The 137,582-nt window shown below is 55.7% G+C and overlaps 7 protein-coding genes across 7 annotated transcripts; 3 read left to right on the top strand and 4 right to left on the bottom strand.

Annotated features, from left to right (window-relative positions):
- Positions 1-30,429: 30,429 nt before the first annotated feature.
- PCGF1 (polycomb group ring finger 1) lies at positions 30,430-34,675 on the bottom strand. Its single transcript, XM_056855645.1, has 9 exons — positions 34,577-34,675; positions 33,063-33,168; positions 31,850-32,002; positions 31,587-31,658; positions 31,317-31,422; positions 31,014-31,047; positions 30,764-30,850; positions 30,575-30,655; positions 30,430-30,477 (listed from the first exon to the last, which is right to left on the bottom strand). Exons 1-9 carry the CDS (start codon positions 34,673-34,675, stop codon positions 30,430-30,432), a joined length of 786 nt encoding a protein of 261 aa, XP_056711623.1.
- A 37,484-nt stretch (positions 34,676-72,159) lies between these two features.
- Positions 72,160-74,499, top strand: TLX2 (T cell leukemia homeobox 2). Its single transcript, XM_056855731.1, has 3 exons — positions 72,160-72,541; positions 73,589-73,826; positions 74,262-74,499. The coding sequence occupies exons 1-3, from the start codon at positions 72,160-72,162 to the stop codon at positions 74,497-74,499; spliced, it is 858 nt and encodes a 285-aa protein (XP_056711709.1).
- Positions 74,500-75,963: 1,464 nt separating this feature from the next.
- On the top strand, positions 75,964-85,332 carry LOC130482856 (alpha-internexin-like). Its single transcript, XM_056855730.1, has 3 exons — positions 75,964-76,773; positions 79,362-79,486; positions 85,278-85,332. The coding sequence occupies exons 1-3, from the start codon at positions 75,964-75,966 to the stop codon at positions 85,330-85,332; spliced, it is 990 nt and encodes a 329-aa protein (XP_056711708.1).
- Positions 85,333-90,532: 5,200 nt separating this feature from the next.
- On the bottom strand, positions 90,533-95,888 carry DQX1 (DEAQ-box RNA dependent ATPase 1). Its single transcript, XM_056855578.1, has 10 exons — positions 95,695-95,888; positions 95,144-95,519; positions 94,500-94,745; positions 93,917-94,016; positions 93,666-93,824; positions 93,352-93,543; positions 92,983-93,108; positions 92,704-92,894; positions 92,200-92,390; positions 90,533-90,716 (listed from the first exon to the last, which is right to left on the bottom strand). Exons 1-10 carry the CDS (start codon positions 95,769-95,771, stop codon positions 90,533-90,535), a joined length of 1,842 nt encoding a protein of 613 aa, XP_056711556.1. The 5' UTR covers positions 95,772-95,888.
- A 4,736-nt stretch (positions 95,889-100,624) lies between these two features.
- AUP1 (AUP1 lipid droplet regulating VLDL assembly factor) lies at positions 100,625-105,452 on the bottom strand. Its single transcript, XM_056855726.1, has 12 exons — positions 105,388-105,452; positions 105,123-105,260; positions 104,402-104,552; positions 103,900-104,087; positions 103,728-103,800; positions 103,431-103,504; positions 103,171-103,237; positions 102,879-102,984; positions 102,428-102,568; positions 101,045-101,190; positions 100,838-100,926; positions 100,625-100,685 (listed from the first exon to the last, which is right to left on the bottom strand). Exons 1-12 carry the CDS (start codon positions 105,450-105,452, stop codon positions 100,637-100,639), a joined length of 1,287 nt encoding a protein of 428 aa, XP_056711704.1. The 3' UTR covers positions 100,625-100,636.
- A 220-nt stretch (positions 105,453-105,672) lies between these two features.
- Positions 105,673-112,658, top strand: HTRA2 (HtrA serine peptidase 2). Its single transcript, XM_056855725.1, has 9 exons — positions 105,673-105,705; positions 105,886-106,019; positions 108,219-108,423; positions 108,815-109,009; positions 109,934-109,966; positions 110,367-110,475; positions 110,855-110,924; positions 112,283-112,378; positions 112,493-112,658. Exons 1-9 carry the CDS (start codon positions 105,673-105,675, stop codon positions 112,656-112,658), a joined length of 1,041 nt encoding a protein of 346 aa, XP_056711703.1.
- A 2,179-nt stretch (positions 112,659-114,837) lies between these two features.
- On the bottom strand, positions 114,838-136,755 carry LOXL3 (lysyl oxidase like 3). The gene is made up of 13 exons (XM_056855724.1): positions 136,461-136,755; positions 136,051-136,214; positions 128,327-128,538; positions 122,697-122,916; positions 122,427-122,604; positions 121,191-121,345; positions 118,032-118,205; positions 117,321-117,480; positions 116,768-117,011; positions 116,432-116,547; positions 116,017-116,153; positions 115,250-115,361; positions 114,838-114,911 (listed from the first exon to the last, which is right to left on the bottom strand). The coding sequence occupies exons 1-13, from the start codon at positions 136,753-136,755 to the stop codon at positions 114,838-114,840; spliced, it is 2,241 nt and encodes a 746-aa protein (XP_056711702.1).
- Between the last annotated feature and the right edge of the window lie 827 nt (positions 136,756-137,582).

Here is a 137,582-nt window from a genome sequence, read left to right as displayed (position 1 = left end):
CACGCACGCACACACACAAGGATTTGTTTGGGCATTTCTGTTGGAAATATCTTGGACCTGATATTTCCGATTAATTAGCAAAGTGCGCTAGGCTAAGCAACAGCCGAAGATTCCACGTGTGCATGCGTGTAAGAACAAAAGAAAGCATCAGGCGTTTGCTCTAATCAAGCTAAAAACTCATTTATTGTTGAAATACACTTGTGATAGTAAAGAGACAAACAAGTTCCCTAAGCTAATCTAACTTTCTAGGTTTCTAAGTATGAAAAGTTATCTCTGCCTTCCATCCCATTGTGTGGGATGGAGGCCGGCACGCAGCCAGCGGGGGGCTCTAGCTTTCCAGCATCGAGGGATGCTGAGGAGAGAAGAGAGCAAAGAGAAGTGAATGTGTGAGTGAAATCGAAAGTCCCCTAAGATATATCAGTCTACACATCAAAGCACAGGAAGCAGGAAAGATAGGTATCAGATGTCCCTTCCGCCCCCTGTCCTGTCTATCTATCTTAACTAACACTGTGGTAAGACCACCTCTGGATCTGGAGTTAAGTGACACCACAAAGGCTGTATATTCCAACAATTTCTAGTTCACCTTTCTCTTCTTGCAACAGTTTAAGGCGATATTTTGAAAAATCAAATATATTAGAATTTCTCTTAAAGACTTGAAATTTCCCCCTGGCAAAATGTAAACAGTTGCAATCTGGGTAGAATAAATGTGTTTGCTTATTTTTCATTTATTCTGTTACTTTAGTTATGGTGCACTTTTCTCACTCAGATTCCAATCAGATCACAGGGTGTCAAGCAGTGCAGACAGACATAAGACAACCAGCCAACAATGGGGCAGGGTTCGGACTGCAGAATTAGAAAGCAAAGCGAGCAACTAGCTATGGAAGGCAGTTTCCGAGGGCCGCCGGGTTGGTTGAACAGCTAGAATTGCACCCGGGAGCACCTCAGAGACCACCAACAAGATGTTCAGGGTTGGAGCTTCCGGCAGCTTCGACTCCCAAAAGCTCATGACCCAAAAATCTTGTTGGTTTAACTGTGGTGAAAGCAGGTGATACCTACAATAATCATGGCAGTGGAATATTCCAGGGCGGGGCCACTTTTCAACCTTCGCCTGGCCCACGACTGGCTCCAGCACTGGTTCAAGGGCCACGATGGAGGCTCTTGGTGGGGCCTAGAGTGGAAAACGGGACCGGGGGCATACTGAACAGGAGGACCTTGTTCTCCAGGTTCCCAAGCAGTCCCAATAAGCCAGACACCACCCAAGGGGGATTCGGCATTGCTGCTTGTATCAGAGGGTGAGCTTGTTGATACCTCAGGCATCTGGCGGACTACAAGAGGTGGGCCAGACCCTCCTTGAGGGGATGCTCTTGGGAACAGTGTTCTGACCCCAGGGGCTGCCAAATTTGGGCATGTGGAACCATCCTATTTGCTATCACAATTGCACATGTGCCATGCTGGGTCTCTGCCTTTACAAAAGCCCTTTGCACCCAAAGATGGTGTCATGATTAAGAGATGTGGACTCTAATCTGGTGAACCGGGTTGGTTTTCCCACTCCTTCACATGACGCCTGCTGGGTGACCTTGGGCTAGTCACAGTTCTCTCCGAGCTCTCTCAGCCCCACCTACCTCACAGGGTGTCTGTTGTGGGGAGAGGAAGGGAAGGCAATTGTAAGCCATTTTGAGACTCTTTAAGGTAGAGAAAAGCCGGTTATAAAAACCAACTCTTCTTCTTCCTCCTCTGTTTCCCATAATTGGTGGTGGTGTGTGCATATATAGTGTACTCAAGCCTGTTTTGTGTTCCCAATGACCTCTAAAAATTGGGACATCTACCCATATGGTTCAATTTGTAAAGGCAGACTTGCATAAGAGCCCTGCTGGATCAGACCAGTGGTCCACCTAGTCCAGCATGCCGTCTCACACAGTGGCCAACCGGTTCCTCTGGAGTTCCAACAACAGGACATAGAGGACAAGACCTTCCCCTGATGTGGCCTCTTGGCACTGGAATTCAGAGGTTGACTGCCTCTGAACATGGAGGTTCCCTTTAGTCGCCATGGCTAGTAGCCACTGATAGACCTATCCTTCATGAATCTGTCTGATCCCCTTCTAAAGCTGTCTATGCGGCCATCACTACATCCTGTGGTAGCGAATCCCACATTTTAATCACTCTCTGTGTAAAGAGGTGTTTCCTTTTGGTTCATCCTGAACTGACTGCCCATCAGCCTCAATGGATGCCCTCAAGTTCTAGTATTTTGGGAGAGGGAGAAAAAAATCCTCTCTGTCCACTTTCTCCACCCCTTTTATAGTTTTGTAAACCTCTTATCATGTCCCCTCTTAGTCGTCTCTTTTCTAGGTGACCAGAAATGTACCCAGTACCACGGGCATTATAATATTGGCCATTTTGTTTTCAGTCCCTTTCCTAATAATCCCCAGCATAGTCTTTTTCACTGCTGTGGCACAGGGGGCTGACTCTTTCATTGAGCTAGCCCACTGCAGCTCTGAGATCTTTCCCCCTCTCTGTGTCAGCAAGTTCACGCACCGTTCGCATATACTTGAAGTTGGGGAGGTTTCTTCCAATGTGCATCACCTTACGCTTGCCAACATTAAACGTTGTCTGCCATGTTGCCCCTCCCCCGTCTCTGCCTTGCTTGGTCTTTGACTGACCTGGCAAACAGGCACTGCCCCTGGGGAAGGTGCAAAGAGAAACAGCTTTTGCCTCTTTATGTGGCAGCAGTTGGCCTGTCCAAGGCCAGGGCTCGTTTTGTGACGTCTTCATCAGTGTTCAGTCCCAGCCCTTTTTCTCAGGGCTCCCCGAAGTCCTGTGTGTGTCGTGTGCTGCCCTGTCCCACTGAGCTAGAGGAAGGGAGAGGGGACCTAAAGGGGTCTGCTGAGGGAGGGGCAGTTGGTGGGCATTGAAGCATCAGGACTGGCACCTTTTCAGAAACACAAAACAAAAGAGCACACCAAGAAGACTGAGCCAGTAGCAGCACGGCACAGGTTGCCTGGACTGGTGGTTGTGGCTCTGCACTTCTCCTGCAGGCGCACACCTCAGGGTCCCCTAGTAGACCTGGCCTCCATGGCTCCCCATTCTCTGCTGGGCTCGTTCATCAGGGGTGGAACCCCATGGAAGGAGGTGTGGGGTGGCCTTTGGGCTTGTGGAACAAAGGAGGGTGTGAAATCTGGCACATTTGACTCAGGATTCTGCTCTTTTTCAGGCATGAGGAAAGGAAGGCCGCGGCGGTGGTAGTGGGGTGGGGGCAGACATGGGCTTGATTTGAGGCTTGTCTCAGTGTGGGCTTCCCTGTTCCTGTTCCAGCTCTTTGCGAGTGGGGGGAGCACAAGGACCCCCCCTCGGCCTGCCTTTCATGGCCCATTCAGGGCACAGGGAGGGAACCGGCTGACCTGAGCCTGGACTGGAGGGCATGAGGGGTGTTCCCCACCCCTGGGACCCCCCATTCCGCCCTCACAGCCGCCTCCTGTGTCCCTTTGCTCCACTGCAAATCTACCCCCCCTTGAGCCAGCCCACTGGGGAGGGGTGGGGGGAGACGGCGCCCTTCCATCCCGGGACGCACGTCGCGTCTGGCAGGAGCAGGCAGCTCCATGAGGCAGCGGCACCTATCGATCGGGCGGTGCGGTGGGTCAGTGATATCATTAACCCCCAATGAGGCTGCTGGAGCGCAACACCTAGAGGTTAATTAAAACTAGAAGTTCAGCTAAATACTCCGGCCCAAATCCCACATGGAGCGTGGCGAGGAGAGGGCCCTCCTCTCCTACCCGGGCTGAGAACTATCCGCCCACCCGCTGCTTTCCTCTTGGCCACCTCATGGTTCAGACATTCTGTGGTGTTCAGTTTGTTCCTTGAGCAAAAGGACGGCCTGGAAGACTCCGGCACTCGGCAGGCCAGAAAAGTTGAAATTTGCTCAACCCAAAGCAGTATCAAGCAACCACCAGCGGCTTCACTGAAGCCGAAGACATTCTCCTCCCCAGCACATATCTGTGGTGCCAGCCCCCCCTTTCACCCCTCCCCCTCCCAGCCTGAATGGATATACTGCCAGAGTGACACAGTGAGTAAAGGTCCCACGAGGCACACAGAGGAACATGAGGAGCAACCGCCATGTTCTGGGTCTCACAGGGAACCGTTCAGCATCTTGTTTGTGGCTTCCTAGAGGCACCTGGTTGGCCACTGTTGGACTTGATGGGCCTTGGTCTGATCCAGTAGGGCCTTTCTTATGTTCTTATAGGGTTGCCAACCTCCAGGTACTAGCTGGAGATCTCCTGCTATTACAACTGATCTCCTGCCGATAGAGATCAGTTCACCTGGAGAAAATGGCTGCTTTGCCAATTGGATGGCATTGAAGTCCCTCCCCTCCCCAAACCCTGCCCTCCTCAGGCTTCACCCCAAAAGCCTCCCACTGGTCACGAAGAGGGACCTGGCAACCCTAGTGCAGAGGTGAACGCAGCAGAGGATCCTGGGACAAAGTCCAGAGCCCCAGCGTGGCAGAAAGAAACATCTCTTAGTGTTTGTAGATTTTTTATCTGGATGGCCAGAAGCGATCCCCGTTGCCAGTCAACAAGAGAAGGAAGTTGTCGCTGCCCTGGTGGACGTTATTGTGCTGAGTAGGGCTGTCAAAAAAAAAAAAACTCGGTACAGTTCAGATTCGGCCGAATTTGGCCCTTGTGGGTTCGGTACGTGCCGAAGTCCGAACTCCCCCACTTCGGATCCGTTCAATTCGGCGGAAATTCAAAGTTCGGGAAAAAAATTCGGCCGAATAAAGCCATTAAAAACACAATCGCGCCTTTCCGCGGCTCGGGGGGGGGGCATTTTTGGGCTTAGAGGTCCCAAACTTTCAGCAGAGCTTCAAAGGACGTATATTGAAAGACTCCCCAAGTTTTGTAAAGATTGGGTCAGGGGGGGCTGAGATATGAGCCCTGAAAGGGGTCCCCCCTACCCTTAATGTGCATCTCTCAGCAGAGCTTGCTGCCCACCCACAAAGCTCCCAGCCCCGACAAACAGCTGATGAGAGCAAGGGCGGGGCAGGTGCTAAGAACTTTGCAAAGCAACACAACTGAAAAGCAACACCTTTGCAAACATGCAAAGGGCGGGGCAGGTGTGAAGAATTTTGCAAAACAATACAACTGCAAAGCAACACAAGCACGCAATGCAACACCTTTGCAACAGTGCAAAGCAACACCTGACACCTGGGAGTTTGCATACCATGGAAAGGGACAGAGGCAGCTAGCTATGCATAATGAGCAGGAGGGGGTGGAATTTCTCCTTTTGCATTGGACTTGGGACCAGGCAGATGCATTCTTTAAGTTACCATTTGAAAACCAGTTTTGAGCAAGCATCAAAATAACCTAACTGATCTTATGAATGAGGAAAAACCTGAAGAATAAAAATGAAGCCCCCCCCCTCAAACCAGGGAGAGAGAGACTGGAGGGGGAACACACACCCCAGGCAGAACCGGCAAAAGCCCCCTTTGGCTTCCCCCACCCACCCACAGAAACTGCTCCCTCCCCACACACACACACAGACTCTGCTTTCCCCCCACACACACACACAGAAAAGAAAAATTATAGATTAAAGCCCCCAAAGGGGTCTTACTGTGGCTGTCTTCTGTTCCAGCAGGAGGGGCTGGGAGGCTGGGTAATCCAATATGATTCCATTTGTATCCAATATAAGATCCATATGTATGCATCTCTCGAGGGTGATCCATTCATCCCAATAGGGAAAAGGGGAAAGCCCATATCTCGGGGGGCCCTGACCCAATATTTACAAAACTTGGATGGTCTCTTAAAAAGCCTTGTCTGAAGCTCCGCTGAAAGTTTGGGGTCGGCACACCCAAAAATGCGCCCCCTGCAGCCACGGAAAGAGAAAAGGGGGGGAGCCGATATTTCAGCCCCCACTGAACCCATCTTTACAAAACTTGGGTGGTCTCTTAAGAGGGATTGTCTGAAGCTATGATAAAAGTTTGGGGGCTGCACCCCCAAAAAAGCACCCCCTGCAGCCACGAAAATGGAAAAGGGGGGAGAGGAAAAAGGGGTGGAGCCCATATCTCGGGACCCCCTGACCCAATGTTTACAAAACTTGGGGGGTATCTTAAGAAGCCTTGTCTGATGCTCCGCTGAAAGTTTGGGGTCGGCACACCCAAAAATGCGCCCTCTGCAGCCATGGAAAGAAAAAGGGGGGAGCCCATATCTCGGGACCCCCTGACCCAATGTTTACAAAACTTGGGTGGTCTCTTAAGAAAACTTGTCTGAATATCCCCTGAAAGTTTGGGGTCTGTACCCCAAAAAATGCGCCCCCTGCAGCCACAGAAAGGAGCGAATGTGCACAAGCACCCCCTCACACACACATGAGGATTTCCCTCTCTCTATCTCTTTCCCCGGCCGGCTGCACATCAGCTGATTCCTCCAGTACTCAATCCTGACTGATTGGCCAGAAGAAGACCCAGCTTGGCCACCGATTGGCCGGGGGAGGAGAATGCTGCTTACTGAAGGTTATGCTGCTTACTGACGGCCCCGAATTGGCCGAATTTATTCACGAACTCACGAACTCGCTGAATTCGGCCCCCCAGTTGCCCGCCAGTTTTGAGTTCGGTTCCTCCCGTACTAAAAACCGCCGAATCAAGGGAAATTCGGCTGATTTTCAGTTCGGGCTGAACCGAATTGACAGCCCTAGTGCTGAGATTCTCTCTCCCTAGGTATTTAGAAAGTGACAATGGCTGCCACTTCATATCAGCTGTTACTCAAGCGGTCAGCTCCTTTTTGGGCATTAAATGGTCTTTACATTCAGCCTATCACCCTCAGGCGTCAGGCAAGGTTGAACGCTTGAATGGCACTCTGAAAACACACATTTCTCACCTTTGCCAAGAAACTTCTCTCCCCTGGACTAAGGTCCTGTCTATTGCCCTGGCACGCATCCGAAGTGCCCCGGGGTCCAGATTAGGGTTGGCCCCTTTCGAAATTCTATATGGCAGACCCTTCGTTGCTTCTGTGTGTCAAGAAACATATGGGGGAGACCGTAATTTTGCTTTATATCTGCAAAAGCTGGCCCAGGTTTTGTCTTCTATTCATAAACAGGTTTCTGATGCCCTGCCTCTGCAACCTGATTGCTCTCCGTGTGCAGCTGTTGGATCGTGGGTGCTGAGCAAAGAACTTTGCCCAACTCCAGAACAGCCCAGGTGGTCAACCCCGAAGCAAGTCCTCTTGTCTACTCCAACTGCCGTTAAGGTGGAAGGAATCAAGTCTTGGATTCATTGTTCCCGAGTGAAATCTGTTCCTGATCCTGACAGCAGCTGGCAAGCCGAACAGCTCGGTCCCCTACGTTTGAAGATTGGCTGGATGCTCCAGGACTGTCTTAAATGAACTGGATTTATGGACTGGTGGGATTTTTGATTGGATGTTCTTTTGTTTTAATTTTTTGTTGTTTTCAGAAAAAGCACCTGTGTGGTGTCCGTTCTTTTACTGATCAGTGTCCTGAATGTTCTATAACTCACCATGAGAATTTTGAGTGCCCCGGGAGGTCAGCTATCTCCCCTCCTTATAATTCTTTATAGCCTCCCGGCTGTGAGGGCCTTTGTGTATGTGTCTCTGCTTCCCATCACCTGCTATCAGTGAACTCGTAAAAGCAGTTCACACCTTTTGGTCTCAGGCGCCAGGCCTGATCGCCCCATGTATCTTCCCCCCCGCTGTTCTTCCTGTCAGTACTCCCTCAGGCCGATGCGGCCTTGAAAGTGTGATAGCTTCACCAGACTTCCTGGGACTCATCTGATGTTTTGTATTATGCCAAGCTTGTAACTTCCCATAACAATAAGTGTGAACCCCAGTGCCCCAGCGCCCTGGAGTCAATATATTCTGTAATCCCGATTAGCCCCTCACTTGCAACTTGCTACCTGTGCCTGTCTCATCTCCTGATGTCTTCAATAAATCCTTTGTTTCTTTATCAACGTCTGAACATTTGATTTGGAGAAGTAAACTCAGAGAGAGGGGATCTCTCACATTAAGTTGCAAGTCCTGCCTCTCGAACTGCTGCTGTACCTTTTGGGACAGAATGTCAGGCGATGAGGAAAACACCCCTACTACCCCTGACGCACCGGACGGACCGGTGGTACCGGAGAAACCGGATCCCAAGGAGGAGGGTGCCAAGCCAAAGAAGCCTAGGGGTCCCATCCCCGACCAAGGCCGAGGACTTTTTAACAATTGGCTGGACTCCCCCAAGGGTTGGTCTCTCTCCCGAACCGCGGCGAAGGATCGCCGTTTGGCCTTTCCCAGCACGGGACTTGAAGGGGACCCGGCGCGCAAGGAGGCCCTGATGGAAGAGGAACGCAGGCAGTGGCTGGAGGATCGCCAAGCCATGCAGGAACAGATGGAGTCCATGCGGCGGGTGATGGGTGAGATGGCCGCGGCCCTGGACGCGTTGAAAGTGCAACCGCCTGCCGGCAACCCCCCGGACGGAACACCGGCAGCCCCCCCCGCGCCTCCCAGCCTCCCGTCCCGTCGGGACCTGAAAGTCACCTATGACGGTTCGGGAGACCAGTTGACTTTTTTCATGGTCCAAGTGGACATTTTTATGCGAGAACAAGGCCGCACCTTCACTTCCGAGGAGTCCCGGGTGCAGTACGTGGCTTCCCTGCTGCAAGGGGAGGCGGCCGCCTGGATGGTGTTGCAGTATGAACTCCGCTCGCCGGTGCTACGAACCCTGGATGAGTTTATGGTAGCACTCCGAAACCGCTTCGAGGACCCGACTCTGGGTGAGCGGGCTAAAGCCTCCCTGATGCAACTGCGCCAAGGGACCAAGTCGGTGGCGCAGTATGCAAGTGAGTTCCAATCACTGGCCAGCCGAATCCTGGACTGGAGTGAGGCCACTTTGGTACAGTGTTTCAGGGAGGGCCTCAACCCGGACCTCCAGCATTGGGCTTTTATGCAAGGGAACCCCCCAGATGTGGAAGGTTGGGTTCGCCACGCTGCCGACATCGAGAATCGCAAACAACTCCTGACTTTGTCCAAACAACGCGTTGGACGAGACCCGAGACCCCGGAGTGACCGGGGCCGAGACTTCCGACCGGGAGGGAGCGGGGGTCCCTCGGCCGCTGAACGCCGTAAGCGTTTTGAGACCGGCGTCTGCCTGACCTGTGGAGGAAAGGGGCACTTTGCGTCGCAATGCCCCTCTCGTGCGGGTCGTCCAAACCCCCCTCGCCAAGCCCCGACCGAACCGCAGAAGGCGGCCGCTGAGGACCAGCCCCGCCGCAGGAGCGGGCCACCGGGCCGGCGTTCCGGCGCACCCTCCGCTCTCCATGCGCGCCCCCAGGATGTGACCTCCACCTCTACAGGCCCAACGGGGTCCCGGATTACAAATACTACTTTTGATTCGGACGGATCCCCGAATGCCACCACTCCATCCCCCTCTTCCAGCGAGGAGGAAGAGTGGGAACAGCCGGCAAAAAACGCCGTCGGTCTGCTGTAGAAGGGGCTCCGCAGCAGACCGCCCCTGTCGTTGTGCAAGGAGCTCCACCGATGGTAAGCGCCCAAGAGGACAATGTGTATGTACGTGTTCACCTGTCCCTACCCAAAGGGGGTCCCAGTTTAGAATTCCCCGCTTTGGTTGACTCGGGGTGTGCCCGCACTATGATTAGTGAGGAAGCGGCCAAGAAACTGGGAGTCCGGCGCAAGCGGCTTCCGGGACCCCTCCGCTTTTCCCAAATGGACGGGAGCGATTTTAAACGGGGCCCAGTGACCCACCGAACCGCAGCTGTGATTATGTCGGTGGGAGAACATTGGGAACGCTTGTATTTTACCATCGCCCCTATTGTAACCCCAGTGGTGTTAGGGATGAACTGGCTACGGGGACATAACCCCTCCATCGACTGGGTTAAACGGGTGCTCTCGTTTCCCGAAAGCCCCTGTGGGTTGCATGACAAGGAACGGGTACTCAGGACTCCGGCCGCCGCATTGGTAGGGTCCCCCAACCCGATCTCCATTCCCCCTCAACTTCCCACAGAATACTCGCAGTTTGCGGATGTCTTCGATGTTAAAGAATGTGACGAACTACCTCCCCACAGAGAGACGGACTGTGCCATTGAAATCGTGGGGGAAGGCAAACTGTCTAAAGGGAAGGTCTATCCCATGAGCCCTAGTGAGAAGGCGGTGTTGCGGGACTATTTGGACGCCAACTTGGCGAGGGGTTTCATACGCCCTTCCAAAGCGCCTTATTCGGCCCCGGCCTTCTTTGTGAAGAAAAAGACGGGAGATCTAAGACTGTGTATTGACTTTCGTAGGCTAAACGCGGTCACCCAGTCTAACGCTTACCCTCTCCCTCTTATTCCCGACCTTTTAGCACAATTAAAGGAGGGCCGAATCTTCACCAAACTGGACTTAGTGGAAGCATACCACCGCATCCGCATTAAAGAAGGAGACGAACCCAAAACGGCCTTTTCCAGCTGTTTTGGGATGTTTGAATACCTAGTCATGCCGTTCGGACTTTCGGGGGCCCCCAGTGTGTTTATGCAATTGATTAATGAGGTTTTACATGATTTGCTGTTTCGGGGGGTGGTGGTATTTCTCGATGACATACTTATTTACTCTGAAACCATGGAAGAACATGTGCGCCTTGTGCGAGAAGTGCTCCAGCGGCTGCGGGAGCACAAACTGTATGCTAAGGTATCCAAATGTGAGTTCCACCAACCTTCCATTACATTTCTTGGGTACGTGATTTCCCACCAAGGTTTAGAAATGGACCCCGCTAAGGTCCAGGCGGTGCGAGATTGGGAACCCCCCACTACCCGCCGCCAGCTTCAGCAATTTTTGGGATTCGCTAATTTTTACCGAAACTTCATTCCCAACTTTGCCCAAGTTGCGCTTCCTCTCACCAATCTGTTGCGTACCAAGGACAAGGGGGCTAGCGCCGCGCTTCCCTCAGCCCGTTTGCAATGGTCCCCCCAGTGCCAGCAGGCTTTTGAGTGTTTAAAACTGCTTTTTTCATCCGAGCCCGTTTTGGCTCACCCAGATTGCACCAAGCCTTTCGTGGTGCAGGTGGATGCCTCGGATGTGGCCATGGGTGGGGCCCTATTGCAGAGGGATGAAGGGGGGCGGTTGAGACCATGCGCCTACTTCTCCAAAAAGTTTTCCCAGTCCGAAATCAACTGGGCTATTTGGGAGAAGGAGGCGGCGGCGGTCAAACATGCCCTCACCATATGGAGGCACTTTTTAGAAGGTGCCGAACTGCCGTTTGAAGTGTGTACCGATCACAAGAATCTCGAGGCTCTCAAGGGAGCTAGAAAGCTCAACGCCAAACAAATTCGGTGGGCCCAATTCTTCGCCAAATTCCGGTTCACTCTCAAACATGTCCCGGGTAAAGACAATGCCCTAGCCGACGCTCTGTCTCGACTTCCCCAGTATCGCAACGATTTCGATCGCCCTGTCGACTCCCTGTTCACGCCCGAGCAGCGTGGGGAGGTCCCCGGCTTAGCCGTCACCACCCGCTCCCAAGCCCATCGACCGGAGACCCCCCCTACGCTCAAGGGTATCCCGGAAGCCTTCCAACAGCGGCTCCGGGACGCTTCCTTACAGGAGGAGGAGCACCATCTCCTCCCTACGGGCCTGGAACGAACCAACACTTGGTGGATGCAGGGGGGGAAACTGTATGTCCCATCCTCCCTCCGCAAGGAGGTATTGGGACTTGTACATGGTGCCAGATTGGCGGGTCATTTTGGCTTCATTAAAACACTTCACCTGGTACGGAGGCAGTTCTGGTGGCCCGGTATGAGAGCCGATGTGGAGCTGTATGTGCGCAGCTGCCCCACTTGCGCCACAGCTAAGAAACGGATGGGAAAACCCCCCGGGCTTCTCAAACCGCTGGAGAACCCCTCCCGCCCCTGGGAGGTCATAGCCATGGATTTTATCACCGACCTACCTCCTAGTCGGGGAAAAACGGTTCTCTGGGTAATCACGGACCTTTTTTCCAAACAGGTCCATTTCGTTCCATGTGCAGGTCTTCCTTCAGCCCAGGGTTTGGCTAAACTATTTGTTACACATGTCCTCAGGCTACACTCGGTACCGAGGAAGGTCCTCTCCGACCGGGGGGTCCAGTTTGTTGCCAAATTCTGGCGAGCATTTCTAAAGCTCATGGGGGTGGAGGAACAGGGTTTGTCTTCCGCCTATCACCCCCAAACGGATGGTCAAACGGAACGAGTAAACGCGGTGGTAGAATGTTATTTGCGTTGCTATGTAAATTTCCACCAGGATGACTGGGTCGACCTGCTGCCATTCGCCGAATATGCGTACAACAATGCGCCTCATTCCTCTACCGGCTTTAGTCCCTTCCAAGTAATATACGGGACGGAATTCGGTCCTTTCGGTTCCGCTCCCGTCACGCCAGAGCTCCAATCCACCCCTGATCTTCAGGAGTGGATCCAGGCAGTTAAATCTACCTGGCCGTGGCTGCTCAAAAATCTTGAGAAGGCGAAAAGCAAGTACAAGGAACAAGCAGACAAACACCGATCTCCGGGATGGGAGCTAAAGGTGGGGGAGCAAGTGTATCTGTCCACCAAAAACCTCCGCTCTCTTCGTCCCTGCAAAAAACTGAGCGACCGTTATGTGGGACCTTTCCCCATTACCAGAGTGATCAATGAGGTTACCGTGGAACTGAAGCTCCCAAAGACTCTCAAGGGAGTCCACCCTGTTTTTCATATCAGTCTCCTCAAACCGTATGTGGCAGCTCCCCAGTTCCACCCCCCTCCCGACCATGAGATCCCTACTGTGGTAGGAGGGGATACCCATCTGGAAATATCCAAGGTCTTAGATTCCAAATGGAAGAAGGGGAAATTGTTCTACTTTGTTCGTTGGAAAAACCTTGGGTCCGCTCACGACGAGTGGGTGGCCGCGCCCCACATGGCGGCCCCTCGCTTGGTCCGAGAATTCCACCTCGCTTATCCCGATAAGCCTCGCCCTCTCGAGGACCCCGGAGGGGGCCTTAAGGGGGGCAGAATGTGAGGGCCTTTGTGTATGTGTCTCTGCTTCCCATCACCTGCTATCAGTGAACTCGTAAAAGCAGTTCACACCTTTTGGTCTCAGGCGCCAGGCCTGATCGCCCCATGTATCTTCCCCCCCGCTGTTCTTCCTGTCAGTACTCCCTCAGGCCGATGCGGCCTTGAAAGTGTGATAGCTTCACCAGACTTCCTGGGACTCATCTGATGTTTTGTATTATGCCAAGCTTGTAACTTCCCATAACAATAAGTGTGAACCCCAGTGCCCCAGCGCCCTGGAGTCAATATATTCTGTAATCCCGATTAGCCCCTCACTTGCAACTTGCTACCTGTGCCTGTCTCATCTCCTGATGTCTTCAATAAATCCTTTGTTTCTTTATCAACGTCTGAACATTTGATTTGGAGAAGTAAACTCAGAGAGAGGGGATCTCTCACACCGGCACTGTCTTTTGCTTGTATCCATTGCATACCTTCAACCTGTCATCAGTGCCATGAGTTTATAAAGCGGGATGGCCATTCATATAAAGCTTTTAGTTTTTCCCCCAGTGTTAACTCTGCTTACCTCCAAGTCCCCATTAAAAGTTGCACAGAGGTGGGCAAGAGTTATATCTTGGCTCCAAACCTTGGCCATTCTACTGGGCAGTGGGGTGGAGTTTCTTGCCCCTGGACTGCTTGGGTCTGTGCCTCCCGAATAATTCAGCAAGAGGTAATAAGGCAAATCTACCTCTCCCGACCCCTAAAGCATTTGCAAAAGTCCTGCTGCCCCCTCCCCCTCCTGAAGTCATTCCCACCCCAGAGGGTCCGCTGGTTTATCCCTCTTTATATCGGGAGCTCGAAAAGGCAGTCCGCCTCCCTGACCCTGCCCAGAATCTGTTTGTTGACTTGGGAGAAAGAATTGCCTCAGTTTTAAATGTGACTATTTGCTGGGTCTTTGTGGGGAAGGCACTTATGAGCGAACAGTGGCCATGGGATGCTACTGAAGTTTCCCCAACTTCGCGGGCCGAATGGAATCACTCCCTTTCTTTCAACCCAGCTGCTAGACCCCAGCTCTGGGTGCTTCGTGCTTCTGTCATTGGAAGTGTGCGTGGCCCCCAACGCAAATCTGTTAAATTTACTCGCCCCATGGGAGACACTTCTTGTACTTCCACCCTCATAGAAAATGACAGCCACTCTTTTTGGTGGCCCCAAAAGCCACCAACGAAGCTTCTTCTCAGCAACGAAGCTTGGTGAAAAATGTTTTCCTGTTAACGATTCTCTGGTATTTAATTGCTTAGGAAGCAATCCTTTTCAGACATTCCCTTCTCTATGGCCACTTTGGGAATGGCCCTTCAACCTCTCTCTCCCTTGGGTCACCCCCGATGGCTTCTTTTGGTTATGTGGTAATTTTGCCTATTCCCAACTACCACAAGATTGGGCTGGTACCTATGCCTTTGGCACTATCAGCCCTGGTTTCTTTTTATTGCCCCCTACCCATGGAAATTCACTGGAAGTCCCTGTATATGATTACGATGACCTCAAAAGGGATAAGAGGTCCATTAACATAGGTGGGTCTCAGTGGGGTGATGAATGGCCCCCTCAGCATATTATTGAATATTATGACCCCGCCTCCTGGGCAAATGATGGCACGTACGGTTATAGGACCCCTGTCTATATGCTCAACCGCATCATTCTGCTTCAAGCCGTTCTGGAAATCATCACCAACCAGACCGCTATTGACCTTGAGTTGCTCGCTCATCAGCAAAGAATTCAAAGGTATAAGAAAAAGGGGGGAAATGTAGTGCCCAAATATAAGGGGTAGTATAAAACTATACTATATGCACACACATATATATATGCATAGATAGATATTTTGGGGAAGTTGGCATCCAAAGATTATAAGCCAACAAAATATACTTGCTGCTTTGTACCGACTCTCACCATAATGAGAGAGCCATCCTTGATTTAGTGCACAAAGACCTCTTATCTATCCTTAGGAATTTAGTTTCTATTCCCTGCTTAGAGATCAGGCACTTTCCTGAGTTACGCCTTCGGGCTACACTAATAAGCTATGCTAATTAACTACTAGTAGACACCTACTAAGCAAAGGATTGACGCTTTATACCTTAGGATCTTATAAGGCAATGTACCTTCCCTCGATCCTAAGGTATAAAGGGTCAATCCTTTGCTTTTTTCTCTGGTGGGTATCCTTGTGCCTTATCTGCGGTTAGCCCACCCCAGCTCTGTGTTTAGCTAAATAAATAACTGCCATTTTTAAACTTGACCTCCTCCTCCTGTTCATTGGACTGGCTTAAGACAACCAGGCCCTTCAGGATGTTGCCTGGTCAGGGTGAATTAGGGCTGCCAGGTCCCTTTTCACAACCGGTGGGAGGTTTTTGGGGCGGTGCCTGAGGAGGGCAGGGTTTGAGGAGGGGAGGGACTTCAATGCCAAAGTCAATTGCTGAAGCAGCCATTTTCTCCAGGTGAACTGATCTCTATCGGCTGGAGATCAGTTGTAATAGCAGGAGATCTCCAGCTATTACCTGGTAGTTGGCAACCCTAGGGTGAATGGAGAGTCTAAGCTGAAATAAAGGAGGAAAGCAAAACATACATATTGCTTATCCTGACGAGAGGAGCCCCGGGGCTCCGACCTGGGACAGAAGAGAAGGGAAGCTGGCAGGGGACAAAGGGAAACACGCAAACCGAAACCAGCTAAGAATGGGTGGGGGGAATCCCAGATGAGGGATTTTCGGGTTTCAGCAGAAGGACCTGGGATCAAGTCCCCTGCAAGGCTGGGGGAGCAGGCTCAAGTGCAAAACCTGCCATGGAGTCGGAGGGCCCTTTTAAAGGGCTTTGGGATGGATGAGACTGGGATCCGCAGCAGGATTAGATCAAGAGGGGAGGACGCTGAGCTCAGAAGGCTGTGAGAGAGTTTTTAGCTGAGGTGACGGACGGACTGATCGGGCAGGACCGGGAAACGGCTCAGGCTGTTCTACCAAAGGTTGAGTAGTAGGGTTGCCAGGTCCCTTTTTGCCACTGGCGGGAGGTGTTTGGGGCGGAGCCTGAGGAGGGCGGGGTTTGGGAAGGGGCTTCAATGCCATAGAGTCCAATTGCCAAAGCAGCCATTTTCTCCAGAGGAACTGATCTTCGGAGATCAGTTGTAATAATAGAAGATCTCCAGCTAGTACCTGGAGGTTGGCAACCCTACTGAGTAGCATCTGGCTGCTGTTCCCCTTGGTCTGGCTGAGGCTGGGTGGGGAGGAGAGCTCCCTAGCCGGAGGGGCTCAGCCAGCAGACTCGCTTCTGGGGGTGGGGGAAAGGTGTGGAGGAAATTCTTGCTGGTTCAACCCCCCTCCCCCATTTTGATATCAGACTGGATTGTTATATCCAGGCCTCTGGCAGCTAAGGCAGAGGGCCTTTGGGGGTGTAAATATGGGGGTCCTTGAAGGTGGTGACCTTACTTGCAACAGTAGGGCATGCCTAGTTTTTACCTCTGGGGGATCAGCCACCACAGTGACAGGCGACAGGACTACTCTCTGGCATAAATGAGGGGGCACCCCTTGCCACCTGTCTAAAAGGGTTTGCTCCCAGGCAAGCTTCCAAGCACTGCCTATGAGCACTGAAGCCCTCCCCCCAGGGCCAGGGCACCTGAACGCTCCTCTGCCTGCTCTCAACCTGTCCAGAAAGGTGGGCTGTCTTCTGGAGCCCTGCTAGGCACGAGAAGAGACGAGACAGCTTTGGGGGTTGCTCCTTCCCCACAGGGATTTGCCTGGCACTGGAGAGGTGCCCAGTTTTAGGCACCATCTGAAGACGGACATATTGATTGACCCAACACCTGGGGGCCTTCTGTGCGGCTGAGCAGGCGGAGCTTCAACCTTTCCACTCTATGGCCTGCAGAGCCTAAATATCTTCTTGGCTTTCATGCTCTGGCATGTTTAGTTTCCCTGGACCTGGATAGCGCAGGCTGGCCCGATCTCGTCAGATCTCAGAGGCTAAGCAGGTTGCTGTGCAGAGGCCGGCCATGGCAAGCCCCTTCTGCTGTCTCTTGCCTTGAAAAGTCCATGAGGTGTCATCATAAGTCAGCTATAGCTTGACAGCAAAAAAATGTTTAGTTTGGCCAACTGGATTTCTATCAAAGATACTTATTTTACTGCTAGTTGGTTTTTGGTTCATTTGGGGGGGGGGTTTAACATCTGCTTTTAACTCGAGTTTTTATTGCTGCAGCTTTTATTGTCCCAACTTTCCTTTGTGTTGTCTAAGTCTGAGTTTTGCACGTGTGTGTGTGTGTCCACCAGCTGCCTCCTCCTGCACGGCCCTCAGTTTGTGGGAGGAAGCAGTGGGTGACCCCCGTGCCCGCAGCTGGCATTGCGGAGCCGAGGGGGCCCTGCATCCCAAGCGGGTAACCCCACAGGGCTAGCCCACAGGGGCACTCTGATTCCCAGGCTGAGCCTGCTACTCGTGCATGGTTGCAGGTGACCCCAGGAGCTGTGACTCATTGGCAGAGCCTCTGCTCGGCATGCAGGAGGTCTCAGGTTCAATACCCGGCATCAAATCCCCAGTTAAAGAAGATCAGGCAGTAAATGACATGAAAGTCCTCTGCCTGAGACCCTGGAGAGACGCTTCTGAGTAGACAATCCTGACCCTGATGGACCAAGGGGCCCCCAATTCAGTGTATGGCAGCTTCATGTGAGGTTTTGGGAGCAGTTTGGAAATTATATCCCCCCCCCATGTTTGGAAGGGGAGGCCAGTTGGCTGGAGGGTCCCACTGCTTTCTCTTTTGCCACCCCCTTCCGTTAACTAACCCAGGGCCCCCAATTTCCCCCCTCATCTGGTGGGAGGAGCTGGGGCTACAGCGGTTTTCTTTTAAGGCTGGTCATTCTGATTGCTTCCCTAATTGTCTGCCAGCCGCCCTTGGTGAAGAAGGTGGAGCTGAAAGGGCTGCAGGGGGTGAACAAATGGTTCTGCCGCCCCCTCTCTCTGCCTGATCTCCAAAGAGAGGCTGCGCAGAGGAGCCCCTTCCCTCCCTTTCAGCGGGCAAGGGTCCAAGGACAGGGCCACGCAGGGCAGAAGCCAGCCTGGAGCCTCTCCCTGGACCTCCAGAACCCAGTGCCTCTCTCCCGAAATCAATTTGCCTCTTTATTGTGATGTCTGTCAGCTCATCGCCTGTGAAGCCCCGGGAAGGCAGGAGGCAAGCGGAGGGAGCTGCTTGGCCAGCATGCATAATTCATGGATCTCCTGTCAGTCAGGCTGGGAGACGGGCAAGAGGGGCCCCGTGGACACCCTCTGAGTGGCGGGGTGTGTGAGAGAGAGCCAGGGGGCTGGGGGTGTCCTCAGGCGATGCCTGCACTCTACAGCCCACTTTCCTCTTCAGTTTGTCTCATCTCTGCCAAAAGGGCCAGAGAAGAGCCCTGTGACATCGTGGGGGGGGGAGGGGTTGCAGTTTAAACTTAGTGTGAAATCCCCCCTGCTGTCACCGTCTGGCCGCCTGATTTCCGTTTGTCAGCAAGGGAATTCCAGCTGCTCAAGTCGGATTAACCAACCCCCGAAGCAGGAGGGGTTGCCAGAAGTGACCATTCTGCCTCCTGAGGCCACCCCCACCCCAGGGCAACCAAAATGATCGCCAACTTTTGCAAGGGGAAGCCCTCCCGCCTCCTCAGCCATTTGGCCCTGCTGGCTTGATGGAGGCTGGGAAGGGAGGGGGCCGAGGCCCCAGAGAAGGGCTGCCCTGCCACCACTTCCTGTCCGGAGAGAGCCGGCCCTGGAGGGCTCTGCCCCCCTCTCCCCCCCCCCGTGCCAGTAGCTGGGCCTTCCCACCCCTTGCCCCAAGTGGGACCAGGGCGGAACGGATGCAGACAGAGTAGGAGCAAGACCCTCCTGCCCAGAATAGAGGCAGAGGAAGGATGGGGCTTCCCCGGGGGCTCTGCTTCCTCACCCTCCTCTGGCGCTGGCCCTGGCAGGCTGGGGAAGTGCTGAGCTTGACAAAAGCCTTCTGCCAGCAGCTCTGCCCAACCCTGGGGGGAGGGAAGAGGGGACAGAGACGCTGCCAACAGGGCTTATGAAATGCTGCCAAGCTGTAAATTGACACCTTACACCCAAATGGTAGGGTTGCCAGATCCCTCTTCACCAACAGTGGGAGGTTTTTGGGGTGGAGCCTGAGGAGGGCGGGGTTTCAGGAAGGGAGGGACTTCTTTTTTTATATAATAATTTTATTGGTTTTTATAATACAAATTTTCCATGATAGTAAACAACAATAAAGGCAATATGAAATTCAAAATTCTAACTCTATGTTGTTATGGTTTCTTAAATTCATAACAAAAAAAACAATTAAAGGAAAATTTATGACTTCCCCATCGCCTCTCTCCGCCTCTTAATAAAGTATTCATCCCATCGTAATTGGTCTGATCTTAACTATCATAAATTCATTTAACTTTCATAAAACATCTTCTATTAATATAAATGATTATAACTCTAAATATTAATTGTGTCCTCTAGATCAGATTAATAAGTATTCTTCCATTTTCCCCAGTTTTAATTCAAGGAAGGGAGGGACTTCGATGCCATAGAGTCCAATGGCCAAAGCAGCCATTTTCTCCAGGGGAACTGATCTCTATCGGCTGGAGATCAGTTGTAACAGCAGGAGATGTCCAGCTAGTACCTCGAGGTTGGCAACCCTAGCTGTGGGGGTGGGAGCTTTATTTCTTGCTTGGCTTTACTCCCTCTGAAGTGCCTAGCTGTCTCATAGAGTCCAATGAACAGACAGCAAGGAGGAGGTTACGGTCAAAAGCAAACAGTTCTTTATTTAGCTAAACACAGAGCTGGGTGAGAACCACAGATAAGGCACAGGGTACTCACAAAGGAAGGTCAGCATCATTTATGCATTAGGATGGGGCAGGCCCATAGCTGCTTACAAGCAGATTGATATTCAAAAGCCCCAATACTCATTAGGTGTCTACTCCACGTTAATTAGCACAGAAGTCACTGAGCAAGTGCTTGATCTTGTGAGCTAGGAAACAGAAACTACATTCCTAAGGTTAGAGGTAATTCAAAGACAGCTTTCTCTCTACTGGGTGAGAGGCAGTACCAGGCACAGTGTATGATTTGTTGGCTCAAAGCCTTTGGATGCCAACTTCCCTAAAGCTTCTATGTGTGTGCATATGAGTACATAGTGTTTTATACCAGCCCTTATATCTGGGCACTACATTTTCCCACTTCCGATTCTGTTGCTGCTGCTGCTGCCAGCTCAGCCCCTGTGTCTTGCCTGGCATGGGTGCCCCGTTGCCCCGCTTGCCCAACAGCACCAGGCCTCTGGCCCCTCCTGATGGGGGGGCACCACCCTCTTGCTGCAAAGAGGCAGAAGTGGAGCAACTGGCCATGCGGTGACTCCCAGGGCAGAGTGCCCATGCCAGCCACAGACATAGGGGGCAAGGGATGCTTGTGAGCCTGCTAAGGCTGGGCGGTCCAGAGGGCACAAACTGGGGCAGGAAAGGTTTAGGCAGCTTCCTAGTTCAAGAGTGCTGCCTGGGAGGGGCCATCAGAACCCCCCAAACAGGATCCGGAAAGGATCTCTCTTCAAGAGGAAACTGATTTAGATACTCTTAGCTGCGGGGTGGACTATTGCAGCACACTCTACCTGGGGCTCCCCTGGAAGACAATCTGGGCATTTCAATTGGTGCAGAATATGGCTGGAATGGGTAGGTAACACCTATTTTAAAGCCTTGTCGTTGGGTCAGCGATTGGTTTCCAGGTGCTTTTTGAAGCCCTTCATCACCTGAAAGGACCGCCGTTCCTGGTGCCACCTAGGGCGTCAGTTCAGATCTCCCCAGCAGGTCCTCTTGTCTGTACACATGAACACATGAAGCTGCTTTGTGCTGAATCAGACCACTGGCCCATCACAGTCAGTCTTGTCTACTCAGACTGGCAGCGGCTCTCCAGGGTCTCAGGCAGACACTTCACTTACCTGCCTAGTCCCTTTAACTGGAGATGCTGAGGATTGAACCTGGGACCTTCTGCATGCCAAGCAGATGCTCTACCACTGAGCCACGGCCCCTCCCCCTGAACCATCACCCAAGACTATGAGGCCTGCCTCAGTTGCTCATGGGCATTTTGGGCAACAGGATTTTCACTTTGGGACCCCTTTCCAGCAGACTCCAACCCTGGCAAGCTTGAGGTAGCAAAGAGAAACCGTCCTGCTATTGAGGAAGGCATTCATGGGCAGCTGCATTGTGCTGCTTTATGCTGTTTTAGGGAGGGGGTTGGTCATTGTGGGTTGTGTTGTTTGTAGAGAATGTCGTGTTGGTTTGGCTTTCATTGCAGTGTGTCCAATTTTTAGTGCAGACTTGCTTTGTAGGCTGTCTGAGCCTTCTTTGTCTTGGGGCGGGGGTGGGGAGGCAGGACAGAAATATCTAAATAGACAGGAGAGTAAAATCTGGATCCAGAAGACCCCAGGAGGAGAGAGGCAGGAGATTGACTGTCAGCCTGACCCAAGAGGAGGGGATCTGCACAGAAGTTGGTTGACGTGTTCCAATAATTACGTATTTCCTTTCTAGACAGCCTTGCTCACTGGGACGGCAGGCAGTTTACAACAAAAAGCACACACCTTGGAAACAGCCACCTTCATACAATACACCTGGATGACAAGAATGAGAAATCTGTGTGGCTTTCCATGGGTTGACCGGTACCCCTAGCCCAGGCTGCCTTCCCCCAGAGATGCTCTGCCCCCAGCCTTGGGGTCCTTGCCGTCGTTTGGGGTACACCTCCAAGGCAGGGGCTGCTGAAAACCTGGAGGAGCAGGGCCCCTTCTTGCTGCTGCCCTCTGCCCTGGTGAAATGTCAGGCCATGAGCCAGAGGAAGCGGTGCCAGCTGCCCCCCCCCCAGCATCCTCCTCCTCCTCACAGAAATGGGCGAGAAGCCTGACGCTTGGCTCTTCCTGTCCTGGTACTGCCCAGATCCCCTGGGAGGGCTGGGAAAGCAGGGAAGCACCAGGACCAGCCAGGGTTGGCAGAGTGAGTCACGGGAGAGGCGTTCCAGCCACTGCCCCTCTCCAGCAAGACAGAGCTGGCAGCACGTAGCCACAGCTGCAAGGGGCATCACCACAAGACTGAGTGGGATTTGTTTCTCACCCCACAGACTGGTCACCCAGTAAAAGGAAAGCACACCGGGGGGGGGGGGCACTCAGAGGCACAGAGCTCTTTCCTGCCCCTCCAGGTGTTTAGCCGTGCAAAATGGTTCCCTGTCAGGGCAAAGGAGTCTTTGCACCTAACATTAGGTATCAGCCTAAAAACCTGAGGAGGGACCTGAGTACTCAGGCCTGGTTCAATATCCCCAACCCCTGCTTGTGATGTTCTGCCCTGGGCCGAGTCAGGCCCACCCGCAGAACGGCAGGCCGGCTGACGGCTGCTCAGCAGGGGGTGGGTGGGGGTGGGTGGATCTGGCGGTGCGGTTGTTGCAGTCCACCTCTGAATCCCAGCGGTGGGAAGCCACCTCCGAAGGCCCCTGACTGCCTCCCGCGGGAGACGGGGGGCGGGACAAGGCCGGGGGCCCTTCGCTGCAGGGGCCCGGCGGAGCTGTCCGGCCCCGGAGATGCGAGGCGCGCCGCCAGGCTCTTGCCGCGGGGAGCGGAGCGGGGCGGAGAGGGGCGCACCGCCCGAGCGCTGCTGGCCCGCTGGGCTGGGCTGGGCTGGGCTGGGCTGGCTGCGGGGCCCAGGGCGCAGCTGGCGCTGAGCACCGTCGGAGCGCCCCTCCAAACCGAAGCGGGGGGGGACGGCACGGGGGGGGGAGAGCGTGTGAGCGCACAAGTGAGTGAAAATACGGCTTGCGGGTAGTTCTGGGGTGTGGGGGGGGGGCAGGCCTCAGGACTCCTCTCCCCCCCCCCCCACGCCAGGCCGGCCCTCTTTGCTGAAGCCCCGAGCAACTGGAACTGACAGGCTGCCCTCCCTTTCCCTCCTAAGGCCCCGGCGGCAGGAGGGGGGGCGAGGGGGCTCAGGTTACCCCCGTGCCTGCAGCTTGGAGGATCCAGCCATTAGCAGCCCCTGAGCATGACGGGGGGGGGAGGGCTTGATATCAAAGAGCTGCCTCTTCCTTCCTCCCCTCCCCTTCCTTCCACGCAGGCAGGCTCCACACGCCTCTCTTCACCATCCCCCTCCCACTATTTTTCATGTGTGGTGGTGGGGGGTAGGGATGGCGAGAGGGGGGAAAGCTCCCCCCCCCCGCTGTTCTCCCAAGGACAATGAGGGGCCCAGGGAAACCGATCCTCAGAACCTGCCCTCCCTGTTTGGGCTCATGGACCTGGTGACGCTGGAGGCAACCTCTGAGCATGTGTAGGGTGCAAGGACACAATGGTGGAGGCAGGGGAGGGGGGGCAACAAGAACTAGACGTGGCCCCTCTGTCAGCAGGCGGGAGGGGCTCCCAAGTGTCCTGGCATCAGCCTGCTCTGCCCCCTGCCCCCCATCTTCCCCTTTGCCAACATGATGCCAAGCAATGCCCCTGGGGGGGAGAAAGCTGAATGGGCACAGCCGGAGCCCCATCCTGAGAAGGACCTCAGAGCTGCCGAGCGCTGCTTGCTTTCCTTCCTGCAACCCAGTAGTGAGGTGGGCGGGGTTCCACCAGCGTCTGCACTGGGGGCTTTACAAGCAGCAGCACACAGGAAGCTGCCTTCTCCTGAATCAGACCCCCCTCCCTGTACACCAAAGTCAGTACTGTCCACCTAGACTGGCAGCGGCTCTCCGGCAGAGAAAGGTCTTTCACATCACCTATCTGCCTAGTCCCTTTAACTGGAGATGCTAGGGATTGAACCTGGGACCTTCTGCATGCCAAGCAGACGCTCTACCACTGAGCTATGGCCCCTCAGGGCTGGTGGGGGGGCATTGTGGGGCAGATACATGGTAGACACAGACATCCAAATCACCTCCAATGCGCTGAGAGGGTCCCAGACTTTTGCTTGGCCACATAGTTGGAAATCCTTCCACCCCACCCCCCCGCCCCCAAGCCTGCAAAAGGAGGTGCCATTCTGCAAAAGGACCCCTCGGCCCTCCCAGTACCTTTCCTGGCAGCCAGGTCCAAAGATGCCAGCTGGGCAAACCCATCTCCCACCTTGCAACTCTGCATGCGAGGGAAGGAAAGCCCTCTGCACTTGCTCAGAGGCCCCTCTACACCATGCTGACCACCTGCTGCCCCCAACTGATGGCAGGCCGAGAGATCACACCCTGCTCTTTGGGGCCTTGGCTGGGAGAGGGGGGATTGGGGAGGTCTGCAGCAGGGAGCTTGTCCTTTGCAAGCCACAGGTACGGGAGGGGGGAGGCGGGGGAGCGGCGAATTGCCTGGGCTGCCGGATTTTGCTCTCTGACCTTGAGGCCCACCCTTCACCACATCCTTAGCACTGCCCGGGTGGAGGCACCATGACCCCGCCGGCCCACAGCCCTGCTGCTGCCAACTATGCTGGCAGGGTGAGAAATCACCAACAGCTGGAAGTGGAGGGAAGGCCGAGCCAGCGTAACCAGATCTCCCCACGGCGGCACTTGGGGGGGGGTTGGGGTCAGTGGCAGCCGGCTTGCTCAGGGGTTAAGCACAGGCCATCGGGACAGTTAACTATCAGCCAATGCCCGGTAAATTTTCAGTTGGGGCAGCAGGGCCTGACATGCATGCACACACACGCATACAGAGGGCAAACAGCACATTGAGAGCAGCCCAGCCTGTTGGGGAAACCGAGCGCCTCACGGGGCGGGTACTGCAGCAGCCGAGACTCTTAGAAAGACAAGAGCCATAACCTAGGAATTTGGCTGGGGGGTGGAGAGAGAACATAAGAACATAAGAAAAGCCCTGCTGGATCTGACCCAGGCCCATCAAGTCCAGCAGTCTGTTCACACAGTGGCCAACCAGGTGCCTCTAGGAAGCCCACAAACAAGACAACTGCAGCAGGATTGTTCTGCCTGTGTTCCACCGCACCCAAAATAATAGGCATGCTCCTCTGATACTAGAGAGAATAGGTATGCAGCATGACCAGTATCCATTCTAACTAATAGCCATGAATACCCCTCTCCTCCATGAATATGTCCAATCCCCTCTTAAAGCCCTCCAAGCTGACAGCCATCACCACATCCTGGGGCAGGGAGTTCCACAACTTAACTATGCGTTGTGTGAAAAAATACCTTTTATCTGCTTTGAATCTCTCACCCTCCAACTTCAACTGCGTTCTAGTATTATGGGAGAGGGAGAAAAACTTCTCCCTGTCCACTCTCTCCAAACCATGCATTGCAAGTGTGGTCTCACCATAGATTTGTACAAGGGCAGCCCTTTGCAGATAAGGGGCTCAGTTGGGAGACGCCCCCCCCACACACACACACACAAAGGCTGGGAGGAGCACCGGAGGGGCAGCCTCTGAACTGAAGGCCAAGAGAAGTTCCAAGACATGGAAGGAAGGGTTCCTTGCACTTCCTCAAGTTTGGAACAAAAGCAGAAAAGGAAAATGGACAAGCCAACACCAAAGGTGGGAGCCAGAAGCCTCCGGGGTAGGAAAAGGAAGGCCAGGCCAGCGGCAGGGGGGGCAAGTGCCAGCAGACAGAAGGAAGGAACTCCATCCTGTGATGCCCTGTCGCAACGCCAGCAGAGGCAGAAAAGCCAGAGAACAGGAGAGGAAGATGCCATGCCCAGCTCCAGCAACTCCCCCTGGGGCAAAGGGCAGGGGTCCTCTTAGGGAAACTGGGTGGGTTCCCGGAGCCCAAAGGAGAGGGCTTGGCATTTGGGAGGAGGAGGATCCCGGGAACTGCAGGCAGGATCACTTGACCTTCTCTGGAAAGGTACTAGGGCAAGTGGAAAGCCCCCCCGCCCCTGCCCAGAGGTGCCCTGGAGGAGAGGTGGGAGGTCCCCCCTTCAGCCTCCAGCATCTCCAGGTGAGGGATCTCAGGAGGAAGGGGCTGGGAGATCCCCATGGAGACAGCCAGGAGCCACTGCCTACCGGGTAGGCGCCACCATGCCCTATGAGGAGAGACTTAGGGAGTTGGGTTTGTTTAGTTTGGAGAAGAGAAGGTTGAGGGGAGACATGATAGCCATGTTTAAATATCTGAAGGGATGTCATGTTGATGAGGGAACTAGCTCGGTCTCTGTGGCTCCAGAGACTAGGATACGGAGTAATGGCTTTAAACTAATAGAAAAGCAGTTCCACCTAAACATTAGGAAGAAGTTCCTGATGGTGAGGGCTGTTCGATGGTGGAACGTGCTGCCTCGGAGGGTGGTGGAGTCCCTGTCTTTGGAGGTCTTTAAGCAGAGGCTGGATGGCCATCTGTCGGGAGTGCTTTGATTGTGGGATCCTGCATGGCGGGGCGAGGGTTGGAGTCACTGGGGATGTGGGGGGGAGGTAGTTGTTAATTTCCTGCATTGTGCAGGGGGTTGGACTAAATGACCCTGGTGGTCCCTTGCAACTCTATGATTCTAGGCCAGACTGTTCAGAAAGCAGCTTGCTCCGGCCACAGAGCAAGGCTGGTGTTTCCAAACCTGCCTCCCGGGTCCAGTGGTGAGCCTTGATGGCCCAGGGGTGAGGTTACAACTAGCACAGTGGTAGATGGAGATGGTTCTCTGACAGGAAGCTTCGCAGCGGTGCCTGTGGGAAGACAGGCTCGGCACCTCCCCCCCCCCACAAAGCCGGAGGTGGTACACTCAGGACAGAATTATGGCCATTGATCCCTTCAGCCTGCCTGCATTACGTGCAGGTGGTCAAAGGGTGCCTACATGGAAAAGTGGGGGCAGAGAGCTGCATGAGCCGAGTCCAGGGACCAGGCCTTCTTCCGGGGGATGAAGCGGCAGTATGTTGAGACCAGGGCTGTGCGTCCAGGTGGCTGATCGCCAGCTTGGGTACCTTTATAGGTCTAAGAGGTGAATGGAGAGTGGAGTAGGTCAGCCAGAGTGGACTGTAGGATCAAGGCCAGGCCAGGCCTGCACTGATGTCTCCAAAGAAGAGCACTGATCCCCAGGGCAAAAGCATCTAGTGGGAACAGATTGGATGTGCTACAAAACAAGGAAGGAGATCGATGTGTTCATAGAATCATAAAGTTGGAAGGGACCACCAGGGTTATCTAGTCCAACCGCCTGCACCATGCAGGAAATTCACAACTACCTCCCCCCCCACACACACCCAGTGACCCCTATTCCATGCCCAGAAGATGGCCAAGATGCCCTCCCTCTCATCTGCCTAAGGTCATAGAATCAGCATTGCTGACAGATTGACATCTAACCTCTGCTTTAAAATCTCCGGGGAAGGAGCACTTACCACCTCCTGAGGAAGCCCGCTCCACTGAGGAACTGCTCTGTTAGAAAATTCTATACAGTGGACTGCGGCTCCTGTATGAACATCTTCCCACAACTGAGTCCGGCCTGCCCCCAGGCTCCAAGCGGCACCCTGACAGAGTGGCAGCAAGAGGCCAAGGGAGACAGGAACGTCCCAAGTCTCAGGCAGCCCCAGCCAACTGAGTGACTGAAGGTGAGCAGAGATGGCAGCTGCATGTCGAGCTCCTCCAACGTGCCTCTGAAAGAAGCCCCGGGCGCCGGCCAGCTTCAAGGCGACTTGTGTGGAAAGTGTGTCCCTGCAGCGACGGTGATGCAAATTCTGGACCCCAAAGGCCTCCTGTTGTGGCCCAGCTAGAAGACCAGGGCCTCCATGAGGGGGGCAGAGGAAGGCAGGGCACAGAAGTCCCCAGTCTGCGGGGGAGGGGGCTCACCAGGTTTCAAAAAGGCTGTCACCGAGCTGGGAAAAGCGCAGAAGAGAGCCAAGAGGGCCAAGGGCTTGGTGCGCCTTTCCTGCATGCACTCGCTCCTGCTCTCTGTGTGCGCGTGCGTGTGGCGGGACCTTGTGAGCCACTTGGAACCACCTGGCCGGCCACTGTGGGAAACAGGATGCTGCTGCGGCAGACGGACCCTCCCGCCGTGGGCTGGCCCAGGCAGGTTCTTCTGACGTCCAGCTTGAGCTTCCCAGAGGATGGGCAGCAACAGGTGGAGGGCGGCCGAAGAGGACAGGAGTGGGGAGGGGCTGGAACGGAGGAGAGAGGGCGTGGAGCCACAGGGACAGGGGGCTTCAGCTCTAGAACAGGAACCTGGCCTGCTCATGGCTTCATCTCTAGGGTGGCGAAGGCAGAATGCAGCCATCCACTTCTGAACACAACAAGAGGTGGGATGAGAGAGCCTGGGGGGGGGGCATCGCTGGGAGAAATGCCCCTGCTGGAATACCAGAGGGAAAGCAGTGCCTGGCCAAGATGCTCCAGCTGCCCTCTGCGAGGGGACACGGGACGGCCCGCTTGCTTTGCCCCCCAGCTGCAGCCCCTGGCTCCCAGCTGGAAGAGAGAGCGGTGCCTCGCCCGAGAGTCCAGAGGCTGCGTCAGGGTCCTCTCTGGTCCTCGCCCCCTGCCCCACCCCTGCTGTGGGAAACACCCGGCCTCCCCCTGGCCCCTTCACACAGCAGAATGAAGGGGAAGAGGCACACGCCTGTCACACCCGTTGCACGATTGCTCCCCTGGCAGTCGCCGGCTTCAGTCCAAGGTTCTGCCCGGCCCCTACAAAGCCCTTTGTGGCCTTGGACCGACCCACCAGCAGCAGGACCACGACTCCTTTTCTGCTCACCTGTGAGGTGCCTCCCTGCCGAGGGGTCTGCGTTAGCTGCCTGGCCTGATGTGAGCCTCAGCGAGGAAGGCCACGAACGTGGAAACGTCACGAACCAGATCGGCCCCCACCCATTCATCCCCACCCGTGGTTGTGGCACCCGGCTGAGAACCACCGGTCTCTTGCCGTGGTTGCTGGATGCGCCACCCTGGCCTTCAGTGCATCGTTTTCTACTTCTGCGTTTGTGTCAAGGGATCAGGCTGGCTGCGCAGTGTGTGTGTGGGGGGGCATCTCAGGAGGTCCCTTTTATAATAGACTGGCGTCTGCGGCCCAGCTTCCCCACCTCTTGCGTATCGCTCGCCCCCAACCGCTCTGTCAAAAAACCTGGGTCCCAGCATCACAGGAACAAAAAGCCAGCAACATTTATGTTTACTGGCATTTGGTGATTATACTTTGCATATATAAGTTACAAGAACATAAAAAAACTGCAGCAGCACAACATATAGTCCCTGGTGGGCAGGAAGAGGCACATCAAAGACACTAGTTGGTGGGCGGGTTATGAGGAACAATAAGAGCGCCCCTGGCCCTTTACCCAGCCGTAAAGAAGGGCACAGATGGATAACAGGCAGCAGATAGGGTTGGCAGGAGTTAGCATGCAACACAGGACTGGAGGAAGCACAAATTCTTTAGCAATGGTTACAAAAACCCTGCATCCCACCAGGATTATGCCTGCATCCCGCTGGCTGAGAACCACTGGTATATTGCAATTTTTATTGCACCACCCTTGCTTTAGCTGCATTATCATCTCCGTAACCCATGCAAAGACAGGGCTGGTGTGTGTGTTTCACAATATTTTCTAATTCTGGAGTTATAGTCGTATTGCATTGCTTATTGGATGTTTTGCACTTCCTGATTGACCTGCTTGCTGTATTTTTAATCCACCAGAAGCCTCAGTTAGAAAGGTGGGCTCCTAGAAGTCAACAAACAGGGGGAGCCAAGGAAAATAGCACCCCCCGTCTCAAGGTGGGGTGAGGAGCCAGAGCCCCCCTCCCATTTGTCAAGGAATCCCAAAATCACAGCCACCCTTTCCAGGAATCAGCTGTGCCAGAAGGTGAAGGTGGCTTCCCAGTCAGACTCTGCCCAGCTGTGCTGCAACACAGCCAGCCAGAGCAGGGGCTACAAGGTCCCCTTCAGAGCAGAGGGGGCTGCAGGCATCTCTCTCCTCCCCATGTTCTGACAGCTGCCCAGATGGCCACCCCATTGGCCACAACAAAAGCTCCTAATTGGCTGTGTGCCAGGGGCTCTCCCCCCCCACACACACACAAACAAAATCACAGGGCTCATGACTGAATTATCACTCATTATCTCTAGTGAGGGGAAAGTGGGGGGAGGGTGGGGGATGACAGCGATCATTATTTGCTCATTGGAATCCTGACATCCAAAGGGGAGGAGGGGGGCTGACGGAGATTAATCTGCCGAGCCAGCGCGGCAACTGCTGCTGCTGGGTAAACGTGACTGAGCTGCCAGGGCATTAAATCACTGCACAGGAATGGGGGGGGGGGGAGACGCCGCCAGCTTCCTCCAGGCAGAGCCCCCTCCCCAAACCAGACTGGGAAATGGGAGCGTGGCTGCCACCTGCTGGACAGTCTGGGGAACTGCAGCCCTCTCCTTCCCTGAGGGGGAACGGATGGGTCTTCTGCATGGGTGGGGAGGGTGTGTGTGTGTGTGGAGGGGGTGTTTCCATCCCCTGAGGCCATGCTGCAAGAAGTGGTGGTTTTCCATTATTTTATTCCAAAAATAAATTCATATTGAAGCAAAGGGAGGCTTAAATTAAAGGTCCAGTGCGGGGGGCGGGGCGGGGCGGCGGAGGGTGTCGCTCTGTCCCTGGGCCCCCCCTCTACCTCCTCTTCTCCTTCACGCTGTAGTGCAGCAGCAGTGGGGCGGGCTGCAAAGCAAGCAGAGGGGTCAGGGTCGGCCCCGCTCTGAAAACACCGCCAGCCCCCTACCCTCCTCCCCCTACCCCCTCCTTCCTCCCGGCTCACCTTGCCATACCAGCGGGAGAGCCAGAGCTGCTTCAGTGTCAGGTGGTCCGGGAGCACCTCATTGCCGAAGAGCACCAGCACCTGAGGAGGTGTGTGTGGGGGGGTCACCCTTGGCAGCACTGCTGGGGCACCACGGCGACCCCCTCCCATTACCCTCCCCAGCCCCTCCCAGACCGCGGTCTCACTCACGTGGGGCAGGGCCAGCTCCAAGCGGCCACACAGGACCCGGCGGAGGTGGCGGATCTGGGCCCGGACCGAACAGCGGACGTACTTGTGCTGTGGGGAGGGAAGGAAAAGCAGAGGCTGCTGGCCCACGGGTGCCCCTGAGCCACCCCCACCCCTCCGCTTCCTCCTGGGAAGGGCCAGGCCGGGGGGCCCTCTGCAGGGCCCCCGCTTCCCCACGCAGGCCCCCTCCCCTCCCCCCACCAGTCTGGGCTACCTGAAGGACGTGCCGGTTCTTCTCTTTCCCAGAGCTGCAAGAAGAGAGGGGGGAGGGTCAGCAGATGGGAGCAGGTAGGGAGTGGGCCCAGACCCCAAGAGACCCCTCCACCCAGCCCCCTGGGAAAAAGACGACCCCGGGAGCTTCCTCCCAGCCTCCCTCAGCACAATCCCAACAGTTGCCCCTCGCCTCCCCCTGCAGTAGCTCCCTCCACTTTCAGGGCTCACAGAACCTGACTAAGAAGAAGTGGGCTGGGGGGGGGGACACGGGGGCGGCTGCCCTCCCTGCCCCTGTCATACTGACCCCTGCTTCTCCAGGCACAGCGAGACATGTTCATCGAAGCGGTAGTAGTGAGCACGGGAGTGGTCAAAGTCAGTACATGGCAGCCCCAAGCGGTGGGAGATGGGGTCTGGGGGTGAGACGGAGCGTTAGGGGCGGGTCGGCCACCCTGCTCCGAGGCCAAGGGCCAGGGGGTGGGGCTCTCCAGCAGCATCTCCTCCCTCCCCCCCCCCACAAGCCCGTAATTCAGGCTCCATCCTTCCCGGGGGTGCGGGGACAGAGTCCAAATCACACCTTCGTTGCTGGGCTGGGTGACCCGCTCCAGGCCTCGGGACTGGCAGAACTCCCGGATCCGCCTCTCCTCACCTGCAGAAGGCAGACAGTCAGAGGCGCAGGGGGCGGGGCCAGCCCCATCCGGGAGGGCAGCCTCACCCCGCTCTGGGGGAGGGACTTGTAGCCTGGGCGGGTGGGCTCGTTCTTGCCCTTGGGCTCCCGGCGGCCCAAGAGAGCCTCTCCCAGTGGGGGGGAGCCTCCCCCCCACCTCCCCCGACACTTACTCTCCTGCAGCCCAGGCACCAACTTGTAGACGATGTCTTGCATCACGCGGTCCAGCTTGAGGTTGAGGAGGGGCTGCGTCTCGTGGATCTTGGTGCTGCACAAGGGGCAGTACTTGCTGGTCTGCAGGTACTTCACGATACAGCTCTTGCAAACTGCCAGGGAGAGGCCCCCGTCAGCCCCCGCACCTCTTGCCCAGACACCAGCCCCCCGCCTCCCACGAGGTCAGACCCAAAAGAGTGCTTCTCCACACGAGGCGTGTTACCAGAGGGCGTGGCGCTGGCTGCTGGCCAGCACAGCTCCCCCAGGGGATCAGAGTGGTTCACGAGGGGCAGGCCTTTCACGGCCTGTGCCCCAGAAGGGCTGGGGTAGGCGCTGGCCTCCTGCTTTGGGCCACCAAGCATCTGGCAAGCTACCCTGGGAAATGGGAGGGGGCCGCAGCTCAGGGACAGAGCCTCTGCTTGGCATGCAGAAGGCTCCGGGTTCAACCCCAATAGCATCTCCAGTTAATAGGGCCAGGTAATAGGGGGATGGGAAAGACGTCTCTGCCTCCGACCCAGAGAGCCACTGCTGCTCCGAACAGGCGGCCCCCTGACTCGCAGGGGCCCGGGGTCAGAGCCACTCGAAGGCAGCAGCCCGTGCTCAAGTGACTAGGCGGGTTCAGCCAGGCTCTACTGATACTCCTCTGAGAGGGGGGCCCAGAGCGCGACCCCCCAATGGCTGCGCTTCTCTGAGAGCCAGCCTTGCCTTTGGCAGCAGGCACAGAAGGGCACCGTGGCTGGCACCGTTGTGCTTTTAGGTCTCCATGGGGTTTGGGCACCCAGAACCTCTGCTCATTTCAGTCCCTGTTAAACACTTTGATCTGAGGACCTTTAGTTTTCAGGTGGATTTCATGACGTTACGCTTGCCAATTTCTCTAAGTAGCAAGATGCCAGCCAGCCAGGAGCCACCGCAGGGAGGTCAGACCTGGGAATCGACTCAGTCTTCCACACTGATTGGGGCACCTGGAGCCGGAGTGGAAAGGCTTTGGCTTTGGAGGGGCTCTGGTGGCTGCCTGCGGCCCTGGCTACTTCCCCAGCCTTTGTGTTTTCAGCACGGCCCCATAGTGCTAGGACGCAGAGGGCCACCCCCCCACGCCTCTGACCAATCATGGAGCCTCGCATAGGGTAGCTTCCCTCCCTCCCCCCACCCCCGCCGGCCGGCCGCGCCACTCACAAGTGTGCAGGCATTCCGTGATGGTGGTGGCATCGATGAAGTATCCGGCGCAGAGGAAGCAGACGATGTGCTCGTTCAGCTCCTTCATCTTCACTTTCACCTCCTCCTGCAGACAGAGACAGACTCCAGGGGGGTGCTCCCGAGGGGAAGCCTCCCCCCACCCCACCCCCGGGGCACCCAGAGGCCAGCAGGGAAGGGGGCCTCGGAGGGAAGCTGCCTCCGGCCTCTCTGATGAACACTTGCCTTCCTCCCTGCGTGCCTGAAACCCAGCCCAGAGAGCTGTGTTCGAATCCCACGGTCTCCATAGAGCCTGTCTGCGGGCAGCCCCTGGGACTAGAACGGCACAGAGTCGGCAGCATCTCTGTTCCTTTTGCAGGGCTGCCCCCCCCCCATATATACTTTGTTCCTGGGCCTGCCCCCTGAGCTGCGCTTGTGCCACAGTTTCCTTCGTTTTTCGCCTGCTTGAAAGATGAGCATGAGGTGAAACCCACCCACCCCCAGTGCGCCAGGAGGGGCTGCCGTTCAGTCCCCCAATTCCCCTGAGGTGATGCTCAGGGCTGGGCGGCAACATTCAGCTGCACCCACCGAGGCAGTTTGGGGCGAGGGGGGGGGGAATGTAGGCAACTTGGCCTCAAGGCAGGGGTGGGTCTGGACACCCCCCCCCCCGCCACTGAGGTTTGGTGGGGCCTGACCAGGCAGGAGCTGGACCAGTGGCCTCCCGCCTCTTTTCCCCTGTCTGTACAATGGGGACAGCAGCCATCCCTCTTCCCGAGCAGCAAGGAGGACAAAAACCGAAACACGTGCAGTCCATTTTGTGCCCAAAAAAGGGTGGAGGGGGGGGGGCCAAGTGCCCCACCCCAAGACTGGGCTGGAAAACACAGCCCCCCAGTGGCTGCCGGGGAGCCAGAGATGCCAGCAAGGCTTACTCCAGGGGAAGGACAGCGACTCGGCTCTGCTGCAGCCCGGGGCCCCCGCAGCCGCCGACCCGGCGCAGCCCCACGGGGGTTGGTGTGGGCCGGCTGCCCCCCAGCTCCCCTGCCTCCGGGGCTGTTCTTGCCCGAGGGGCAGCGCATAGGGCTTCATGGGCACGTGGCGGTGGATCTCTGGCCCCTTTCCTTGCGGAGGTAGAAGCGGAACGGCATCGCTCTGCCAGGCAAGGGACCGGAGCCCGGCTTTGAGACATGGGGATTCAGAGACCCCCGAAGGCACGCGCGACTCGGACGCCAATTTCCCCCCCCCCGCGCAAAAAAGGCTCCCCGGGGGGGGGAGAGGGCTGCTGCGTGACCGGAGGGGGGGGAACCCGACCTCCCCTTCCCGCCGGGGCCGGGGGCGGCCAGGCTCTCCCAGCCCACCCGGGGGGGGGGCCCGCCCCCGCCCAACTTCCAGCACGCCCCCCCCCCGGCAACACGGCCCCCGCCGGCCGGAGCAGGACCCCCCGCGCGCTCCTGTGCGGGCCTGGAGGGGCCCCTGGCGCGCATGCGTGGCCGCCCCCCCCGCCCCCCGCCCGGCCTCACCTCGTTGCGGAGCGGGTCCATCTTGTAGACGGCCTGGAGCTGGTTGCGGAGCCGCATGGCCAGCGCCATCGGGCCCCCCGCGGGAGGCGGAGACGCCATCTTGCTGCAGACCCCCCCCCCCGCTTCCGGGCGCGCAGGTGAGCGGCGCGGCGACTACAGCTCCCGTCGTGCCCCGGGGCTGGGGCGGCCGCGGGTCCGGCGGGGGGCCGCGCGGGGCAGCGCGGGAGTTGTAGTCCCCTTGGCCGGCGGAGGCTCCGGGGCGCTGGGGAAGGCGGGCCCACGCCGAGCCTGCCGGGGGGGGCAGGGGGGGCAGGGGGGCGGCAGAGGCGCAGCCCCGCCCCCTCCGCCACGGGCTGGGCTGCAGGGCCCCGGGGGGGCGGGGGCGGGGGCGATGCGCCCATGGCTGCCCGCCCCTTCGAGGCGCCCCGGAGCCCAGACGGGGCGCGCGCGCTGAGTTCCCAAGGACGGCGCTGCACCTGCGGACCCATCGGAAGCCTCCCAGCCCCCCACCCCCCCGCTGCGGCCCGCCCGGGGCTGGGAGAGGGGAGGGGGCGTCTTCGCGGAGGAGAGGGGGATTCGTGGCCATCCGTGTCGCGACTGAGTCACCTCATTCCGACACGCGGGCTGCACGCAGACCCACAGAAGCCGCTCGTCAGCAGCCCCCACCCCCCCTTCCTTCAGCAAGTACGCCCACGCCCCCCCCCCCCGCTTCCCCGTCCCGTCCCGTGCCTCCCTGCCCCGACGCCCCAGTGAGCGCCCAGGCGGGGCAGAAGCGCCGTCCCGCTGCAGCGCCCACAGCTGCCCCCAATGCGGCCGGGACGTGGGGGGCTCGGCCCCGCTCCCCCCCCCCCCCGACGGGAGCAGAAGGCAGAGCTCATCCGTCTGCTTCGGAGGTCGCCCGGGGCTCAATCCTCGGCCAAGAAAGCAGGCCGTGGCGCTCCACCCAGCCTCCGGGCCTCATGGACTCCGTTGGGCTCTATGATGATTTTATTATTGCGGCAATAGCCAGATAAATTGGGCTCTATGTGAACGGGGGGTGGGGTGGGCAGCACATCATTTGGCGCCCGTCACACGCGGGACGGTCCGGGGGCCGGCCTCGGAAAGTGCCCGTAGGGAGACTGGCTCGCCGGGTAGCGTCGCCAGCTTTGAGGCTGCAGGTCCCTGGAAAAACCGGGGTGGGTAATTGTGGCTCCCAGGGCACACCCAACCCTTTGTGTGGGAGGGAACCCACTCTTTCCCCGGAGATCATCCCCAGTGGGTCGCCGTGTTAGTCTGTCTGCAGTAGTCGAAAAGGGCCAGAGTCCAGGAGCACCTTCAAGACTCACACAAATACTTTCTGGTAGGGTAGGAGCTTTCGTATCTGAAGAAGTGAGCTGTGGCTCACGAAAGCTCACACCCTACCAGAAAATATTTGTGTGAGTCTTGAAGGTGCTCCTGGACTCTGGCCCTTTCCCCCCTGAGAGGCAGACCCAGGGAACAGCTGCTGAATGGCTGCACAAAGGAGGTTGGAGCCACCAAGCTCGGGGGAAGCATCTTCGTGGTCCCGGTGAATACGTGAAACTTGGGCACGGGAAGGGGGGGGGAGAGAAAGGCGGGTGGTAACCCTTCGCGTGGATGAGAGACGGTTGAATGTTATGCCCTGTTTTGTAGACGTGCTGCTTGTTGTGCAAAAAAACCCCTCTCCAAATTCCCTTTCCTATTGTGTCCTGTGTGTGACTGAAAAATGCTGTCTCGCTTGCTGACCCTCCCGGGGAGGGAAGCATGAAGGGAGGAGGAAGAGCACTTTCAACTGTGATAAGCATACCGTGCAGAGTACGGGGGTGTTTGAGTCCCCACCCTGTTTTTCGGAAGCCGCCGTACTCTCGCTGGAGTGAGGAAAACCTTTAGTTTTAAGCCACAATGGGAAGTAATCACAGCAAACAGACGAGCCCCAGGGGCTACTAGTCATGCAGCATACCTATTCTCTCTAGTATCGGAGGAGCATGCCTATTATTTTGGGTGCGGTGGAACACAGGCAGGTTGGTGCTGCTGCAGTCGTCTTGTTTGTGGCTTCCTAAAGGCACCTGGTTGGCCGCTGTGTGAACAGACTGCTGGACTGGATGGGCCTTGGTCTGATCCAGCAGGGCCTTTCTTGTGTTCTTATGATAGCAGCAAACAGGTTAAAACAACCCAAAAGCGCTACATGCTAGAAATTCAATTTTTTAAAAATTAAAACATATAAAGTATAATGGTGGCTTTAAGGTAAAGGTCCCCTGTGCAAGCACCGGGTCATTCCTGACCCATGGGGCGACGTCACATCCCGACATTTCCAAGGCACTTTGTTTTACGGGGTGGTTTGCCATTGACTTCCCCAGTCATCTTCCCTTTACCCCCAGCAAGCTGGGTACTCATTTCACCAACCTCGGAAGGATGGAAGGCTGAGTCAACCTTGAGCAGGCTACCTGAAACCAACATCCATTGGGATTGAACTCGGGTCGTGAGCAGAGCTTGGACTGCAGTACAGCAGCTTACCACTCTGTGCCACGGGGCTCATAATGGGGGCTTTAGCAACAGAGAAAAACAGCAATAAATCAACAGCACTTAAAAACAAATCAAAAAGACCAGTAATCAAACCACCGAAAAGCAGAGCAAAACAGCTGGACAGAACTTGGTTGCTTAAAAGCCTGAGAGAGGAGGAGACCGTCTGCATCTGGAACCAGGTTGGCCGGGGGGGGGGGCTTTCCGAAGCCGGAGCACTCCTCTACTGTTCTGCACCTCACCTTTGAAAAAAGAAAGTGTACAGTTCTGGTCACCTGTCAGGCTGCTATCTCGGTTTCAGTATTGTTTCTGTGTTAGTACTGTACTGTCTAGCCTCAAGGCCGACCACACATACCAAGGCCTGGGAACACTGCTCTTGGGAAAGTTGACTCGGTTTGTGTATGCTGATGGGGTATAATCTCCCGCCATTTACTGCCTTATATTATCGTTCGCTTAGTAAGACTCCCATAGCTGCCATAGTTCCCTGTATGCACTGTATTGCCTTTTTGACCAGTAAAAGCCATCTGATTGGATTCTGTACGACTCTGTGGTGATTTCTGGTTCGAAGGGTCAGGAGCTTACATTATGGCAGCTATCTCTCCTTCTTTATTGTACTACTAGTCAGGCTGGAGCCCAGGAGGGTTCGCCTGCCGCTTGGATGGGAGCTGAGAAGCTCTCCGAGTGACCTATTATCCTGGATTCCTCTCGGAAGGATCCCACCCTGTTACAGGACATAGTCGCTGAACTCTTCAGGACTACCCTAGAGGTTTGCTGCTTGAGGGGACTGGTACAGGAACAGTGGCAATCTCTTAAAGGGACTCTCTGGATGTTGACGTCGGAGGATACTGATACTCGTTTAGATCTTCAAGACTTGGATCAATTACTGGACGATGCCCGGTTGGCAACTGAGGATTTACAAATATTAACTGGACTTTTGGATAATCTTATTTCTCGAGAAACTTTTTCTACCATGGCGGGAGCCCCGCCGGAGGGTTTTTCCCTGATCCCGGATGCAGCCAGTTGTCAGGCTGAGGCCAAGCGAGTCGCTATTAGCACCGCTCTTCTCCTTGTGGAATGTACAAAGACACCCCGGTAGCCACCTTGGCTCAAGTTTTGACCTCGACTTTTGGAGCCGAGGCACCCGCACTGGCGGTTCGAGTACAACCTCTGCTGGGCGGGGAACCCGACCCCATACTCTCACTCCTGGAGACAGAACTTTTGCCGCGCATTACGGCAGAGGCTGCCCTAAGACTTGAGAACGCCAAAGTTCTTGCGGATCAGCAAGCCGCCGAAGCGGCTAAGGTTGCAAGAGAGAGAGAAGCTGCGGAAGCAGCCAGGGCGGCTGCAGCAAGGATTAGGGATCGGGTGAACGTAGACACGCGCCCCAAGGACAATGTACAAGGGCTATCAGGTCTGTCTTTTTCCCCGGCGTTTGTCCCGTCGCGCGCGACCCAACGCGCACGCCGTTTGGCTGACCGACGTCGAGACTCAGGAGAGTCTGAAGACGAGGATCTATATGGGGATAGCTCTCAATGGGCCTCAAGCTTCCGGACCAGTAAACCTCATCTTACTGGTGGCCCAAGTGAGGAGGTTCATCTCTTACGAGCCCAGAATCGGGAGCTCTCCGACCGTGTTGATCAACTCCAGGAACTAATGGAACGTATGCTTCAGGAGAACAGGCAATTACAACAAACCCTGATAGCTCAGAGACAGCCCGTTCCGATACCGGGTCAGGGGGTACCCGTACAGCCACCCCAACCACCCGCTAATGTGCCTGCTCCACCCTTGCCTCCTGGAGCTCCTGTTGTTCCTCCGCCCGGACCACCCGTGCAACCGGGCCAACCTGCGCCCGGCCCTTGGAAGCAACTCAAATTGAGGACTACGTACGACGGATCTCTCGAGACTTTGCCTTGTTTCTTGCATCAAGTGGACAGTTATATGCGAGAACAAGGACAACTTTTCCCCACGGAAGATAGCCGGGTGCGTTATGTAGCTTCCCTTCTGACAGGTAAAGCGGCTGACTGGATGGTCCTCCAGTTTGACACCCGCTCTCGTGCTATTCGTTCCCTCAACAACTTCATGACTGCCCTGAGAAGGAGGTTTGAGGACCCCTTCCTGGGGGAGAGAGCCAAAACGGAACTCTTACAATTAAAACAAGGCTCTGCTACAGTTCGAGAATTTGCCGATGAATTTCAACGACTGGCAAGTAAAATTGTAGGTTGGCCCGAGACTACCCTGATCCATCATTTCAGGGAAGCCCTGCATCCTGACATTCTGAACTGGTCTTACATGCGGGGCGATCCCGATACCCTCGAAGACTGGATCCTACTGGCCGAGGAAGTGGAAAGCCGCCGACGCTTTATTTCTCTCGTCCGTCAAAAGCACAAGGAAAAAGGCACCCAAAAGCCTCAACCCAGGGCACCACTGCTCGTCCCACGAAATCCTCCACGTCCGCCCCAGGAACGTGAAGCCCGATTTCAGAGGGGTGCCTGTCTTACTTGCGGAGAAATGGGCCACTTTGCAGCCGTTTGCCCGCGCCGCCAGGAATTATTTCGTCCCAGCACGACAACCCGCGCCCGAGGTCGTCCACCACGCAGAGGCACCGCGGCCACCCGCAGCGCAGCTCCGGGAAGACCCACACCCTCTGCACTCCATGCCGGGGACCCAGCCTCCCTGCCTACTACCAACGACCCCGCCGGGTCTCGGATTACAAGTGCCCCATTGGGGGACAACTTTCCCTCTTCGGATGAGGAAAATCCTTGGAATTCTCCAGCCTTAAACCTGGAATCTCCCCTCGACTTGTCAAAAAACGGCTCCGGTCTGTGGTGAATGGAGCGTCTCCACAGACCTCTCAAGATCCTCCTATCAAACCGAATGCTCCTACCAAAATCAAAGAAGTAGACTCCACCGTCTACGTGGATGCAGTTTTACAACACCTTAACGGTGGCCCACAACTACCCGTCAAAGCACTAATTGACTCCGGTTGCTGTCGCACTCTCATAAGCGAAGCCACTTTTGCTGCACTCAGAGCCGACTCTGAGGCTTTACCCGCCCCTGTCCAGTTTGCCCAAATGGACGGAAGCCATTTCCAGGGAGGTCCAGTTGATCACCGCACCATAGGAGTGGCAATGGGAATTGGCTCCCACTGGGAGCAAATAGACTTCACTATAGCCCCTATCCGTTTTGAAGTGGTCTTAGGTATTAACTGGATTAAAGGACACAGTCCCAGCATTAACTGGGAATCAAACACTATCTCCTTCGCCAGTCCTATGTGCGATCAGCACCGGCAGAACTTTGCACTGTTATATCCACCCGTCCCAGCATTGGCCTCCGATGTCCCAGCACTTCCAATCCTACCTAACGTCTATCGAGACTTCGTGGATGTCTTCGACCTTAAAGAATGTGACACCTTACCCCCCCACCGAGCCTCGGACTGTACAATTAAAGTGGTCAAGGACTGCACATTAACCAAAAGCAAAATTTACCCTATGAGCACTTCCGAGCGCACTGTTCTCCGAGACTTCCTTGACAAAAACCTCGCCAGAGGGTTCATTCGCCCATCGAATGCCCCGAACTCGGCCCCCGCGTTTTTTGTCCGAAAAAAGGAGGGCGACCTTCGTTTGTGCATTGACTTCCGAAAACTCAATGCGGTTACCCAAACCAACGCCTATCCTATCCCATTAATTTCTGATATTTTGGGACAATTACAGGAGGGCAGGGTATTCTCCAAACTAGACTTGGTGGAAGCCTACTACCGAGTTCGCATCCGTGAAGGAGATGAGCACCTCACTGCCTTTTCTAGCTGTTTCGGTATGTATGAATTCCTCGTGATGCCGTTCGGATTAAAAGGGGCCCCGGGGGTCTTTATGCAACTCATCAACGAAATCCTTCATGACTTGCTATATCGCGGGGTGGTGGTTTATTTAGACGACATTCTTATTTATTCAAAAACCATGGAAGAGCATGTAACTCTAGTCCGAGAAGTTCTGCAGCGCCTGCGCGACCACCAACTCTTTGCCAAACTGGCTAAATGCGAGTTTCATCAAAGCCAGCTCACATTCTTAGGATACATAATCTCCCACCAAGGTCTTCGCATGGACCCTGTCAAAGTCCAAGCCGTTCTCGATTGGACTCCCCCCACTAACCGCAAACAAGTGCAACAGTTTTTGGGGTTTGCAAACTTCTATCGAGGGTTCATTCCTAACTTCGCACAAGTGGCCCTACCCATTACTGATTTACTAAAAACCAAAGGGAAAGCAAACACGGCTACCTTACCTTCCGCAAAAATCCTGTGGACTGATCAATGCCAAGCTGCGTTTGTAGCTCTCAAACGCCTCTTCACATCCGAACCTGTATTACAGCACCCGGACCCAAACCAAATGTTCGTTGTACAAGTCGATGCCTCCGATGTAGCTATGGGAGGGGCCCTTCTCCAGAAAGGTCCGGATGGCCTTCTTCACCCCTGCGCTTACTTTTCGAGGAAGTTTGCGCACGCACAATTGAACTGGCCCATTTGGGAAAAAGAGGCAGCGGCCGTTCACCATGCCCTAACTCTGTGGAGGCAATTCTTAGAGGGGTCCAATATCCCCTTCGAGGTTTGGACCGATCACAAGAATCTAGCTGCCCTCACAGGGTCCCATAAACTATCAGCGAAACAACAACGTTGGGCTGAATTCTTTGCTCAGTTTCGTTTCGTCCTAAAGCATGTTCCTGGGAAGCAAAACGTTCTCGCAGATGCCCTCTCCCGGTTGCCACAATACCCAGTAAAACTCGAGAGACCGACTGACTCTCTGTTCACCCCTACGCAAAGGGGAGCCCTTCCTGTACTGGCCGTGCAAACTCGATCTCAGCGACAGCATCCCAGATCCAGTTCTCCAGCGCCTCCAACCCGAGTGGCTACCCAACCGCCCTCGCATCAGCAACAAACCGACGATCCCGATCCTCCATCCCCACCGGCTGCCCTACCGCCTACGACCTGCACACCACCGCACGTAAGCTCTACCCCCATCACTACTCCTAAAACTACTATAGCCGGGGGGGGGGGTCCCACCAAGATTCCCATCTCCGAATCCTTTTTAAATACCCTTCGGGACCACTGCCTTTCTGAACGCTCCACTCACACCCTACCCCCTGGGATAATGGAACAAGGGGGCTCATGGTACAAAGACTCTAAATTGTACGTACCCAAGGCACTTCGCAAAGACGTTTTACACTTAGCTCATGGAGTCAAAACAGCTGGACACTTTGGATTCCTAAAAACTCTCCACTTATTGCGCCGACAATTTTGGTGGGGGGGAATGCGTTCCGATGTTGACTCTTTTATTCGTAGCTGCCCTGTTTGCGCTACAATGAAACGCTCACAAGGCAAACCCCCGGGACTACTGCAACCTCTAGAAACACCCAACAGACCGTGGGAAGTGATTGCTATGGACTTTATGACTGATCTCCCTCTCAGCGGGGGAAAAACTGTATTATGGGTTGTTACCGACTTGTTTTCCAAACAAATCCATTTGGTTCCATGCGCAGGAATCCCCTCTGCTCAAAAACTGGCCCGCCTCTTCGTGACACATATCTTCAAATTACATTCGTTTCCGCGCAAAATAATCTGTGACCGCGGCAGTGGCTTTGTTTCCAAGTTTTGGAAAGCATTTCTCAAGTTGGTGGGGGTAGAACAAGGATTGTCTACTGCATACCATCCCCAAACCGATGGTCAAACTGAACGTGTAAATGCTGTCCTTGAATGTTATTTACGCTGTTATGTTAACTACCACCAAGATAACTGGGTAGAAATGTTGCCTTTTGCAGAATATGCCTACAATAATGCTGTACATCAATCTACAGGTTTTAGCCCATTTTATGCAGTGTATGGGCAAGATTTCGGTCCTGTTACTCCCACAAGCACTGTGGAGGGGGAGGGAGATCCTGACATTGCTTCCTGGGCACACACCCTCCGTACCACTTGGCCTTGGCTCATTAACAATCTCGACCGAGCCAAGCGCAAATACAAAGCACAAGCTGATAAACACCGTTCCCCCGGGGGGGAACTGCGAGTAGGTAAACTAGTCTATCTTTCCACCAAAAACCTACGTTCCACCCGTCCGTGCCTTAAACTCAATGCTAAATTCATTGGCCCATTCCCGATCACACGGGTCATAAATCCTGTCACGGTGGAATTAGCTCTCCCGAAAACCCTGAGGCGTGTGCATCCCGTTTTCCACATTAGCCTCCTGAAGCCCCATACGGCCTCTCCGCAATGGCATCCCGATCCGCCCCCCGAACAGCCCATTATGGTGGGGGGGGAAGAGCACTTCGAAGTCTCCAAAATTCTTGACTCCCGTGTTCACCATGGAAACCTACAGTATTTGGTCCGGTGGAAGCACTTCCCCCCTGCCTACGACGAATGGGTTCGTGCACGAGATGTCTCCGCCCCCAAACTAACCGATGCCTTTCACACTGCCTACCCGGACAGGCCATCCCCCTTACCGATTGGGAGGGGGCCTTAAGGGGAGCAGGATGTCAGGCTGCTATCTCGGTTTCAGTATTGTTTCTGTGTTAGTACTGTACTGTCTAGCCTCAAGGCCGACCACACATACCAAGGCCTGGGAACACTGCTCTTGGGAAAGTTGACTCTGTTTGTGTATGCTGATGGGGTATAATCTCCCGCCATTTACTGCCTTATATTATCGTTCGCTTAGTAAGACTCCCATAGCTGCCATAGTTCCCTGTATGCACTGTATTGCCTTTTTGACCAGTAAAAGCCATCTGATTGGATTCTGTACGACTCTGTGGTGATTTCTGGTTCGAAGGGTCAGGAGCTTACACACCTAAAAAAGGATATTACAGAGCTTGAGAAGGTGCAGAAAAGAGCAACCAAAAGGATTAGGGGACTTAGAGCAACTGCCCTATGAGGAGCGGTTAAAACGCTTAGGGCTGTTTAGCTTGGAAACAAGGCAGCTGAGGGGAGACATGATAGAGGTCTATAAAATTATGCATCGTTTGGAGAGAGTGGACAGGGAGAAGTTTTTCTCCCTCTTCCATAATAGTAGAACGCAGGGTCATCTGTTGAAGCTGGAGGGTGAGAGATTCAAAGCAGATAAAAGGAAGTATTTTTTCACACAACGCGTAGTTAAATTGCGGAACTCTCTGCCCCAAAATGTGGTGATGGCTGCCAACTTGGAAGGCTAGAAGAGAGGAGTGGACATATTCATGGAGGAAAGGGGTATTCATGGCTACTAGTTAAAATGAATACTGGTCATGCTGCATACCTATTCTCTCCAGGATCAGAGGAGCAGGCCTATTATATGGGGTGTTGTGGAACACAGGCAGGGTGGTGCTGCTGCACTCGTCTTGTTTGGGGGCTTCCTAGAGGCACCTGGTTGGCCACTGTGTGAACAGACTGCTGGACTTGTTGGGCCTTGGTCTGATCCAGCACGGCTTTTCTTATGTTCTTAAAGACTCGAAACAAGGTCTCCACTAAGGATCTCAGAGAAAGGGGGTGAGAGCAGATGGAAGATGTATGACGAGCCATTCAGCACACACCTGAGGTGACCACCAGCACTGTGAACCGAGCCCAACAGCAAGTTGTTTTAATCCCAGCAAGATACAATTTCTGTAGGTAGACCGAGTCAGGGTGACATGAAGTGTAGTCATCTAACTGAAATTCCAATAACCCTCAGCATGAAGCTGGCCTAGGCAGCTGCCGCCAGACGCCGAGTCAACCTTTTTATTGGGCTTTCCACTACAACCTCTAAGATCTTGGTCTCAGCCAGTTCAGACCCTATTAGCATATATTTAAAACTAGGGGCCCGCACCAGCTCGCTCCTCTGGCCAACTGTGTAATTGCAGGAATACCCAATGAAGCAACAATAAGATGCTGTGGCTCAATGGAAGAGCATCTGCTTGGCACACAGAAGGTCTCTGGTTCAATCCCCGGCATCTCCAGCTAAAAGGGTTGGGTAGCAGGTGATGTGAAAGACCTTTCTCTGCCCAAGACCCTGGAGAGCAGGTGCCAGTCTGAGCAGACAAGTCTGATCTTGATGGACCGAGGGGGGTCTGATTCAGTGTAAGGCAGATTCATCTGCATATGAAATAGCAATCCTTTATTTATTTATTTTTGCAAACTGTAGCCAACGTTAGATTTTTAACAAGTTTCATACCACTGCTTTCTCTCCAATGGTAATCCAAAATGGATTACAACGTTCTCCTGCCTTCAGTTTTATTCTTACAATAACCCTGTGAGGTGCCGTGCCACCAGATTGCTTGGCTTTTTTTTTTTTAAGGAATTGCTATCGTCCTATAGCACAGCAGTGTTATAATGATAAATTGCCATGTTCCTCCGACTTCCCAGCTTTCATTTCAAAAGTAAGCCTCTAGCCCTTTTCATTGCAGAGGTACAATGAGAAACTGGACGTTTTGTTTCTACGCAGCAGGCAGTTGTGCGGCCAGCAAAGAGTTCAGTCCAGAGATGGGCGCTTGGGGCAGCGGCCTGCTTTTGGTCTGCCTGCGCCTCAGATATGCAGCTAATCCCAGAAGGCGGAGGGATTCCCCATTCTTCTGTTGCAGCAGACAGAGGGAATCTTTCTGTGCTTTGAAGAGCTGCGTCTTTTGCTGAACTCGTGCAAGTGCTGCCCTCATGTGGCCACTTTGAGATACAACAGAAACCAAGCTCAAAGAGAAGCGGTGGACTAAAATTGCTCAGCATCCTAAGAAGGCTGCCTTGTTATCCCCTGTGGCCACTGTTGCCAGGTGTCATTGTGCTCTTCTGGTGTATTTGTTAGTGTTGCATAGAGCAGTCTGGGATTGGATGGCATTTTAATCCACTGTCCACCCCCCCCACCTCAGCACCTTCATTCATGTAACAAAGTGCAATCTGAACCCACAAAAACCTTTTAAAAATAGACTTAAGGTGCAGGAAGATTTCTCTTTGTTGGGGTATTTTCTGCATTTTCTTGGAACAGTTTGGCTTTTACACAAAGTGGTGCACTTTGACCCTTTCAGATGTGGCTGCTGGAGTTTGGTTGTTTGCCGTGCTGGACACACGGCCCCTTCTGTGCAAGTGCAGAGCAGAGAGTCCTCCAGAAATACACAACTCCTAAGAGGCAGAAAACAGCCCAGGCATTTCTGCAGTGCTGTGTTTTCTGTTGCCCCAGAAGGTCGGACCAGAACCAGTGGGTTGAAATTAAATCAAAAGGTTGTCGAAGGCTTTCACGGTCAGAGTTCATTGGTTCTCGTAGGTTATCCGGGCTGTGTGACCGTGGTCTTGGTATTTTCTTTCCTGACGTTTCGCCAGCAGCTGTGGCCGGCATCTTCAGAGGAGTAACACTGAAGGACAGTGTCTCTCAGTGTCAAGTGTGTAGGAAGAGTAATATATAGTCAGAAAGGGGTTGGGTTTGAGCTGAATCATTGTCCTGCAAAAAGTAACAAAGGTAATGTGCTAACCATTGTCCTGTAAGTATCAAGATAATGTGCTAATGAGGGTGTGGTATGTTAATATGGAACCACTGTTAATATGGAGTCACTGATAGGATGGAGAAACTTTTGAAAAAACATAACCTACAAACAGTGTTTAAACCCACCAAGAAAATACAACAAATGCTACGATCAGCAAAAGACAAAAGAGACCCCCTCACCTCTGCAGAAGTATATCGTATACCTTGCAGCTGTGGACAAGTTTACATCAGGACAACAAAACGCAGCATACAAACAAGGATAAAAGGACATGAAAGATACTGCAGACTTGGCCAACCTGAGAAATCAGCAGTGGCTGAACATGGACTGACACAAACAGGACACAGGGTCTTATTCCAAGACACTGAAAGACTGGACAATTCTACCAACTATTTTGTCAGATTGCACAGAGAAGCCATTGAAATTCATAAACATCAGCACAACTTTAACAGAAAAGAAGAGAGTTTAAGAATGAGTAAGGCTTGGCTTCCTGCCCTGAAAACCTCCAGACTAACAAAGACTACAGTCCACAATAGCCATGCAGATTAGCTTTGGATTTCACACATTAACAGATCACTTCAGGATACAATGGTTCCATATTAACATACCACACCCTCATTAGCACATTATCTTGATACTTACAGGACAATGGTTAGCACATTACCTTTGTTACTTTTTGCAGGACAATGATTCAGCTCAAACCCAACCCCTTTCTGTCGATATATTACTCTTCCTACACACTTGACACTGAGAGACACTGTCCTTCAGAATTACTCCTCTGAAGATGCCGGCCACAGCTGCTGGCGAAACGTCAGGAAAGAAAATACCAAGACCACGGTTACACAGCCCGGATAACCTACGAGAACCAATAAATCAAAAGAGTTTCCATCTAGACATTAGGAAGAATTTTCTAACTGTTAGAGCGGTTCCTAAGTGGAACAGGTTTCCTCGGGAGGTGGTAAGCTCTCCTTCCCTGGAGGTTTTTTAAGCAGATGCTGGATAGCTGTCTGTCAGCAATGCTGATTCTATGACCTTAGGCAGTTCATGAGAGGGAGGGCACCTTAGCCATCTTCTGGGCATGGAGTAGGGGGCCACTGGGGGTGTGTGGGGGAGTGAGTTGTGAATTTCCTGCATTGTGCAGGGGGTTGGACTAGATTTTTTTAAAATAAATTTTTTATTGCATTGGAGGTCATTTTACATCTCCATACCTTTATACTTACAATTTACACTTTCCTTCTTCCAATACAAATTTCCCCCTTTCCCCCCCTTTCCCTTCCCCCACTGACCAATCCATAATATCATATTTTCATATTTTCAGCCATGAGCATAGCCTTTTTAGTTTTACTAAAGTCTCTTCGTTGGCTTCTCCTCTTTTCACCCAATTAATGTATGGGTTCCACTTAGTCTTCAGTTCCATTTCTTCTGTTTCTCCCATCGTCTGTTGTTTTAAGTATCCCAATACATCTGTTTGCACATATTCAAACACATAATTATTCCACCTGTCCATAGTCCACTTTGTTTTATCTTTCCATCCAAAAGCTATAACTGCGTGAGCCGCTAATATCATAGCTTTAAACATCTCTTGTTCACTCTTTTCTACCTTCTCACAACCCATTATTCCCATAAACACCAGGTCTACAGTTACTTGAAGTCTAATCTTAAACAATTCTCTAATTTTACTAAGTATTTTGTTCCAAAATTCTATTACCCTTGGGCACTCCCACCACAAATGTGAGAACCACCCCTCTTTTGCGTTACAATGCCAACAATTCGGTCTCATTCCTTTGATCATATGTGCTATTTGGACCGGTGTTCTGTACCACTTCAGCATTATTTTCCTTTCCAACTCTTTATATCTATCCATCTTCAACATTTTAATATCCTTCATCATTTTATTCACCATTTGTGTTGATATTGTGGTTTCTTTTGCCCATTTTGCCTATATTATTCTAATCATAAATTCTTTATCTCTTATCATCATTCTGTATATTTTCCTTGCTAATCTTTTTCTAATATATGCTTCACTCTTTATTAACTCTTCCAATTCATCGTCCTCTCTTTTCATACATTCTCCCCATCTTCCTTGTTTTACTGCTTCATATAGTCCCCTCAGTCCCAGCCAATGTCTTTGGCCCACTTCATCTAATACTCTCTGAAAAGGTTTCAAATTTCCTTGCTGATCTAATATGTCCTTCACTCTATAATAACCCTTATTTTTCATTTTTAACCCTAAGTTACCATCTATGACACTTTCTTTCACACAGACTATGGGGGTCCATCTTGATTGTTTGTTCATCCACTTCATTTCCCATTTATTCCAAACACTCAATACTGCCCGTCTTGGGCCCTTGGTTAATTGTAAAGCTTTATTTAAATTTTCTGTAAATATCCCATATTTCCCCATACCTTGATTTAATTCATTCTCTACTCTTATCCATTTCATATTTTCAGCTCCCTCAATCTCCATCAATGCTTTTAAATGAAATGCTTCATAATACTGTTGTAATTGTGGAAGACCCCATCCCAATTCCTCCTGAGGCGCATAAATAATTTTCTTCATTACTCTTGCCTTCTTTCCTCCATATACCCATTTCCTAATAGCTTCATCCCACGCACCCACTTGTCGTGAATCATAATCTATTTGGGTAAATTTTTTATGCCTTTTAGAGAAGTATGTGGGCTGACAGTCTCCCCCAACCACTTTGAAAACATCCTGTATTTTCCCATTATTTAAATTTATTTTATTACATTCATGTAGGTCCAGATTAAAGTCTCCTGCTAAGATTAAGTGTCCTTCTTGAAATTTCTGTAGTTTTCTAAAAATTCCTTCAATAAATTTTCTCTGTCCTTTATTTGGTGCGTATATATTTACTATTGTAAACTTTTCTCTATTCATTTTAAATTTCAAGAATACATATCTACTTTCCCTATCAATTATCTGCTCCATTATCTCTATACTCATACTGTCATGAGTTAGTATTGCTACTCCTCTGGATTTCCTCGTTCCCCTTGCCTCCACTGTGGTCTGCCATCTGGGTATATTTAACAAAGGTTTTGCATCCTTTTTATCTTTATGTGTTTCCTGGATACATAATATGTTTATCCCTTGTTTCTGTAGTATATTTTTCAGTCTATACCTTTTTACATTTGAGGCCAAGCCATTTACATTCAAAGAAAGTAACTTAATTGACTCTACCATTCCTTATTAGTTTTAAAATTAAGGTGTGCCCATGGTCCCTCTTTTTTTTCCCTTTGTTGGTCCTCTCCCCTTCCCCCCTCCCTCCCTCCCTCCCTCCCTCCGACCCCTCCCCTCCCCCCCTCCCCACCCCCCTTCCCTCAGAAGATGTTGAAAATACCAGGGGTTTTCACCCCTTCCCATCTTCTTTCTCAATGGAGATCTGCGTTCCCCCCTTATGCCCCCCCTTAACAACATTTTTCCATTCTTGTTAAGCCCCATGTAATTACTTGTCAAAAGGTCAACAATTAGTTTCACTTAAACAGTTTAATATCTTCCTTCTTCTTCTTCTTTATTCTTCTTCGGCTTATCTCTGTTTGCACTCCATAGTTCCAATTTATCAATGTAGCTCTTTTTCCCCCCCAAACATACTTGTACTTCAATCCGTTGTTTTGCCTTGTCTGGGTCTCTTGGCTCTGCTTTGAGTCTGGCTGGGTCCTGGGTCCTTCTCCTCCTCCTCCTCTTCTTCATCTTCTTCCTCCTCACTCTGTAATTCCATTGATTCCCTGGACTCCTGTTCCAAGTTGCCTGCATTTATGCCAAACTTCTCCAGCATTTTTAAAGCCTCTGTTGGGTTCTTTGCTCGGTGCAGGACTCCATCTTTATACACCAGAATCACTGCTGGATAGGCCCAGGACAGCATTATTCCATTATCAAACAGCTTTTGGGCATATGGTTTCATTACTGCTCTCAGCTGCAATGTCTTCGTTGAAAAGTCCTGTCGAACTACAATTTTATTCTCGTTGAATTTCAGGTCTTTGATTTTTCTCAAGGCTTTATACACAGACTCCTGCATTTTTTCCCTGGCAAAGGCAACTATTACTTCACGTGGGTTTGCTCCCACTGGGGGGCCTGGCCTCAATGCCCTGTGAATTCTTTCCAAATCGTTAGGCTGAATTTGGACCCCCAGATCCTGGAGCCAAGTTACGAACGTTTGTTCCAATTCCTGTGCATTCACTTTTTCAGTAAAGTCCTGAAAACAAAGATTTCTTCGTTTCTGTCTGTCATTTAAAGCAGCCAGCCTACTTGTTAATTCTGCTATTTTCTTCTTGTTGGTTTTTGATCTTCTCTCATTCGCTTTGACTGTCTCTTTAAACTTTAGCAGTTCAGTGTTTGTTTTTTTAACTTCAGCGTATAAATCATTATAATCCTTTTTTAAGCTTTTCTCCAGGCCCGCAATAGCCGACATATCTTTAATGTCCTTTTTGGTGGCCATTTTTCTTACTCCTCCTCCACCTCTTCTGCTGATAAGCCGAAAAACAACAACTCACAGTCCGAGCAACAGTTCACTCACCATAAATTTTCTTCCCAGTGATGTTGAACTTTTCTTACAACAAATAGTTGTCTTTCCAATCAAACTTTCACCATTTAAGGGCTATTTAATTGCTTTCTCCTTGGAGGGGGTAGAGAAGGGCTGCTAAATTCCTTCCCGCATGCGCAGTTCTCCGGGGTTGGACTAGATGACCCTGATGGTCCCTTCCATGATTCTATAATGTCCTCCCCCGGACTCTTCCCTCCCACTAACACACTCTCACAATGGTAGAAAAGAGCAAGAGTCCAGTAGCACCTTAAAGAGTAACAACAATTCTGGCAAGGTGCACTACCCTCATGCCAATCCTAGGCTGCAACTCCCTTCGTTATCCCCCTTTCTGCCTTTGGGCTGTCAGCGCCTCAGCAACTGCGCCTCAGCATTCCTTGGCGGTGTTGTGGGGAGGCGACAGGGCAGTGACTGACAGGGCTGCCCCCACTCTGCTGGCCTCGGGGACTCCACAGCGCCCTGTGTCTGCACGACAGCTGGCCTGGCTGCCACAGCTTGCCTTGTGGGGGTCAGGGGGTGGAATCATAGAATCATACAGTTGGAAGGGACCACCAGGGCCATCAAGTCCAACCCCCTGCACAAGGCAGGAAATTCACAACTACCTCCCCCATCCACACCCCTAGTGTCCAGAAGATGGCCAAGATGCCCTCCCTCTCATCATCTGCCTAAGGTCACAGAATCAGCATTGCTGACAGATGGCCATCTAACCTCTTCTTAAAAACCTCCAGGGAAGGAGAGCCCACCACCTCCCGAGGAAGCCTGTTCCACTGAGGAACCGCTCTAACTATTAGAAAATTCTTCCTAATGTCTAGACGGAAACTCTTTTGATTTAATTACAACACATTGGTTGTGGTCCGACCTTCTTGAGCAACAGAAAACAACTCGGCACCCTCCTCTCTATGACAGCCCTTCAAGTACTTGAACATGGTTATCATATCCCCTCTCAGTCTTCTCCTCTTCAGGCTAAACACACCCAGCTCCTTCAACCTTTCCTCACAGGACTTGGTCTCCAGACCCCTCACCATCTTTGTTGCCCTCCTCTGGACACGTTCCAGCTTGTCTACATCTTTTTAAAATTGCGGTGCCGAAAACTGAACACAGTACTCTAGTTGAGGTCTAACCAGAGCAGAGTAAAGCGATACCATCACTTTGCGTGATCTGGACACTATACTTCTGTTGATGCAGCCCAAGACCGCATTTGCCTTTTTAGTTACAGCATCACACTGCTGACTGATGTTCATTGTTTGGTCTACTAAGACCCCAAGATCCTTTTACACACACTACTGCTCAAACAAGTCTCCCCCATCCTATAATTATGCATTTGATTTTTCCTACCTAAACGCAGAACTTTACATTTGTCTTTGTTGAAGTGGATTTTATTAGTTCTAGCCCACTTCTCCAGCCTGTCAGGATTATCCTGTATCCTGGCTCTGTCTTCTACCGTATTTACTACCCCTCCCAATTTAGTACCACCTGCAAATTTAATAAGCATCCCCTCTATTCCGTCATCCAAATCATTTATAAAGATGTTGAACAACACAGGGCCCAGCACAGATCCCTGAGGAACTCCAGTAGTCACTTCTCTCCAAGTGGATGAGGAACCATTAACTAGCACTCTTTGGGTACGATCTGTCAACCAGTTACAGATCCACCAACAGCAATAGGATCTAAAGCACATTTTCCCAATTTGTCAACTAGAATACTATGTGGAACCTTATCAAAAGCCTTACTGAAATCTAGATAAACTATGTCTACAGCATTCCCCTGATCCAGCAAGGTAGTAACTTTCTCAAAAAAGGAGAAAAGATTAGTCTGACATGACTTATTCTTGAGAAACCTGTGCTGGCTCTTAGTGATCAGAGCCATCCTTTCTAAATGCTCAAGGACGGACTGTTTGATGATTTGTTCGAACACTTTTCCTGGTATAGAAGTCGAGCTGATGGGTCGGTACGGTAGTTACTCGGATCCTCCTTTTTCCCCGTCTTGAAGATGGGGACAACATTTGCCCGTCTCCAATCTTCTGGCACCTCACTTGTTTGCCAAGACTTTTCAAAAATAATGGACAGAGGTTCAGAAATTACATCTGCAAGTTCTTTGAGTACCCTTGGGTGCAATTCATCTGGCCCAGAGGATTTTGTTTCATTTAAAGAAACCAGGTGTTTGTGCACTACCCCAATGCCAATTCTAGGCTGCAAATCCCTTCCCTCATCACTTGTTCTGTTTATGCCATGTCGAGCACCTCTTCCCTCACGAGAAAAGACTGAGGAAAAGTAGGAATTGAGGAGTTCTGCCCTCTCTTCATCTCCTGTTACAATTTCACTGTCCGGTCCACACAATGGGCTTATCTTGTCCTTGTTCTTACCCTGTACATAGGAAACGAACCCTTTTTTGTAGCGTTTAGCATCTCTCGCTAGCCTAACTTCATACTGAACTTTAGCTTTCCTAACACTCTCCCTACAAGCACTAGTAATTTGCTTATATTCCTCTTTGGTTATAAGGCCCTCCTTCCGCTTCCTAAATGAGTCTTTTTTATTTCTCAACTCTTTAAAAAGCTGTTTATGGAGCCACCCTGGCCTCTTTAGGCTCCTCCCATTTTTCTTTCTCATAGGGATGGTTTGGGATTGCCTTCAGTATTTCATTTTTAAGAAACTCCCACCCTTCTTGAACTCCCTTCTCCTTAAGTATTTCTGACCATGGGATTCTACCTAGCATAAGTTTAAGTTTGTTAAAATTTGCTCTTTTGAAGTCCAACCTACATGACTGACTACGTATAGGTTTTCCTCTCCCCAAGATTGTAAATTCCAAGAGTACGTGGTCACTGCTACCCAGGGTGCCTACTACTTTAACCTCATCGACCAGTTCTTCCCTGTTGGTGAGAATCAAGTCTAAGATAGCAGACCCCCTTGTTTCCGCGTCCACTTTCTGGAATAGGAAGTTGTCAGCAAGACAAGTCAGGAATTTATTGGATCTTGCATTTTTAGCAGCGTTGGACTTCCAACAGATATCCGGGTAATTACAATCTCCCATGACCACCATATCCCGTCTCTTTGAGAACTTTGTGATCTGGTCTAGGAGCATCCCATCCAAGTCCTCTGCCTGGTTTGGTGGTCGATAGCAGACCCCCACCATTATATCACTTTTATTTCTTATTCCTTTTATGTTTACCCATAGAGTCTTGACTGCACTACCATGCTCAGATTCATGTACTTCTTCACAAGTGTACACATCTTTGACATACAGTGCTACTCCTCCCCCCTTTCTTATCTGTCTATCCCTTTTAAACAAGTTGTACCCCTCAATCTTAATATTCCAATCATGAGTGACATCCCACCAAGTTTCAGAAATGCCTATTAGGTCAAAATTCCCTTCCTGTATTAGGGCTTCGAGTTCTTCCTGCTTGTTTCCCATACTCTGCGCATTAGTGTACAGACATTGGAATCCGTGGTTTATGTGCCCCGTGGTTTTCGTTTCTGTATTTACCTGTGAGTTTATGTTTCCTTGCATATATGCCACTCCCTGCAAATCTTTATTGTTCTCGTCTTCAGGTATTATCAGCATACAAGGCTTTAAATTGTTGTCTCGCTCCCCCATAGGATTTAGTTGAAAGCCCTCCTGATCAGGTTTGCAAGGCTCTCACCAAAACACTTTTTCCTACCCTCGTGAGGTGTAAACCATCCCCCGACAGAAGAGCTTCTTCTCGAAAGCATAAGCCATGGTCCAGAAATCCAAACCTTTCTTGACGACACCACCTACGCAGCCAGTCATTAATTTGGAGTATTCGTCTTTCTCTGTAAGCTCTAGCCCTGCTGCAAACCTATAAACAGATTCCAGCAGACGGCAAGTCCACGAAAGCAGTTTTATTGGTTAGAATCGACAGGTTTCAGAAGCCATATTCAGAAGGACACTAGTAAGGGGCAAAGGCAAGGTGCAGAGCATATATGGAAAAGCAACAGGAGATAACTGGTAACCTGGCAACCCCCCTCCCAGAGGCAGGAAGGAGTACTTGGTGATTCCCACAGTATGGGAATTTATGAAGACTAAACATGGGGCACAGATTGGCCTTGGACAGAATAGCACAACAGCACCTGGAAGCAGCACAACCACACTACCGCATACCATCCTCATGGCTTGCTCTTGACGGAATAGGCGATAAAGGAAAGAGGAGAAAAGGAGGAAATGTGAAGAGGTGAAAGAGGACAAAGAAGAAAGGCTTGTGAGAAGGGTGTGGCATGCCACCCCCCCCAGAGCACGGCTGGAGACTTCCCACAAACACCTAAAGCAGCCAGAGACCCTTTTGGGACCTTAAAGACATATGAGGCAAGCCTGAAGAGGCAAAGAACATTCAGATCATGCCCCTTTGTTCAGAGTAAAAGGAACAATTTGAAAGAAAAGCAGATAGAGAGACTCAGAGAGCACAAATTCAGAACTGAGCAGCTACTGAACCAATACACTGGTGTGGGTGTCCTAAGGGAGAATAAATGGAGAATGTACAAGCCACTTCCTGATGGGAAGAGAAGGGGGATTGATCCTAGAAGCATAGAGTTGGAAGGGGCCATACAGGCCATTTAGACCAACCTCCTGCTCAATGCAGGATCAGCCTAGAGCCGTGTTGGCGAACCTATGGCACGCGTGCCACTTCCGGCACACGTAGCCCTCTCTGCCGGCACGCGAGGGTGGGCTCCAAAAGGCCTCCCTGGTCGTCTGTGCCCCTCCCTCTCTCAGCTGAGATCCCCCCCACTGTGCGTGCGTGGGCGCATCAGCTTCCTGCCTCACACTCATGCAGGCTGGCTTCTTCCTCTTCCCCCTCTCTTGCCCTGCTACAGTTGACAGGCGGCTGGAGGCCAGCAGCAACGAGGCAGGGCCTCCTCCTCCAAGCTCCAGCAGCAGCTCCTCCTCGCTGCCTTCCTCCTCCTCGTCCCCCTCAGGCGGCTCCCAACAGTCCAGCTGCCGCCATCGTCCTCCTCCTCAGGTGCCTCTCCCCCGGCCATTTTTGCCCGCCGCCTCCTCCTTCTCAGGGCGCTCGCGGAGGGCCAGGCAGCCCCTCAACAGCCGTGCGTCCGCCAGAGAAAGGCCTGCCATCTCCTGCCGTCCTCCCCCTCTCCCCCGCTCGGGCTCGTCCCTGACTCCTGCGATAAGCTTGTGGGGTAGCCGGAGCCACCCTCAAGTCCTCTGGCTCGGGAGTGGCTGCGTGGCCTCTGCCTTCTCCCTCCCTGCCCCCTAAGGTCGCCCGCAGGCTGGCGGGGTCGCGAGTGTTGGCGCGCTCGCCCTCGCCGCCCCCTCCTCCCCTGCCCCCTCCCAGCTGGGAGGTGACCGATGCTGCCGCACTGGGCCCCAACATCTCCGCCGTCCCGCACCATCGCCTCCCCGCCTCCCCAGAGCAGCCGGTAAGGGGGGGAGAACTTCGGGTGTGCGCCCTGCAGCAAGTCCTGGGTTGGGCTTGAGGCCCGACCCAGGACACTTTCTTTCTTCCTTCCATCCTTCCTCCCTTTCATCCTTTCTTCCCCAGTTCCTTCCTTCTCTTTCCTTTCCCAGTTCCTTCCTTCCCCTTTCTTTCTCTCTCTCTCGCTTTCTTTCTTCATCCCTCCCCCTTTCTTCCTTCCTTCCCCAGCTCCTTCATTCTCTTTCCTTTCCCAGTTCCTTCCTTCCCTCCCCTCTTTCTTTCTTCCTTCCCCTCTTTCTTTCTTCCTTCCCCTCTTTCTTTCTTTCTTTCTTTCTCTTTTTCTTTTTCTTTCTTCCCCTTTCTTTCTTTCTTCCCCTATTTCTGTCTTTTTCTTTCTTTCTTTCTTTCTTTCTTTCTTTCTTTCTTTCTTTCTTTCTTTCTTTCTTTCTCCATCCCTCCCCCCTTTCTTCCTTCCTTCCCCAGTTCCTTCATTCTCTTTCCTTTCCCAGTTCCTTCCTTTCTCCATCCCTCCCCCTTCCCTTCTTCTACTAGGGCTGCCAACCTCCAGGTGGTGGCTGGAGACCTGGCAACCCTAGCAATAATGTCTGGTGGCTGAGCAGAGGACGAGTCCTGGAGAGATGCATGCCAAATACAAACAACTGTTTATTGAAAGGTAAAAGTTTGCATCATTGAAAGCTCTGTTGTTGTGTTTTTCTTTTAATGCAAAATATGTGAATGCATGAGTTGTTTTTTCTAAACTAAAACCTCAGTATTCAGGTTAAATTGCTGTATTGGCACTTGGCAATAAATAAGTGGGTTTTGGGTTGCAGTTTGGGCACTCGGTCTCTAAAAGGTTCGCCATCACTGGCCTAGAGCATCCCTGACAAGGTTTTGTCCAGCCTCTGCTTAAAGACTGCCAGTGAGAAGAAGCTCACCACCTCCCTAGGTAGCTGATTCCACTATCCAACAACTCTTACTGTAAAATTGTTTTTGCTAATATCCATCTGGTATCTTTCCACCCACAATTTAAACCCATTATTGCGAGTCCTATCCTCTGCTGCCAACCAGAACAGCTCCCTGCCCTCCACTGAGTGACAGCCCTTCAAATACTTCAAGAGAGCAATCCTGTCCCCCCTCAAGCTCCTCTTCTCCAGACTGAGCATTCCCAACACCCTCAGCCTTTCCTCACAGGGCTTGGTCTCCAGGCCCCTGATCATCCTCATAAGAACATAAGAAAAGCCCTGCTGGATCAGTCCAAGGTCCATCAAGTCCAGCATTCTGTTCTCTCTGAGGCCAACCAGGGGCCTCTAGTAAGCCCACAAGCAAGACAACTGCAGCAGCACTGTCCTGCCTGTGTTTCACAGCACCTAATATAACAGGCATGCTCCTCTTGTAGTGATCAAGGTTTTTGCTTGCAAGTTTAGAGAGCTGTAAACTGAAAATAACTCTTGGCTGAACTCTTTGCTCTTGGCTGCTATTTACAGTATCACAATTCTCCCCGTTTTATTAAATTAGAAAAGGCTTACACCTCATCCAATCTTTTTGATAATACAATATTTTTCTCAGAACATAGGTCCTTGGTTCTCTATTCAGGTAACCAAGCAAATGAATTGACACCTGTTTGAATCTTTCTAACTTTTATTTAAAAATGGAAAGGTTCTTTTTAATAAACAAGACAGTATAAAATATAGTACTAATATTATTGAACTTATACAGAATGTAATTAAGCAGGCAAATATAATCAATTCTACTAACATTATTTTAATGCATATTAAAACTAGTTGTCTGTTAGAATAAATCAGAATTCAGTCTCTTATTCATTGCTCTTAAGGAATGTCAAATAAGCCAAAAGGATCCTTATGTCTTACCAAGCAAGGGTCTTTCAATCTCTGAACTTCAGTCCAAGGAAAATCTGATTTGGCCTCAGACTCATGCATAGTTATAGAGAAAACTTATCTATCTGATCAGTCTCTGAAGTCACTTATCATGTGACTATTTCTAAGTACCTGGTTCGCTATTATAATAAGCAAAATCAGCACAAATACATCTGTTCACTTTATCACATGATGAATACATTTCTGAAATAGCTAGGTAGAAGACCAGAAGCTATCTCATCAAAATAACCTTTTCAAACTTTCCCAAAAGCTTTCCCCCATTACATCAACTAAGAACTAAAACTGAAAGCAAAGGATGACATAGCTAAAATGTGTCTCCTTGGACCTGGGATGAAATCATTGCTACTGCGACACTCTGATCCAGGAGAGAATAGGTATGCATCCTCGTCACTCTCCTCTGCACCTGCTCCACTCTGTCCACATCCTTTTTGAACTGAGGCCTCCAGAACTGCACACAGGACTCGAGGTGCAGCCAGACCAATGCAGTGTATAGAACTATGACATCTTGTGATTTGGATGTTATGCCTCTGTTGATACACTCTAAGACCGTAATAGCCTTTTTTGGCCGCTGCATCACACTGACTGCTCCTATTTACTTTACGGTGTACCCGTACCACAACCCCAAGAGTCAGTCTTTGGGAAGACCATCTGTTTTAGGCTCCCAAGGATGCCTGAGTCCCAATGGTTGGGTGAAAGAGCCATTTTAATATTCTTGGTTCACTGGATTGTTGGGGTTTGGGCTGGGAGAATCCAGGTTCCCCCAGGCCCCGTGCTGCCGTGTCTCTCCTGCCTACCTCACCTGCCAGGCATCTCCTGCCAGTGTCCGCCCCACTCCGGGCCTGCCACTGACATCTGCCTGCATCCATATGACAGGTAATAATGCTGCACTCCTCCTCCCCCAACCCCCGCCTGCCTTAATGAGCCAGCCGGCAGCATCCGCTGTCGCTTGCCCCTCCCAAGAAACTCATTAAACTGCTGCAGGTGGAAGCTCAGTGCTGGCAGAGAGGTTGTGGGTCTGGGGTGGGGGGTGGAGATTCCTCTGCTAGGTTGTGCCCCTCCCTCAGCCTTGGTGTGAGGCAGCCTGCCAGCCAGGAACTCCCTAAGTCACTTGGGGCAATCGGGTGTCAATGGATTTCGATGACTTATTCCTCTAGCCAGTTTCATTTGCAACATTTTGCCTCTCTCTCTCTCTCTTGATTGTTTTCTCCCTTACAACAGTCCTGCAAGGTGGGTTGCTTCCCATGAACAGCTTGAAGAACAGCTTGAAGAAAGGGGGCTGTATGAAGACCAGTTTCAACATCCACGCTGGGACCCATCCCAGCTGCCTCTGGGCAAAGGACTGCAGGCAGGCATGTGCTTCCTGAGCCAGCGGTGGGCAGGTGTGGCTTCCCCCATAATACCAGCAGAGTGCGCCTGTGTGGCCTTGTGGGCCCTGGGAGGGGGGAGAGGAGGGGACAGGCTCCTGGCGCTGGCCGGGTGGCTCTCTGCCTCTCCCCTGCCCCAGAGTCCTCACGAGACCACCGTCTCTCTCTGACTTGACCGGGGCCATTTCAGGCACACTTCTCCCCCTTGGCCCGTGGGCACTGCCGGCTAAACCAAGCCCCGCATCTCTCTGATGGTGCCTCTGGCACAGAGACCAGGCTCTCCTCCAGAGGCGGCGTCACACCCTGGGCCCTTCAGCCCTGGGCCACTCATCTCACTCCAAAGCTTGTGTTGTGGGAGGGGCTCCGGGGAGGACCCCCCTGCTCTCCTCAGGACCACACTGTGTGTGTGTGTGAGCACATGCACACATATAAGCTGGCTACTTCACATTATCAGAGCTATTAGATCATTACTGCAGCCCAAAGAAACAAGAAAGAAGAACAAGCAGGGTCTTTTTGAAGAAAGCACTGAGCTGAAGCGATGCAGACCCCTCTGAGGAGGCCTAGAGCATCCTCTTTGCACCCACAAGGCTGCAGGATCATTTGCTGGCATCTGCCTCCCAGGGGTGCCTGTCTGTGGATGGGAGAGCCCAGCCTGAGGCTGCCTGACTCCTCAGAGCCTTGGCCTCAGATTCACTCTGCTTCAGCTGGGAACTGAGTCCCCCCCCCCCCAGCCTCAGACAACAGCAGCCTCTAGCAGATGACTCACCTTGATCAGCAGAAGCTCCTCGCACCAAGGCCAGTGTCTGAGCTTCTGACGCACAGTTGAAGCTCCACACAGCTCAAGAGCCCAGGCAAGAGAAACACACCCCACCCCCACCCCCGGCTCCAGCTCCAGGCAATGCTCCCTTTTCACAGGGTCTCATTCCAGGCACTCACTCACACCAGAGATGCTGTCTGGTTTCTTAAAGCCTTGACTTCTGGTCGATGCCACGGAGAAGGGGGAAGAAGCCAGACCCATGTCCAAATAAGGGTAATGCCGAATAGAAGAGTGGATCATCTGAAGGGTGTTATTGGTGTTATGTGGAGCAAAATACCACTGGCAGACTCCACCATGGCCTGAGGGGGGCGGTGCTGGATCCAGCTCTGAGGATGGGGAAGAGGGCCTTTTTCTTTCACATCTGCAAGTTGATTCTTTATTTTGACTTAGCCACTCTGACCTACTCCACTGTAACTAAGCTGCTGCTGTGTGCTCCATCTTGGGCTGCTAGAGTTGCCAACTTCCAGGTTGGTGTCAGGCCTACACGTCGTGGCTACACTTCAAGTCCTTGGTTCTCATGCCTGTAAACTCTGTGTACAGTTTCGCTCATCCTGTTTTCCACAGCTGCGCTCTAATGTTTAGTCTTCCTTCCTGGGAATCGCTTATCTCGGGGCTGCTTGGCCATATTTACCTTCAGAGCCTGTATTGCTTTTAAACATGTAACCTGCCTATGTTTCGCCATTACCAGCCTCACCTGCCTGTAGGCAGTCAGTCCTTTGATCTGTCTTTTTGCTCCTAATACTGCTTCAGAGCTACCTGCCTGCATGAGTTTGCTTATGGAATGCTAGGGACAGACGCCTGATCCTGACAGTTGGGCCTGTTTAAGGCATAATAACATAGATCAATGAACAATTTAAAACAACTCCATAAACCCATCAAGGTTATTGAGGTTTTATTGTATCAATATGGATGGTGTGAGCCGCCTGAGCCTGGCCTTGGCCAGAGATTGAGGGCGGGATGAAAATCCAAAACAAACAAATAAATAAACGTGTCTGTATCACTTTCTACGCAGCGCTGGCGGGCCCCTTGGGTGGGCTCTGGCCAAGTAGCAGGTCTGCCCTGCAAGCAGAAGGGCCCACATTCAGCCCCAGGAGGAATCTCCAGCTAGGGGAGCTCAGGTGCCCGGGGAAGACCTCTCCCGGCCCAAGACCGCGGGCAGCCACTGCCAGCCAGAGCAGGCAAGGATGCCCCAGGCGGGCCACCACCTGACGCCGCCACCTAAGGCTGCTTCATCTGCCGCTCCTGACCGGGAGGAGAGGTCCGCTGCAGGGCACTGCACGGACAGCAGGCGGCGCTGCATCGCCGCCAGGCCTGGACGGGGCCGGCTCCTCTCGCCGGCTGCGCTGCGCTGCGCTGCGCGGGCGGGGCTACCCCGGGACCCTTGCTGGGGGGGGGGGGCGATAGCCCTCCGTGGCCGGGGAAGAGCCCTCCTGCCTCACCTGGGACAGGTGTCCTTGGGGCCGCAGGCGGCGTCCGCAGAAGGTGCCTCCTCCAGCGGCGCCGGGGCGGTTCCCGACCCAAGCGGGGCGGCGGGGCGGGGCCCTCCGTGCCTCCTCCTCCTCCTCCTCCTCCTCCTCCTCTTGGCAGCCGCCGCAGCCCCCCGCCTCTCCTCCCGGCCTTGGCTCGGGCGTCCCCTCGTCCCCCGTGCCTGCCCGGGTGGCCACCTGCTGAAGGCCGAAGGGCCTGGCAGGCAGGGGGGCGCCACGGGGGCTCCATCCTGCGGCCAACCAGTCGCCTCCAGGCACCCGCCAGCAACGCCTGGGGGCAACCCGCCCCGCCCCGCCGCGCCCCGAACTCTTGCTGGCCGCGAAGCTCCCTGGTCTCGTGTTTTCACCCGGCAGAGGCCCCGCGGTCCTTGGCCCGCTCGCTGCCCTCTGCCTTCCAAACGTTAACGGGCCGTCGAGTGTGGCCCTCTTTTATTTAGGGGTGCGTTTTTAAAAAGAGCCCGGGTGGAGGGGAAGAGGTTTATGCTGGCTGGTTTATTTCTTACAGATGTCGTATTTTCTGGTTCTGTTTGGGCGTTCCTCATGCTCGCCTATGTGCGAATTTGCTGCTTAATAAAACGAGTTACCTGGGTTGAATGGAGTTTCGAATACTTCAAAAGGTTTTAATCTGGCTTGCGCAGGTAAGCAGCATTAGCCGGCATCACCTCAGCACAGCGGCCCATGACCGTGTGGAATTATTTGGGGACACACACACACCGCTTACCTGTAGAATCATCACATGATACAATTAGGATTTTCTCCTAAGACAGGGGAGGTCCCTTCGCCTATCAAAAGCGTCACCCAGAAGAGACAGGCGGGAGTCTGCGCAGGGAGAACAGCGGGGAGGCTTCTGCGTGTTTGCCCCTGTTGGGCTTCCTAAGCATTTTAAATCATTGGTTCTTGTAGGTTATCCGGGCTGTGTGACCGTGGTCTTGGTATTTTCTTTCCTGACGTTTTGCCAGCAGCTGTGGCAGGCATCTTCAGAGGAGTAACACTGAAGACCACGGTCACACAGCCCGGATAACCTACAAGAACCAATGAACTCGTGAAAGCCTTCGACATTTTAAAGCATTTTAAGATACTTCTTTGAAATTTGGTTAGCTTCAGACTTCATTTCTTCCATTCTGTTTGTGGAATGTTAAAAGGGTTGGTTTACCTTGTATGTGACCTTTCAGTATTTTTTAAAAGTAGGCAAGAGCCAGAGACCGGGAGCACCTGAAAGGCTAAGGAAATTTCTGGCAGGGGGTGAGGAAGAAGGGAGCCCTATGGCTCACCAAAGCTCAGACCCTGCCAGAAATGTCGTTAATCTTTCAGGTGCTCCCGGACTCTGGCTCTTTTCTACTGTTACAGGCAGACGAATCCTGAAGTATCTTTAGGGTTAACTTGTTCTGGTCTCGTTTTTATTATCTTGTCTAATAAATACAGTTATTTGTTTTTCTCCCCAATAAAGGACCATTGACTCGCTGGAAGTTTCTGTCTGGTTTGCTGGCCGGAGATTAAACTCAGAACTCCCTTATAAATAAAGAATTAAAATATTGTCGAAGGCTTTCACGGTCAGAGTTCATTGGTTCTTGTAGGTTATCCGGGCTGTGTAACCGTGGTCTTGGAATTTTCTTTCCTGACGTTTCGCCAGCAACTGTGGCAGGCATCTTCAGAGTAGTAACACTGAAGGACTGTCCTTCAGTGTTACTCCTCTGAAGATGCCTGCCACAGTTGCTGGCGAAACGTCAGGAAAGAAAATTCCAAGACCACGGTTACACAGCCCGGATAACCTACAAGAACCAAAGAATTAAAAGTTGAGCTAAATATTATATAAAATGTTATTATAATTTTGTATAGAGTGTACACGCATTAAAAACACTAGGCCCAAAACATACAGGCTTCAAATTAAAATTACTAAATATCCAACAATGTTGATCTGTAATAAATGCAAAAGACCAATATAAAACCAGACATGTTTCGGCCTTTAAGGCCTTCCTCAGTGATCATATACACATTCATACATATGTTCACAAATATATGTTGACATTCATACATATTTTCACAAACACATCCAAAAATGCATAAAAGGTATGCTGAAAGGTAACCCACATTTAGGTGGTTACTTTTCAGCATACCTTTTATGTATTTTTGGATGTGTTTGTGAAAATATGTATGAATGTATATATGACCACTGAGGAAGGCCCAATCACCTCTGGTTTTATATTGTTTATTTGCATTTATTTCAGATCATCAGCATTGTTGGATATTTAGTAATTTTTAATTTGAAGCCTATATGTTTTGGGCCTAGTGTTTTTAATGCACGTACACTCTATAACAAAATATAATAACATTTTGTATAATATTTAGCTCAACTTTTAATTCTTTGTTTAGGTTGAGTTCCCCCCCCCTTTTTCCCCCGTTTATTCCTCCTTCATAAACACCCCTGTTGCGAATAAATTGTCTGCACTGGTCTTTCTGATCCTGCCTGAGGGGTTCAGCCCCTCCAGCTGGGCACTTGGGTATCCTGACCTCCCTGCAAGCCCGCTTTGCGCTTTGCTCCAAGGAGGGGGTGGGTGGGGGCTCACAGGCAAGGCGCCTGGGCTGGGAGCCGGGCGAGAGGCCCACGCAGATGCCAGTGACGCCCAGGCAAAGGTGACTCCTGGCACTGTCGTGAGGAGGAGAAGGGCACTTGGGGGAGGAGTAGGCGGGGGAGGGCCCCATGTGTCCTGCCACCACCCGCCACGACTTTGCCATACAGCTGCCTCCCTCTCTACAGTACGAGCCCTTGCTCCATCGCCCCACCTATCCAGGCCAGGACCTGGTTTGGGGGGTGGGGGCTGTGGGGTTTGTTGGTCTGATCAGCCGTCCTGGGACCCTTCCCACTCCGGGGGAACGGCCCCTGCCGTGGCCTTCGCCGGCCCACTGGACTTTGTCCTGCTAAAGGGGGAGGGGGAGGGCGCCCCGAAGGCCCCGGGCCAGCAGAGGGGCCGAGGAGGGCGGGACGGGGCGGGGGGGGGGCGGTGGCGTGCCAGAGGGGAAGGGGCCCCGGCCGCTGCTGCCAGCCCCCCGCCGGCGTGGGTGGCTGGCTGGGGGGCCGCGGAGCGCTTCATGCGGTTACGACGTGTCTGATTGAGGCAGGAGGCGCCAGCCGCTCCCCGGGGAGCGCAGGGACCCCGCGCAGGGCCGGCCTAATGCAATCTGCGGCCTCCGAAATCCGATTAGCCCGGAATTAACCCCGCAGAGAGAGAGGGAGGGAGGGAGAGAAGTGGGGAGAGGAGCGCCCTGTCCCGGCTCGGCCTGCGGGCGGGGAGCTGGGGGGGGGAGCTGCTGGCGCTTGGCAGCCAGCCCCGGAAAGCTCACCTGCCGCAGGTGGGCACCCCCGCGGCTAGGGCCTTGTGCCGACTCCGGGCTCCTGGCCAGGCCATCTTGGGAGGGGGCCTCCAGGGAGGGCGGGTGGCCTGGCAGCAGAAGGGGGAGAGGAAGGGAAGTACGTGCCCGGCTGCTTCAGAGGGTGGGGGGGCTCCGAGTCCCGCGGGATTTTCAGCCCCCGACAGGGTGCCGCTCTTGGCGGGAGGTCATCTGGTGGCCGCGGCCAGCTTCCGTGTCCTGCCCTGTGCAGGGGGGGGCGGAGGCTGGAGGGGCCTCGTCCACCCCGGTGCTCCGCGTGGGGGGCAGGGGTATCGAGAGGCGGCCTGCGTGACCAACTCGCCTCCGCCCCCACGGGGAGTTTTGGGGACGGGTCCTGGACTTGGGCGCCTTGAGCTGGGCAGCCAAGAAGGCAGCGGCGGGCCAAGGAAGCTTTCAAGTGGCGGAGGATGCCCGCCCTCCCCTCCTCTCGCTGGCCGCGGCCTGCTCTCCCGGGCGCCGAGAAATCCCTGGCTGTCCAGGAAGGGAGGCCCAGAGCTGGCCCCACCCGCTGACAGAGAAGGCCCCCCCCCCCAGTGCATTTGGGGAAAAGAAGGACCCCGTCCTTAAAGCCAGCGCTGACCGGCATGGCCCGGGCCAGCCAGATCCCCGAAGGGAAGCAGGGCCGGCCCCGGTTAGTACCTGGAGGGGAGACCACCGAGCAAGCGCAGGGTCGCTACGCAGAGGTAGGCAAGGGCAACCCCCCCCCCTCTGTTCCTCCCTTGCCTGGGAAACCCTGCGGGGTCGCCATAAATCGGCTGCCACTAGACAGAGCTTCCCACCACCAATTGAAAATAAAAGCCCCCCCCCCCCTCTATTTTACCTCAGCGGTAACTGAAATAGCCTTCCAGGTTTTGCACAGCAGAAGTGAAATACCGCGCAGCCGTCGGGGCTGGGAATGGGGTTTTTCATCTGTAACCGGCCTTTCTCCTTAATGAGGACCCAATGCGCTGACCGCATTCTCCTCGCTTCCGTTTTATCCTCACAACAACCCTGTGAGGTAGGTTAGGCTGAGAGTGCGTGAGGGGGCCAAGGTCAGCCAGCCAGCCAGCTTCCACTGCGGGGGGGGGGGTTTCGAACCCGGGTCTTCCAGATGCCTGTTCGACGCTCTTCACCACCACACTGCCCTGGCTGCCGTCTGCTGGGACGGTTGGGAAGGGAGCTGCTCCCCTCCCCCCCGCTGGTCGCCCCTTCCTCCCGCGCTCGCTGCAGGGGCTTCTGCTTTTGACTGGCCCCCTTTTCCACACTGCTCTTCTGGCGCGGTTTTTTGTTTTTTTAAACTGGCATCACCTTCTTTCTGGTGCATCCTTCGCTGGTCGTCTTGCGCGGTCTGTTTTTAGGCGGTTTTATATCACCTGACAATGTGTGGAGTGCAAAGCAACTGGGAAGAAGACCAAGCAGAAGGTGGGCAAGTGGTCCGCTAGACAGGGCTGTAAGGTTAGAGACCCTCCCATCCTTTTGTGTCACCCGCCTGTGTCTGTCCTTAGACTGATCATCTCAGGTCTCCTTCTGTCCTCCGCCGCCGAAGCCCCGCCTCTTCTTCCCTCCCCTTAGCCGGCTCGACAGCTAGAGGCTCCCCTGTCTCCGTTTTCCCGTCTCAAATGTAGTTCCCTCATCAACGGTTACCTTGATCTGGAATCAGTGCGCCTGCTGCTTTGCTGCGCAATTAGCACTATGCCCGCAGTGTGAAAGGAAACGGGTGTGCCGCAGCATCTGGCTGTTTTAATGCGCAATCGGTACTCTGGACAAGAGGCGACTGTTAGGACAGAATATGGAGAAATAGAATGGCTTCCAATTGGCAAAGGTTTATTTAAAATCTCCCTAGCTGTTCAAGCTATATGCAGAATGTATCGTAAAGAAAGATGGATTAGATTTAGACTAAAGCAGTGTGAAAATGGGGGGGGGGATCTAACAATTTGAGATACGCCGCTATACCACATTACTGGCAGAAAATAGCGAAGACGATTGAGACTGGGAAGGGCAGCCATGAAGCTAGAAAAGATCCTTAAGTATGTCACTGGCAACCAAGATCAGGGTAATTCATGCCATCGTATTCCCCATTACTATTTTTGGGTGTGAATGCTGGACAATGAAGAAGGCTGATAGGAAGAAAGCAGATTCCTTTGACATGTGGTGTTGGAAGAGAGTTGTACGAAACCGTGGACCGCCAAAAAGACAAATCAGTGGGTTATAGATCAAATCAAGCCTGAACTCTTCCTAGAAGCTGAAATGACCAAACTGAGGCTATGGTACTTTGGTCACACCGTGAGAAGACAATACTCACTGGAAAAGACAATAATGCTAGGAGAAGTCGAAGGCAGCAGGAAAAGAGGAAGAGCCAACCTGTGATGGAAGCCCCGGCCCTCCGTCTGCAAGACCTGAGCAAGGCGGTTAAGGAGAGTCCGTTCTGGAGGACGTGAATTCTGAGAGTCGCCGTGAGTCCGAAGCGACTTGATGGCACGTAACACACACACCCAACTCCAACGAGGGAAGGAGCTGGCTCTCTTCTTGGATGAAGACCCTTCCACCCCTCTAAGAGGCAGGGGCTGAGGTCCTGGGAGGACCCCCTTCCGAGCGCTCAGGGTGGACGGCGGGGCTCGGAGCCATCCTCGGGGCGGACTGGCGCCTTCCTTCCAAGGGACGCAGGGCTGGCGCCCGCTGGCAACTAAAACGGAAGGGGGCCTGCCCAGAAGGCCTGAGCACTCTGCCTGGGTTGCTGCTCCCCCCACCAAGCTCAGGGCTGGATAGTTTCGCGCTTTTGCTACCCAGGTGCTTTGAATTCTCCCCCTTCCCGTTAAAAGAAATCTCACCTTTAGCCTTGAAAATTATGGTATTCCTTTTATAATGAATCTGTTTCCCTATTCTGTCCGTGCCTGGAATTTTACGCTCATATTCTTCCCTCCAAAGATTAGGCTGTAATCACTGCACAAGGCAGCCTGTGCGAGAATACCCAAACTCTACACCAGTCAACAGTTTCCCCGCCAGGTTTTGGACCCTCCAGAGACTGCTCCAGACAGAACGCGGGTCAGAAATGTAACCCCCCCCCCCAGGCCAGATCCTGGTTTCCCAGGCACGACCAAGGGTGGCCCGCTAAGAGGGGAGCCCTCTGCCATCCCGGATGGGGGACACTTCACTGCTTAACTGGCTGGAGGATCGGGCCAGGAGAACCTCAGTCTTGTACGGGCGGCGTTTGAGCTTCTCACGTTGACTTCTGAAGGCAAACCAGTTTTTGTGAAGGGTTCGCCCCCCCCCCAAAGGATGACGCGCAACAGCAACAAACTGGATCACAACGTGTTTTGGAAACCCCGAATTAAGGCGACATTAATTGCAGCAGCACAGGTTTTTATCCTGGAGGTGCTAGAGACCTTTAAAAACAACAACCCGGGTTGCCTTCAGAATAACGGGACGGAGCCTCGGAGCCCCCTGATCTTCCATTAGGTGCAAATGCTGTTCTGCTTCTCACCCACAAAGAGGTCTGGGCCACCCCTCACCTTTCTGCCTCGTGCCCCACACAGATTTACACTTGGCAGGATTCCCTCCCTGCCTTAAGTAAGACCTCCACATATCCGAAGACCCGAGCTGTGAGTGGCTCAGGACATCTCCCCCAGAAAGGCAAAAAGAAACGTGGCGAGTTTTTTCGGGGCTGCCGGGCGGTTGTTTCCTTCGGCTCCCAGAGACCGACCGGCCGTCCCTTCGCAGGGGATTGCCCGATCCTGTCCCCTTAGAGAGGCGCCTGCAGGTCTGCGCCCGTCCCAACCCCTCCGGAAGAAAGGCTGCCTGCGCCGCTCTGTTTGGCACCTCCAGCAGAATGACAGAGGCTGGGATGGGGTCGGGCCGGCTCTTCCTGACCTCCTCCTTCCCTAAAGACCGTTCACGGGGGAGCCCCAGCAAGGGAAGGGAAGGGACGAAGCAAGCAAGGGGGCCCGGCCGGGAACGTGCTGGGATCCGCCCTGCGGGATCTGTGTAGAAACTATCTGGAATGGGCGTGGGGTGGGGGTGGGCAAGGTGTTGCCGCTGGCGCCGAGTTATTCGAGACAGTGAAAAGGGAGGCAGACCTTCAGGGGGATCCCTCCAGACTGGGTCGGAGCGAAGGAAGAGGAGGAGATGCGCAGGGGGCCCAAACCACCCCGGGGCTCGGGCTCTCTTCCGAGCCGGCTGGGTGCGATGGGAGCGAGCCGGGGCTGGTAGGGGAAGCTCCGGGGGAAAGGTCCGCTCGACCTGAGCGGGGGAGGGGGGTGCCAAAGGGAGTGAACTGCCGGCAGGCCCTTAGGTCCAGCTATGGCACACGCCCGCTCGCCCGCCCCGTTGGGCTTAGGGAGCGCGGTGCACCTCGGCCTGTCTCCGAAGGACCCGGGAGAGCCGGGCGAAGGGCCGGAAAGGCCAGCCGAGAAGAGGGAGGCTCCTGCCTGTGAGGAAAGGGGGTCGGCGGGTCCCGGGCCTTTTCGGGTTAGAAGAAAAGACGGGGGGGGGGGGCGTGATAGAGCCTCGTGCGATGGGTGGGGGAGGGCTCTGCTCGTCCTTCTCCGGTGAGGCTGGAAGACAGGCAGGGACACCGCCGGGCCGCAAAGGTTCAGGGCAGGAAGAACTCCTGCACGCGAGGAGGCCCATCCCGCTTGTCGGTTCTGTCGCCAGGGCGCGGTGAGGGGCACGGCCTCTCAGGGCTTTCCGGGTCCCTGGTGGAAAGAGCCCTCCGCCTGCAGGGCAAAGGCGCCCCCTGCCCCGGTCCCGCTGGCGCTCGGCTGAGGTTCGGGCCCTTTCCAGGGCGGGGGGAGCGGCCAACGGTCTCGGGCGGGCAAGCGGCGGCTGCCGCTCGACAGGAGGGAGGCCTTGGCCGCGCCTACCTGGCCCTATGGCCGCAGAACCCGGACGGACGGGGAAGCCGGCGCCGGCCCCGCCCCGCAAGGCAAAGCAAGGTCAGGGGGGAAGGAGGGAGGGAGGGAGACCCCCCCCCATGGGCGGCGAGCTCGCAGCTGCAGCCGCTTCCCCGCCCCCCCACCTCGGGGTGCTGAGGCTGCTGCCTGTCGGGGCCCGATCCTGCTGTGGTTCTCCCTACCAGGAGAGGCGCTATGCCCAGCCGCTGGGGCATGTCCTCCGTGCCGCCCAAGACGCCCTCGCCTGGCGCGGCTCTCTGCCCCTTGCCTGGCTCCTCTGGCGCAAGGGTGGGGCAGACCGGCGGGCTGGGGGGGGCGTGGGGGGGCGCCTGGCTCCGGTGGCTGGCCTTTCCCCGCCAGACTCCTCCGCTGGTATTCGCCCCCGCCGCCAGCTGCCCTCTGGAGCGGCCCCTTCACCCCTGGCTCTGGGTCGCCCGGTAGGAGCCAGCGGCATTTGGGGGCTCTTCACCGGATTCCCCGCAGTCCCCCCCGCAATCCACCGGCGCCCCCCCCCGCCCCGTTTCAGTCCTGGCTCCAAGGGCGCGGGTCCGAACCTGCGCCTCTGCCTTTCTGGCGACGTTTGGCTCTCCCTCTCCGCCGGGTTCCGGATGGATCTCCTGGCTGCCTTTTGTTTCTCCGCGGACCTCGCCTGGCAAAGCAGCCTCGGGGGGGGGAGTGCATCTCCCCCCCCGCCCCCACCTTCAACAGCGTGGCCCGGGGAGTTTGGGTTTTAGGGCACTTCAGCTCGCACGTGACATTATTCCCAACCCGGCGGTGCTGATGATTAATTACGGTATTAATTGTTGCTGTTGTTTCCCCAAAGACGCACGCCCTTCCCCGGGGGCGGCTTTCCGAGGCGGCGGTCCCTGGGGGCTCCCCATTTTCAAGGGACTCCGGTGGTCAGTTCTCTGGAGAACCGGAAAACTGCTCAGAGCTGGTCATGGTCGGGAGGAGGAACGTGATATTGTTTAAGGTTAGATAGACAGCAATAATAAAACGATTACTTTCAAATAATGAAAGTAATTGTGTGCGCGAAATAAAATCGAATTGTATCATGACTGTCATGGGGGGTAGGAGCGCTCTCCTGTTCCGTACTCGTTGCCTCCCCCCCCTACAAAAAAAGCCCCTCGAAACCGGCTCCCGGCCGCCTCCCCGCCGCTCCGGGCTGGCGCCTGTGCCTGGCGATCAGGAAAGCCCCGCGGCTCCCGTGGCGGAGGGGGGAGGGGAGGCTCCATTGCCCTTTAAAAAGGAATCGAGTCGGTCACAGGCCGAGACCGGGGACGGTCGCGGCTTAGGCGGCGGCATGGGTGGCGACCCGCGGCGGAAGGAGGCCTGGCTGGGAAGCGCAGCGGGGACCCAGCCTCAGTGGAGAGGAGCGCTCAGCCCCCACCCCTCGAGCAAGGGCCAATCCCTGGGGAAGGGGGCCTGCGGGCCGGAGCCCCTCCCTCCCCTGGGCGGCAGGGCTTGTCCAGGAGGGGAGGGGAGGGCGCCCCTGGGCGGGCGGGCCCGCCCCCTGGAGAGGAGGACGTGTCAATCAGGGCCCGAGGCTGCCAATGGGAAGGTGGGAGCCGGTGGCGCTTTGGGCAGGCGGAGATGGCGAGCGGGGGCAAAGCGCCTGCCGCCCGGGGGCCCAGTGCGCTGGCCGGGGGTGCCCGGCGGCGGAGCGGCTGCGCTTCGGCTCCTGCGCTGGCCCGCGCTCCTGCCCCCCATGGCGCCTCCCGGGGGCTCTGCCGCCCTGCCCTGAGGGTGGGGAGGCCGCGCTGGGGCGCGTCACCAGGAGGGCCCCGGAGCCTGCCCGCCGCCGGGCGCTGGCATGAGGGGAGAGCGCCGCCGCCGCCGCCGCTGTTGAGCCCCCGCCGCGGGGCAGGATGGAGCCCCTGGGGTTGGGGCCGGAGGGGGCCGTGCCCTCGCAGCCAGCCCCGCAGCCCATCCGCTTCGGGATCGACCAGATCCTGGGCGGTCAGCCGCCGCCCCAGCTCCACCCGGCCGCTTGCCTGGCTGCCGTCGGGGAGCAGCGGGGCGACGCGGACATGGCGCTTTTCGGCGGCGCCTACGGAGCGGACTACAGCCCGGCCTGTTCCCGGGGGGGCTACGGGCTCCCCGGGGGCCCCGCGGGCAGCGGCGGGGTGATCCGAGTCCCCGCTCATCGGCCCGTGGCCCAAGCAGCCCTCCAGCCGCCGCCGGGGGGAGCCGGCCTCGCCTTTCCCTGGATGGAGAGCGGCAGCCGGCTGGCCAAGGAGCGCCTGGCAGGTGAGGAGGGGCTCCCCCGCCCCCGAAGCGCGGTTCCCCAGCCCCCGCGCCTCACCCACGCCCACCGCCTCTTTCTGCAGGGGCCAGGCGGCCCGCGCCCTCCTCAGAAGGGGAACGGGGCTGCCGGCTGGGAGCCCTGCCTTCCCCTCCCCGCCCGGCCTGGAGTGGAGTCAGGGGCGCGCTCCACCATAGCCGGCCCGGAGCCCCTTCAGCCCAGCCCAGACCCCCAATGGGAGCCCTAACCCCCCTTCCTCTGCACCTTCCCTGCCGGGCCGCCGCCTGATGCGCCCGGAGAGCCGGCCTTCCTGTGAAAGGCCGCGGCCCGCTTCCCCTCGGGAAGTGAGGGACCCTGACCCCCCCCCAAAAAAAGTTGCGGGGCCTTTGGATTAATGGCACAGAGGAAAGCGCCGCTGCCCTGCTCCGCGGTGTGCAGCTGCCGAGCGGTGGGGGGCGGAGGCGAGGGGTGGGGGCCCGGGCACCCTTGGCCCGGGGAAGCGGTGGCGGAGCTTTTGCACGGACTATCAGCCGGGGTTGCTGCAGGAAGCTGCGGGGGCTCGCCCTCTCCCGCCGCCTTCGCCATGCTGCTGCTAGGGGGTGCAGGGGAGGAAGCCGTTGCCAGGCGGCGGGAGTCGTCCCCTCCCTCCGGCCGAACTCACGCGGAGCGGCCCCAGCCCCACCTCTCAAGGGACAGGAGGGGGTCTCAGCTCCGGGAGTCAGCCCGGGCGGTGGCCCGAAGCCGGCTGGGCGAAACTCCGGCCTGTCCGGCGAAAGGGACCGCGTGGGACGGTCACACAGAACCGAGGCCGGCGGAGAGCCGCGCCAGGTCGCCCAGGCCCCAGAACTCTTCCCGGTCAGCAGCTGTGAAGCTGGGAGGGGGGAGGGAGGAGGGAGGGGCTCCGGGAACTGGACGGAGGAGGGGGGAGGCGGCAGGTTTCTTCCCCTCCCCGGCGGGCCTGCCCAGGGTGCCGGCCCTGCGGAGGAAGAAGCCCACGGGCGCTGCCTGCGCCCCTCCCCGCCTCCTCTCTCCCTCTCTCGCTGTGCCCGCAGCCGCGCTGCCGTCCTTGGCGGGGGCCCGTCGGGTGGGCCACCCCTACCAGAACCGCACGCCGCCCAAGCGCAAGAAGCCGCGCACGTCCTTCTCGCGGGCGCAGATCTGCGAGCTGGAGCGGCGCTTCCACCGGCAGAAGTACCTGGCCTCGGCCGAGAGGGCGTCGCTGGCCAAGGCCCTACAGATGACCGACGCCCAAGTCAAGACCTGGTTCCAGAACCGCCGCACCAAGTGGCGGTAGGCAGGGGCCAGCAAGGGCCGGCGGGTGGGGCGCCCGCTCTGACTCGTTGAGCCTCCCTCACAGGACTGCTGTGATACTTGGTGGGGGGAAGAACCAGGCTCAGGGGGCGCGGCTCGCAGATCCCTCCCGGGAGCGTCGGGTAGACCACCGGGAAGGGCGGGGGGGGGGGGCAGCGCGCGGGTCTCCCCTGGGCCCTGCTGGGCTACCATCCCCGCACTGTGCGGGTGAGGGGGGCACCAGGGGTCTACGCGGAGGAGGCGTCCCGCCCCGTCCCGCCAGCCCCTCAGCTGGCAGCAGACGGGGCCAGCCGCATCTCCTCTGGCCTCCGAGCGCCCAGCACCAGGGCGGGACGGGACGGGACGGGGGGCGCCGCAGCGGGGGGGGGGTCGGTGCGTGGCTGACCTGCCGCCTCTTGGGTCTCTCTCCCGCAGGCGGCAGACGGCGGAGGAGCGCGAAGCGGAGCGCCAGCAGGCCGGCCGCCTGATGCTGCAGCTCCATCAGGGGGCCTTCCAGAAGCGGCTGGGGGCGCCGCCGCCGCCGCCGCCGCCACGCCAGCAGCACGACCCGCTCTGCCTGCACAACGCCTCGCTCTACGCCCTGCAGAACCTGCAGCCCTGGGCCGAGAACCACCAGGTCGCCTCCGTCTCCGGGGCCGCCGCCCTGGTGTGAGGAGACCCCGGCAGCCCCCCGGGGCGCCAGACTGGGGCCAGCCCTAATAAAGTGTCCAACTGTGCCGTCCTTGGCAGGTCTCCTCGGAATTGTGCTGGTCAGTGGGGCTTGCTCCCAGGGAAGCGTCTGCCCTGGACGCCCCCGCCCAAGGCCTTGGTTTCCGTGCTCTCTCCTGGGGGCGCACTCAACACCCCCGCCCCCCAGGAGCTCAGTCACGCGGCGGGAGGGGAGGAGGAGGGCCCACCCCCACCCCACCCCTCCAACAGACTCGGGTTCCTCCGGACGGCACCGCTGCCTGGGGTCGCTACGCCCGGTGGGGAGGCGGGGAGGGAAGAGAGACCGCGGCGAAGACGTCCAGGGCCCCGCAGCCTCGAGGAGGCGTCGCCCCCTCCCTCCCTCCCTCCCAGGGACAGAAAGGGGGTCTGCAGAGCGGTGTCCCGGGCCCACATTGCCACCATCGGCACAGACAGCTCAGAAGCCAGCCAGGACTCCACGGATTTCCCCAGAGACAGCCCCGGTGCCCTTGGACCAGCATTCCCGCCTTCCTCTTAGCCCCCCCCCCCCCCGCACATCCCTATTCCTCACAGCAGCCAGGAAGGGTGGGCGGGGAGCCCCCGCAAGGGCAGAAGGGGGGTTGGCGAGGGCTAGGGTGGGCCCTTGGACAAGAGGCATGTGTGCCTCCATGGTGGCTGCAACCGCCCCCGCCCCCTCCGGCTGGATCTCGACCCAGAGAGGCAACGCTCCCCGGGCCGGCGCTTGGGGGTCCCCGGGCGCCTCCCTCGGCCACCTGCCGCCGTCTTTGGGAAGGACCTGGAACGCGGAGCCCAGCGGAAGTCGCCCCCGCAGAGACGGGTGGATCTCCCGGCCTGGCGCCGTTTCCTGTGGCAATTGGGACCCCCCCCCCCCCCGACGGACACACTGGCTTGCAGGGCACGCCCCCAGAGCCTTCCTGCCAGGTGGCCGCCCACAGGAGGGGGGCCCCGAGCACGGACCTGGGGTGGACAAGGGCTGCCTTCGGACCAGGACGGAGCCCGCCCCGTGGATGGCCGGACCCAAAAGCGAGTGGCTGCCGCGGCCCTCCCCTCGTTCCCGGTTCCCTCTGCCAGGCCCCGGCAGAAACGCCCGCCCGGCACATCCTGCCGCCTGACCGAGGGAGCCGTCTCCGGCAGCACTGACCCGACCCCCCCCCCCGCCCCGGTTGTCCAGGTGATGGTTGGGGCGGCCTTAAGCAAGCAATGACGTCCCCAGCCAGCTGAGCAGCCCCCCCCCGGCAGAGTCACGTGGCAGCTTCCCACCAGCCCCTCCCTCCCCGGCTCCTTTGATCTGGCCAGCGGCGCCTTCGCGGGCGCGCTCTGATTGGCTGGCCGGGCCCTATATAGGGCGGCGCGCTGTGGCGCAGTGGGCCCCTGGCGAGCCGCAGAGGCGGGCAGAGGCCGCGTGGGCCCGGCGCGGCCGTGGGGCGGGATGGAGCGGGCGGGCGTGGGCTGGCGGCGGCCCTGGGCGGAGGCTTGCGTGGGGCCCCGGGGCGGCGGCCTGGGGCCGGTGGCCGCCCCGCTGGCGCGCCTGGAGCCGGCGAGCAGCCTCAGCAGCGAGCTGCTGGGCCTGCGCGCCCACGAGAAGGAGCAGCTGGCCGGCCTCAACGCCCGCTTCGCCCCCTACGCGGAGCGGGTGCGCCTGCTGGAGGGCCGCCGCCGGGCGCTGCTGCGGGAGCTGGAGGCTCTGCGGCGCCAGCAGCGGCCCCCGCCGCGCCTGCCCCAGCTCTACCGGCAGGAGGCGCGCGGCCTGCGGGCCCGCCTGGAGGGCCAGGAGACGCTGCGCCGCGCCCGCCGCCACGCCGCCCGCGCCACGCCGGCCGCCCGCCGCGCCGACGGGGCGGCCGCCTCGCTGGCCGCCCAGCTGGCCTTCCGGCAGCAGCTGCTGGCCCACGAGCGCGCCCAGCTGGCCGAGCAGGCCGAGGCGGCGCCGGCCCAGGGCGCCCCGCCCCACCTGGCGGCCGCCCTGCTCCACCTCGGCGCCCCGGACGCGCGCCTGGCGGCCCAGAACCACAGGCGGGCGGCCGAGGAGTGGCACCGCGCCAAGGGCGCCTCGGGGGCCCGGCTGGCCAGCCGCAGCCAGGAGGCGGCGCGCCCCGTCCGCCACGAGGCCGGCCAATACCGGCGCCTGCTCCGGTCGCGCGCCGCCCAGCTCGAGGCCCTGCGCGCCGCCGTCGACTCGCTGCGCCGGCAGCTGGACAGCCTGCAGGGGGAGCGGAGCGCCCAGGTGGCCCGCGGCCAGGTGAGGGGCGCGCGGGGCGGGGGGCAGGCGGGCAGCGCCCTCCAGAGCACGCGGCGCCGGCTCCTTCTGGGCGGCCCAGCACGTTGGCGGCAGGGGGCCCCAGCCCGGGCGGCTGGCTGGCCGGCCGGCCGGCGGGCCTTCCGTCTTGCTCTGGGCGAGGAGCCGGCAGGCGCTTCCTTCTCGGCTGCCCGGTCGGTGGGTGGGTGGCTGCCCCGGAGCTTCCTCGGCCTTCGAGACAGGGGCGCCCAGGACACCCCCCCCATTAGCTTCCTGGAACTCGCCCTTTCCCCGGGGACCCCTGTCCCTCTGGGGGAGGGCCTTTGGCCAATGGCCTGCGCCCCTCTGCCTACCTGAGGTCTTGGGGACATCTATTGCTGGACCCCCCCCAGCCTTGCCAGGGGCTGGGGGGCGGCAGCGGAAATGGCTGGCTAGAAAGCTTCTAAACCCAGTCCCTCCTGTGTGTGTTCTGAAGTGCAGAGGTGACCTTCATATTAAGAGCCAGAGCTACACTCTGATCTGGTGAACTGGGTTTGATTCCCCACTCCTCCTCATGAAGCCAGCCCGGTGACCTTGGGCCAGTCACCGTTCTCTTAGAGCTCTCTCCGCCCCACCTACCTCACAGGGTGTCTGTTGTGGGGAGGGGAAGGTGATTGTAAGCCAGTTTGAGTCTCCCTTAAGTGGTAGAGAAAGTCGGCATATAAAAGCCAACTCTTCTTTTTCCTCTTAAGTGTCCTGCAGGCTAGGAATTGGCTGAGGAAGCCTGTGGGTTCCCCCTGCCCCCCCCCCACTATTAACAGACCTGCAGTGAAGTCCTGGGGTTTCTGAGCAGCCACCTGTGGTTCAATGACAAATTTTATTTGAAACAATAAACAAGTATTTAAGGGAGTTAAAAACTGGGCAAAATCACAAGCTTCAAAGGCTGTATCTGATGGCCTGCAGCAAAGAGATAAATGATTATTCCAGTGGGACGGAGTTCCAAAGATCAAGGGGCAGTTGCAAAGAATGCCCTCATCCAGCCTACAGAAGAAGAAGTTATTCATGGTGGGAGGAATGCCCATCAAGGAGAGTACCTGCTTGGCATGCAGAAGGTCCCAAATTCAATCCCCAGCATCTCTGGCTAAAGGGACCATAGAATCATAGAACCATAGAGTTGAAAGGGTCCACCAGGGTCATCTAGTCTAGCCTCCTGCACAACTACCTCCCCCCACACACCCAGTGACCCCTTCTCCTTGCCCAGAAGATGGGGGGGGGGAGGGAACCCTCCAGGATAATCAATTATTGAATTTAGTTGAACTGCAGCACAATTTAGTATTATAGGTCTTTTGGCAGCAGAACAAAGCGAGAAATTGCATACCAGATATGCTCACCCACTATATGGCCTTTCTCAGCAGAAACCCTGATTAGACCCCAATATGACTTTTCATAGAGGCAGTGACAGGAACAGCAATAAATCTTCCTAACTTTAACACATACTTGTCCGCTAAATTACACAATAAAATAAAAACAAATCAATAAAATAAAACAAAAAATAAAACCATCCCTCAAAGGATTATGCAAATGACTAGAAAACATCTTGATAACTCCCATGAAATTCTCAAAGCAAAGTCTACAACTGGCCCTTGTTTACCACTGGAGAACCAGCTCCTGATCAGCTGCCCTCATAAAGGGGTCAGTCAAGGTGGGAGGTAGTCCTGGCTCTAAACACCTGGGAGCAATAGCTGTCCCCGTCTCAAAGGCTGCAGCTGCATCCAACAGGAGCGACCAAGAGGCAGGGCCTTTGTCTGAAGTGCAGGTGGAGAACATCCGCTAAGCCCCCCAGGGCTGTTTCCATTCCCATAGCCTGGCCTGAAGCTGGACAAAATGAGGCCCAGAGCAGTTGCTGCATCATCCCAGACCTGGAGCACTCTTCCATGTCAACCACAGCCTCAATTGGGATGCTCAGAAATGGCAGGTTAGAGGATGGGGCGGGGGGCGGGGAGTGTAAATCAGGTGTGAATAAGAAGAGGCAGTGAAGGTTGCTTAAACACCCGCCCCCTTCCTGGTCATGCATGCCGTAAAAGTGGATCTGAACTCAGGACTCCCCAGTCCTGACCAGGCACTCCAAGGCCTGCGCTGCCCTTATCCTCAGAGAGTGGGGAGGTCCTGCAGCTCTGCCTCGACTGGGAGAGGGGGTGAGGGTGCACGACTCAGGGCCCATGGAGGCTGGAGCTGGGTTCTTGCCTCTTCTCTCCTCGTCACACACCCCTCCCAAGCTTAGCTGGCTTCCTGCTGCGGGGCGGGTGGAGGGCAGGTCTGGGGGCAGGTGATTTCTCTTTGAGGAAGAGGACATTGCAAGTGTCTGTGGAGGGGAGGGATGCAGCTCACCCCCCAGGAATGCATGGCTCTCCTTCAATAAATAAAGCAGAAGCCCAGCGGGTTCCGAAAAAAACAAACCAGGCTCATGCCAACCCGGGCTTTTCGCTTCTTTGGGGGCTTGCTGTATGGAGGGGAAAGGGGCTGACCCTCGCTCAGGTGTGTGTTTGTGGGTGGGCAGGTGGTTGGCTGGTGGGCTCCAGAGCCCACTCTCTTCTGAACCCCCTCCCTCACAGGAAAGAGTGGTGGAGCTGGAGCAGGAGATCTCGGAAGCCAAGGAGGAGATGTCCCGCTACCTGTGCGAGTACCAGGAGCTGCTGAATGTCAAGATGGCCCTGGACATCGAGATCGTGGCCTACAGGTCAGCCCCCCCCCCCCCCGCACCAGGCTGCAGGGCCCCTCCCAGCCTTCCCCCTCTGTGCAGAAGGCCAGGTGTGGGCAATTCCTGACAGATGCCGCTGCTGAAAGACCAAATACTGAGGGAGGGAAGGGGGAGCGGCAGAGCCCAGAACACCAGGGGAGGGGGGCAGGGGAAGGACTGGCTGCGTGCACAGGAGGAGGAGGAAGGGGCTTGGCAAGACAGTGAAGAGGAGGGACAAGCCTAGAATCATACAATCACAGAGTTGGAAGGGGCCAACCCCCCTGCTCAATGCAGGATCAGCCTAGAGCATCCCTGACAAGTGCTTCTCCAGCCTCTGCTTAAAGACTGCCAGTGAGGGGGAGCTCAACACCTCCCTCGGTAGTCGCTTCCACTGTCGAACAACTCTTAGTGTAAAAAAAAAAACCTTCCCCCCATTATCCTGCTGGTATCTTTCCACCCATATTTTATGCCCATTATTGCAAGTCTTATCCTCTGCTGCCAAGAAGAACAGCTCCCTGCCCTCCTCTAAGTGTCAGCCCTTCAGATTCTTAAAGAGAGCACTCACATCCCCCCTCAACCTCCTCATTTCCAGCCTGAATGTTCCCAAGTCCCTCAGCCTTTCCTCGTAGGGCTGGGTCTCCAGGCCCCCAATCATCCTTGTTGCTCTCCTCTGCACCCACCCCATTCTGTCTATATCCTTTTTGAAATGAGGCCTCCAGAACTGCACATTGTATTCCATGTGCAGCCCGACAAATGTGGGACTATGACATTTTGCGATTTGGAGGTTATGCCCCTGTTGAAACACCCCAAGACCACATTAGCCTTTCCCCCCCACTGTATCCCACTGGCTGCTTATATTCAGCTAACAGTCCACCCTAACCCCAAGATCTTGTCCACACACACTGCTACGCAGAAGTGTATCCCTCATCCTGTATGGGTGTGTCTAATTTTTGTTACCCAGATGTAGAATCCTGCACTTGTCCTTGAATTGCATCTTGTTCAAAACTGCCCACTTTTCCAGTGTGTTCAGAATGCGTTGAATTCTATGTCTTCTGGGGTGTCACCGGCAAATTAAATGAGTCACCCCTCCACCCCCTCATCCAGATCATTTATACAAATATTGAAAGGAGCCTGGTGGAAAGGAGAAGGGTGAAGATGGCTTCATGACCCTTCGCTGAGTAGCAGGATTAGATCCTGCACCCCAGGCCTCTTGGGCTTCGTCGCTGGTCCTGGGGAAACTAAGTGGAGCTGATTGGAGAGTTTGGGGGAGTGCAGCTCACGGGTCCCCCGAGCTCCTGCTTGCAGGGGCAGATAGGGAAGCTAAAGATGGCTGTGGGGGGGGGGATGCATCCTAGCTGTCCCTTGCCTTTGCAGACTGTTTCTCAGCCCAACATGGTGAAGCGGGTCAGTGCCTTTCGAGTGACTGTGCTCTTAGAAATGACCCCTTCCTGAGAAGTGGTATATCTTATTCAGTTAGTCACCTACTAAGCAGGACTCAACTACGGTACTTTACTCACTTAAAAAGTAAGTCTTTTTATTGATGTGCTCCAATGTAATTGTGTATATATGTGTGTATATGCAAGTATTACAAAGTCTTAAAATTCAGTAATAATGTATACAGTAAAGCAAGCAAGTTCTACATACTATTCAGTTTTAAAATCCAACACTTAAAATATAACAGTTAAAGAAGTCTGATTTAGTTCAAAGTATCTAATTCACACTCTAGAATAATATATTTGTAAAGCCATACATACCGACACCATCTTCTGAGACCCTCTGAGAGAGGTCTGAATTCTAGCCCTTTTCCTGCCTGTATTTATACTGTTTCAATCACCTTGAAAAGGGGCTGTCTTAAGATTATCTCCATGCATTGGAGTAACAGCGCTGCTGCACTGTTTTAGGAATGTTACTGCACATGCTCAGTTGCTCTACTTTAGATGGCCATATATGGACATCCCCCTGACCTGGATGGCCCAGGCTAGCCTGATCTCATCAGATCTCAGAAGCTAAGCAGGGTCAGCCCTGGTTAGTATTTGGATGGGAGACCACCAAGGAATACCAGGGTTGCTGTGCAGAGGAAGGCACTGTCAAACCACCTCTGTTAGTCCCTTGCCATGAAAACCCAAAAGAGGTCGCCATAAGTCAGCTGCGACTTGACGGCACTTTACACACACACACACACATATATGGACATCCACTTCCTCTAGGCTAAGCATACTATTTCTTAAATAGTCAGTTTTGATTTTTGTTATACTCTATATAATCAATTTTATCATTCTCATCTCCAGAAAAATATGTTGAGATTGAACCCATTCATTACTTTCTAGAATCTTGTTTTCACGTTTAAATCATATAATACAATATATTGTTTACATTACATCATTAAATCTTAGTCAGCATTGAAAACCCTTGGACTGGAGAGCATTTCTGCACTTGACATTGGAAGGGCAGGAAGTACGGCAAACATGCTGCTCTGTAGCTTAAAAATATAAAAAGTGCTGCGAAGGCTTTGCTCTTCTCCATTGAAAAGGCTGGGGAAGGTCATGAAAAAAGGGGAAAAGTGCAGCGAGCAAATCTGCACTGACACTGAAATATTTGACAGAATAATTCAGAAACATAAGCCTTTGGCAAGAATATCCAGGCTTTCTTGTCCTTTTAAAAGGAAATTAAAACCTCTGCTGTATATTTTGCTTTTACATGTTATATTTCTGCATATGTACAACATTAATTCCATAGTTCATGTGCTCTAATACGTCAAAGCCTGTAACAATGGGTTTCAGAAGTGGCTTGCAACTCATGTTTGTGCATGTTTACTCAGAAGTAAATCCCAAGGTAGTCAATGTGGTTTACTTCCAGGTCTGTGTGTGCACAGGGTTGTACTGTGAGGCTCTGCACTCCTCCTATGGACATTTGTCTGTGAGAGAGAAAGCTCCCTTGAATAAAATGGGGATTACTTGTGGAGCTGAGGGGAAAGGGGGGTTGTGCCTGTCCCATGCCTGGGTAGTCAGAGCCAGGCTCCTAGTCTGCCAGCCCGCCCGCCCACCTCTGTGATACAGAGCTTGCCAAGGCCAAATTGGGGGAGTCAGAGGCAGAGGGGAAACTGGGGGAGCCAGCAGGAATGCAGCCCCTTCTGGAAAGTGTGGAGGCAGCACCAGCCACTCTGGGCAGCCTGCAAGTAGCAGGGGAAGGGGTGGGTGGGTGGGAGCGGCTCAGCAAACAGCCACTCTCCTCCCCAGAAGCTCTTAGCCTGCGGAGAAAGTGACTCAAGGTGGGGGGGGGAAGCTGGCCCAGGACTTTGCTCTCCCACATGAGCACCTGGACAGGCAGTTTTAAAGTGCTGCTGGGGGGTGGGATCCCTTCTCCGTCCACAAAGGGGAACTATAGGGAGAGAGAGGAAGGCAGGCTGGAGGAGGCTCTGGGTGAGGGCCCTCCAGGGGAAAGGGCTGCCAGGATTTCCCATGATATCTAAGGTGGCCAATTTGCCCGTCTGCTTGGCATAGGGTTGCCGTCATCCAGGTCAGGCCTAGAGTTCTAGAATCTCCAGCCTGCAGGTTCCCCTGGAGCAAATGTCAGCTTCAGAGGTTGGGCGGACTCTATGGCAATGCATTTCTGCTGAGGTCCCTCCCCAACTCCACCCTCCCCAGGCTCTGCCCCCAACTCTCCAGGAATTTCTCAACCTGGAGTCGGCAGCCCTAGTGCAGAAGGTCCTAGATTCACTCTGCAACGGCATCTCCAGCCAAAAGGCTCAGGTGGGAAGGGATAAGCGCGAGATCGCCACCTGAGCCCCTGCCCAGCCACTGCAGGTCAGAGGGAGCAGGGGAGGCCTGGGCTGAGGAAGGGCTTCAGGAGTTCCACCACGGGAGACCTCTGGTACCAGTTGCCGACATAAGGAGCGTCCCAGGCTCCTGTGACCCAGAATTTTAGTTCTTTATTGTACACTGTTTTTTAATAACAAGAATCTTTTCGTTGGTTCTTGTAGGTTATCCGGGCTGTGTGACCGTGGTCTTGGTATTTTCTTTCCTGACGTTTCGCGAGCAGCTGTGGCTGGCATCTTCAGAGGAGGAACACTTAACACTGAGAGACACTGTCCTTCAGTGTTACTCCTCTGAAGATGCCGGCCACAGCTGCGGGCGAAACGTCAAGAAAGAAAATACTAAGACCACAGTCACACAGCCCGGATAACCTAGAAGAACCAATGAAACTCTGACTGTGAAAGCCTTCGACAAGAATCTTTTCCTTTTTCAGTAAAAGAAAGATTCATACAGGTGTTGTTTCCTTTGCTGGTTACCTGAATGAGAGGAACAAAGGACCTGCGGTCCTGGAGATAACATTGTATTACCAAACATTGGAAGGAGTGACAGACAGCCTTTTCTGGCATGATAAAGCAAAGAGTGTTATGAAGCTGTGAATGACCCTCAAAGCAGAGCTCTGGGGAATTTTCAGTTCATAATCTAAGTGTTGCGATCGGAAAAGCTGAACGCTGCATTGGGAGGGCAGCTAGATTTGCATCCAGTAGCACCTTCGAGACCAACAAGATTTTGGGGGTATGAGCTTTTATATATAATTTTATATATATAATTTTCCTTGTAGATAACAAAACATTAAAAGGAACATATAACAACATAATATATCAAAATAAAATAAAAAATAAAATATGTTTTATATAAGAATTACAAAGGGAAATGCGGGAAATGTAGAGTTTGATGGTACTTATCATTTGTGGTGGATGTAAAAAAACAAAGGTATTGGAAAGAAATACTCAGTAAAATACAGGATATCTTTAAAAATAAAATTCGCTATGGAAGCTAAGAGTATGCTGCTGGGCATGTTGCCTAGAAATCTTCCAAAATTTTTGGAAAAATTATTTATATATGCCGGTGGCGGCCAGAGCGATATTTGTGATGAAATGGAAAGCAGATGATCATCTACGGCGGGAAGGCTGGGAAAGGAACAGAGTCTGCAGTAACGGCGAAATTAGTTATGTGAACAACAGACCAGTCACAGAATTTAAAGATAAATGGAAAGTATATTATTTTCATGAAATGAAACGCAGAGGATGGGGAAGCTAATTAGAGCTGGATACAAGACAAATAGATATATGTATTGGTTCTCGTAGGTTATCCGGGCTGTGTAACCGTGGTCTTGGTATTTTCTTTCCTGACATTTCCTGTGTAACCGTGGTCTTGGTATTTTCTTTCCTGAAGATATATGTATGTTATATTAGATTTTTTAAACAGGGAAAACTATCTGTATGGATATCTAGGTGATAACTATATATGAATTCATCCTCCAATATTTGGAAACAAGTAATGGAAATGTATGCTTAGATTTATTACTATTGCTATTATCATTTTCTGCGGTATAAGTTTTGGAGAGTTAAAGCTCTCTTCATTACATATGAGCTGGAATGGAGATCCTTGAGTCCTTCTATCCCAGTTAGAAGGTGGGCGGGGTGTTGCAAAGAAGGAACTCAGGATGCAAAGGTACAACATGCATAGTAATTAGCTTGATTAGAGCAGAAGAGGAATGCTCCAGGGCTGAAAATTAGCACCTGCAAGAATCCTGTGTCCCTATTCAGCCCTGGGAGGAGGTGACCATTATTTTGAACTTGTTAATGAGCTCAAATTCAGCAATCTCACATTGTAATCTCCCCTTGAAGCTTTTCTGTTTGAGGACTGCCACTCTTAGCAGTCAGCAGTGGAATGACCTGGAAGGATCAGGATGACAGGATCAGTGCGCTTCTGAGGTTCTGGGGAGATGACTAGTAACATCTCTCTCTCTCTCTTTTCAGGAAACTGCTGGAAGGGGAGGAGATGTGGTGGAGTTCTTCTTTGCAAAGACGCTGAAGTGATTTGGGGGGGGGGGCTGAACTTCTTGCCTTCACTGCCACCCCATCCATGCTCTTGTTCCGTCACATGCCGCTGCAAGACGCTCCTCCCACCCACCGTCCCCACTCCAAAACTGGGCTTTCTCCAAAGTTCATACAGGAAGAGACGCCTGGCCCCGCCCGTCTTTCAGGCTGCCTGTCCTACTGGCTGTGTTCTTATGGGTGGCGAAGGGATGTGGTGTGTTGGGGAAAGGTCGCCTTCATGGCACTGGATGCAGCCCTCTGCCCTGCCCTGCTTCCTCTTCACCCCTTCCGTGCTGGGAGGAGAGCGTGCCCAGGAAAGAGGCAGCTCCTGCGCTGGGGATCAGTCTGGCCAAGGGAACTCGCCTGTCCAGCTGTGAGTGGGAGCCGAAGCGCCATCTGCCTAAGTCCTGGGAGGCCAAAGGGGCTTCCAAGGGTGGCACTCTGAGTAGCAGCTTCGGCACAACTGGCTCAGGGCAAAGGAGGGAGGGGCTGGCAAAGGCCGACCGCCACAAAGAGCTCAGTTTTCAACAGCCTCTAAAAGTAACTTGTGGAAGTGCCTCCCCCTGCCACACACAGAGACTTTTCCACCAGGATCACAAAGTTTGCAAAATGGGTTGTCCCAGATTAGTTTGGAAGGATTATTCCATACCTTTTCACAGAGCCTTCCTGCCTGTATGGACCTCACATCCCTGAAAACAGGCTTAAGGGAGAAATCTATACGACCACGAATTAAGAAAACTTGGGGGGAGGGGCTCTGCCGCTGCCCCTCCCTTCCTGTCTGCTCAAGTACCAGGCCCTGGGAAACCAGAGCAGACCCTGCACACGAACCCCTGCCCCCTCCTGATTTAGGGGGGTGAAACTTCAAGCAATGACCCCCTGAGGCCCCCCCTCCAAGCACCTGTGGGGCTGAGGGAGAGCAGCAGTGTGCAGACCAGAGCATCTTAGAGGGGACTATAACCTTTGGAGCCCCCTTTAGCTACTGTGTCTATTCTGGGGCAGTTGGGAAGCTGCCCAGCCTCCCCCTGCAGAGTACAAAACTGCTCAGTACCCCCCCCCCAAAAAAAAACTGGCCCAGGAGCCGTTCGCCTCCACCACAAGGGCTAAACTTTGAAGGGGGGGCTTGTGTGGGGAACTTGAGAGGCCACGTAGAGGGCCAGGATAAGTAGAGGTCCTTCTCCCCCTCCACTCCCTCCCCACAGGGGACGGAATGTGCATGCACACACAAACACCCAGGTCCCTGGTAAAGCCATTCAGCGCCTGGATCAAATTTCTACACACCTTTTAACTGAAAATGTTTCCAACTATTCTTGTGAGGTACCATGAGCCACAAGGGGAGATGGGATATAAATGTCTCAGTAAATGAATGTGGAAGGGCAAGGAGCAACCCCCCCCCGCGTGCCATCTCCTGCCACCACAATTTCCATGCTGTGTGTGTAACAGAAGCAGATCAATAAACAATTGTGGAATTAATGTGTTTGGGACCTGCAAACATGGAGGCTTGTGTGTGCAGTGGGCTGGGGTTGATTTCTACAGCTGGCCAGGACTTAAGTTGCCAGACTGCTTGGTGGGGGCCTCATCCTGCGACTCCTGGGTCTGTCGCAAAAGTCCCGCCAGGCCATTTTTCTCATCTGTAGACCTTGCTCAAAGGAGAAAAGCAAACACAGAAGCTTCTCCGCCAGCCAGGCAGAAGGGGAGGCGCTCCGCCTGCCCTAAGGTCTGGAACTCTTTGCCACCAAGGTAGTTGCCCAAATAACAAAACACCCAGCCTTTCCCCATGATGCGCACATTTGATGACGGCATAATGGGATCTGCTTCGGGCAGGAGAAAGGGTGACTGTCCGGCAGCCAGCTCACGCAGGGCCCCATCTCCTCTCCCTGCCTCCCCCCTCCCCATGGGGAGACTGTGCACCGATTAGCAGAAAGGAGTTCTTGCGCAGAGGAACTCCATTGGGCAGGATCGTCATGTTAGAAGAATTCTGGCGGGAAAAGTGCTGTGGGTTGTGGCTGGCAGATGTGCCCAGACCCCCTCCCTCCAGCCAGGGATAATAAAGCAAGCCATGGGTTGCAGTCAGTCTGAGCCCAGCTCTCCCTACCCCCTTGTTTTGTGACACCCCCCATAGCTTCCTTGTCTCTGCAGGTTAGCCACACTGGCACCCTCACTTAGACTCCTATATCTTTTCTTCTGGTGATTTTATTGATCAGCTTTAAAAAAAAATCACAATTTGCAGATGACAATATTAATTTAAAACAGCAAAACATGTAAAATACAAACATTAAAGTAACCCACAATAAATTAACAGGATGCTTCCACTCAAATCATTTCCCCCTTGTTTTATTCACTTGCATTTATTGTATCAGAATTGGGGCTCCTTTTGGCTCCCAGTGATTGGTGAAAGACGCCTGCTTTTAAAATGTTGCTTCTTTTTAAACAACTTCCAAGCACCAGGGAGAGTTCTGCCCCCACCCTTCAAACCTCCTCCTGCGGAACAGACTATGTCTGACGCCAGACCTCCGTGGATGGTGCACACCCCTAAAACGTCATCGCTTTGGCCCCCAATATCAACTGTGGCCACCGTTTTAAAAAAGAGCTCCCCCCATAAGGAACACTTTAAGTCCTGCCTGTCTTTGTTGTTTCTAGGAGCCTGGATGAGGAATTACCACCCCACCCCCCGCCCAACACACACCGTGGCTCCAACCCACAACAGCCCCCCTTCTGCCGGCTGACTTCTGGGTCTGGGGTTGCGCTCATAGGCGACCAGCAGCCTGCACAAGTTTGGTCATTATTTACAACTCCCCTCCCTCAGGAGCCGTTTTCTCTTTCGCAACCCACTGTGACTGCATTGGGCTTCCTGAACAGTTGGCTGCGCCCAGGACTCTGCCCCACCCTGGTTTGAGACCCCTGCCCTCCTGGCCCCAGGCACAACTCACTATTCGGTCCAGAATCACACACACACCGCCAACTGGCTCCACGACCAATGGTTTCAAGGCACAGTTTCAGCTTCCTAGACATCGCCTCTCTCCACCAACACCCCGTGACATCCCACCTGCCCACCCACCCCCAGCCTCCACAGATGTACAAACAGCAGGAAGCAGCTCAAAGCTGTTCCCTGAAGGCAGTAGCTGGCTCTCCACCCTGTCATGCAAGGGCAGCTTGCCCCAGGGAACACCCCTGTCCCTACCTGCACCATGGACACAGGGAGCTCCCCAACTGAGCCACCTGTGGAAAGACACCTACGCATCCCTCTGTGGAGGGGAACCACGCAAAATTGCAAGAACCCTGCATAGAAGGGTGGCTGAAGAGCCTGGCACATCCGTGGAGCGAGAGGTCAGGCTTAGGTCACCCATGGTGGGACTGGCACAGCCGCCCTCCAGGTCTCAAAAGCCACAGGGGCATTTCTCTTGCACAAGCACCAGCAAAAGGAAGGATGCTCAGGGCATGAAGCCCCATGGGAAACATCAGCCGCTCACGACACCTCTGGCTCTAAAATGCACACTTGTCAAGCTGCTCCCCCCCTTTGTCCATTCTCTGCATCATCTGTTTTGGCCCTGGCCCAGCTGCTAGACCTGACCACAGAACAGCAGGCTGCTTTCGGCCTCTCCTTTCCCTCCTCTATACTGCTCTCTACCTCCACTCCTGCTTCTGAAAAACCTCATGCCTAATGGAGGGGGGGGGGAATTGTGAAGGGGGTGCAAACGCTGCACAGAGGGACTGAGTGGGAAGGCCGCATCCAAAGGTGCATCACTACAGCTGCTCTTACTATCCCCCCTCCCACCCCACCCCCATTTCTGGGCACACCATGGGGGCGACCAGCCTCTCTTTCTGGGCCAGGCTGCACGAACTGGTTGTGGCCCTCCCCCTCCGAGGGGGCTGCTCCAAGCGCCCTGCAAGCAAGCTCCTTGGCACTGCAACCACCTACAGCAGTGGTGTCCCCAGACCCCCAACCCCATCACGGGGCTGGAGGAACCCCACACCAGAGGGGGCTTTCCTCCCTGCACTGGCCACAGCTGGTCTGTAGCACCAGTGACTTCCCCTCCGGCCCTTCACAGCAGCACAAGCTCTGGCCCTGTTCCGCCTTGGTCCGCATCCCTCTCAGCAAAGCCCCAAATGAGCTTGCAAGCCCACAGGGGGGAGGGAGACGGTTATGCGGCTGGCCATGCTCCAGGGCAGGTCATTCCCTGCCTCTCATGCTGAGAAATAGAAGAAGGGGGCCCTTGCAGGTTGCAATCCAAGGGAGTTGGGGGCAACGGATGTCACTGCTGGGCAGAGGGGCCTTACGAGATGCCAGTTCAAATGCCCAGTGTACATGAGCACAACCAAAATGAGCCCAGAAGCTGCTCTCCCGTAGGCCAGGCTGCAGGGCTCGCCCCCCTTCCCTTCCAGCACAGCACCCAGCAAGATTTGCTTGGTCGTGATGCTGGGAAGGCCAACACCCACCCTCCCCTCAGAAGGGCAACACCCAAGCCAGAGAGACTCGCCAGCCAGAGGGGGCCTTCAAAAAGGCCCTCCGTCGCCCACAGGGGAGGCAGCCGATGGCGCCGGGCGGACAGCCCCGGACAGCCAAGCCAGAGCAAGCCCACGGCATACGGCCCCTGAGCATCTCCAAAGACTGCAATTCAGGCCCAGCCCCCCACCCCACCTGCACTCTCTGCGCCACTGGCTGTGCCCCATGTGGCAGCCGGGCAGCCCACCCAAGCTGTGCCCCATGCAGGCCCCACCTTCCCAACACAGAACACATTGATAACACCAAGATCACAGAAAGGATGTTTATGCACGAGAAAAGAAGCCGCTGCCCCGGCCAGGCCAAGTGCCTGGGACTCTGGCACCCGCACCACCACCTAGCTCCCACCTCCTAGCCCCCAGCTGTCAAGAGCAGCTGCCGTTGAGGAGGCGGCAGCGGGAGAGCCACAGTCAGCTCCTCCACCCGTTGCAGGACCCCCACTCCCCTGGCACCCTCTCTGCCAGTCAAGCACCTGGGGAACAGCGGCAGGGGTTGGACCCGAGAGATGCCGCCGACCCCTGCAGCAGCACACGGCCCTGCTCAGAATCAACCGGGCAGGGGTGGCTTCTTAGCCCTAGCCCCACGCCTACCCACCTTCCACTCCCCCTGGCTGCCACGCCAGAAGTCTTGGCTCTCTGCCCGCCAAGAGGGACAGCACGGCCCTGGGCCAGGGCTGATCGAGACCGGGGGGGGGGGCTCACTGCAGCACGCAGACGTCGTCGCTGTCGTCGGCAGCTTGGGCGGCTGGAGGCTCCTCGCCTTGGGGGGAAGGTGGTGCCTCCGCCCCTCCAGCCAACTTCTCCCGCAGCTCCATGAGCAAGTCCCGGCTCTCGCTGGCAGGCAGGTTGCTCAGGTAGTACTGGGGGGCCAATTCTGCTAGCCTGCAGGGGAAGAGGAGGGCAGAGATGAGGCGCCCACACACCACTCAGAAGAAGAGTTGGTTTTTATATGCCAACTTTCTCTACCACTTAAGGGAGACTCAAACCGGCTTACAATCACCTTCCCTTCCCCTCCCCACAACAGACACCCTGTGGGGTAGGTGGGGCTGAGAGAGCTGTGACTAGCCCAAAGCCACCCAGCTGGCTTCGTCTGTAGGAGTGGGGAAACCCACCCGGCTCACCAGATTAGCCTCCGTCACTCATGTGGAGGAGCGGGGAATCAAACCTGGTTCTCCAGATCAGAGTCCACCGCTCCAAACCACCGCTCTTAACCGCTACATAAGAACTGTACAAGTCGTGGCCATGTTCATTCTGCTGGCAAGGCCAGGGGTGGGTTTGGAGAAGGTTTGGAAATAGATTAAGAATAAAATAGCTTTATACAAGAGCATATTACAGTACGGCTATGACGTGGCCTAATTTGGAACACGGTGTGCAGTTCTGGTGGCTGCATCTCAGAAACGGTTTTGCAGCGCTGCAGAGAGTCCAGAAAAGGGCAATCGAGATGGTGCACCTTCCCGGTGAGGAGAGTATGAAGAGCCTGGGGCTTTTCAGTTTAGAAAAAAGATGACTAAGTGGAGGAGGGGGACATGACAGAGGTTTATGAAATTATCTATGGAGTAAAGAAAGCAGACAGAAGTGCTTTTTCTCCCTTTTCTCCAGGAGAACTCAAGGCCACCCAATGAAGTTGATTCACAATAGGCGCAGGACAGCAACAGGGAATACTTACTTAATCAACAACTAATTCAACTGTGACATTTGCTGTCAGTCAACATAGCAGTGGCCGCAGCCACAGACAGCTCTGAAAGCTGATTAGATGGATTTATGGAGGGTCAATCTATCATTGAGTAAAGGGAACCTCCACATCCAGAGACAGCCAACCTCTGAACCCCAGTGCCAGGAGGCAACACTGGGGTCAGGCCTTGGCCTCTCTGCCCCCCGTTGATCTCCCAGGGCACCAGGTTAGCCACTATGGGAAACACGAGGCTGACCGCAGCAGATGACAGGGGTGATCCAGCAGGGCTTTTCTTACGTTGCCCTGTTTTTCTCCCCAATTGGGACCCAAAGGGGCCTACAGTGCCCTCTCCTGTTTTATCCTCACAAAAACCCTGTGAGGTGGGTGAGGCTGAGTGTGCATGGCTGGCCAAACGTGCCGGCCTCCCAGATCCTAGTCCAACACTCTGACCAACACGCCACACCAGTTCTCAAGTCTTGCATGTCTTTCAATGTTCCTTAAAATTTCTTTTTTGCCAGAAAAAGGGGTTCATCGCAACTTCACAATGTTCACAATCTTTACATCTCTAGGGAAACTCACATAGTCAGAAAAAAGGCATGGAATCCCACACACACACACCCAAAGAAAAAAGCCTGAATCTAAGAAATGCAAGAACAACAATGACCGGCACGTGCCCAGCTGCGGGATGCTCACATTTCTGGCTCGATCTCCGAGACGACACTGAGGCAGTTGTCCAGCGAGATGGTGAACTCATGGTAGAGCAGCCAGGGAGGTGGGCGCACGGAGGGCTGGCGCAGCCGGTAGCCGCAGGAGGGGGGCAGCTGGGCCACGTGCTTGCTGGTCAGGAGCAGGTAGTTGCCAGAGCCATCAATGTCCCGAGCCACCTGCCTCGAGCGAGGGACAGGCAGAGGAGAGGCTCAGCCGGGCAGGAGCGGCCCCCCGCCCCTCCTGCCCCAGGCCAGCTGCTGGCCCCTTCCAAAGGCCAGGCCCAGAAAGAAGCCTGGCTGCCCACCATGGGGGGCAATGCGGGGAGAACAGCTGCTGAGGATGGGTGGGGAGAATCCACTTCTCTGGGTAAAACAGCCTCCCCTCAGCATGTCCCCAGCCTGCTGTGCCCTCCCCCACATACCCCCCTTGCCCTCCCACTCCCTCCCAGGGAAGCCCCAGCAACAGGGCTGCTCCAGAGCGCCAGCCCACCTTCAGGAAGAAGCCCGAGAGGAGGGCTTGCTTGATGCGGAGGACGTTGCCGTCCGCGCCAAAGGCGGGCGGGGAGATGGGCAGCTCGATGCGCTCCATAACTTCCCGGAGCTCTGCCCGCACAGCCCTGGCCAGCTGCAGGGCTGCCTCGCTCACGCTGTGCTTCCGGCACCAGCTTTCGGGCTCACTCTCTGAGGAAGATGGGAGGAAGAATGAACATGAGGATGGCAGGCCACCGGGAGTCCTGCCCTCCCAGAAGCCCCTCTCCACGGCACTCACGCTGCAGGAAGGCGTTGAAGATATTGATGAGGGTGAAGTGGTCTCCAGCTGGGTGCAGCAGGGCTCGCTGCCGGGCTGCCACTGCCTCCCCCCGGCGGGCGGGCGGGGTGACAAAACAGGGCCAGGCTGCAGGGAGAGAGCGAGCAAGCGGCTCAGGCCGGGGACTGAGCGACACAGACCCCACCCCCACGGAAGGGAACAGGCAAAGTGACAAGCAGGGGGTCCCACAGCCAGGAGCGGCACCTCCTGCTCTCTCCATGAAGAATGGGGCTGCCCTGAGAAGGGTGCCCGGAAAGAACCCTGGCACCGGTGGACAAGGGGCCAACCCACCCCCGAGCCCTGGGACAAGGTGGGGGAAGAAGAGCAGACCTGTCAGCATGGCCGCCAGCGTGAGCATCTCCTGGACGCAGTCGAATTCGCACGAGGCCAGCAGGGCCTTGGCCAACTGGGGGTCGACAGGGAACTCGGACATGATGATGCCCACCTCAGAGAGGTTTCCATCGTCATCCAGGGCTGCCAAGTAGTCCAGGTCCTCCAGGGCCTGCATGAGGGATTCCGGGGCTGGCGAGGGAAAAAGCGGCAAGGCTGAGGTGCGGCCGAGCGGGTCTCCTCGCAGAGGCCCACAGATCTCAGCCCAGCGGGCCCAGAGCATCTGTGCCCGGGAGGCCCCCGCAGCCCCTCACCTGGCCGGTCGAGGAAGTCGCACTGGCCCATGTCCGCAATGTCCAGCCTCTTCAGCAGCAGGACCAGGCGGCTCAGATTGGCCTCAGTGACACGTGCTGGAGGGAGGGCTGGGAAGCTCTGCTCGTAGAAGGATTCGGCATAGAGGCGCAGGCACGTCCCTGGCAGGCACAGGAGAGGAGCGGGGGTAAGCTGCCCTGGCTACAGCTTCCGCCAGCCGATGCCCGGCCCCACCAAGCCCCCGCCAGCTCACCGGAGGGACTCCCAGCTGCCCTCAGCCGTCGAGCTTCCGCTTGCTTCTTGCTGATTGGGCGCAGGACCTGCGATTCGGCACGGATCTGCGGGTTGTAAACCTGCACAGGAGAGGCACCCAAAAGCGGCTTGAGGAGCCTGACAAGCAGCTGAGCTAGAGAACAGACCCGCGGAGGGCGGGGCCCAGCCAACAGCTTCCCACGGCCCCCAGCAGGCCACAGGGGGATAAAACCTTAAGAAATCAGGCTGCTCCCCCCCCCCTCGCTCAAGGATGCCGACCAACCTGGCCAAAACTCTAAAGAAAATAGCAGGACAATTGCAGGGTGGGGGTGGGCTAAGTCATCTTTCTCTGGCTGAACGTTCAGTCGCACGCCGGGCTGACAGGACGGGCGGTGGGGGGGAGGTAGACAATCATTCTTGCAGGAGACAGGCATTGCAGCCCCCCCCCCCCACCAGCCTCAGCACTGAACCACAGGGCGCGCAACTGAGCGGGCTTCTGAGGCATAGGCAAGGGAAGTGGGCTCTGGACACGCGAGAAGCACTGATGAGCTCCCCCAACCCCCCAGAGGGACCCCCCCACTCACACTGCGCAGCTCCAGCCCCGTGTCAACAACGTGCCTGACGCTCCCCACAGAGAAGGCCGAATCTGCCAGCCAGTGGGTGACGATCACCCGGCGCGCCGGGCCTCCGGCCGGTGGCTCCAAGGTCTCATAGAGCTTCTGGACCTGCCGCCCCACACCGGGATGAAGGGGCAGCACCAGCAGGGAGCCGAGGCAGGGGTCCAGGGCTGCAGCTGCCAAGCGGAGAGCCTCGCAACCCTCCTGGATTTCCTGGGGCGGGAGGGGAAATCTCCCGTGACTGGGGTGTTCTAGCAGCCCCAAGCTCTGTCCACCTGCCTCCCAATGCGCTACAACCCTCCTCCCCGCCCCGGGCACAGCCTCTGCCGTGCCAGCCCCCAGAGCAGCGGCTGCCCGACTCCAAGAGCTCTCGCTCATCGCTTGAATGGGGGTAATAGAGTCAGCTGCCAACGGGGCCTGCATCCCTGACCAGCCTGCTCTGCACAGTCGGAAGGCCACTTCAGCTGGGGGGTGTTTGTCGAGCAATGGGGGAGGGTACTGGCCAGGAGTCTTTCTCCTGTACCCACAATGGCTCACTCAATCCTGCAGCCCTCCATCAGCGGCCGAAAATCACAAATCAGTCACAGCCCCCGCCCCCAGGCTTCCCCCACCTGCTCGCTGGCCAAGAAGACCATCACGTCTCCCGCCTCCTCCTGCCGATGCAGCTCCAGCACGGCCTGGCAGGCAGCAGTGACCCGGCCCTGAGGTGAGGTCTCCTGGTAGGTCAGGCGGGGGGGCGGGCTGACGGGTGGCACCCGCACCAGCGGGGCATCCTGGCAGAAGTGGCACAGCGGCTCCTCCAGCGAGGGCTCCGTCACCACCACGAGGCGCAGCTCAGGGCGCTGGCGCTGGGCATCCTTCAGCAGCCCCAGGAGCAGGTCCGCGGGCACCGTGCGCTCCTGGGCCTCATCCAGCACGACCACTCCATACTGTCGCAGCAGCGGGTCAGAGGTCATCTCTCGCAAGAGGACCTCATCCGAGCAGAACCTGCAACCCGCATAAGACGCCCGTCACCTGAGCCCGGCGAGGACGGGAAACGGAGGCGGCTGAGCTAACCGGCCCCTCAGTCAGCAGCACCTCCTGGAAAGACCCCACAACAAACGACACACCCAGGCCCCCCACAAGAGAGCGCAGGCCGGCCAACCAGCGAAGAGCCCTTTACCTGAGCAGGGTCTCCGAGACGCAGCAGTCTTCGTAAGGGATGCTGTACCCCACCTCGTGGCCCACGTTAAGGTCCATCTCATCTGCGACGCGTAAGGCCAGACTCAAGGCAGCCAGGCTGTGGGGCTGAGTGCAGACCACCTGGCCATGGGCGAACTGCAGCGAAAGGGCATACTCCGCACACCACTGAGGGACCTGCGGAAGGAAGACGGGAGACAAACCTGAGCTCTCCTCCTCCCCCCCACCCCGAGAGGCTGACCTTCAGAAGGCAAGCTGGAAAGAACCCCCAAAAGAAACGGAGGAAAGGGGGCCACAGAGAGCACTGCCGGGGGGGGGGGGAGGGGGCAGATCCCAGAGCCACGCTGCTGCCCATGTCCCTGCCTCTGCTTCTCCCACCTGGAAAAGGGAGTTCTGCCTCCGGAGTCCAGACTGCAGCTGCTTCACCCCCCTCACCCCTGCCTGTGAGAAGGTCCAGTGAGGAAGCAAGTTGTGTGTTTTTAAATTTCACAAATATACCAAAGAACATATTTGTTTATGCTGAACTATGTGATACGCTTTATGTTGTTAAAGCTATAAAATAAGCTTTGGTTTGATGAGAATATTATAAACGTTTCCTTCTCCCAAAACATGTGTCCGCCCCCCATTCCCCACGGCTTCACAATTTTTAGAAGTTTTCAACCCCTGTGCGTACCACTCTGCAAGAAAGCAGCCACGAAAACTACCGGCCCTGCAAGGATGGGGTTCAAGCGCCCCTCCCCCCTGGCGATCAAAGGGGGCCAGCGAGGACCCTGCAGAGGGCAAAGCCTGCCTGAGTCTGGGCAGGAGGCCAGCAGCAGCAGCAGCAAAGGCTCCACCTGCCTCCTGCCCACGCTGCCCCTGCTTCACGTTTCTTTATCCAGCTGCCTGGGGATGCAGCAGAAACTCTGATCCAGAGCCTGACGGCTGCCGTTAAACGGCTGCGGCTGAACAAGCTGAAACTGAATCCTGGCAAGACCCGGGCAATGTCGGCTGGGAAGGTAGGCGGAAAAGACATTCTGCCAGCTCCACGTACCCCAGAAAACGGCCCCCTACCTTGGTTCGGTTGATCTGGCCGTGTCAACCCAGGCTATGGTTGTCTCGGGGCCAGACGACTGTAGCGTACTCTACGCAGATCTGCCCCCAAAGACGACTGAGAAACTGCAGATGGTTCAGATGCTGGGGCCTGGCGGCTCCCAGGCGGCACCGAGCAGAACCTGCGGGATCACTCCCTCCCTGCACAGCCTCCCTTGGTCCTGACCAGGTCCCGGCTTCAATGCCAGGCGCCAGCGAGCGCCGACCCGGCCCTTCCAGGACCTCCCTCCCTCCCTCCCTCCCTCCCTCCCTCGACGCCCAGAGCACCTGCAGGGAGGCCTCCCCGGATGCTCGGCCGGGACCGCCCCGCCGACCCGCGCAAGGCCTCCGCAAGGGAAATGCGGCTCCTGCCCGCGGCCCGTGGCTGCGCCCTCCCTGGGGGAAGCCCCCCCTCTCCGGGCTTCTCGCACGGGCAGGCAGAGCGGTCCCGGGAGGGGCCGCCTCGCAGAAGGGGCCGAGCTGCAGGGCCAGCGGGGAGCCCAGGGAGGGAGGGAGGGCGGGCTTGGTGGGAGGGCTCCCTTTTTGGTCAGTCCCCGTGAGAGCGGTGTGTGTGGGTGGGGGGGGGAGCCGCCCCCTCCCCCCTCCTCCCCTCCCCCCCCCCCGGTTGGGCGGCGCCGGGGACTCGCCTGGGTGCTCTTGCCGGCGCCGGGCGCGCCCGAGAGCAGGAGGAGCGGGTGCCGCTGGAGGGGGCGCAGGAAGGCCTCCTTGGCGGCCCAGACGGGCAGGCGGCGCCGCCCCCGCAGCAGCTCGTAGTAGCGCGACGAGAAGGGCAGCCCGTCGAAGGGGTTCGCCTCCCACCACCACCCCCCCGCGCCGCCGCCGCCCTCCTCCTCCTCCTCCTCCTCCTCCTCCTCCTCCTCGCCGCCGCCGCCGCCGCCGTCCTGCGGCAGGGAGCTCCGCGCCGCCTCCATGGCCGGATCTGCCCCGGGGGGGAGACTATTGTCGCGGGGGGGGGCGAGCCCGGAGGGGAGCACGCGCACGCACGCTCGCGCCCGCCGGGAGGGAGCGCGCGCGCCCACCGGCCTCCTGGGGCGCCTCAGCCGCCGCGGGCAGGGGCACGTGACGCGAGGGCGGCCAATAGAGACCTGACTTCCTCCTCCCTCCCCTCCGACGGTGGGCGGGGCCGAGGAGCACTTCCGGCCACGCGCCCGCCCGACGCCAGGACCGCCGGCCACGCCCACTTTCGCCCCGCAGTCCCGCACGCGCTCGGAAGGGGGCGCTCCTCGGACGCGCCGTAGCCTGGCGGGAAACTCCGGGGGGGGGGGCGGCGGGTCCAAAGCGACACCCCTGCAAGGTGGGCCGACGGAGGGTGCCGGAGGCCAGCTGCTGAGGGGCCGCCCCCCGGAGGGCTCCTGCCTGAGGAAGCAGCACGAGGAACGCGAGGCCGCCTCGGCCCTTCGGTCCACTGCGGGGCAGCGCGAGACGAGCACCCCCGGCGGGAGGGGGCAGGCAGAGCAGACCTGTGCGGGTGATGCCGGTGGGGCAGCCGCAGTGCCCCCCCCCCACACACACACCGTGCCAGAAAGTGTGCCCCTTGAATGCCAGGCCGGTCGCTAGAAAGCCACAGCCATCCAGGAGTGCGACCCCCAAGTGAGGGGCTGGCCTGGATCCTGTTTGGGGAGAGGGGAGAGAGCCCCTCCGAACGGTGCCCCCCCCCACTAGGGCAGGACTGGCGCTCTGCTGGCGGACCCCCCTAAAGACACCTGCTCTGGGACCCAGGAGGTTTGAACAGACACCAGCTGGTCTCAAAGGTACCATTCTTGAGCAAGGTGACTGAACGAGCAGCGGCCGGACAACTGCAAAGACTCCTGGATGAAGCAGGTGCCCGGGGGAAATAGAATCAGAGTCGGAAGGGACCACCAGGGTCATCTAGTCCAGCCCCCTGCCCAATGCAGGAAATTCACAACTACCTCCCCCCCCCAATCCCCAGCAACCCCTACTCCATGCCCAGAAGATGGCCAAGATGCCCTCCCTCTCATGATCTGCCTAAGGTCACAGAATCAGCATTGCTGTCAGATGGCCATCTAGCCTCTTCTTAAAAACCTCCAGGGAAGGAGCGCTTACCACCTCCCGAGGAAGCCTGTTCCCTGAGGAACTGCTCTATCTAGGAGACCTGTGGCAGACATCACTCCCTCCCTCGAGGGTCCCTCTCACACTGAGCTGCCCCTACCCCCGCCACATCTACCGCAAAAAACAACAGAAATACGGTTAAGGGCCTCATAACACATTTTCCAGAAAGCAGCTTCCACAAATCCCACTTTGGCAACTTAGCCAGGCAAACCCCCCAAACACATCAATTATTCCACCTCATCACTTACAGCACCCACCTTGTGGGGAGACAGGCGGCCCTCAGCATCTTCCGTTTGAACAAAGCATTCAGGCAGCAAGTGTTAGGAAAGAACGCTCCCACCCCCACCCCAAGCTTTGGAGAGCTGCAACCCAAACAAGGCAGACAAATGTCCTCACTCCATAGAAGGTGGCTGTCTCTAGTTTCCCAACAGCCCTTGAAAATTGGGCAGGGCCCCTCCCACCTTGGGGCAGCTTGAGCAGATGTAGGGTTTTCCCCTAACATCAACTATCATCTGTGAAAAATAAAACTACATATATATAGAAATTGTATTAAAATTGGTATTCACATTCAGTATAATGGGTACCACATTATGTTATCTTTCATATGTTTGGCACCCATACCCTCCCCCCCCCCCCCGTTATTATATCAGAGAATCTTGCAGCAGGGAGCACAGAGGATTTTGCAACCAAGGAAGCCTTTTGGGGAGAAATCAGGGAGTGCCGACAGGACGACAGTAATTAAGCCACACCAGGCAAGAAGACAAAGATGCCTCTTCCTGTATTGTCTTTTACTTGATACGCAGTAACGGACCAGTAACATGATTTAGTCCCCTGTGACAGTCTGGAGCCTCCCATTCAAATCTTCCCATTGTCCCCAAAACTCCTGCCAAAGAAATGACTCATTTTAACATCTACAGGTTTGTAATCCTTAATTATAATCCAATCAAAAACTCCCCTTCCTGTTTCCCTTCCCCAGTGCCATTTAATCACTTCTATCTAAGATACCCAGCTCTCAAGTATTCCTTTATGCTCTCCTGTAATCTTCCCCATTTCCCCACATGCACACCTTTAAACTCAAAGAGGCACTCCTGCCCCAAATTGGAGGAGCTTTGCTGAGTGTTTGGCAGTTGTTGCTATATTAGGATGTGTCCATGCCTTGATTTAGTACCACCGGTGTTTGCTTAGGATAAGTCTCCTCTTCTTACTATTATACCAAATCTCTCAATAAACTATCCCTTTTAAATTAGGTCTCTGCCATCCTTTTCCTACTCAAAACTGGCTACTCACAGCCACCTAATTAGGTAAAAGATCCCCATTTTCTGCACCTATGCAAACACGCATGCTAATTCCCCATGTTCTTCTGACTGTACAGTTGCTTGTTTGTGGGGTGTATGATGTGAGATCCCAATCAACAGGCTGCGCGTCCTTCCAGATGGTCCCCGGCCACTCATCAGAGCTCCGCCTGTAGTGTAACAAGGAGCTGCTCCCACGCAGGTGGGTGAGAATTTGAGTCATGTTTATTTTGATAGCGAAAGCCTCCCTTGACCCTCCCCCCCAGATGCAGGCTGCGGGCCCCTCCAGTGCTGCGGTGGACCCAGGGCCTGGAGCGAAAGCACAGGTGCGCCGGGATCCAGCCTTGTTGCCCGGCCCAGGACACACAGAGTTGTCATTGCATGTTGCCGCCAACAGTACACAGCAGCCGTCCACGCCAGGAGCCACCACTATCCACTGCCAAGTATAGAAGGAGAAGAAACGCGGTCTGCTCAGTGGCTCCCCTGGCTCTGGGGGATCCCGTATTTCTCTGTGTATCTCCTGTGGAGGCAAGGAAAGCCCAAGGTAGCAGCCACCATTGCCCGCCCACCCACTGCTATGTCCTGCCCTGGCCAAAGGGCAGGCTGGCAGGGGGAGGGGCAGCACAGCCAGCCCTGCCTGCTCCCTCCTCCAAGGGCAGGGCCCTGCCTCACCTTCTGGCATAGTCCAAGAGCGCGTGCTTCCGGTCCTGCAGGGAGAGGTGCCTGGCCTCTGGGGACCTAGCAAAGACCTTCAGGGGCAGCTGCACACAACAGAGGGAGAAGAGGGTATCACCCAAGGCCCTCAGCCACGCACAACCATCTCCTGCGCACGCATGCTTGGTTGCTCCTCCCCCATCTCTAAAGGTGGCCTGCATTTACCATAGCCAGGGGGGGAGACGCCGGGGGCTGGGCACTGGAGACCGACGGACCAAGCAAGGAGAGCTCCTCTTCTGCCTCGATGGGGGTGAAGGAAACCCGGCCCTCCAGCAGGTTGGCGATGGTGGCATCCACGCAGTTAGTCTGGGCTGGGAGAGAAAAGCAGGCCCTATGTGAGCCCCAAGGGTGGGGGACTAGGGGAGACCCAATGGCCCCGGGCCAGGCTTGCTTAAAAAGCCATGGCTCTCAGGGATGGAATCCTCTCCCCTCATCCAGGGCTCTAAGAAACACCGAAGCCAGCCCCCCCACAGTCCTTTGCTGGACTGCCCCTCACGGCACGGGAGCTCTTCCTTCAGCCAGGCAACAGGAGTGCCCCAAGAGTCTTTGCTGAAGCGCAGCCTCAACTTCCACTCTGCACACGTAACTGGGGTGGGAGGAAAGGAGCGGAAGAGCCTTGTGGGAGAAGAGCAGAGTTGTGGCATCCAAGGAGTCGTCTAGTTCCCCTGCAGAAGACTGACGAGGTCTTATGTGGAACCATAAAAACTCCCACCTAAACTGTGGCAGACAAAGCGGGTAGAGGCGCTTGCGCCGGAATAAGCGGCCCTCGATGGCAGGAGCTCAAAGCGTTTGCAGAGTGACCCCTGCTCAGACGGACCAGCTCAGGTGTCCGAGACCACCACTCAGGGCATCACGGGGGAAGCCGCTCTTAGGTGGGCAGGATGGGTGAGCGGACCCAGCTCTCTGTAGAGGCCTCAGAGCTATTGTTCCAGATGATCTCTGATTGTGTTTAAGGCACCTTTCTCTCTCTCTCTCTCTCTGGGCTTATATTAACTGCAAATTCACCAACTATTTTGATGTTTATCCTCATTATGTGGTTTTACTGTATGCTATTTTGTGGGTTTCTAATGAAAACAGTCTTGCGCAAAAACTAAAGATGAAGTCCAACAGCCCCTCATCATGACAAACAAAATGTATTCCAGCACAAACTGTGCTGAGGAAGAGCTCACATTGTCTGGTGTTTAGATTACTTTAGAATAGAAATAGAATAGAATCATAAAGTTGGAAGGTACCACCAGGGTCATCTAGTCCAGCCCCCTGCCCAATGCAGGAATTTCAGAACTACCTCCCCACATCACACCGTGACCCCTACTCCATGCCCAGACGATGGGTAAGATACCCTCCCTCTCATGAACCGCCTAAGTTCATAGAATGAGCATTGCTGACTTTAGTGTCCACTTCCCCCTGACTCTGTCTTCCCTTCCTGACATTCTGCTTGCGCTGCAATGCCCAGAAGGGAACCCTGAGCTCCACCTGTCAGTCTCCAACCTGTGGAAACTCTACTCCTGTAACTTCAACCGGCTCCCTTCCTGGCATTTGCTCACTCACCCAAGTCCTTGCGAATGACTGCCAGGGGCACGTGGGGCAGGACTTCCTTGACACGCTGAGCCATGCCTGTCAAGCGCGTATCCTCCGTGGTGGGCGGGCTAGGGAGAGTTTGAGGTTGGACCGGCGAGGGTTGACTCGGGACTGAGAAAGTAAGGGAGAGGGATGAAGCACAAACGTTTGCTGAGAACTGTGCCTACTCTGTCCAGGGTCCACTTTGCGAGCAGTTCCCGGGCCCAGCCACGCACATCCCCTTTCCTGGGTGGTATTCCCCCCAGGGAGAGTCAAGTGCCACGTCACCAGCATACTCCCCAGGATAAAATGTTTCTGAACCCCAGCCGCTTGTATGAACCACAGCACAGAAAGGGCCACTGCTTGCCCAGGGTGCCAAGGGACGGTGTTGTTGTGGGCATGCTGCCCTTACTGGGATGGGGGCGGGGAGAGAGCTGCTCACCTGGGGCATAGGGAGCCGGAGGGCTGTGGCGCAGTCGCTTCAGGTGCTCTGCTTTATCAGCAGCAGTGACCCGTGTCGACACCACCCCGAGCTCCAAGGCCAGGAGCTGCAAGAGGGAGAGATCGAGAGGGAGCCCCTTTCTGAAAGGCCTGGCTGCCCAGGCGGGCCTCTCCTGCCCACATCTCTCATACCAAGCCTTGCAGCGGGGGTCCCCAGCCAGCAGGACCCTTTGGAATGCCAAGTGCTGCGGGCACCACAGCAACAGCACCCCCGCCCAGACCTGCACCTTTACCTCCTGGACCCGGAGAGCCAACTCCTCCCGTGTCTCCTCAGCTCGCCTGCAGACTGAAGGGAGCCACCTGTGTAAGGCAAAAAAAGCCCCAATCAGTGGACGGGCAACAAGCAGGCCCTCCTTTTCCAAGCACGTGTAAAGGCCCCCCCTTCCAGAGAGATTATTGCTCAAGGATGCAGGGACAGCGAAGCTGGCCCTCCTCGGCAAGGGCCTCTCAAAACTCCTCCTCCCACCCCCAAAGAATCAGAGAGAATTAGTACCTTACTTGATAAACGGTGAAGGGCACAAAGAAAGTCCAGAGCAGCTCAGTCACCCAGGAGGCATCAGCAGTGCTCTTTAGAGAGAAAGGGAGAGAAGGCTGTGAAAAGACCCCCAGAGATGGTGGCCAGCACACAGCCTACCCTAAGGCGAGGGGGGGGGGCTGGCCACCCCCCCCCTAGCGGACGCATCTCAGCGTAATGCTTTGCAAAGGTAAAGGAAGGGCCAGAGAATGTGCCAGCCGGGGTGGAGTGAAGGGCCAATGCCAGCCCCACTGCCCGCACCCCAGAAGCACTCACCACAGCAACAAAGGGCCTCTGTACTTGCAGGGCCACTGGCTGGACCATGTCCAAGATTGAGAAGGGCCACGTGCTGCAAAGGGAAGAGCCTGGTCAGCAAGGCCAGGAGCGGTGAGAGAGGCCAGCTTATGGACAGCACCCACCCCCTTCTGCTTGCTCCCCCCTGGCCCACCTGAAGCGCAGAAGGCCAACCCTCCCGTTGGTGGTGGTTTCTTCAGGGAAGAGCAGCAGAGGTGGGTTGCCTCCGTGGGAGGAGTAGGCCTTCAAGGACTCCAGGAGCTCCGCGCGGCCTCCCGTGCTCCCCACCTCCAGGAAGCCCCGGGACCAGCAAATGAAGCCGGAGGCCCCATTCAGCATGGGCTGTTGGAAGAGAGGCAGAAGGCAAGGTTTTAGAATCTTGAGTGCAGACGCGTTTGCAAAAGGAAAATTCCAAAGACAGAAAATAATTGTTGGCAGCCTGCAAGCAGCCCCAACATAACTGATGCCCCAGTTCCAACCACAAGAGTAATCCTGTAGGGGAGAGAAATTGCTGAAGATTTCCCAAATGTAACACAAAATGGTCAGCCCATATCCTTTTCTGTAGAAAAGACACGGACATGCCCATATGCTAAAATGAACACATGTGCAAGATGACCCTTCCTGGAGCTGCACTCCCCTCCTGGGGTCCCACTCACCGCATTGCAGGAGGTCAGCAAGTTAATGATGTTGTGGTCGAAGCGAGTGACGTGGTTGGCTATGTAGACGCGGGCCCGGAGGCTGTGCTGCCGTGGCTGGCTCTGCCGCACCAGGAGGCCCAGCACCGAGCACATCACCCGCACGACAAACCTAGAAGAGGGCCAACAAGCACCCATACGGGTTGCGTGTCACGTGCCGCCGAGTCAGTTCCGACTCATGGCGACCCTACGAATTAACGGCCTCCAAAACACGACCCATCGTTACCCGCCTTGCTTGAGTTTTGCAGACTGGGGGATGGAGTCCGTCCATTTCAGGTTGGTTCTTCCCCTTTTCCTGCTGCCGTTGACTTTTCTTAGCACTGTTGCCTTTTCCAGCAAGCCTGGTCTTTTCCTAACGATAGGATCTAGAACCCACCGGCTTGCCTTTTGGCACCACAAGCGTAGAGAGCTTCGAAAGGGTACGGCAGGCTCCAGGAGAAGAGACCCATCGGCGGCTGGTAGCCCCCTGGGGGCTGCAGAGGGCCTCCCCGCGCAGAGAGGGGAGGGGTGTGTGGGGAGGGGGTAGCCTCTGCCTCCCCCCCCCCTCTCTCTCTCTCTGCGGGCCCCTCGCTTGCGTGGCCAGCCGGGCTCCTGCCGCCTGAGCGAAGGGGGTGGGGGGAGCGTGGCCGAAGGGCGGCCCGGGCCCCTCCCCGCCCGCCCGCCTGCCCGCCTGCCCGCCTACCTGCGGAGGGCGCTGTCCGGGAGGGCGCAGCTGACCAGGAAGACGTGGAGGCCGAGGAAGAGGCGCAGCAGCAGCAGGCACAGCCCCACCGGCGCGTACAGCAGCAGCGACAGCAGCAGCAGCCCGTCGCTCGGCAGCCTGCGGGGGGGGGAGGGAGGGAGGGAGGAGGGGCACGCGCTCAGAGACGGTGCGGGGGGAGGGGGAGGGCCCCGGCAGGCCCCGGGGGGGAGGGGGGGCGGGGCCCTCCCGGGGGGGGGATCCTCACCGGTGCGAGTCGAAGAGGCGGTCGGGGCCGGGCGGGGGGGGCGCGGCGGGCGGGGCGGCCTCCATGTCTCCGCCGCTCCCTCCCTCCCTCCCTCCCTCCCTCCCTCCCTCGGTCAGGGCTCGGCCGAGGCCCGCGCAACCCCAGCCGCCATCTTGGTCGCGCCTGCGCAGACGAGGGCGCGCCGCCCGGAAGGCGGACTACCTTTCCCAACGAGCACCGCGCGCGGCGGCGCCGCTAGCAGCGCCACATCCGGCGCTGGACTTCCGGTCCCGGGGAAGGACCGCGATGGCGGCGGCGGCGGCGGCGGCTGCTCGGCAGGCTCTGCGCTCGGCGCTGGGGCGGGGGGCGGCGGCGGCGGCGCGGAGGGGGCGGCGGGGCGGCGTGCGGGGCTGGGGTTGGGGCTGGGGCTGGGCCCTGGCCGGCGCGGGAGGAGGCGGGGCGGCGGCGGCGGCGGCGGCGCTGCTGCTGGGCGGGGGGGCGGCGGCGGCGGCGACCGAGGGGGTTGGCCACGCCCCCCGCCCTCCCCCCGCCGGCCCCGCCGGCCCCGCCTCCCCCCGCGCCACCTTCAACTTCATCGCCGACGTGGCCGAGAAGACGGCGCCGGCCCTGGTCTACGTGGAGATCCTGGGCAGGTGAGGCCCTGGCCGCCCGCCCGCCCGGCCCCCTTCTCCCTGGCCGGCAGGCAGGCAGGCTGCGGCGGTTCGGGGCGCGGGCCTCCTGCCTGCGGCCCAGTCTGCCCGCTGCCCGGTCTCCCTCCGGGCTTTCGAGAGGGAGTCCGCTCCTTGCCCCGCCCTGCACGGGAAGGGCTGCAAAAGGCAGGCGGTGGGTTTATGAAGCCCCCCTCCCGTCTTCCTTAGAAGGCTTCGTTTTATCCAACAGAGAAACCGGCTCTCTTGTGGGGGTGGCCGGAAGGCAGCCCCTCCCCCCCCCCCAGGAATCTTTCTGGCTTCGGAAGGCTGCCTGGAGTCCCGGGGGGTGGGGAGCAGCATCCACACTCAACACTTTTTCAAAGGGAAAGCTGGCACACTTCGGGCAATCTTGTCAAAGGTTTTCATTTTGATGGAGAAAAACGTGTTTTACGAACATTTCTACACATTCCAATTGCTCATCATGAAAAAATGAGGTCGGGTACAGCATACTATAAGGAAAGCTGTGTTAATTTTAGATGAAGGTGGAGTGAAAATTGGAAGGACATTAAGTATTTAAGATACGCAGATGCTGCCATAACACTGTCAGAAAATAGTAACGGCTGCTGCCAAAGGTTAAAGCAGAAAGTGCCAAAGCAGGACTGCAGCTGAACATCCAGAAGACAAAAGTAACGACTGCTGGGGAATTTGCTCAACTTTAAGGCTGGCAATGAAGAAACTAAAATTGTTCAAGATTTTCTGTTCCTTGGCTACATTGTTAACAAAAAGGGAAGCTGCAGCCAAGAAATCAGCCATGAAGGACGTAGAAAACATTCTTAAGCTATGGGTGCTGGCGCAGCCTCGCCAGCAGCATATCTCCAGTGCAGGGACTCCTGACGGCTCCAAAGGGGGTGTTCCCGGGGGCAGAGCTGCCTTTAGGCATCTTCCACAGCCCTTTTGGCCTGGGAACACCCCTTTTTGCAGGTGGCTTGGAGGGGTTGTATTTTCTTTTATCCCCTGTGCAGCCGCAAGCCACACAGGCAGTGGCGCAGTTGCACTGTCCCCAGGTGCTTTGTAACTACCCCCCCCCCCCATTAAAAATTGGGCTGCCCGTGTAAGGATGAGTCAGTGGCAATTAAGATCAAGTTAATTCATGCCATGGTATTCCCTGTTACTATCTATTGGTGTGAAAGTTGGACAATGAAGAAAGGTAGAAAAGGGCAAGAGTCCAGTAGCTACTGGACTTGCCCTTTTCTATTACTGCAGACAGACTAACACGGCTACCCGCCGTGAATTATCTTCAATGAAGAAAGGTGACAGGAAGAAAGTTGATTCCTTTGAAATGTGGTGTTGGACCAGAGTTTTACGGATACCATGGACAGCCAAAAAGACAAATCAGTAGGTTCTAGATCAAATCAAGCCTGAACTCTCCCTAGAAGCTGAAATGATCAAACTGAGGCTATGATACTTTCACGTTGTGAGAAGACAAGAGTCACTGGAAAAGACAATCATGCTAGGAAAATTTGAAGGCATCAGGAAAAGAGGAAGACCCAATATTAGATGGATGGACTCTATAAAGGAAGCCACGGCCCTCAGTTAGCAAGACCTGAGCACAGCTGTTAAGGATAGGATGTTTTGGAGGACATTGATTCATAGGGTTGCCATGAGCCGGAAGCGACTTGACAGCACTTAACTCACATGAATCAGACAGAAACAGAAAGGGGGGGAGTATCCTTTTGGGAGGAGGTTCATTCTCTTGTGGGCAGTGAGGGGAGGACCAATCCCTGGAAATGGTTTTGGGGGGGCTCAGCAGTTCCCGCTGCCATCAGGTGAGCTCAAAGTCAAATGGGTAGCCAGAAACAGCCATGAGATGGTGGGCCAGTGTGGTAGGCAGCACTGAACTAATGTTCAAGTGGAGGCCAAGGAGGACAATGTGCCTGCCCTCTTGGTGGCCATACTCTGGACCCAGAGGGGCTGGGCTGAGGCTTGGCAGGGTCTCTTCTTGCCCTGAAAGGAAGGGTCTTCCTCCATGAGGTGCTGCTTCTCCGCAGTCCTCTTGCCTGCACGGCCTGGAAGAGAGCCACTTGCCGGGCTGCCAGCGCCAAGGCCAGCCAGGAGCTCACGCTTCTGGAGCAGTGCAGGCTTGCGTGTTTGGGTCTTGCTCAGGGCGTGTGATTGCCCGTTGTCTTCTCCTGTTGTCTCCAGGCATCCCTTCTCGGGACGAGAGCTGCCGATCTCCAACGGTTCTGGTTTTGTGGTGTCTGCAGATGGCTTGATTGTGACAAACGCCCACGTCGTGGCGAACCGCAGGCGGGTGAGGGTGCGGCTGGCCAGCGGGGAGCTCTACAATGCTGTTGTGCGGCAGGTGGATCAGGTCTCTGACATCGCCACCATCAAGATCGATCCCAAGGTGCTTTGCTCTAGCAAAACCAGGGGAGGGCAGGGGAGTGGGTCTCCCAGCTCCATGGGTGTCCTCGGGTGGAGTAGGAGGCATTCTTAACCCTGGAAGCTGGGGCATTGTAGAGCCACGCACACAGAATCTGGGCTGCAGGTGTGTTGGCAAGAAGCAGTGCCAGGGTCCTGAAGCTACAGGCAACACTGGAAGGGCTGGCTCTTCCAGCAATGAGCTAATCGGATTGGGGATTCCTGATCCCAGAGGGGGGGGCACCACCCAGTGTTGCTCCAAAGCGCGTCCCCCCCCAAACCCCTCTTTTGGCTTAGGTGGCTGCTGCAGTTGGGATGGGGAGAGTTAGCCAAGGCCAGGTGCCGCCACAGACGACTGCCTTTCCCCCTCTCCTCAGCACCCCCTGCCGACCTTGCCCTTGGGCCGCTCCTCAGAGGTGCGCCAGGGGGAGTTTGTGGTGGCCATGGGCAGCCCTTTTGCCCTCCAGAACACCGTCACATCCGGCATCGTCAGCTCAGTCCAGCGAGGAGGGCGAGAACTGGGCCTGGCTGCTTCGGACATGGAGTACATCCAGACAGACGCTGCCATAGACGTAAGGGCTCTGAGAATATTTTCCTGTCTGGATTTTCCCTCTTCTCTCCCTTGGCTGTGGGTGTTGCATCTGCAGAATGGGAGGGGCTCGAGCCTTCCTCTGCAAGTGCTTTGGACACAGCCCTTAATGCACTTAGAAACATAGAGCTGGAAGGGACCTCAAGGATCATCTAGTCCAATCTCTTGCACAATGCAGGGAATTCACAGCTACCCCCCCTCCTGGTGACCCCTGCTCTATGTCCAGAGGCAGGAAAACCTCCAGGATCCCTGGCCAATCTGATCTGGAGTACAATTCCTTCCTGACCCAAAAGGTTGATCGGCATTCCCCTGGGCATGTAAGAAAGGGCTCTGAGAACGAAACTCTGATGCAAACCTTCCTGTCTCCCTCTCATGATGTGCCTAAATTTATAGAATCAGCCTTTCTGACAGATGACCATCTAGCCTTTGCTTAAAAACCTCCAAAGAAGGAGAGCCCACCACCTCCCGAGGAAGCCTGTTCCACTGAGGAACTGGAAACCTTTTTTATTTAATTACAACCGATTGGTTCTGGTCTGCACCATCCTCTCTATGACAGCCCTGCAAGTACTTGAAGATGGTTCTCATATCACCTCTCAGTCATCTTCTCTCCAGGCTAAATTAGCTCCTTCAACCTCTCCTCATAAGACCCCTCACCATCTTTGTTGCCCTCCTTTGGACACGTTCTAGCTTGTCTACATCCTTCTTAAATTGTGTCCAAAACTGAACACAATGCTCTAGGTGAGGTCTAACCAGAGCAAAGTGATACCATCACTTCGCGTGATCTGGACACAATGCTTCTTCTGATGCAGCCCAAGATCACATTTGCCTTTTTACCTACCGCATCACTACTGACTCACCCGGGCTCTTTTGGAGCGTTTCCTCATCATACTTTTTTCTCTCTCTGCAGTTTGGGAATTCTGGTGGCCCCCTGGTCAACCTGGTAAGTTTTTAATGTTGTGCGTGTGACAGGCAGCTAGTGGTTTCTTCTGCACATGTGCGCACGGGAGGGTTCTGCCTCTTCCTTGTGGCTGGCTGGGGGATGGGGAAGAGGAGGGCTTCCCTCCAGAGGAGCTGGCGGCTTCTCCTTTTGCAGGCCGCAGGTCTCTTCCCAGCCCTCTTCCTACTCAAGGCCGGGCTGTTTGGTAAGGAGAGCCTGGAGACATGATGGGAGGATTGTGCTGCATGCAGTCCGGCCCGCTAGCTGTGGTGCTCTCTTCCCCCTCCCCTCCCCCCGATTTTGCTGGGTGCTGCTGGCCCTTTTGCAGCCAACGGCTGCTGCTCTTCAAGCAAAGGGGGCTTCAGGCGGTGGTGGCTGCTGTGGTGACTTTGTCCTCTCTTAGGACGGTGAGGTGATTGGTGTCAACACCATGAAGGTGACTTCAGGGATCTCCTTTGCCATCCCCTCCGACCGGCTGCGGGCCTTTCTTGAGGAGGAGGGGAAGCGTACGGGTGCGTGCGTGAGGGTGGGGGTGTGGCTTTCACCTGCCCTTCTGTTACACCTGCAGTCTAGTGGAAGAGGGCCTTGGGCTCAGTCCTGGAATGAGGTGGGGGAAGCACATGGCACCAAGATGGGCAGCCCCCTCCCGATCAACGTAGCTGCATATGTGGTCTCAGTGCTGCCCCCTGGCGGCCTCCACGTTCCCTGCGGGTGTTGGCATTCCAAACTGTATTCCCAGCTGGTGCCTCTCTGGGCTTCCTGTTTCTACTGGGTCTGGGCAGGAAGATGCAGGCCCGGCCTTGGCTCTCCAAGTCTTTGTGGTGGGGGTTGGGTGTGCCAGGTGGGAGGACCACAGCCCCCCCTTGTTGACAGCCCCCCCTTTCTCTGCAGACTCCTGGTTTGGCAGCACAGAGGGGAAACGCCGCTACATTGGAGTGATGATGCTGACCCTGACCCCCAGGTGAACAGGAGTCCTGCGGGCCTTGGAGGCGGTGCTAGCAGGCAGCTCCCTCCCCTCTCCGGTCCTGCTGCCTCGTTAGGTGGCAGCTCCTGAAATTGGTGTGGCTGAAAACCATTATTATCTCTAATTCTGAGCAGTATTCTCAGCGTGGATTGAAAGGTTTGCACCATAAGGCAGTGGACGCATAAGCGGTATTTTTCTACAAGCTGGGAGGAAGCTCCAAGGTGGGGTGGGGGTGGGTTTAAAAACAGGGAAGCCCTGCCTTACAAGCCCTGCCTGCCTTTTACAGGAAATAATGCCACTGGGGTCCCCTGAGGCTGTGCTGTAAGGTGTGGGTAGCTATCTGGGGGTGGGCTGAGCAGCCTCCAGCCAACATTGCCAAAGATTCCAAGTGTGAGGAGGGAGGGGAAAAAGATTACGAGGAGTCAAAGTTAGGATAAGGAGAGATAAAGTGAGAGGAGGGTGGGGAAATGGCTAAAAGAGAAGCTGAAGAGAGGGAAGGGGGGATAGGGTGGGGGGACTGAGGCTGCTGGCGTGAGAAAGAGGACAAGGCTGGTCGGTGGGTGTGAGGCAGGGGAGGGGCTTCAGGCATTGCTAGAGGGAGGCAAAGGGGAGAAGAGTGAGCAGGTGGGGAAGTGAGATTCTTATGGGTTTTTCTTAAAGTACTCCCTCGGTGCTCTGGCTGGTGGCGGAAGGGACATGCCGAGCCCCCCCCCCCATCTTGGTGTTAGAGCCTCAGTCCCATCGCCAGGCCTCAGCAGCATCTCCAGTGAAAAGGATCAGGCAGGAAGTAATGCGGGAGACCCTCAGCCCAAGACCCCGGAGAGCCACTGCCAGTCAGAGGAGGCCTTGGTGTGCCCCATGGGTCAGACTCAGAGAAAGGCGTTGCCTTTGTGTGTCCATCGGTCAAGCGGCTGCTGCCTTGTTCTCAGGCTGGGGCTGAAGCATCTCCAGGGCTGGCCCCTCATTCGCTTGCTTTGGAGCCTGGTTTCCTCGTTCTGCAAAATGGGCAGCTTGGTGGTCCTTTTAAGATGGGGAACGCCATGGAGAGGCTGGCAAATACCCAAAGGGATGAACAACCTTGAGAGGGCCCAGCCCTGAGTTGGCAGTCTTCCTCTGCCAGGAACAGAAGACCTCTGGGGAGATTAGCCTGGCACTGGCTATGCCAGGGCACCCCAAGAGCCACCTGTAATGCTGCCCTCCGAGGGGAGGGCTATCAATTGCTCTCTGGCATGGCTTTGACGTGAGCAGCACACAGCCCTGGAGGGAGGACCCTGGGAGTGCCCTCTGGCCATGCAACAGCTGCCTTTTTGGCTGATGACGTGCTGACCTGGTGGTTTCCTGCCTGCCCTCCACAGTATCCTGTCTGAGCTGAAGCGGAGAGATCCCACCTTCCCTGATGTGCCTCACGGGGTTCTCATCCACAAAGTGATCATTGGCTCTCCAGCTCATCAGTAAGTGTGCCCCCCCTTCGCCTGGCCTGTGGAGGGCCGTCCTGGGTGCCTATCCCTCCCATCCCACCTGGCCACGGTCCTCCTTCCCCTCTCCCTCTGCTGCTTTCCCCCCAGAGCAGGACTCAAGGCGGGGGACGTCCTGATGGAAATCAACGGGCAGCCGTCCCAGCGGGCAGAAGATGTCTACAAGGCTGTGCGGACCCAGCCCCACCTGGCACTGCTGATTCGGCGAGGCCCCGAGTCGCTGCGGCTGACAATCACCCCGGAGGCCACGGAGTAGGGCGGAAGGCCCTTGCCGCCAAGGCCTGGGAAATGGACTCTATCTGGCCCTCCTCTCTGCCCTCCCGCCCGGGAGACGAGATGGCTTGCACAGCCGTCTTTTATGTATGCATTGGGCGAGGGGGGGTGTCTGAGGGGGGGCCCTTGACACCTGGGCAGCCTCTTCTCGCCCTGCCCTAGCTGTTGGCCAGGTAGTGGTTTGAACCCCAAGGAGATTTCTGCCCCTCCCTCTGCAGGCACAGGCGGGGTGCTTTCCTCTCACCAGTTCTTAGTCCTCCGAGCTGGCGTCTTGGGGGTCCAACAGTCAGTCTCTGCAGAGCCAAAGCCAGAGGAGATGAATTGGGGGTGTATGTAGGGGGGGCCGTGTTTACCCGCTGTCTGCCTGCCTGCCCTGTGTTTACCCGCTGTCTGCCTGCCTGCCCTGTGTTGGCTTTAAGCCCTCTGGATGCCTAGAGGAGGAGGAGAGGCTGAGCCCGCAACCGTCTGGCTGGAGCAGCAGAACTGCTTAGCAAAGAGGAAGGCTGCAGTGGCCACTTTGGTGGGGGATCCTCTTTCTCCTCCAAGATCCATGATCTCATTTGGGTGGGAGCCGGACAGACACACACGCAGCTATGAGAATGTGTCAGATAAGGTTTTGTTGTTGCCTGTGTGAAAAAGCTGCTGTGCCAGGAGTGGTGGTTGGGGGGTTGCTGCAGCTGGTTATGGAGATGTCCTTCAGTCCCTACGGCTAGCAGCCATTGAAAGACCCACCTACGAATCTGTCCAGGCCCCTCTGAACGCTGTTTGTGGCTGTGGCATCCGCAGTTTAATTACCCAGTAACAGCCGAGCAGCCCTGATGGATCAGACCGGCCGTCCAGCCAGAACAGCATCTTGACTTGCCTGGAGGCGAACCGTGGCTTCCGGAGGGCCAGCAACTGTGTGGCGGCTCCCACCCTCCCTTGAAGTTGCCCCTGGCACTCGGAGCCTTCGTTGCCACAACTGGGAGCCACGGACAGACCTCGGGGCTCACAGCAAGTTGTTTTTTCCTTATATTGCCCGTCCACTTCACTGGGTGCCCCCAAGCTCTGGTTTTACTGGAGAGGAAGACAGAAGTCTGCTTCCCCCACTGCATAATTTTATAAACCCTTTTCATCTGTCTCCTTTGTTGTTTTTTTACTGAACAGCAAGAGGTCTAATCTTTAGTTGTAATTTTTATTTTTCTACCCACCCCCACCGCTTGAGTTTGCTGGCCTCTGCTTAAAGCCTGGCTCCTGCCCCTGGCACGCGCTTGCCCTTCTGTTTCATTGAACAGAGTGTGTGTGTGCGGGGGGATGTTGTAATATGATACAGCAAGCTAGGGAGCAGCCCCCTATGGCAGCGGCCTGGGTGTTTCCAGTGGGCATCTCCATCTCTCCCTCCGAGCCAGCCAGGCCTCCTTCCACTTTCTGCAGGGGAATTAGTTCCTCTGCTAAACCCAGCCTGGAAAGAAAACATTCCCAGGAACACAGAATGGTTTCCCGTGGACAAGGGCCAGGGTGCTCGGGAAAGCTGAGGGCCGCCCAGCTGCCGTCTTCCTCCTTGCTGTGCTTGAGAGCTCCTTGTCCAAGCTCCGGCTGCCCGGACACTGCTTGGCAGCAGGGCCGCAGAGGCCTAACCCGCTGGGGCGAGAGGCTCAGTCTGGCCTGCCCCCCTTCCTTGCTGCAGAAGACCAGGGACCACCCTGTGTCCTCGCCTGCCTGCCAAGGCCTTTCTGTGGGTGAGGGAGCCTCCCCTCCCCCTTGAAGAACCAGGCAGGAGGCGCAGGTTGGGGCAAAAAATTACACTTTATATAGAGAACAGCCGTGCCCTGGAGGCTAACCAGCTCCGTTGGCAACGAGGGCCCAGTGGGCAGTGGTGCTGCCCCAACAGCCCCCCTACTCCCCCCAGCCCCAGGGGTCGGCCCCACCCATTGGGCAGCAGGAAGGGGGGGGCAGGTTCGGGGTGCCAGTCCCGGGACCTCCTTGCAGTCTAGTGCCAGTCTGCTTACGGAATGGACACTTGGCCCTGCACTCCAGGCCGTGCCAGATCAGCTGCTGGTTGGTGGGTTTGGGAGATTGCAAGGGGCTAGTGCCAATGTGCCCCCCAGCCTTGCTGTATGCAGCTGGCAAAGAAGTGGGCTGTCTGGGCCCAGGAACAGGCGGCTGGCTGGCTGTCATATGGCCTAGACGACTTGGTTGTTCAGCTGTCCAGGATACTGCTCGAAGCGCCTGTTTGCCTCCTCACTGAGCGCATCCCCTGCAGGAGGGTCAAAGGGGGGTTAAACATAAGAACATAAGAAAGGCACTGCTGGATCAGACCAAGGCCCATCAAGTCCAGCAGTCTGCTCACACAGTGGCCAACTGGGTGCCTCTAGGAAGCCCCCAAACAAGACGACTGCAGCAGCACCATCCTGCCTGTGTTCCACAGCGCCTAAGATAATAGGCATGCTCCTCTAGATCACGCCCAGCACCAAAGGGGCTCGTTTTGCAAGCCATCATCCCACCGAGGGCTTTGGCCTCACTCTGTGCCCCAGAAGCCCTTCCTCCCCCCCTCCCCTGCAAGGGCCGGAGGGCTGCCCAGCGGCTGGGCCGTACCTATGTGGCAGCCGTGCACCCAGATGCGGTGCCCGTCATACTTGCAGTTGCACTTCATGGCGTTGTTGGTGAAGTCGCTCTCTGCCACCTCGTAGCGTGGGTTGATCACCACCTGGGCAGCAGTAATCAGCGGTCAGAGGTAGCCTGGCGACTGAAGCCCCCAGCCCTGCCTGCTGCCCATGGCTGGACTGCAGAGCCCCTGCTTTGCCTGCAGAAGTCCCGCTCCCCTGGGGGGGCATGCCCTGGCTTCTCCCCATCCTGGACTCTGGCGGCAGCTGATGAGAAAGGCTTCCTTAGCCTGGCGCTTGGGAGCAAGCCCCCGGTAGCAGCACCAGGGAAGCCAAGAGGCTGGTGGAGCACCCCCACCCCACCGCCTCTGCTGCCAGAGAGAAAGAGGGGAGTCAAAGGAGGCCAGTCTGAGAGAGGACAGCACCTCTTGGGCCCACGGGGAAAAACAGGCTGCTGAACTGGGGGGCCACTGGTCTGCTCCAGCAGGGATGCTGCCTGCTCTCTCATTGTGGGGGCTGGAAGTGCTGTCTGCTCTCAAGGCAGGCTGAGCGCCAGCAGGCAGGCCCTCAGACTGCAGCCCTCCCGTGAACGGCAAAGCCCAGGCACCTGGTGGGAAAACTCAGCCCACCCCACCCCCAACACCACCCAAAGGATGATCCTGCTGGGGACAGAGAAAGATGACCCTCTGCCTGCAAGGGCCTCTCGGGAGCAGCCGGCCGGGCCCCAGCGCCCCCAGCAGTCCACTTGGCACATCTCACCTGCAGAATGTAGTTCCCGGCCCGGATGTCGGTGATGTCGATCCACTGGCAGTCAATGTCATGCCGATAGAGGTCCCAGCAGCCCACGGTGATGCCCTGCTCCCCAAAGTTGGCACACTCATAGCGCTTGCCCACATCTGTCAGAGGAAAGGACCGGGGGGGGGGGATGGATATCAGAGTTCGCCTCTGGCTTCCCTCTTTCTCCAGTCATGCCATCACCCCATGCCCACTCAGGGGTGAAGAGGGTGGAACTCTGAAAAGAAGGCTGGAGCAAAGGCAAAGGGCACTGTGGCAGGGAGCACTTCAGAACATGTGCAGACTTCTTTCCACACCTGGTCTGAAAGGGCCCAGGGAAAGACCAGGAGGCTTTGCAAACTCAGCCCCTGCCTGAGCGCCCCCCGAGAGCACTGCCCACCTTCCTGGCACTCCGTATCTTCCAGGCAGAAGCTGGCCTTGTGTCCCTCTGCCACCTTGGTGCCGTTGGGGGTGAGGAGGTCGTAGTGGGTGAAGATGTCCATGCTGTGGTAGTGCCTGTGCAGGGGGAGGACACCGAACGTGAGGCCCGCAGAGGGGGAAGGAGCAGAAGGGGAGTCCAGGGTCAAAGTGGGGGGGGAGGAAGGGGCTCAAAGGCCCCTCTGTCTCCGGGGCAGGGCTTGCCTCCCGTCCTCCCCATGGGCACAAGTCCAGCTGTGCCCTGTTCAGCCTCCAGCGTGTCCAGAGGACCACCCTCCTCGCCATAGCAGCTCCTTACCCGTGGCATTCGTGCCACACCCAAGAGTGGCGCCCTGCCTTGGGGCGGAAGTCTGCCCGGCCGTTGTTGTGGATCTGGGAAGAGAAGCGCAGGAGGCGCCGGTGCCCGTAGGGCCAGTTTGCTTTGCTGGCACTGCTCGACAGGCAGTTCTCTTCCGCAGCACAGTAGAGCATGTGCAGAGGGCGGTCCTCTATGTATGCTGTCTCTTGCACTAGCGGGGCATGGAGCAGCAAGTCTGAGGCAGCTGCAGGAAGGGGAAGGAGCAATCGGTGGCTGCAGGATACCGAGAGGGTGTCCCCGCAGAGGTGCTCAGTCTGCACCTGGTGGGGGGAGAGCCCCTCTGAGGCAGAGACCTGGCCGGCAGGAGGACACCCCAAAGCCAGCCTCAGCCCGCTTCTGCCCCCATCGAGCCCCTCAGCGGGATAATGCTCAAAGCCCACGAGAAAGTCCCAGGCAGAGATGGGACAGGAACCCAGCTCTCCTACTGCCTGCCTCCAGGCCACCCTGGGGGAGCCCATGGCCATGCCCTGCCCCCCCCCCCACAAAAGCTCACTCTCAGAGCAGATGACCCCGGCAGCAAAGCGGGTGCCCGTCTTCCGGCAGTTGAGTTTGTCGTGGTGCTGGCAGTGGCTCAGCGTCATCTCGTGCCCGGCACACTTCACCCCGCTCAGTACCATCTCCGTCACATTGCTGGCATCCCAGTACCAGGTTTCCTTGGAGACAGAGCAGATACAGCCTGGGCAGGCAAGTCCCCCACACCCCTCCCACCCCGCTTCTCCCCACCCCAGCGAGCAGTGCTTTGGCATCAGCATGCAAGCATGCATTTCTCACTGCCAGGAGTTGGCAGGGTTCCCTGCCAAGCTCTCCTAGCCCTGTCCCTGACCCCACATCGCCTTCAGGCTAAAGACTACCCCCCCATGCATGCACACACACTGGCCCTCCACCTACCGTCACGGCATGCATGGCATAGCCCAGGCCGAGCTGGCGACATGCCACCATGGCTTCTGTGGTGCTCCAGCCCGAGCTGCAAACTGTGCCCCACCTACCGGCGTGCTTCACCTCCACGCGGCCCTCAAACACCGTGCGGCCACCGACTATCCGGATCTGTGGAGAAGCCCTGCAGGAAATGAGCATGCTGTCCCCCTCCCCCGGGGCAGTGTGGAGCTCAGCAGAGGGATGCCAGTGGTCCAGCCAGGAGGGCAGCCCCAGCAGCCAAGAGCAGTGGAAGCCATCCGCGGGCAAGCGGGCGAGCACCGGTACCTACTTGCAAGCCGCTGCTGGCGAACCCCAGGCCCAGCTGACGGCACACCACCGTGGCCTCAAGGATCCCCCAGCCCTCTCCACAAATCAAGCCCCACCAGCGGGTGCCGTTGCTCCCGGCCCCCAGGGCCACCTCCACCCGCCCCTCAAAGCGGTTGCGTCCCATGCTCAGGCGGATCTGTGGAGAAAGGGGGCGGCGGGGGGGGGGGGAAGAGAGGTCAGAGTCTCGGGGAAACCAAAGCCCAGCGTCTTCTACAGGGGAAGCCCTCTCTACCGCATGGGCTTCCTCAAACAACCCCCCTTCCTCCTGGTGCTCAATTGCTGCACCTCCCCTGCTTGGCTACCAGCATCTCCCCCACCCCACCCAAATTTGGCTTTCCCAGGCAGCTCCCTCACTCACTCCACACCAGCCTGAAGCCTACAAAGCCGCTGCCTCCTCACAGAATCATAGAGTTGGAAGGGACCACCAGGGTTATCTAGTCTAACCCCCTGTACAATGCAGGAAATTCATAACTACCTCCCCCACCCATGCCCCCAGTGACCCATACTTCATTCATAGAAGATGGCCAGAAAAAACCCTCCAGGATCCCTGCCCAATCGGGCATGGAGGAAAATTCCTTCCTGACTCCAAAGTGGTGATGGGCATTACCCTGGGAATGTAAAAAAGGGCCACAAGAGCCAAACACTGACACAACCCTTCCTACACTCCCTCTCAGGATCTGCCTACGTTCACAGAATCAGCATCGCTGTCAGATGGCCATCTAGCCTCTGCTTAAAAACCTCCAAAGAAGGAGGGCTTACCTCCTCCTGAGGAAGCCTGTTCTACTAAGGAACACTCTGTAATGAAGTTCTTCCTAATGTCTAGATGGAAACTCTTTTAATTTCAACCCGTTGGTTCTGGTCCGACCTCCTGGGGCAACAGAAAACAACTCTGTACCATCCTCTATACCATCCTCTACCATCCTCTGACAGCCCTTCAAGTACTTGAACATGGTTATCATATCCACTCTCAGACTTCTCTCCAGGCTAAACATACCCAGCTCCTTCAACTTTTCCTCATAGAGCTTGGTCTCCAGACCCCTCACCATCTTTGTTGCCCTCCTCTGGACCCGTTCCTGCTTGTCTACATCCTTCTTACATTGAAGTGCCCAAAACTGAACACAATACCCTAGGTGGGGTCTAACTAGAGCAGAGAAAAGTGATACCATCACTTCATGTGATCTGGACACGATGCTTCTGTTGATGCCCAAAAATGCATTGCCCTTTTAGCTACCGCATCACCCTGCAGACTCACGTTCAGCGTTTGGTCTACTAAGACCCTTAGATCCTTTTCACACACACTACTGCTAAGAGAAGTCTCCCCCATCCTACCATTATGCATTTGATTTTCCTACCTAAGTGCCCAGTTTTCTAGCCTGTCAAAATCACCCTGCATCCTGGCTCTGCCTTCTATCGTATTTGCGACCCCTCCCAATTTACTTTCATCAGTATCCCCTCTATTCCTTCAACCAAATCATTTATAAACATGGTGAACAAACAGGGCCCAGGACAGATTCCTGAGGAACTCTACTAGTCACTGCTCTCCAAGAGGATGAGGAACCATTAACAAGCACTCTTTGGGCGCGATCTGTCAACCAGTTACAGATCCACCTAATGGTAATAGGATCTAAATCACATTTTCACAATTTGTCAACAAGAATATTATGGGGAACCTTATCAAAAGCCTTACTGAAATCAAGATAAACTATGTCCACAGCATTCTCCTGATCTCAGAAAAAGCGATAAGATTAGTCTGACATGACTTGTTCTTGAGCAACCCATGCTGGCTCTTAGTAATCACAGCTGTGACGTCTCATCTGCACCTGGATGCTCCACCCACACAGTAGCCATTTCCACTGCCCACCCCTCCAGCAGCAGCTGCCCCCACAACTGGGGAGGGGGCTTTTTTCAGCCAGCAGTTTAAGATTGTTATACTATTTTAACAGAACACCTTGCAAAAGAGGTTCTCAGAATTCCCAGCCTTTGCTTTGTTTTGAAAGCAAGTCCCTTTGGTTGGAGAGATGTGCCTTTCCATTTATAACTCCATAACAAAAGAAGCTAGAGGGTTTCTTTTAATGACAACTGGGAATGCAGAGATCTTGATACACGAACAGTTCTGACAGTGTAACAATATAATGCTATTCAATTGCTGATTTAAAAAACTGGCAAAGCCCTGGTGGCACATTGGCGGGGTGGGGGCTGTTGGGGGCCTGGAGCAGGAAAACCCATCATGGGAAAGCCCCTTTCCTGGTGCATCGCATCTGCAGCCTGAGCAGGGCAGCAAAACCACAAAAGCAGGTCCTAACTCCTCCCTCCCAAGGGCCAGGCCGGTGTGGGAGCCACGTGTCTTGAAGGGCCGGTTTTGGAGGACATGCAGGCCCAGCCCAGAACCCCCGGGAAGCCAGTTTCTTCTTCTGCAAGCCAATGCACATGACCCTGGCCAGGACTCTTTGGCCCTCTTTGGCTGCTCCCAGCCTGTGTGCTTTTATCTTTGGTTGGAGGGGAGCGGAAACGGGGCTCCAACCAAGACCCGAAAGCAGCAGCTTTGCTTTGCGGGGTCACTGGGCCCTGCTGCCTCTCCTCCTCCTCTTGGCCAGCCCTCCACATTCCCCACTTAGTGTACACGAGGCAGGGTGGCCACTTGGTAGAGTTGCCAACCTGCAGGTGGTGGCTGGAGATCTCCTGGGGTTGCAACTGACCTCTACGCGACAGAGATCCATTCCCCTGGAGAAAATGGCCCATTTGGAGGGCAAACTCTATGGCATCACACTCCACTGAAGTCCTCCCCAAACTACACCCTCCTCAGGCTCCACCCCCCCCCAAATCTCCAGGTATTTCCCAACCTGGAGCTGGCAACCCTACCTCTTGGGGAAGGGGTGGTGGTGGCAGCAACTGCAGCAGGCCAGGGCCTCTTTGCAGGGTGGGGGGCGGGGGAGACTGCCTCTATTACCAACCTGCTGGAGGCCCAGCAAGGAGTGCAAGAGCCTGCCTGCCAGGGTCCTGGGCCTGTTTGTGTGCAGGGGGAGAGCCCCCCCAACTCATAGAGCTGCAGAACACCAGAGAGCAGGCAAGTGGGGGCTCTTTCCTGGGGGGGGCAGGAGGAGTTGTGCGTGGCACAGCTAACCGTGGTCTCGTAGCCCATGTAGGGGATGTTGCAGCGGACCCCGGCGTCCTCGGCATGTTTGCAGCCCTCCTGGGTGATGTTCTTGTGTGGGCAACTCCACAGCGACCTCTCGGAGCCTGCACACTGCACCTCATTCATGTGGATGGGACCCATTCCTGTCAGAGAGAGGGGAAGAAGGAGAGAGGGTCCCCAGAAGCCCACCACCCCTGGCTCCGTCACACCTGCACAGGTGCAGAGCAATGGGGAGGGGTTTGTCATACACCTGTTTAATTCCCTAGAACCATATGGTTTAAATCTGGAAAATGATTTAACATGCTTCATTTGAGTGTGTATCACTTTAAGGATCTACTGTGATGTTATGTTAATGTACTCTTAAGCTGCACTGATGTGGATCTTTTCCACAACTGCTTGTATCCCGGTTGGGAACAGAGGAAAGGTGAATCTGTTGGTGCAACCTATGAATAGATGTCCATTGTGGAAATATTGGAACTAAAAAATTGTATGTGGTTGCTGTTATACTTAATAAAAAGATTAATCATTATTGGAGACAGTATTGGAGCTACTGAGGCTAAAATTAAGGAATAAGTGTGCAAATATGATGACTAAGTAACAACTTGAAATAAGCATGATTTGATATTTCATAATATTGTTAATATAGAAGTTTAGATATTTATTGCACAATATTGTAAGATATGTTTATTGGTACAGGAACGGGACTGATGAAGAACTGTGAAACGATCGCCTCCCTAGGCATCGTCACTGTGCACCATCCTTCGGAGAAGATTGTATTTTTGGAATGAATGTGACTACTTTTTGCAGTAAGTGTAATTTTCATGTAACATTGGCCTTGTAGCCTTTGTGGATGATTCAAATACACTTATCATAGAGTTATATATAGCCATAGTCTGTGCTTAGTTATTAACCTTAGGTATTGGTACAGAGGTGTCCTTTTGCATTGCTGATTCTTTTAAGCGGCAATGTCGGTGATCAAACCTGGGACCTTCTGCACGCCAGGCAGATGCTCTGCCACTCGGGCAGCAGCCCCTCCCCTTGCCTCTAGTGAAGGGAAAGCTGCTGCCCTATTTTATAACTGGTGGGTTGGAGCTGACCTGGCAGGGATGTGGCCCCGTCCGCAGGAGAGCTGGGACAACTCCTTGAATCAGAAGCCAAAAATGGTTTGCGGGTGGCAGTTCGAGCTACCTTCAGCCCCTTGTGGTGCGTGCCAGCCAGACTCACCTTGGCCCATGCGTGCCCCCGTCAGGGCCTCCTTGGCGCTGCCAAAGCCCAGCTCCCGGCAAACCACACTGGCCGACATCAGGCTCCAGCGGTCGTCGCAGATGGACCCCCACTCGTTCTCCTTCAGCACCTCCACCCGCCCTTCACCCGGCCGGGCCCCTCCCTTCAGGCGGATGTGCTTCTGTGGGCAAGACCAGGGAGTTCAGGGCTGCAGGAGGGGGGCTGCAGCCCCTCCTCCCAGCCCTTGCCCCAAGGCCAGGAGGGGCTCACCTGCCCCTGTTGCCGCCGCTGCTGCTTCTTCTGGGCACTGCCCATGGCAAAGAGGGGCCCGGGCATGCAGCCCACCACAGCGGGCATCCCGCCCTTGCAGACCCCCCCAGTGCCATTGCTGCTGTAGAACTCGAAGGAGCACAGGGAGAGGTGGACCTCGCTCCCCAGGCAGGACACCGAGTGCAGACGGTAGTTGAGCGGGTGTCGCCGCGCAGACAGCCTGTAAGGGAGGGGATGGGTCAGCACCTCCCTCAGCCAGCGGAGCATAGAGGCGAGGGAGGACAGCGACGGGGGACGTCCTCTTAGCTGTACTTCGCGCTGAGGCATGGCGTTCCAGGGGGCCCCCGCCCCAAAATATGGCCATTGGTGTTGGAGAAATGGAGACATTTCCGGGATGGGAAGGCTCAGTGAGCCACCTCTCAGCCCAGAGACCAGCTCAGCACCCGCATCCTGCCTCCCCCAGGAGTTGCGAGTCCCAACGGGGTCGGATGATGTCCTGGGGCCCGCCCACTCTGCTCGAGTGCAGATCCGCCACGTCCCACAACACATTCTGCTCCAGAAAGATGGGGAGTGAGGGCTGCCTGGGGGCGGGCAGGGTGGGTGAGCTTTCTCTGCCAAACTGCCCCCGTCTGCCTTTGAATGCTGCCTCTGCAGAGCTGCCTCAGGATCTTCCTGGCTGCGCACCTCCCCGGGAGCAGCAGTGCCCACGTTACCTCTTGGTGCCCCTAAAGTCCTCCCTGCGCCTATGCTTGGGCCGAGCCCTGGAAGCTGGCCTGGAAAACAGAAGAGAACAGTGAAGGAGCCCACCAAGGGACCCCTTCCCTCCCTCCCTCCCTTGAGCGTCCCCCAAGAGCCCCACGCCACTGGGTGGGACCTGCCTTTGCAGCCCAGCCCAGCCCAGCTCCACCCGCTGGAAGCAAGCTTTTGCTCATGCCGGTGGCACCAAACGCCTCTTGTGGCCTTTGGGGAGGCAGGGAGGCCCCCTTACTGGATGAGACCCAATGCCTTTCGCCCCCAGCCTGCTGTTTCTTCCAGCATTGGCCAGCCAGACAATGAGCCGGGGGGGGGGGCTCCATGGAGGGCACGGAGGGCACGGAGGCCAGCCTGAGCTCAGTCACCTGCCCCACTGCCTGGGATGCCCCGGCAAGCCACTCTGCCCCTGCAGGGAGCATTTCCTGGCACTTAGGTCATTGGAATGCATTGTGCATCCCAAACAGTTCCCCTCTTTCTATCTCCAAGCACACCTCCTGGGGCAGAAGGCCTGACCCCAGGCTCCCTGTCCTGTTCCTTGGCTGAAGGACCCAGCCACCCAAAGTCCTAACTACGCAAGCAGATTCTGTTCCCACACCTGCAAAGGCATGGGGGGGGGGCACCATGCTGCGCACCTGATCTGGATCAGGGCCTCACAGCAATTTTAAAGCACAGCATCTGCTTCTGAAATGGCCTCAGCAGCTGAAGGATGGGCCCTGTTGCCTCTGTCGTGTGTATTTTGGCCCTCCCCGAGGCGCCAGCCCTTAAAGTAACCCAGTCTCCCGGTGCCTGGCTTTCGCAGTCCAGACAAGCACACGGAACTGGGCCACATTTATGTGAGGCTGCTGCCCACAAACCTGGCACGATGCCACTGCCGGGACATCACACGAGCACCCCCCCAGTGCAGCCCCCCAGGGAGGACAGGAGCCACCCAAACCCATCCCAAAGCCCTCCTTTTCAGTACTGACTGCAACTTTTGTACACGCCTTTGTGGGCTGCCTCGGGTGCAGGCGCTGGAGGAAAGCGGGGAATGAAACAAACTGGGCTCTCTGCCCTTGCCAACCTCCGCCCCTGGTGGCTGGACTGGCCCCCTCGGAAAGTCCTCCAGGCCAGTGGCGGTGGCCACATGTGCCGTGGCAGTCCACGTAGCACGGAGGACTTCCTCTGGCCTGTGTCTGGCACGACCTGCTCTGTGATTTCACCAAGTCTAGAAAATCCCTCTCCCCATTTTGGATGTTAAGAGCCCATAAGGCCTGAGACATCTGCGTATGCGTGTGTGTGTGTGCAATCAAAAAAGGCCCTGGTGCCTTTCCTCGGAAGGAAAAGAAGAAGAAGAGTTGGTTTTTATATGCTACCGCTTAAAGAATCAAACCGGCTTACAATCACCTTCTCTTCCCCACAACAGACACCCTGTGAGGGAGGTGGGGCTGAGAGAGTGTGACTAGCCCAAGGTCACCCAACTGGCTTCATGTGTAGCAGTGGGGAAACCAACAAGGTTCACCAGGTAAGCCTCTGCTACTCATGTGAAGGAGTGGTGAATCAAGCCTGTTTCTCCAGATTGGACTCCACAGCTCCAAACCACCGCTCTTAACCACTACACCACGCTGGCTGGAAGAAGAGGGCTGGAAGCCCGGGGGCCAGGTGACCCCTGGCGAGAAGCTCTCCCTCTCTGCCGGTCAGGCAAAGGCCGTGCCCATCTCCCCAGCCAGTCAGCAGGAGGCGCCTGGGGGTGAGTCATCCCCCCCTCCCTGCACTGCCCTGGAGAGGCCGAAGCACAGAGTGGCCTTTGTCGGGCATCTCTTTCCAGACTCCCATTCATGTCTGTCAGGCTCTTGCACTCGGACCCTCTGAAGCTGCCCAGCACGGCCCTGCTGTGGCCAGGGAGGGTGAGCCCCCCAGGCAACGCCCTGCCCCCTCTGCTCCCTGCTTGTTCCTCCCCATTCACACCCCCTGGCAGCTGGCCAGGTCTCGCCTCTGCCCCCAGACCCCCCTCCTTCCATTTGAGGTGAAAGGAGCTAGCTGGCTGGCAAAGTTCCGGTTTCCCCGCCGCTACAGCCTCTTTCCAAGGTGCTGCCCGAGGTCTGACTCCCTTTCTGCCCTGTTCCCCTCTGGCCTGGGCTGGGCTGGCATCCTCAGCGCCGGCCGGCCGGCCTGCCACCACCTCTCCAGAGAAGGAAGGCTGACCTGCTCACTGCTGGGCCGTCTGCTGCTGCGAAGAGAAGCATTGGATCCATCCTGCCACTGGGTGCCCCACCCAAGCAGTCCCTCTGCACAGCCACGGGTGGGGAACAGAAGCAGACCTTCCCCGCTCCCCAGAAAGCCACAGGCCTTGGCCCCTCCTGGGCACAGAGGTGCTGCCAGTGCCTGGACAGGAAGAAAGGTTGCCCAGAGCGTCCCTCTCAGCTTTGCAGGTGGAAGCCGCCGGGGGTTACGAGGCCCAAGAGGCAGAGAGGCAAGCTGCAGCCCCGATCCCAAGCAGGTCAGTGGCGCCCTTGACTTCCTGGATGAACCTGATTCCTTCCAAGGCTGGCCTGCCCATGAAGGTAGCGCGGCATGCAGAGCAGGCGGCTTGGGGCGGAGGTTCATTGCCTGTTCCCGGCTGGATTCCTAGCAGCTGAATCCAGCCTGGATGGTTCTGCCCTGCCGGGCAGCCTGGGCCCATCCCACAGAGAAGCCTCAAGGGCTCTGGTGTTGCCGGGGGAGGGGGCACCGGCCGCACAACACTGCAGGGCCCACCTGGCCCCGTTACCTCCTGCCGAGGCCCGCCTTCCTCCGGCCCTTCGCTGCCTTGGTCGCTCGCCTGAACCGCCTGGAGAGTCAAAGTCAGAAGCAGCCTCTTAACAGGCAGGGAGACGCCAGGCAGTCAGCCTGGACCCTCGGAGACCACAGCGGGAGCCCACAGACTGGCTTTGGCTCTCCCTGCCACGGCCACCAACTCCTGCCCCAAGTGACCTCCCCCCCTTCCACAGAACGTGGCTTCAGGGCTCCTGTGCATTGAGTATAATCCAGCCTGGCTTCTTCCTGTTGCCCGCAGACTCTGGGGATCCCAATGGGGAGACAAACGGCCAGCTCAGTGTATCATCAAGTACTATAGCCCTGCCACCTAGGCACAAGATGGCATGTATGGCTACCGTACCCCAGTCTATATGCTTAACCGTATAATCAGACTAAAGTCTATTTAAGAAGTAATTACTAACCAAACTGCATGTGCTTTTGAATTACTTGCTCACGAAGGCGGTGTCCGTGGAAAGTTCGATTTTTCCAATTGTTGTTTAAAGACAGATGACAATGGAGAGGCAGTTTTAAATATTGCCTCTGAGATCAGAAAGATTTCAAATATGCCAGTTCAGAACTGGAAGAGTGCGTGGAACCCGGAGTGACGGGACAATCTGCTTGGTGGGGGATGGTGGAAGAAAGCAATGTGATTGGTCGGATGTGCCTTGGCAAGTGTCATTTTTTCCCCTTCCTTGTTGTATCCCATTTAATGCCTTTAATAAGGTCCGTCATTGACAGTTCACGTCTAGTCGCGATGCCGGTTGGGAGCCACCCCTAAAGGGGCCCCTGATTTAGTCATGGTACTTCGCACCATCCCTAAGGAGTTTGCCAACCTTTTGGAGCCCTGATCCTGCATGCACCTCCCCCACTTTGAAAGCAATCAAAGCTACTAGAAAAGGGAGGAATGTTGTGCCCAGACAAATCATACTGGCACTGTTCACATGGACACGAGAGTAAAGCAGACTTGCAAGCACTAAAAAACCCCTTCACAGAATGTGCCTCAAAGCAGTACACACACACACACACACACTGTCTCCAAAACCGCTGACTCTTTGCAAGGCTGATTGCTCTGGCTATCGCCCTCCCCTCCCCTCCAGAATGCTGTGAACTGTCAAAGAGATAGCTTTCATTCATAAATGTATCAAAAGGCGCACAGGCGCAGTAGAAGATAATTAGGTAATGATGACTGGGGGATCTCATGTTCAGAATTGTATCTTTATGGAAAAGGAATGCGAAAAGTCTATAAAGCTGCTTGCCTGTACCCTGCCCTGTGTGGGCAGTTTCTTGACTCTTGTTTGGTCTTGATTCTGTTTCACCCAGCTGCAGTTCTTTGATCAAATAAACGAGCTGACTCCGATCCAACCTCCTTCCCTCATTGTCTTAACTGAATGCTCAAGAAATCAGGGTTCACAACAGAGTGGGGCTCAATTAAACGTTTTGTTGGCCTCCTGTTCCCCCCGCCACCCATATTCCCCCCCTCCTGTTGACCAGATGTGTGCAGGGAGGAGGATGCTCAGAACTGGAGTGAGGAGGCTGGAGAGGGGCTGCTTCAGATTGAGACAGGCTGAGCGAGGCCCCCACTGCCGGGCCATCTCCCCAGCATGCAAGGGCCCCAGGCGGCTGCTATCAGCCTTGTGGCACAAACGCCTCCCCCCAGCCCCCCCAGTACACATGAGTCTCCCCAAAGGGGGCTGTTTCAGGGGAGAGGGTGGGGGGCCCTTGCCCTGCCTGGGGCTGATCCAAACTGAGGCTGCAGTGCCGAAAGGACCCCCTCCTCTCCCCCGCCCTTCCTTCCCCACGACCCTTCCCTGCTGCTGACAGACAGCGGAGACATCGCTCTGGAGTCCGGGGGCTGCCCCTGCTCAGCACAAGGCTCCCTTGGGGGCCATGGGCCAGGCACACCCTTCCTCTCTGCACCTGGTCGACCTCGCTAAGTTGTTGCGAAGGCGAGATGGAGGGGGGCCACACGCACAGCCCTCAGGGGCGTGGAGGAGGGGGCTGTGCATGTGGCAACATCCAGGAGGGGCGTGGCAACATCCACCAGCTCAGGCCACTGGCCCTGCCCCCCTCCACGACCATGGTGCTGCCCCCACGGCTGGACTCACCTGTAGAAATTCCGGTTGACTTTCTTCTCGGCTGGGAAGCCCAGCATGCCACAGACCACCCGGCTGTTCTGGCTGCTCCAGCTCTCGTCACAAATCTGGGCCCAGCTGCCCTTGTGGCGGACTTCCACGATGCCCTCTGTCACCGGCAGCGGCCGCTTGGCATGGGACACGACTGGGCGCAGACGTAGCTCCTCCACCTGGTTCTGCTCTGTCTGGGGAGAGGGGGAAAGGATCAGCCCCCACCCACCCACCCAAGGTTGCCTGCCTCCAGTTGGGACCTGAGGATCCCCTGGAATTACAGCTCATCTCCAGACTACAGAGATCCCAGCCTGGATCTGGCCACCCTTCTCCCTCATTCCCCACTGGTGGCTGGGGGACGACGACGACCTGGCAACCCTGCCCCCAGCAGCTTCAGCTCTTGCTGCAAAGGCCCCCACAACCCACCTACCCATGAGCCCCCCCCTTTCCTCTTGACACCACATCTGTGTTGGGGCAGACAACTGTGGACTGTCCGCTTCACGGGCCCAGGCGGAAAGGAATTCTCTCCCCTCCAGCAAGCCAGATGGAGGCCCAGCTGCCGGTCTGCAGGCTGCAACCACACAACGCTGGGAGGGAATCACTCTCTCTCTCTCTCTCACACACACACACACACACACACACCATGTTTCCATGGCTTGGTGTGGGAAACTGGAAAGAACCTGCGCCAGAAGTCCAAGACAGACTGAAAGCTTCCTGGCACAGCAAGGCCCTGGTTTGGAATGCCCGGCACATTCCTGAGTGCAAAATAAAAGCGATCACTCAATCCGATCACTCAGTCCCTCAAACTGATAATTCCAAGATGGAAGAAAGGGCCGTGGAACTAGATTGCAACTTGACTGGGCATAGAGGAGAGGTTACTGGGGGGGGGGGATGGGGGAGGTAGCTATGAATTTCCTGCACTATGCAGAGGATTAGAGTTAGATGACCCTTGGGATTCCTTCCAGCTCTGGGTTTCTATGACTCCAAAGAGAAGGTGCCACCCGCCGGCCAAGTCTCCTTCAGCCCTCGGAAAGGCAGGTGGGGCAAGCCAGACTCAGAGCAGAGAGCAAAACAGAAGCGGTAATGGAAAAAAGGAGGGGGGGGAAAGGAGGTGGGCCTGGCCCGCAAGAACATCCCCGGGGATGGAGAGGGGGGCGGGGGGGGGCTGTTGTCAGAGAAACTGCCCAAGCTGCGGCCAGCCTGGCCCCTCCGAGACCAGCGAGGGGGCTTCCTTTTCCAAAAGGCGGGAGTGGGGGAAAGGCCCGTCTTGGCGTCAGCATTAAGCAGCACTTCAGGAAGGCCAAGAGCAGCTGGCAGGAGAGGCTCTGCAGACTAGGAAGCAGTGGGGAGGGGGGCTGGCCCAGCCCAAATGCCTCCCCCCCCACCCCCGCCTTCTCCTAGCATGACGAAGAGGCCAAGGAATGCTGTGCGGGGCGTCACTGGCGCTTGCCACCCGCTTCCAGAGGGGAGGCCCTTCGCAGCCAGCCGGAGCCCAGAGCTCTTCCCCAGCCAGCCAGGAGCTGCAGGGAGAAGAAGGGCTGGGGGGAGCAGGGGGGGGGCTCGGAATGTGCTCTTTGCATGTTTGCAGGGAAGCAAAACCATTGGGAGCCAGTGGGGCGCAGTGGTTAGACCAGTGATTCCTAATGGGGTCATACGACCTACCAGGGAGATAATCTACTAATCTTGGGGTGCATTCAGAACTTTGGGCGGGGGGCAAATGGGGCACTTCTGAGATTTTACACAGCCAGTTCTTCCCACTTTCAGAGGCTTCTGCTACTCTGCAAATGAGAGTCACGTTTACCCACGTGGATGAGGGACTCTCCCCTTAGCCGAGCGGCACATAGCAAAGAGGAATGCCACCTCACTTTACGGAACGGGCAGATGGCCACCAGGCCCAAGGCCAAGCTCTGTGTGTCATAGCCACAAAGACCACAAATATCCCTGTCCATGAAGCTGCCCTGTCTGGAGTGCCGTTTTTAAATCATAATCTTTTGACTTGTGACTTGGGGTTGTCGTGAGAGCAACTGAAGAGTGGGAATGGCTGAGTAAGCCCCCACAAGCTCCAGGGGAAAATGGCCCCAACGATGGTCCCTTTTCCCAGGCTAAGTTAGATACCAGGAGAAAACCGGTCTGACACTAAAAACAGCACACGTGACAGATCACAAACGATTTCACAAAGCAAAAGCCAAAAGGTCTCACGGAGGGGACCAATTTCCCTCTGGTGACCATACAGAATTCATCAAACCCCAAGCGGGACCTGATCCAGCGCACCATTTTTCTTCTCTCCGACAGGCAGATAGCAAATGTGGCGTCCAAATAAAGAGTGAGTGGCAGCTGTTGGAGCCAGAAGTTGTTGTTCTTCAGGAAAAGCCGCAGTGTAGTTGGACTCTACCATGGAGGAGACGGCTGGCCCACAGACACAAAGACCCCCCCTCCACACGAGGCAAATAGCCCCAGCTCACAAGACTCAACCCGCCGTACCTTTTTCTCTCATTTATGACTCACACGATATGAGAGTAACTAATGAAAGCCAGGGGGGTGGATTGGTCAGAGTGTTGGACTAGGATCTCGGAAGACCAGGTTTGAATCCCCACTGGGCAGTGGAAACTGGCTGAGTGACCCTGGGCCACTCACACATTCTCTGCGTAACCTACCTCACAGGGTTGTTGTGAGGAGAAAATGGAAGGAAGTGTAGCAGTATCTGGTTACTTTGCCTTTCTTGCTGGTCATGCGTGAGAGCTGTGAGTTTCAAGCACTCTCCAGCTGTCAGTGAACTCTGGCTGCTTAATGACGGGGAGCCGTTTTAGCCAGTCTGCAGCAGTTGAAAAGAGCCAGGGTTCCCGGAGCACCATAAAGACAAACAAAATTTCTGGCAGGGGGTGAGCTGGCAGGGGGTGAGCTTTCCTTTCATGAGCTACAGCTCGCTTCTTCAGATACTCACAAAAGCTCAGACCCTGCCAGAAATTTTGCTCGTCTTTAAGGGGCTACTAGACACTTGCTCTTTTCTGGTTGCTTTAAGATTATTTTAATCTTTGACAGTTAACTGAAACAGTTGGAGAAAAGTTACATTAATTATCTGTTAATAGAGGTTAAGGTTTAAGTTTGGCCTTCTTAGCTTGGTTTAGAAAAGATGAGGACATATCATATGTATCTCATCTGCATCTGTTTTGATTGTATTATACTTAGTTAAGAACCAAACACTTATCTAGATAATAACCACATGATTAAGATAGAAGCGATTTAGAGGAAGATAAGACTGATATTTTTCTATAAAAATGCACTACCGTGATAAGCAAATCAGATTTCCCCGATGGAAGCCTCAGGAGAAGGTTAGGTGAGATTTTTTTGGGCGGGGTGGACTTGGGCTTATTCGATATGCTGGCACTTCTTCAAGTCTTGCTTAATAAAGAGAAGGATGCTTTTTCCCCCCCAAGAGGATATCACCAGGAAAGCCAAGCCTTGGGGCCGCTCAGCAACACACACCCACGCCCCCGGCCACCTGTTTGCATGAGATGCCCTCTTCCAGAAGATCAGACTTTGCCTACGTGACAGAAGAGCAAGGAGTGCTGGGGGCAGGGGTGGAAGCAGAAAAGAGTAGAGGGAAGCACACACCCTGCCCAGCCTTTGGAGAGACGGGGGAGGGTGGGAGGCCTCTCTGGCCAGACTGCTGGGGTGTTGAGCAGCAGGAGTCTTCCTTCTCACACACACACACACACACACACACACACACACACACACACACACACACACACACACACAGCACTAGAGTCCGCACAGCACCGGCGCTGCCCCCCACCCCGCCCTGCAGCTGCTTGGCAGGGATCTGCAAGGCGAAAGTGTTTTGGTTGCGAAAGGTGGGGGGGGGCTCCTCCCGACCCAGACTTCCTTGGCTCATTGCAAAGGGAAAGCCCTGTTGGGACTGTCCAGCAAAATGAAACAGAAGTCCAGGGGCACCTTAAAGGAGGTTTCAGCCCCCCCCTGCTTTGGGTGCCCCCCACCTCCTGAGAATAGGCAAGTGGCCACCCAGGAGAGGAGCTCCTTGGTCACAGGAGATTTACCTGTCCCCTTCTGTTGCCATCTTCCGCCAGCAGGTGAAGACATTTCTGTTTCACTTTGCATTCCCTCAGTAATCCCTCCTCCTTGCCTGGTGTTTTAATTGTTTTTTTATTTTTTGTATGTAGTGTAGCTCTGGTTTTGTTTCAATTATGTATTTTTATTGGCTTAAATGCCTTTAAACTGTTAGCCAGCTTGGGAGCCCTTATGAGGGTAGAAAGGCAGGGTATAATAAAGACTAAGCATTTATTTCAATGTGTGGTGGTTAAGAGAGGCAGACTCCAACCTGGAGAACTGGGTTCGATTCCCCATTCCTCCTCCACGTGAAGCCTGCTGGGTGACCTTGGGCCGGTCACAGTTCTCTCTCCGAACTCTCTCAGCCTTCGCAGGGGCAGGCCACGGCAAACCTGAATGTCTCTTGCATGGAAAACCCCATGGGGTCACCCCGAGTCAGCTGTGCCTCGACACACAAGCTTCCGTGAGTCACTGCTCACTTCCTCAGAGAGGGGAAGGTGTGAAGGAAATCGGTACTTGGAAATCCCATAGTTTAGGTTGCGGGGGGCGGGGGAGGGTTGTAGCAGAAGCTATTACATCACCAACTTTTCTCTACTGATTTTGCATGAATATTGAGAGTTCCCAGCACTCTTCAACTGTCAGTGGACTGTTTGCTTAAAATTACTTTAATCTTTGACTGTGAATTGAAACAGTTGCAAAAAATGTTAGATTAACCCCTGATTTTTAATAGAGGTTAAGAGTTGAGGTTAACTTTGTATATCAGATGTAAACTCATCTGCACCTGCTGATTGGCTTATTAGTACTTTTGTTGATTATCTCATATTAAGTTAAGAACTAATAACTTATATAGATAGTAATCATGATCATGATATAATGGATATAACATGATTATGATAAAACATAATTATTAAAAAGATAAGATTGGTATTTTTCTATAAATACGCACTATCATGAAAAGCAAATCAGAGGAAGAGTAGGTAAGATTTTAGGGTGTGTGACCTGCATTTGTTTGATACTCCCTAAAAGCAGTGAGACAAAACCTGAAACCTGGTTTGCCTTTAAAATTATTAGTCACTATAATATAATTAAGGAATGTTAGGAACTATTATAATTTTAGCCCTTATTTTTACAGTAGTTGCAGGTTTAATTTTCACTTGCCTTTATTTCCTGCTGTACTGAGTAATAAAGAAAACTATATTTATATACTATATATTTTCTTTATATATTTATTTTCTGTTCTCTGACTATATATTGTCAAAGATAGGACATTTTGGAGGACTTTCATTCATAGGGTCACCATGAGTCGGAAGCGACTTGACGGCACTTAACACACACACACGCATATATTTTCTCAATAAAATAAAAATCCCTGCAGGTTTTTGGTCTTGTTTGCTGGTTTTAGTTCAAAGAAGAGAACTCACACTTAACTTGTTTGTATTCTCAGATTTAAATCCTGGAGATATCTGCTACTAAACAGTTTGAATAGGCAAAGCCTTTTGAAATTGTTTGGTCCTAAATGGACGCAGGAGAAAAGCCTCTCTTTGCCGGGGGAGGCGGGGTTTTGTGTGAATGGCACCACAAGCCTTTCGAGTGTAAATCTCCACACAAGGGGCAAGGTGTTGGAAGTGAAGGACTTTGCGCTGTCTCTTAACCTCAGACCCCAGAGGGGGACAAGACCAGTGAGTCAGAGAGAGAGGTTTGGATGAGCTTCTGTGCGCACCGTAGCCCTTGGGGCACTCTGCTAACTTAACAGGGATTTGGGCATAACGAAGCCCTCCGCTCAGAAATTGGCCCGCCTCTTCGTGTCACATGTCTTTAGACTACATTCGTTTCCGCGCAAAATAATCTGCGACCGCGGCAGTAGCTTCGTGCAAAGTTTTGGAAAGCTTTTCTCAAATTGGTGGGGGTGGAGCAGGGATTGTCTAGTGCATACCATCCCCAAACGGATGGCCAGACCGAACGTGTTAATGCTGTGCTTGAATGTTATTTGCGCTGTTATGTCAATTACCACCAAGATAACTGGGTAGAACTGTTACCTTTTGCAGAATATGCTTACAATAATGCTGTACATCAGTCCACTGGTTTCAGCCCATTTTATGCAATATATGGACAGGTCTTCGGTCCTATCCCCCCTGTGGAGGATGTGGAGGGGGAGGGGGATGCCGACATTGCCTCTTGGGCACACACCCTCCGCACCACATGGCCCTGGCTGATTAGCAATCTTGCCCGAGCCAAGCGCATATACAAAGCACAAGCCGATAAGCATCGGTCCCCCGGTGGGGACCTACAAGTAGGTAACCTGGTATACCTATCCACCAAAAACCTGCGTTCCACCCGCCCGTGCCATAAGCTCAACGCTAAGTACATTGGCCCATTTCCCATCACTCGCATCATAAATCCTGTCACGGTGGAACTATCTCTCCCCAAAACCTTAAGGCGTGTGCACCCCGTTTTCCACATCAGCCTCCTGAAACCCCATATTGCTTCTCCGCAATGGCATCCAGAACTGCCTCCCGAACAGCCCATAATGGTGGTGGGGGGGGGGGAGAACATGTCGAGGTCTCCAAAGTCCTAGACTCCCGTATTCACCATGGAGTTTTACAATACCTAGTTCGCTGGAAACACTTCCCCCCTGCCTATGACGAGTGGGTTCGCGCACGAGATGTCTCCGCCCCCAAGCTCGTCAACGCCTTTCACATTGCCTACCCAGACAGACCAGCCCCCTTGCAGGATGGGAGGGGGCCTTAAGGGGAGCAGGATGTCAGGCTGTTATCTCGGTTTCTCTGTTGCCTCTGTTCCTTTGCTGAACCGTCCAGACTTCAAGGACGACTCCACATACCAAAGCCTGGGAACGCTACCCCTGGGAAAGTGTGCTCTGTTTATGCTTTGTGTGCTCTGTAATCTCCCGCCGTTTTCAAGCTTTATATTGCCAACTAACGAGCAAGGCCCTCATAGCTGTCATCTTATCCTCAATGCACTGTATTGCCTATTTGACCAGTAAAAGCCATCTGCTTGGATTCTAACTGTCTCTGTGGTGATTTCTGGTTCTTTGGGTCAAGAGCTGACACTTGGGCACTCTGCTAACTTAACAGGGATTTGGGCATAACGAAGCCCTTCAAGGGAGGGTTGACATAGAAAGGGTCAATCCCGCCATAAACCAACAGAGCGGGCAGCGGGGCCAGGTGGATGGTGAGGGAGGCCAGAGAGTCAGAGAGAGAAGCAGAGATAGTTCGAGTGAAGGTTCAGGGATCCTCGTACGAGGTTATAGTCTGATCAAATATCTTCCGAACAGCCCCTTCAAATGTCTACATGAAGAGTCCTGTAACGTTCTTAGAGGACCCCCTCTGCAGGGCTCACTTGTTAAACATTTGAAGGGGCTGCTCTCAGTGTGCCCCCCCCCCTCTCCCTTACATGGAGATGTGCACTTGGAAGACCTCATGGTGTAATTCACACCAAGCCTTGACTCCCCCCCTCCTCAAATCTTCCCCATAGGATTTCCCAGTATGATCTCCCTGCAGGTGTCTGCCTGATGTTGTGGCCCAGAGGCTGCTGCGGAGGCCGCTCAGCACCCTGGAGGGGCCGGCCCCATCTCTCCCTGCCCCCCCCCAACCGTGGCCCGCCTTCCTGAGGAGACCCACCTCGATCACATTGGAGTCCACGAAGCCGGGGATGCGTTCGTCCTTGCAGATGACGCCGGCGTCCTCCTCGTGGGAGCAGTCGCTGTTGCCCCAGCCCCGCGAGCGGCACTCGGCCACGCTCTTCTCGCTCCCCCCACAGTTCAGGTTGTCCAGCCAGATGCGCCCTGGGAGAAATGAGGAGGGCGAGAGCTGGCTTCTAGCCAGGCCGGGGTGGGGGCCTGCCCCTGCCCGGAAGGCCGGTCACTGAGGCGGGCTGTGGTTACTCAGGGGTCAAGGCAAGGCACTCTGCCCATGCTTGAAGGGATTCCCCTCGGTTTGTGCCTCACGTGACCTTTGGGCTGCCCTTCCGCAGGCCCTGAGGCTGACCTACGGTGCTTCGAGGGCCCGGCCCCTTCCCCGCCCGCACTCACCCGTGCCTTTGCCGTATTTGGCACTGTGGGTCCAGCCGGTGGCCGCCACGAAGCCCAGGTGGCGGCAGAGGACGTGGGCGTTGGCCAGCGTGAAGTCGTCGTCGCAGAGGGTGCCCCACTCTCGGTTGTAGAAGACCTCCACGCGCCCCTCGTTGTGCTTGCGAGGGTAGCCCGCCAGCCGGAACTGCAGCGGGGGCCCCGTGGGGGCTGTGGGGCTCGCCTCGGCCACGCTCACCCACAGCCAGACGCCGCAGAAGAGGCCAAGCAGCCGCCGCGGCCCCCGAGCGCCACCCATCGCGCCCCCGCGGCCTGGACCTGGACGGCAGAGGAGGCGGCGTCAGGAGGCGGCCCGGGGCGCCGGCCCGGGCGCCTTCCCGCTGCCTTCCCCGGTGAGGCATCGCTGCTCCGGGGCCCGGCCGCCAGGAGGAGGCCTGCCCGGCTCTTCCCGTTCCTGCCGAGGGCGGAGGGCTCCACACACCTGGCTCAGCTGAACGCCATGGCCAGCCCACCACGCCGGCCTACCGGGGCCGCTTGGAAGTCCCTTTCTGTTCGCCAAGACGCTGGCTGCCCCGCCCGGCCGGCCGGCGTGTGGTCTGCAGAGCGGGTCAGGATTCCTCCCGTCCCAGACCGCCCGCAACGCCCCAAGCGGCCTTCTGCTCCGTCCAGGGCAGCAGCGTGGCCGGCTGGGCTGGGCGCGGGCGGGCAGGGGCGCTGCAGGCGCTCCGGCCCAGCGAGGTCTTTGGTGTCCCCTGCGGCTGCTGAGGAGGGGCCTGCAGAGGCCGAGGGGTCCTTCCCGAGTGGAGCAGCGGCCTGGGCTGGGGGAGGGGGCCCAGCAGCGGCGCCTGCAGGGGGGCGGGGGCCGGCTACCTGACCACTGACACGGCCGCAGGGGCCCCCGCGCCCGAGAGCGCAGGCTGGCCTGCAGGCAGCGGCGCCCCCCCCCCCCCGATCGCTTGCCGGGAAGAGCTGCCCAGCCTTTGCCCGCCTGGGAGCGGGGAGAGGCGGCGGCGGGGGGGGGGGCGATTCCCGGCCCCAGAAGAGACCGGAGCCTCCCCGCGCAGGTCCGGGTGCGCCGGCCAAGCAGGCTCCCTCCTCCTTCCCCCCGCCCCGCGAGGGAGGGGA

The sequence above is a fragment of the Euleptes europaea genome, chromosome 9 (genome assembly GCF_029931775.1).
Source record: "Euleptes europaea isolate rEulEur1 chromosome 9, rEulEur1.hap1, whole genome shotgun sequence".
NCBI lineage: Eukaryota > Metazoa > Chordata > Lepidosauria > Squamata > Sphaerodactylidae > Euleptes > Euleptes europaea.
Note: the sequence above shows the minus strand (reverse complement) of the source record. Positions and strands in the feature narration are given on the sequence as shown.

Bases quoted from the DNA above. Each gene is read 5' to 3' on its own strand.
- LOXL3 (XM_056855724.1), bottom strand. From the start codon at position 136,755: ATGGGTGGCGCTCGGGGGCCGCGGCGGCTGCTTGGCCTCTTCTGCGGC. The intron at 121,346-122,426 runs GTGAGTCTGGCT...TCTCTCTGACAG, and splicing joins GGGGGCACGCATGGGCCAAG to GAATGGGTCCCATCCACATG. The intron at 117,012-117,320 runs GTGAGCTTTTGT...CCCTTCCTGCAG, and splicing joins CGGGGTCATCTGCTCTGAGA to CTGCCTCAGACTTGCTGCTC.
- AUP1 (XM_056855726.1), bottom strand. From the start codon at position 105,452: ATGGAGGCCGCCCCGCCCGCCGCGCCCCCCCCGCCCGGCCCCGACCGC. The intron at 105,261-105,387 runs GTGAGGATCCCC...CCCCCCCCGCAG, and splicing joins CGCCTCTTCGACTCGCACCG to GCTGCCGAGCGACGGGCTGC. The intron at 100,927-101,044 runs GTAAATGCAGGC...TGTTGTGTGCAG, and splicing joins CGTCTCCCCCCCTGGCTATG to CTGCCCCTGAAGGTCTTTGC.
- PCGF1 (XM_056855645.1), bottom strand. From the start codon at position 34,675: ATGGCGTCTCCGCCTCCCGCGGGGGGCCCGATGGCGCTGGCCATGCGG. The intron at 33,169-34,576 runs GTGAGGCCGGGC...CTCTGTCTGCAG, and splicing joins TGGACCCGCTCCGCAACGAG to GAGGAGGTGAAAGTGAAGAT. The intron at 31,659-31,849 runs GTAAGTGTCGGG...TGCCTTCTGCAG, and splicing joins GGTGCCTGGGCTGCAGGAGA to GTGAGGAGAGGCGGATCCGG.
- TLX2 (XM_056855731.1), top strand. From the start codon at position 72,160: ATGGAGCCCCTGGGGTTGGGGCCGGAGGGGGCCGTGCCCTCGCAGCCA. The intron at 72,542-73,588 runs GTGAGGAGGGGC...CTGTGCCCGCAG, and splicing joins GGCCAAGGAGCGCCTGGCAG to CCGCGCTGCCGTCCTTGGCG. The intron at 73,827-74,261 runs GTAGGCAGGGGC...TCTCTCCCGCAG, and splicing joins AACCGCCGCACCAAGTGGCG to GCGGCAGACGGCGGAGGAGC.
- DQX1 (XM_056855578.1), bottom strand. From the start codon at position 95,771: ATGGACCTTAACGTGGGCCACGAGGTGGGGTACAGCATCCCTTACGAA. The intron at 94,746-95,143 runs GTGGGGGAAGCC...CTCCCGCCCCAG, and splicing joins TCTTCTTGGCCAGCGAGCAG to GAAATCCAGGAGGGTTGCGA. The intron at 92,895-92,982 runs GTGAGTGCCGTG...CATCTTCCTCAG, and splicing joins CTTCAACGCCTTCCTGCAGC to AGAGTGAGCCCGAAAGCTGG.
- HTRA2 (XM_056855725.1), top strand. From the start codon at position 105,673: ATGGCGGCGGCGGCGGCGGCGGCTGCTCGGCAG. The intron at 110,476-110,854 runs GTGCGTGCGTGA...CTTTCTCTGCAG, and splicing joins GGAGGAGGGGAAGCGTACGG to ACTCCTGGTTTGGCAGCACA. The intron at 110,925-112,282 runs GTGAACAGGAGT...TGCCCTCCACAG, and splicing joins ATGCTGACCCTGACCCCCAG to TATCCTGTCTGAGCTGAAGC.
- LOC130482856 (XM_056855730.1), top strand. From the start codon at position 75,964: ATGGAGCGGGCGGGCGTGGGCTGGCGGCGGCCCTGGGCGGAGGCTTGC. The intron at 76,774-79,361 runs GTGAGGGGCGCG...CCTCCCTCACAG, and splicing joins CCCAGGTGGCCCGCGGCCAG to GAAAGAGTGGTGGAGCTGGA. The intron at 79,487-85,277 runs GTCAGCCCCCCC...CTCTCTTTTCAG, and splicing joins ATCGAGATCGTGGCCTACAG to GAAACTGCTGGAAGGGGAGG.